General features: G+C 41.4%; 4 protein-coding genes across 5 annotated transcripts in view; 2 read left to right on the top strand and 2 right to left on the bottom strand.

Moving 5' to 3' along the window:
* jmjd4 (jumonji domain containing 4) overlaps window positions 1-32 on the bottom strand; it is a 2,559-nt gene extending 2,527 nt beyond the window's left edge. The window contains exon 1 of the mRNA XM_074651561.1: window positions 1-32. This exon is cut by the window's left edge and continues 271 nt beyond it. The gene's annotated coding sequence lies outside the window, so the exon portion shown is untranslated.
* snap47 (synaptosome associated protein 47) overlaps window positions 1-9,894 on the top strand; it is a 9,966-nt gene extending 72 nt beyond the window's left edge. Inside the window, exons 1-6 of one of the 2 annotated variants that reach the window (XM_074651563.1) lie at window positions 1-58; window positions 2,466-2,559; window positions 2,677-3,198; window positions 3,326-3,825; window positions 4,115-4,239; window positions 7,469-9,894. The exon at window positions 1-58 is cut by the window's left edge and continues 72 nt beyond it. In XM_074651563.1, coding sequence (XP_074507664.1) covers window positions 2,702-3,198; window positions 3,326-3,825; window positions 4,115-4,239; window positions 7,469-7,615 — 1,269 coding nt within the window. In that variant the 5' untranslated portion in view covers window positions 1-58; window positions 2,466-2,559; window positions 2,677-2,701 and the 3' untranslated portion in view covers window positions 7,616-9,894. Of the gene's footprint in view, window positions 59-1,363; window positions 1,527-2,465; window positions 2,560-2,676; window positions 3,199-3,325; window positions 3,826-4,114; window positions 4,240-7,468 lie in introns of those variants that run through there. The other variant, XM_074651562.1, reaches the window with a different exon arrangement.
* Window positions 9,895-92,916: 83,022 nt separating this feature from the next.
* Window positions 92,917-111,586, bottom strand: wnt9a (wingless-type MMTV integration site family, member 9A). Its single transcript, XM_074651560.1, has 4 exons — window positions 111,443-111,586; window positions 97,972-98,231; window positions 96,982-97,244; window positions 92,917-94,135 (listed from the first exon to the last, which is right to left on the bottom strand). Exons 1-4 carry the CDS (start codon window positions 111,532-111,534, stop codon window positions 93,599-93,601), a joined length of 1,152 nt encoding a protein of 383 aa, XP_074507661.1. The 5' UTR covers window positions 111,535-111,586; the 3' UTR covers window positions 92,917-93,598.
* Window positions 111,587-127,856: 16,270 nt separating this feature from the next.
* wnt3a (wingless-type MMTV integration site family, member 3A) lies at window positions 127,857-143,146 on the top strand. Its single transcript, XM_074651558.1, has 4 exons — window positions 127,857-128,069; window positions 133,414-133,655; window positions 140,000-140,265; window positions 140,369-143,146. The coding sequence occupies exons 1-4, from the start codon at window positions 127,996-127,998 to the stop codon at window positions 140,846-140,848; spliced, it is 1,062 nt and encodes a 353-aa protein (XP_074507659.1). The 5' UTR covers window positions 127,857-127,995; the 3' UTR covers window positions 140,849-143,146.
* The last annotated feature ends 1,033 nt before the right edge of the window (window positions 143,147-144,179 follow it).

The following is a 144,179-nucleotide window of genomic DNA, read 5'->3' as shown; positions in this document are numbered from 1 at the left end:
CACCTCGACTAGCCAGCTAAGATAGCAAAGCTTAGCTGATGCAAGAAAGCAAGAAACGGTAAGGAATAAGCTAGTGGGTCGATCTGTTTAACATTATATAGCGATCATCTTTTCACTTTTGCTGTCAAATGTCAAATGTGTCAAATCAAAGCTAACATTATGCAATTTTTTCTATTTTTACATCAGCTGCATAATGACTCGAAGAAGATAGCAGGCTCCTTAACGGCGACGCACATGTACTACAGTTGCTGTTTATTTAACTATTCCACTTCACTACTGCCTATATTAAGGTTTCAATGTATTTAATGCGAAAACTGCCACGCTATTTTGCTAATTCCGAAACCCGCCGGTCCGAGCTAATAACAATAATATTTTTTTTTACAAAAACCTTGTAGCGCGTTAGCTTTTTTCTGACAGCAGCACAATTTTCCAGTCGGACAGTAAATACAGTCGTGCTCCGGTGTGACGTAGGGATGGGAATTTTGGCTCTTTTTAGTGAGCCAGATCATTTGGCTCAGCTCACCAAAGAAGAGCCGGTTCTTTCGGCTCCTAAACGGCTCTTCATTTGTACCACTTCTGCCTTTTATATAATTCAGCCAAATTTAGCTTTAGCTGTTTTGACATATGATTAGTATGTGTGCACACATATCACTTAAACTATTCAATATAATTATACTAAACCTCATAATTTTCCAGAATACCATAATTTTAGATGCTGCTTCGTTTCTGCTATTCACTCATCACACTCTCTTTTGGTACGTGTCCACAGGGACGTTTTTTTATCGCGAAGGGACGCGACTCTTTCCAACATTGGACGCTTGGTGGGCTGTCACTAGACACAAGGCTCTCCCCACCTGATTGGACGAACGTTTTCCCGCCATTGGCTGCTGCTCCCAGCTTTCAAACCAGAAACAGTATGGAGGCTCATTTGGAAACTTTCTTCTCTTATTTCACGAAAATAGTTCACCGAACTGTGTTTCTGAAAACATTTGAGGCGAGAAATAAGCCGTGCAGTTGCTGAATCTGTCTTTATTTTGGATTGACAACATTTATTTTAAAAGATTCTCAGAGGTTTCGAGAGGCACCGAGTCACGTCGGACGCCCGTGATTTACATAAAGTAGACTAGCCCTCAACTTTATACAAATGAGGAGCGGGCGTCGTGACGCTCCGTTTCTCAAATCGCGACGCCACGCTACCAGAATGCATTGCGCGGCTGCTTACATAGACAATGAATGGGAAGCGTGGAAAGCACGGATCCTGTGGACACGTACAAATAGCTTCACTTAAAAGAGCCGGCTCTTTGAGCCAGCTCGTTTGTGACCAACACATCACTAGTGTGACGTCACTTCCGTAATAAACACCAGCTATGAGAGGAGTTTGGGGGTAACGTAATGCTCAGCCCTAACCCAGGTGATGTTGTTGATTAATGCTGTGTAGGACTGATATAATCGCACCAAGAGCGAGTGATACGTGTTAAAACGTGTTAAAAGGGGTTATAACGTTGTAATGACGCACTAGTAATGCGGTGAGTTGGATAGAAAGGTTTCTTTTCCTCTGCTGAAGCTGTCAGTGTGTGAACGCCTCAGCTGAGCTCATCTGCTGCTTGTGTAGCTGAGTCAATATGTTGGTTATGTTATTTTTATTATTTAATCTTTTTTCCAGGAAGGACTGCATTAGTTGAGTAGCCAAATATGAATATAAGTTAATTATTTACAGTGCACTTTTATTTTATTATCTTGCAATCTGGAGGGTTAAAAAACCTAGTAAAATTATTACATTAATTTCAGGGGGATATGCATTTTATTTATTGGTTATTTTCTTTTAGCTTTTGCTGTATTTACTGATTCAAAATACACTTTTTATGTGCACATATTTTTATTTATTACTGTATTTTGTTATATGTGTATACTCTAAAAAATACACACAAGGAAAAGCAAGGACAGCTTTTGTACTGGGTACTGAGAAAGAGCCTGCCACTGTGCGTGTGTGTGTGCGTGTGTGTGTGTGTGTGTGTGTGTGTGTGTGTGTGTTGACTGTGCCCTGTGCTGCTCCTCATAGAAAATAAAGTGCAAAATATTAATACACTAAATGTAAATACATTTGTCTGTGCAATATCGTTGATGCTATATACACCTCAAGTGCAACTACCTTTGTTGACATTTATTTATTTATTACATCTACCCCACCTATTTTACAAGTGCAATTACCTCTGTTTACATTACATCTATTTTTATATTTTATCCTTCTAGTGTAACACTTCTGTTTATATTTATATAGTACATCTACTTAACCTGTTTTATCTGCTTTATAACTGTGTGTGTTTTACCTGTTATATGTTTTATCTGCCTCGTTTAGTCTTGTCAAGTATTTGTTTTAAAGCACTGACCAGAAGTGGCAACTGTGAATCTCGTATTTAATACAATGACAATAAAGCGTTCTATTCCATCTATTCGATTCTATAAAGTTGCAGATCCTGATTCCTGGTCTGAGTGGTGTCCTTCAGTCTACCAGCAGCCATTCTACAGCTGCTACACTTGGATCCCTTATTATACAAGAAAGTATGTTCACTATCAGGACAGAGAGATCACTGAGTACAATGATGTCATTATAGATATAACAGCAACAGTCTGTGCATGTGTATATGGTACATATTGAAGTTCATTTTGTCCTTCTAGGTGAATCAGTGTACCTCCTTCCAAAATGAGTCGGGACGTTCCTATCCACAGCTGGCCCGGCTCCTATTACATCAACAGCGAGAAGCGTTGGGAAAATGGCACCCTGTCCCTCACCAGGACCACGGTGCGCTTCGTCTCTAACCAGAGTAAGGAGAGTGTCGCCAGCTTCCGCCTCTCCAGGATCATGGAGATCAAGATGGAGTCGTCCAGTTTCATCTTCAGCACTCTCACGGTGCTCGAAGAAGGGAACGTGAAACACTGGTTTGGATCCCTCAAGCCTAACAGAGTGGTGGTTTATAATGTGTTAGAGCATTTCTGGAGAGAACGCCTTCTGTCCCCCGGCTCAGAGGCTCGGGGGGCCGAATGTCAACCCTCCAAAGGCAGAGAGCTGATCAACCTGGTGGCGGGAGCCCAGAGAAGACTGGAGGACACCGGAGTAGTCCTCAGCCACCAAGGAGAGCAGTTTGATAACATGATGCAGGGACTGGAGAAGATTGACTCTGATCTGGGCACGGCTGACAAGTAATGATCTAAATATGTATTATTGTTATGCTGTTGACTGCTATAACTAAGTGGTTGCAATACAAAAACAGGCTTAATATGATAGTGAACCCATGAATTCTTCCTTTCCCTTTTAACTCTGTTGTAGACTTCTGTCAGAGCTGGAGTCTCCCTCCTGGTGGCCTTTTGGTAAACTCCCCTGGAAGACTCAGCAGGAAGCCAAGGCTGAGGACGCCGCAAGAGCTGCAGCTGCCTCCGCGGCTGGCAAAGGGTCCGGTAGAAATAAGGTGATCTCAAGCATCCCAGCTGTGGTGACCAAAGGCGGGAACTCTGACTTAAAACCCGGATGCTTGTTAGTGCTGGTGTCCTCACTGGAGGTGCGAGACACAAACTGCCAACTCCTTCACCGCTTCGAGCGAAATGAAATCGACGAAATCCGGGTGCACAGTCCGTACGAGATCACTGTTAGACAGCGGTTTATCGGGAAGCCAGATATATGCTACAGGTTCCTGTCTGCCAAGATGCCCGAGGCAATGTCAGTGTTGGACATGCAGTACAAAAAGAAAGTGGAGTTCACTGGTGAATACGCTGCTTTCAGAGCAACTCCAGCTTCATCTCCGTGTGACACAGAGGGGAAGTGGAATGAAGGTAAGGCACTACTTCACTGTTTCCATGTCTAGTATGAAATTGACCACTAAGTGGCAGTAAAGGTCCATGTTTCCACCTCTGTATATTTATAGGTGTGTAGCCACATGTAAAAACATTTCATCCACATGACTTTTAGACACGGTTATTAGTGTCTCAGCTTGACAGAAATGTGTTTTGATGAGTCACTTCATCCTGATTGCCTCAGTTACTCTGAGTTTACTGTCTGGTTTTCCTCATAAACAACGTATGCACTCTGCACTTTTTTCACCATCTCCACCCATGGAGTCAGGTTCGCTGCAGAGGTGCCATGACACAGAGCTCCCGCTGGAGGTCCCAGCAGGAGAGCTGTCCCAGTTGCAGGTGCACGTCCTCCAGCCGACTGTCAGTCAGGCTGAGGCCCAGGAACTCAAACAGGTGAGAACATGTATGAATATAGATTTTCACATTTGTATATTTATATGTATTATAGTAAACAACGCTATGCTTTTAAAGTGGCATGTATTTTGATAGTTCCATTCCAAACCACAATTCACCATGATTTGATTTTTTTTTCCGTCCTGTATGGTTAAAATGTTATTTAGTGAGACCACAAGCCAGAGTCCATCCTGGTTTTAAGAGAAGGGAAGAAACCTGTTCAGGCATTTGGTCAGACTTTACAGCGTCTTTCCATTCAGATCCTCCTCGCAGCGCTGAGAAATATTACAGACACGGTCTGTGGTGGCAAGACCTAAACAGTGACGCAAATTCCGACCTATGATTCACACATTTTGTTTGTGTGTGTGTGTGTGACACACTATTGCAGGTAGCTTAGAATAAGATATTTAAGGGAGCTCAATATGAGATTGGGAGCATTCATGTTACCTCTCAACAGCTCTCAACATGAAGGACGACGAGCTGGCGGCTCACAGCTAATGGTGCGAACAGCGCAACAGTGCAAACAATGGCAAAAGTGCTGACGGAGATAACAGCGTTTACCTGAGGGGGAGCTGGCGGGTGGGGGGCAACGCTTCCGTGACAATGACGTCGTTCCTGACAGCGTTATCAGCTGTAACCACCATATGAGAGCAGTGCAGAGCGGCGGCTGTGGGCTAGCCAGTTTTTTCACACTCACATGCACTCACATGCCTTAAAGCATGGGCGGGCGGGCGGCCCAGTTTTGTCAATAAAGCAAAGAGAAGCTCAGATTACAACACACTCAGAGGGAGAGCGACTTCATTCTCTACTCAGGTAGACATTACTCCTCTTTATCTATACATAGCAAATAGTTGTTTCCTGTTATATTAATGCTCCGGAATATCAAATTTAGAGCCTTTAATGTAAAACCTTTTCAATACACTACTTTTGTTTTTCGTTACATCATGCTAAGATGCGCATCACATACGGCCTTTAGATTATTGAATGAGTGTAGACTCTCCAACACAGAAGTAACTAAACCATCTTTGCAATGAATGCACATTAGAACTATAACCCGAGGGAGGAAATGTTTCGGAGGCCGATACATACATATTTGAACGTTTTAAAAAAATCTGATATTGATATATTTGCCATTTTTCTTGTTTTTCTTTTTACATAAACACATAACATAAACAAACATTGTTGATAAGGCTCCCTCATATTAATTTTTTAAAGAATTGTGACCAAAATATGTATACTTTACAGTTAAAAAATAAACTTGCCAGAGCTCTCTGGTTGACACAATATTCTAATATTCTAAACAACTTCAAACTTATCTTTGGCATTTCTGTTATAGCACTAATCTATATGCAATAAGCCAAAATTGGCGGATAAACTTTATATATTGGCCCGGTTTGCCTCTAATCAGAGCTGTTTGTTAGCTATAAAAGATATTCAGCCATCAGCACTTTAATATGTGAATTAAGAAACAACATGAGACATTTGTGCTCACTTTACAGACACATTGATTGCAAATTGGCAAATTATTTAATATGTCATGTAGAGCAGCCAAAAAAATAAAGATTTGCAAATTCCCTGACAAAGAGGAATAACAGTCACCGGTAACAACATGATTGACATTGCAGCCTTTTATGACCCACCTTTGTTGCAGTGTGTTGCAGTGTTTCATGATACCTTATCTCGAACGAGGCATTGTTCACACTTTATACCTCATATTATTGAACATAATAACAATGCACAATGTTTCACTGTTGTCTTTGTCTATATAATCATTTTTCAAATAAATGAATCATAGCAGTGATAGCACAGGGCCAGTCATACAGGTTGGCTGGTCTATTGTGTTCAATAATGGCGTATTGTCTACAGCTGATAGTGGTCCAAAACTTCAAAGGCTGCCAATTTGGACTTAATGCTATGCTTCTGTACACACCCTACTCTTAATGTAATTCATGTCCAGATTAGAATCTACAGTGGGCCAACTTGTACAGACCGGGTCACTCGGTTTAATGTCCTGTAGTAAGTGCTTTAGCAAATATTCCCCTTTGTCAGAGCATTTTTATACCAGTGTTATTGTTTGAGGTTGGAAATTCCTACTTTGCTAGAAACTGGTTCACTCATTCGTAGATCTCATGTATTTTTCTATTAATTCACAGTCCTGAAATTCACCCCACTCATGCAAAAGACTAGCATTTTAGCTCATGTGTTTTTCTATCACTTCTAGCCTAAATGTTTAATTTCAGGGCTTTCTACATGACTTAAGTCCTCTAACCGTCGTGTAAGCAGCAGCTAAAAATAGTCATTTTCGGTGTTTTTTCTATGACACACCAAAAAACTCCCGTGAATGTTAACTCGCAAGGTGTGATTCAGTCATGTTGAAATAGTAAAGTCGCAGACCTGAGTGAGCGAATACAGTCGTTCCTCGGGCGTGTTTTGACATACTATCTGTTTTTCAAACTGCTGTCTGGAGCTGTTCCTGTGCTCGGTTGCAGCGTCCGCGCGTACCGGCCAGTGAAAACTGACATAATGTCGGTGGGTGTGTGAGAGCATGTGTAAGCATAGCATAATATTAGTTTAGAAACCATGGTGGTGGGGTTTGGACAAGTGTTTATTAGGTTTTGCTTGGCACATCACCTTATATTTAAGTTGTTCCATCGACCATAACATACACAGTTGTTGGACCGTGGAGATGTAGTCGCTGTATTCCTTAAAAACCACCGAGAGCTGAAAACAAACAGTATTGTGTGATATCAATGATCCCGGGAGATAAGCCGAGACTTCTCTCTGAATATCTTCCCAAGCTTCATATACTGCATGAAATATTATCATATCTGCCACATGAGTAGCTGTTATTGCATTATGGTTGGAGTTGAATTGTAAAGTTTCTCTCTCTCATCTGCAGGCATTAAGCAGCAGGCTATTGTCTTTGCAGCCAAAGTTAGAAGAAATAAAACTTTGAATTAAATTACATTTTCATTCTCACCTACTCCTCTTTCTCACCGACACACTCGCTTTCTAACTCGCTGACCTCGTCTTTACACATCTCCACATATGGTCCACATGTTCCACCCTGCAACTGCTCACCAATGTTCTGTAGGTTTAATCGTCTTTTATTCGTGTCTTGCGCCTCAGTTGTCCATGTTCACTGGGGGCTAGTGTGTAATAGCTTAAACACAGAGTGTGTGTGCCTCCACAAGGGTGTAAATATTGGATTGTGCGTGTGTGTGTGCAGATGCTGATGCAGCTGAAGAACCTCGCCCTGGAGGCAGAGACAGAGCTGGAACGGCAGGATGATGTTCTGGACGACCTGACTAGCTCCACTGACCGAGCCACCATGCACATAGATAAGCACACCTGCCGCATGAAAAGGCTGCTGTAGCTCTGACAGTCCAGCAGACACATGCGGTCACCACGTTCCCTCCTGAGAAAATGCACCGTAAGCTTCCTCATTGTCCTCACGGGATTGGTACAATGTGAGAACAGCGGAAGAGTAGGGAGTCACATATTCTCAAAAATACTTCATAGGATTTGTGTTGCTTATAATCACATGGGAGGGCAGCAATGTTCACTTAACACTAAGGATGTTTACCAGAATCCCTGAAATTTGCGCTTCGGATTCAAATCATGACTTTGCGTTTTTTGCAAATACGATTTTGTCTTTTATTTTTTTTATTTCATTATTTTATTTGAAACATTTCAAACACGCGTGACTGGGGACAAATGAGTCATCTTTATGAGTCTGCGCTCTGCTGTCTGAATGTGCGTTTTGCAGCGCTTAGCAGCTGTGGCTAGGATTGTTAGCATTACATTTGGCTTCGATGCGATCGGCTGTGCAACTGTCATTTTGAAAACACTTTTTTTTTCTATTCTACATCAAATAACATACCTGATCACCACTTGGTTCAGAAAAATTGAAGAAAATTGTGCTCTAAAAATCGACCATGAGGCATATAACTAAAATGGGCACCTGATTGCCCACCCAGGCAATGTTCGTAGTGGGAAGCCAGTGAGGGATCACATCCTCATCAGTGCACTAGTGACTCCTAAGCCGTGTTTCCGCTGCATGGTACGGCTCTGCTTGGCTCGACTCACTTTTGGTGCTCTGGCTATGTCTCCACTGCGAATAGAACCCCCTCAGTGTAAGCTGAATTCTCAGCTGATCGCCGTAGCGACGGCACGTGAAACTGCCGTGACATCATCTTCAACGCGACACTTATTGAATAATTTCAGAGGCAACCAAACAGAGGAACGGCAGCACTTTGTCAATTGAATGGTGTAGTGTGCGTAGTGCTTCCAACGTAGTTTTGCTAGCTGCCATTTCTAAAAATCGGGGTTTCGTCAATTAAAAATTGTGGTCGCTATTGATGGTAGCTTGGCTATTTAAAAACAGCGGGTTTGTGCAAGATGTCCCGTGTCGCGCTGGTGATGATTCTCTCTGACCAATCAGTGGTCTGCACTGTGTTTTAGTATCGGCTCAGCCCGCCTTGAACCTCGACCGAGGTGGTACCAAAAATGGAATGGTTCGATTGGTACCATCCACAATTTTTTTCTAATGGAAACACAAAGATAACCGTTCTATTGTGTAACGAGCTGAACTGAACTGGACTGCTTGGTGGAAACGTGCCACTGCTGATCAGTTGTGGCATCTGAGTGGGATTTGGGGGAATAGCTTGTATCCCTGTTGCGTCTCGTGCACTCCCAGCAAAGCTGGCAGGTGAAGAAATACGCTGATGACTTATATGTGTATCAGAGACACACAGCAGTTTACACCTTCCCCGGGCCCAATGGGAGACAAGAATGAAGAGCAAAAATGGACATTTGAAAATAACTAGCTTATTTATTCTCTGCACAAATTAATTTATAACAAACTGCATGTTGTTTCCATTGCAATGTAGTGAAACAACAGTGGAGGATAACCCTGATTTGATCTTGTTGACGTAAATTGGGTGAACAGATTTCCCAACTAAGTGATTTGCAAGTAATATACTGACAGATTGACAAGTTCTGACAAGTGTCATCCCAGTTATATCTGATGATGTACTGCCATTCTTCATTTTTAGAACCTTCTCTGTCCTGATGACTTGTCTTTCTCAGGTCTTACAGTAGGTGTCACTTATCCTCTCCGGACACAGTTTTCCCTGTGGCGTAATGTTGCATGTCTCAATATCGCTGCTTTGTATTGCATCAAGTGAAAATGTCCCATCATTACCAATATATAGCAGAAGGCTGTAAATGTGCAACTGAGTTCTGGGACTCTTGAAAAACAACAGAAAACACGTCTTCTGTTTGTTTTTAGATATTATACACAAAATACTCCATATTAAGATCCACATCATCTACCGTATATGTCTTGCTAAAGATTGATACTATTCTAACTCTGTAATATCTGTAAATGACAGACACATGTATTGTAACTCTGTGATTTTATTGTGGTCCGTTATCACTGTCAACTTCTAATTAGCTGGAGGTTAAACTTGAAATATCTGTACTGTATGTTTTTAAAATAATGATTTCAGCGCTGTATAGAGGCTTCTTTTTGCTGATGATACCAAATTAATCCAGACACTGGAGACAACTAAACGGTTAGCTCTAAATATAAGGGGGAAAGTACACCTGTGTCTTTCTTATAGCAAACAAATTAATAAAAGAAACAACACAACTGGAATTGTATGTATCGTAATTAATTCCTTTTTATGAATTCAGATAAGAAGTCGTCACAATTGAAAGTCTGTAAGAGCATATATTTGCAATACAATTCAGTCTCAAACTTTTGTTGGTTTAAAGCTGCTATAATCTTTTTTTTTTTATATATTACCTGTGAAAAGGTTGCCTTCTCTCTTTTCACGAGGTCCTGTTCCCAAAAATTAACAGTGGTTTTGTGTCTGCTTCATTATTAATTTCTGTCCAATGTTTCAGTTTATTTGATACATTATCAATTAAGGGTTTATAAATGACACAAGGTTGTTTAGTTTGTTTGTTTTAAGGGTTGATAGGATTCTTGTTGTTCTGCCTGGGCCGTCTGGGTAGACCAGCTGCTCAGCAGCTCAGTCAGGGAAAGTGCAAACAGGTGTGCCTCATTGTGTCCTCTTAGCAGGGAGAGGCTGGGCTGCTAATATGTAAGATAGGTAGATGGTTGTGCAGTAAATGACATTCTATAATATTTGGTGTGCTCAGTGGTATGTGTGGGTGCCTAGATAGACTGATATAACAACAGTAACTTAGAGATCTTATAAACTGGGAAAAAAAAGTTTGGAAACTTGTGTTTGGTGGATTATATCTCTGTTGTTACAATGCTAATTGGCATTGTATTTGACGTCGTTGGAAAGTCTGTTTATTTACCTTCACAGTGATGTCCAACTTGTAAGGATCATGAATTTGTGGGATGAGCAGCACAGCTGATTATGTGGGTAGCGTCCAAGAAAAATTTGCCAAAATGCTCCGTCAATGGTAAACAGTGTATTCTCCAGTTGGTATTTACTCTTGTTTTGAGTTGTTTGGTGGATTGGATGATTGAACTCTCTTTCAGTAACAAGGAACAAACAAGACATATTGGCTATTTTACACTTTATTCATTTAATACACCGTCAGGAGCCTCAGTAGCGGTGGAAGATCCATACGCAGCCACAACAGTCTGGCACCTCCTCCTCATGCTGGTCATCAACCTGGTCATACGTTGCTGTGGGATGGCGTTCCATTCCTCAACCAGGATTCGTTGCAGGTCAGCCAGCGTGGTTCTGTTGGTCACTCTAACACGTACAGCACGCCCAAGCTGATCCCACAAGTGTTGAATTGGGTTGAGGTCTGGACTCTTGGCAGGCCGTTCCATTCTCTCTACTCCCACATTGTGGAGGTAGTCTGTGATAACCCTGGCTCTGTGGAGGCGAGCGTTGTCATCTTGGAGGATGAAGTTATGTCCCAGATTGTGGAGATATGGGATCGCCACTGGCTCCAGAATCTCATCCCGATATCTCACTGCATTGAGATGGCTTTCAATGATGACATGCCTTGTTTTGCCAGTGAGGGAGACGCCGCCCATCACAGGAGTAGCTTGGGGACAACTGTGAATGTCTTTTAGTGGCCCAGACAGAGCCCATATTTGCAAAACGTTCTCATCCCAACTCCTCACATACCGGCCCTTGGTTTCACGAAAGGATTAGGCAACAAAACCACTAGGTTTAAGAAAGAACTACACATGGTTGATCTTAAATCTATTACGTTTGTAAAGTGAAAATGACACTGAACGTTGTGAACACGGGACACAAATGAACATCCACCTCCCCTCCTGCCGGTCCGGTTTGTGTCTTTTGACTCTTTAAACTACGTCACCGCACTCCTGACGCACTTTTTTGCAGCATTTACTCTTGCCGCAGAGGGGTTTACATTCAAGTTAATAAAACGCCGGATGCATTTCATACCAACGCTAAGGGGTGCCTTGTGCGACGGTATCGAACGGCGACGGCCGTGACAAAAACATCGGTATTTGACGCCCTGGGAATGAGACCGGGCTGGTATTTGAACCCACTCAAACATCTCCGGAGAGACCAGAAAATTGCTGTCTACTAACGGTCCCCATCCAACCTGACACAACTTGAGAGGGTCTGCAGAAAATGGTAAAAAATCCCCAAATCAATGTGCGTAAAACTTGTTGCATCAGAGAGACTTACTGCCAAATGTGCTTCAACAAAGTACTGAGTTAAGGGTCTGAATACTTGTGTAAATGTGGTGTTTTTTAGCACAAGGCTGCAACATGAAATATGAAAAGTGAAGGGGTCTGAATGCTCTGTCTGGAGCATGTGGATCTCACTAGCTGAGACTTTTTAGCTCTTCCAAACAATGTAATATAAGTTTTTATCACCTTTAAACACCAGTTGGAGATGAGTGCCTTGGAAACATTTTGAAAGGAAAGCTGAAGGTTTTGAACAACCACCACACTTGAGAACAGTATCCTGGCACAAAATGACCATTAAAGCCAAAGAAACAACATAATTTATTAACTGCAGCGCAAATTAGATTTGTATTTTTTTGGAAGAAAAGAAACGCCAGTGAACTGAGCCTCCTGAATTCTAACGAGGCTTTATTCCTTTAACAAAAAGCAAACCGCCGACGCCCCTCATAGTCGGCTCCCATGTGACAAATTGCAACAGAGAATATCAAAACACATGCAAACTAGAAACGGATGTTAATTACTGTGTCAGCCGCTGTGTATGCTGTTGTGTGGAAGTAGCTCTCTTTATACGCTCTACTACTATTACTGTATAACATCCTGTTGGCACCAAGGCTGTCGGCATCAGCTGACCACCCCTGACTTCATGTCAACAGTGGACCAGATTTAATTTGGCAAGTGGCTGAGCGCTCAATTATGAATCAGGAAGACGCCTTACACAAAAGGGTTTGAAAGAAGACCGACAGCCTCACTCAACAGTCTGGTCCCAGTTAGCATGAACTTATCACTTCTGTTAAACAAAGCCGACCATGAAAGATGTGAGAGACTGAAAGCACATGAGGGATGCCTAGTTATGACATTATGAAAAGTCCTTCCAGCACGGTGGAAAATGTTTTCACCGTGCACCGTTTATTTTTGTTGATTTGAGTGATAAACAGTGAGATCCTGGAAGTCCCAAACTCCAGAAGCACACCACATGGTTATGTGAATTCCAACCCTTTTAAAAAAGGTTAGGGAAATAGAGCGCACACTGGCGTGGTTTTGAAGCAGCCTTGCAATACGAGGAAGTGGTGGCGGTCTCGTCTGACCACAGATACATGAGATCCGGCTTTGCCTTCCTAACGGATGGTATGGAGACACAAGGGATTTTGCTGGCCTTGACTTCCAAGCGTGTTTACGTGATAGTTCTGTGGCGAGCGCTCTCATTCGAGGAGCATGTCTCCATTGATGGCCAATCAATCAACTCCTCGCTGGGAAAAAAGCAGCCAGAGTTTGTGGGCTACGAGGGCACATGTGGGTTGCACTGAGCTCCAAAATATGGAGCCATGTGACTGCAATACAAAATAGAGTGGAGTTGTCATCCACAGGAATATGTTTTTCATTGTGATATATTTGAAAAAACTCCTATTTCTTGTTTCATTTGGCAATATAAATACATTTGAGTCTTGTGCCTTCATTTAGATAATGTGCTTTTAGCAATGCATAGTATTTGTCATGAGTGCCCTTACCAAAAAAGTTTATTCGAATTAGTATACTAGTATATTACTATGCTTTCAGTTTACTTTTTATGTACTTATCAGAGATATACTTAACAAAATTATACTTAAGTATACTTATACTGACAAGTATACAGAAAAGTCTAAGTATACTTGGCTTGTAGTTGTGCTTACTGTTTGGTAGAGTAGCTTATTAAAGTGTGCGAGAGTTTGTAAATGTATGCTTTGATATGAACTTACTTTAATTCATCAAGACTTTTTTTGTTTTTTCATTCACCGTTTACTGTAGATACATGTGAGAAAAAGTCATTTTATTATTTATCTTAATTTCCTCACAAAACATCAAGTCAAATAGCAAAAGGAGCAAATCTCTTTAAATAAATGCATAAATCATTGGCTAAGTACTATAAGTTAAAGAAAAGTTACAAGTGTACTTGCAGTAAAAACTATTAAACTAGTTTACTGAGAGTATACTTTTCACTTTACCACAAGTGTATATAGTAAACTAACAGTATACCTCTAAGTTCCCTTGTAATATAGTTCACTTCATAGTATAATTGCAGTACAAAACACAACTTAGATGTAGTTGTGTCCTCACAGTTTACTTTTCTTACACTTAAAGTACACTTAAAAATATACTTTTATAAACTAAAAAGTGGGCCGATTTAGTCCTAAGAAGTATTGAAGTAGTACACCTGCAAGTACAGTACTAGTACATTGATATTAGTATACTTACTACATAAAGTATACTTGGGAAATATACTTGGAACTTAAATAAGTTAACTTCATAAAATAAACTTGAAGTTTACTACTTTTTTGTAAGAGTAATCATCAATGTTGAGCAGATATGTTAGCAAAATATTAGAGACATTTTAACATCCAGTGCACTATTAGACTACGTCTCAGTCTACTGGCCTGATGTTTGACTCACGTCCTGGCCGGCCTCTCTCTAGTGCAGGTGTTGCTGGGTTTCCTTTTGCTGAGGGAGTTTCTGGTTTCAGGAAATAAGGCCTGTTGGTTAATGTTAGAACTGGGAGAAAACGTTCCTGGAAGGAAGGTGCTTGAGTCCAACCAGGGGGGTGTATATGTAGTCTACAACTGAAAGTGATATGACACTCAACGTCAACATCATCCTCTTGTTCCTGGCTATCAGCGTGGTAACATCACACCCTGTGGATTAACATTTCACTGTATTTCTTGTGAATATACATTCTTTGGACATACATTGTTTGGATTCGGTTCTCTCTTTGGTTTAGTCAAACCATAAATGTGCAACGCATGGCTGTTAATGTGGTACTTTCCCAGATGCTGAGCTGCATGATGATATCATGTGCTCTTGCACTTATTGTTATGTTTTCCTTGGTCTTTGAGGCGCACTTCGGTTTTCTGGCTTTTGTTTCACAAACTTTCCTCATTTCTGTGCGACAGAGTTAACAGCCAGGCAGCCAAACCAAACTTGGCTGTGGTTTTATACAGTAGTATCAGTCTCAAATCAACTCCAGGTGAAGCCCCACATTACAACCTACCTGAACTCTGCTGAAGTGCTTCTAGCATGTACACAGTGTTACTTGCTACTTTGTTCAGGGTTATTACTTTAAGAGATATGTGCAAGTGTAAGGAATGCCCTAACCAAAATGAAGTCTATTCAAGTGTGCTATTAGTATACTTCTTTTGAACTTAAAATAAGAGAGTATACTTTCAGTTTACTTTTTATGTTCTTATCAGAGATATACTTAACAAAAGTATACTTGGGTCATACTGACAAGTATACTTAAAATTCTAAGTATACTTGGGTCATACTGACAAGTATGCTTAAAAGTCTAAGTATACTTGGCTTATAGGCCTATTTACTTAATCTTTCGATCAAGATTAAGATAAGTAAAATTAAGTATTCTTGCCTTTATAGCCCGACAGAAAAGAATAGTTGGCTTACTTATTGATAGAGTAGCCTATTAAAGTGTGTGAGAGTTTGTAAAAGGATATTTTGATATTAATTTACTTCAATTCATCAGGTTTTTGGATTATCCGTTCACCGTAGAGGCATGCGAGAACAATAATTTTTTTTTTTTATCTCATCACAAATCATCAAGTCAAATGGCAAAAGGAGAAATGTATTTTGTGTTTATGTAATGCATATATCATTGGCTAAGTACTATAAGTTAAAGTGTACTATACTTTCATGAACTAAAAAGCAGCGACTCTCACAACTCATTTTTTGCGAGTCCAAGTCAAGTTTCAAGTCTTCAGCAGAAAAACATAAACATACTGTTGACTGTCCACTTAACTGTCCTGCTGGCCATGAGGGGATAAAATAGTCCATGAAAAGTACGATTTAAAAATGATATATTGTTAATATATTGTTAATGTGTGCTTGTTGGGTTCAGTAGAGGGCAGCAGTGAGTTGCTGATGGTGAGTTTCAATTCATTAACAAAAATCCAGTTCATTATGACCTTTGCACTTTGTGTGAGGACAGTATTATTGTACTTGCATTGTCCGGGCTCAGGTCTGGTACTGCACTGGGTATGAAGTGCACATGTAAATACAAATGTCTCTATGTATATTCATACAAAAACATATTTTCTTTATTTCCTCCCATTCATTGGGTCATTTATTTGATTTTAGTAGTGAAAAAGAATGGCTGCTCTGCATTTTGCATATGCACAGTAACAGTAACCAACAACAGACATCTCTTTGCAGGTTTATTTTCTTTGGAAACCTCTTTTTAAAAAAAGTGCATCCCACATCTTTGCATCAGGTGAATAAGAACGCACATGTGACTGTGAGGAGTCCTTTTTTTGTAATGACTGGATTATGTATTCATTAAAACTCCATCTATACAGCTCCCCAAACAGGTTGTCAGACCATGAGCCAGCTCACACTGCATCAGTACTTTTACAAGCGGGCCCCCCAGAAACCTTCAGCAAGTCTGTTTTTAGTGGCTCTTACTGCAAATGGAAACACTTAGCTCCCACAATAAATTACCCACCCGACTGATGCCACACTGCACAGACCCCCTGCTAGTCGCAGACACACTATGGATTTATATTTTAACATTAAATCCTCTTGGAATCTGCTGTGTTGTAGTGACTTTGGGTCACATGAGCTGACAAGAGGACAGGAAAAAAAAAATTAATCACGCGGAGGTTGTTGCACCAGCGTGCAGCCTGCAGGGCCGGCGGTTTGATTAAAGTTAAGGATGTGTCCCCCCCTTACCTCGGCGGGGTTGACACTGGGGTCATTTCAGGATAAAAATAAACTTTCTTGGTTACTTATTTTCCCTTGAAAGTAAATAGCCATTAGTGCAGCAGGCCAGTGATCTCAAGGGCAGCACTAGTGTTCAGTCTAAACTATTGTTTATACTGAAGCTGCATGATTAAAAGAGACAACGGGTATAGCAGGCCCTGCTGTTAAATAGAGCATCCCCAGCAAAAAACAGTAATGATGGCGCTCCTGTGAACGCAGTCCAGCGGGGTCAAGTTCACACACTGTGAAAACACACTTAAAAGCACTTGACTTAAACTTCTGTATTAAATGTCGAGGTGTGTTAGGAAATAAGAGCAGCGTCGAGGACCCTCGCTAAGAGACGTGCCCGTGAAATAATCCTAATTATCATTCCAACGAACTAATGTGTTTGACCACCTAGTGATGTAATTGCAGCTGACCAAATAGGTTGTTGTTGAAATATTGCCCCGCTGTTATAGCTACGTTGTGACAGCGTTGTGTGTTCACCGAGGGCCGGCGCAACCATAACAAACACAGCTGAATCTGGGGTTTACATTTCAGCAGGATGACGGCGCACGCAGCGTCTGGGTGGGACTTGGGAAAAGGAGCCTGGGGCCAGCAGCCTCGTCTGGCTGCCTGCCAGCGTGGTAAGAACAGCCTTGACAGTGGGACCTGTGCAATCATTGTCCAGATGCACCAGTTTATGGATGCAAATGAATGAATGGATGGCGTTTGGTTGTATCTTTGAATCAACACAAAGCAAAGAGCATTTGATAAAGTAGGTAAAGCCAAGCTATAGGACAATAGATGGGGCCTCTAATGAGGGTGTGGACCATCAAGTTCACGTTGGCATTACTGTGACATGCTCTTTGAAGAACTTCCAAAAGGAAGCCGCCAGCCTAATACCACGGGCTGTGACTTTTGAAGTCAATACAACCACCAACGGAAAGAATAATTGTAACCATCTTTGGTCTAAGAATGGGTTTAATTTAGAAATAAAATGCTCTCAGTCAAGCAATTCATATCCTCTTTTCTTGAGCGCAACTCAAAACCAACGAGCCTTCAAATTTTTGTCTGTTTTTACTTGACAGTCTGTTGAAAGATTTTGCCTTTTAAATTCTTTCACTTCATTGCAGACAAGTCGAAAACAAAAGAAAAACCCAAAGGCATGCCCATAAGCTCACGCTCTCCACTTTCCTGAGTCTCTGTATCGTTTTTCTCTTTTTGTGGGTTTATTTCCATAACTGCGAGGAATTTTTGGACAACACCTATTTTGTGGAAACTCCTTCCGCAATCCCAAACGGTTTGTCCACGTAACCTCAGGGGAGCAGCCAGCAACTATGTAATTGGAGAAGATTGAGTACACACAGAGAGACCATAGCCTGGTGAGCTATTGAGGAGCTGAAACAAAGATTACCAGATGTTTACCCAGCACTGCCATATGTGAGTTGGTTACTGAACTTATGTGTGTGAGTGGCAGACAGAAGGAGTGTGAACCTTTGACCCAGTGTCCATTACAGGTACAGAAAAAAAACTGTAATGCCAATTGACCATGAAGCCAATGCAAAACAATGACGTGTTACCCTGTTTGGTTTTCCTCTAAAAGGAAATCTAGTGTTCCTCAGGATATCACTCAAGAATCCTCTCTTTTACTGATGGAAACCATGGAGCCGTCAAAACAGGGCTCCGTAATTCCGCCGCCTGGTTTCAATTAAAGCATTGAATATCAAAGACAATCACTCCCATTTTAATGTGCATTTTTTTTATGTGTTCCCAGTTTATTTTGATGGAAAATTTGTGGGTGGAGCACTTGCTAATTGGTATGGAAAACTTGCACCTGTGGTAGACCGATGTTTTGAGAGTCAGAAGAATTGAATATTTGCGTTTCTTTTTTTCTTGTGAAAAGGAGCCCGACTTTATCCCAAAAACAATTCCAGACTGGATCTGATGTGTAAGATTGTCTGGAACAATACAGTCAGACAGCGGTTGGGAGTTTTTCGAGCTTTGCACTTCATAGTGCAATATAATTTGTCACTCATCATGGCCAGTTAAAAACCGGGAGATACAAGCATAACAAACGTTTGATACCAGACTCTCTGATTCACATCTCCGTAAATGTAAAAGATCATACTGATGGTATTACACTGGTGGTAATAATAGTTAATAGTGATGCCGTGTACATGATTAGACCATCCCCTGTCAGAAATGAGTGTTAACATATATGACGTCATTGTTTTTGCAGCATACGTCAACCATTTTGACACTTCCTGTATTATGTCATAGTAGCACTAATGGAGTGAAGTCTGTGTATTTTGCACTGCTACACTCACATGCTATATTTGTCTCAATGCAACGTCTATCTAACACACCCTTCACAGTAAGCTGCACTATTTGCTGCTGCCGGCTAACAGTCTAGTCGTGTCGCTTCAGGAAGGCTTTGTGATGGAAATCATCATTTTGGCACTACGTTCCCTGCTGCTGCTGCTGTTGTTGCTGTTGCTGCTGCTGTTGTTGCTGTTGCTGCTGATGCTACTGTTGTTGAAGCTGCTGCTACTGCTGCTGTTGTTGCTGCTGCTGTTGTTGCTGCTTCTGCTGCTGCTGCTGTTGTTGCTGCTGCTGTTGTTGCTGCTTCTGCTGCTGCTGCTGCTGTTGTTGCTGCTGCTGTTGTTGCTGCTTCTGCTGCTGCTGCTGCTGTTGTTGTTGATGCTGCTGCTGTTGTTGTTGATGCTGCCGCTTCTGTTGCTGCTGATGCTGCTGTTGTTGCTGTTGCTACTGATGCTGCTGTTGTTGCTGCTGCTGCTGCTGCTGCTGTTGTTGTTGCTGCTGCTGCCAGCCTGTGGAGACTCTGTTCATCTACCATTTTTCTTAATAGCTGTCAGTCCACCTCAGGTTTGCCGTTTGTGCTGTCACAGCTTTGCATCATGCCTGACTGCTAAAATGATGAGAATCACCGGAGTATTTTCTGCTTGTTCAGATATGCTTATGGAGTCAATGTCGATTTTTAGTGTTTGTTGTTGCCAATATGGTAGGGGGAAATTTTATTATTGTCACTCCCCAATGCTGAGCAAATATCAACTGTGTATGCATGATGTTTGTTTCATGTAATAACTGTATTGAGTGTTATTAAAAGCACATTTAACTAAAGACCATCTTGCGATGGGATCACACCAGCCGCAGTGCCAAATCAGATCAGGGGTGTAAAGTAAAGTTCCTACCCCCCTACTTACGGTGCCCTTGCTCTGACCACACCCATCTTCGAACTCAACCTTCATTTTGATCTCAACTATACACCAGTAAAGTTTTCTGACTTCATCTTGCACGGTTGTGACTCTATCGTGGTGACAAAATCTGACCACAGACAGGAATATAAACACCTGGCAAAGTACTCAATCTGTTCTGTGGTAGTTCTCACTACAGTAGGTGTCTCCGCCGTGATGACACACACATACTCACAAGGTGAAAGCAATACCAGTGTCACTGTCGCGGCTGGTAATGGGCATTGTATTTACAAGAATGGCTGCACATTAATTTCAGGTTCTGATGCTGGTGCTATGTTTCTGTATACATGTGTACGTATGTGTGGGGTGGATATATCAAGACATTCCTTCCACGCTGGTGAGAGAGAGGTGGAATCACCGGGTCTATATATATGACAAAGTGCGTCACTCCCCGCCCTCCTCTCCTCCTCTGTGGTTTTCGAGACTCGAGGGAGATCTATAAGTTACTGCAACGTTCTGTCATTAGTGGTGAGCTTTAATCTCCTAATTAGAGGGCTAAATCATTAAATATTGCTTACATCTGCAAACAGGAACACATATGATGAGAGTTTCCCTTTTAATAAAAAAAGCTGGCTGACATGTAGTTCATGCGGTGCACTGGCTGCTAAGTGACTTATGACCACTCTGATATGAACATATTACTTTTGCAATGCAACTGCATTATTGTAAAGAACAGTCAAAATACTATGCCTGGGATTTACTGCATCATCATCTATATCAATAAAGGCATTTATTCAAGTGTTTGATGATACACATCTGTTCAAAGTGCACATCTGGGTGTGAATTTACATTATGTCAAGGACATTCATTATGTAGTAGCCAATTGTGTAACCACTCAACACATGAGGCTATGTATGACCTGTTACATAATCCATCATGGGGATTATTATAATAAAATGGTAAACCTATAGTCAACCTGATAACTCAACTTTGACAAAAAAAAACTGCAGACAAAATCCTGATAAGACGCATCATCAAGTAAAAGTCTGTTATCATCTGTCTGATTTGCAATCAATTAAGGGGTATATATGATGCTCATTTCCAGGTTCATACTTGTATTTTGTGTTTCTACTAGAACGTGTTTACATGCTTTAATGTCCAAAAAACACAAAAAAGAAAAAAATATCTTTCTCATACTGTCTGTCTGAATATACCTGTATTCAGCCTCTGTTTGAATCGCATCATTTTAGCACCTGTCTCTTTAACACCCCTCCCGAAAAAGCCCAGTTTGCTCTGATTGGCTTGCTAGAAAAATATGGTGCACTTTTGCAAAGATGAGTTTTTCATGATATGTCCCCTTTAACATTCAGACAATTTAAAATATTTTACTATCAGTAATTGTGTTATCGCATGTCTTTAAAATTAGTTTGTTTAACTATGAAATGATTTAGTTGCACAGCTTTATACAAAATATTTAATATCTTAGCATGCCGCAGTAATGGCTTGTAAAAGTAAGCAAGTAAAGACATTTCATTATTTCATTCATGATTTCATTGCTCTTAATTATTTGAATTTAGAATTTTTAGAATAGGACATAGGATTATCATATTTATGCCAAAAAAAGGTCACAATCTGTTTTAAAGTCCAGTTTGTTCACATCGCATTACAGAAGATTGAATGTTCTTTTCATGTTCGTGCTTTAATTAATTCTTGAGAGAAAGACCAGAGTTTTGGTGGGTCACTAACTCGCTCACACCCATTGTGTTAAGTTCCTTAACTTGATTTATAGCAGTCTAACGTTTCACGATGGATTAGAGGTACAATTTATTAGTTTGATGCTCGCACTTTGTGTTCCGGAGAGATATGACGGACCTCTGAGAGAGGACGAAAAGTAAATTTTGTGTTTGTTAGGGGTCTGCCATCGGGGTCTACTATCCTCGGAGCACAGAAACAACATCACTCAATGACGACATGAGAAAATCACATCGAGGCGATACCAAAACCAACCGCCTCATCGCAATTACATCATGTCTCCCCAACGAGCGGGCCAACATAGATGTCACAGCTTTGCGTAAGCAGTAAATTGGACCTGACCATCCTCGAGGAAATGACTTACTTTGTTGTAGACTCGCACGATATCTGAACTGCTTTGGACTGCTTTACGATAATATTTCTTTTCATGGCTATAGACCCCTATTAACCCTCTCGGATGATTGTTATAGTTTCATATGCCCACTGCGCAGTATCATTACCATTTTTTCCAGGTGTCGAATAAAGTTATTTAATCTCTTCATTTTTCCGTGATTTTGTTGTGGTTTTTTATATGTGCACACCTGCTCTTGATGGATTCCCCTTGAGCTCTTTGGGGAGGTAATAACCACCATCGATTATGTGAATTCATGGGACACATTCTGCATTTTTACAGTCCGTTGAAAAGGTACTGAGAAGCAGTAAATGAGTGTTCAACCATGACACCATGTCTGGTTTTATTATTACCCTCATATGTCAGTTCACACATTACTCCCTCTTAACAAGTGTCATTGTCTTGCACACCATTTAAAGTAACTGCTATGCATCAGATTTACTCTCCCGAATAGATTCTCCTGCTTGAATCGGAGACAGCTTCTCTTTCCTTCTCAATGATCGAGGGATTCACTCCACTCTGTGCTCTTGAGGAGCGTCTGAGAACAGCCCTTCCTCCGTAGAGTGTTCGGGGTGATCATGTATCTTCTCTCCGTTTCACCCCTCAAACTGAAGCTACATCTGGGAATATTTCTCTACAGTGACCAAGTTGTAATTTAAGACTTTGCAACTGACTATTGGAGATGGTGACCTCTTGTGATTTGGGCTTACGCTGCAGCTTACACAAGGCCACCACACCAGAGTGAGGGGGGACATGGGTTTTACAGGCCCACCCGCAAGGAGAACGCAACTATTTCCTCTCCATAAATCAAAATGGACACGCTCTGTCTGGGGGCTTTCAATAGGAACGGAGCAAGTTCATTTTTAAAATGAAAAGTGGCTGAAATTAACTTTTCTTTTGTGCTGCAAGGAATTTGGCCTTAGACATACACATACCGCACATATAGTAGGCTATGTATGCTTACTTTACTTACTTTTTACAAAATGATTGTCAAATATTTCATTGAAATCTTTAGTATACCAGAGAAAACAACAAAGGGTTTCCTTGAAATCCTTGCTGATTGCAACCAACTGAAACTTCTCCTGTGTGCCAAGCATGTAGGAGAACTACGGTGGCCGACGTGAAAATGTGAATGGCCGTCTCTAGACGGCTCATTCTAAGGAAACGAAAACACAATAACTTAATTACAACAATTATACTCTAAAGAAAAAATACTTATTAATATTATATTCCATTTTTGCCAATAGATTCCCCTAAATGTTACACACTGTCTTTTTAAGAGTTAAGGGCAAACTCGTGCAGAAAAAGGAATAACAGCTTGAAAGTGGATATGATAACCAAAAATATATTTCAAAAGTAATAAATCCATGATCTGTCACTGCACTTTTTGATTTATTTTGACCACTTGTGAGAAGCACAACAACCTGTAAACGTAACAATGATATTTTCACCTGATTCACTCCCCTTTTGGCTCTGTTTTGGTCTCCACCATCTCCTGAAGGAAATGTCTGGCTCTTTAGCTTGTTAATTTGTCTGTCTGCCATTTGGCGCTGGGTTGTCTGCAGTAGAGCTTTTTCGCTGAAAAATACTGATGAAAGCGGTTAGAGTGAAACATGAAAATACATTTACGGGCCGTGAAACTAATAAGTTAAAAGACGCTAAAACAATGCCTTAAAAGACGCTAAAACGCTCCGTAGAGCACTGCAGAGTTGAGTAATCTGTGTGGGTTTATCACTCTGAGCAACCCCTTTCACATTCCACATAGTCGAGTGATCTATTGTCAATGTTAAAATATTGATTGCAATAGGTTTTCAGGATTTCAGGAACGTGTGCATACAGATGCATATGAGTTTCGTACAGACTGGTTTCAGATCCCTTGTGGTGATCGACCACTTTATAGAGAACAGATGTCTCCTAATTAAGTTATTGGAAGTTTTTTTCACATGTGAACATGACAGTGCAGTTCAGTTTATATTTACCTTCGAGATTAATAGGTTTGATTTGAGAAATCAGAAAAACACCTTTGATAGCCGAGCTGGATTGACGTCACCACTAACACAGCAGTCTGGTTATGTCTGGTCATTTTTTATTACTTCCACTCCGCAAACTTTCCGATGCGGTGTTCGTCTGTGCTTTGACAGATCTAGATTTCTCCTCCCATCACAAAAAAACAATCACCACCATTTTCCTTGTAATGAGAACCTCTGCAGGGACCAGAGGTTATGGAACACACATACAGACGAGTCATGACATGACTCACCCCACCAAACAGCGTCTACAAATATGTGCCTGATGTCAATGACACCATGTCTCGGATGCTAAAAGCATTCACATCCCTGAGAAAATATCAGGGAGTAATTACACATTTCCTTTGAGATACGAAAATTATTAAAATGTGTGTTTCGGACGCAATGTGTCACTGAATGCCCATGTAGTGATTAGAAAGGACAGAAAAGAAAAGAACAAATAATTCTCGTCACAATCTATATTTACCAGACACTTACTGCAACCGGCATGTACAAAATCAATCCCCCGCATCCTCAGTATATTGGTTAGTTGATGAAAAAAATGTCAGTCGATGGCAGCCCATATTTCCAATGTAAACCCACAGGAGGATGTCCTGGAACAATTCAGCGTCTGGCTGAGACTCCGCAGAGCTGCGTGCGTGGGTAATTGGTCGAGCAGCAGAGGAACGACCTTAAGTTTAGATTCAGGCAGTTAGGAGACCTTGGAGACGGCCTTGATCCCCAGGCTGTCCCTCATATGCTTGTACTTTGAGACTCTGCTTATACTTTGCCACTAGGGAAGTGCGCACAGACATTATAGAGCCTGTGCAATGACAGCACGAGGCCTATATGATATAAGTGCTGTAATAACTCCTTTATTAATGAATTCTGAGTACTTACTGAATGGCAGTGGAAAAATATAGTTTTCATTTCTCATACTATGTGGAGCATGCACTCACTTTACTGGCTCCCCTGGTGTCTGTATGAGCACATTTTCAAAACTGGTATAGTAAAGAAACGTCCATCATAAAGGAGGAGCGCCTAGTCCTCCCAGTGAATAACGTTCATGTACCCGATTTGACTGTTATCAGGCCATTAAATAGGCGTTATCAGTCGCTATAAGCACCATAAATGTGGATCATTAGGGGCCTATGCCTACTACGCCTTGTAAAAGTGAAAGCGAACTTAAAAGCAACATGTTTCAAAATTGAATTAAATGTTTTGAACACAAACAAATTGGCTGCTATAGGTTTAGGCAACAAAAACACTTACGTTTAGTGAAAAACATTGTGTTTTGGCTTAAATAACCAAGTTTCCAAAGTGAAAGTGAAACGCTCGTGAACACAAAGGCAACAACTCATTGTTGGTTTCACAAAGGATTGTGATTTCTGACCTCCTCGGTGAAAACCCTGTGTTTTATGTCCCATCCCAACTGGCCCCAACCTCACCCCATAAGGAGATTCATCTTATCTATAGTGCAGCGTCTGACTTTCGCTTGTGCTCCTGTCATAATTACTACAGTCGCTAGAGGTCGCTGTTGTGTTCTTTTTATACCTTCTTTTGGTGATCTTCCATGTGAATAGATGATAAAACCTACTATTGGGTGTAGTAGGCCCCTATTGTCCCACATCTATGGTGCTTATAGTGACCAATAACGCCTTTTTAATAGCCTCTGTGTTGAGGAAACCGTCTCTTCTGGATGACCATCAGTGTGAGGCGTTTATAGATGCAACAGCCAGTTTCATACAGGGGAAAACTGGCTCCAACTCAGCAAAGAGCTTGATGGAAGAACAAATCTGAGCCCCAGCTCCCCTCCTCCTCCTCCTATTCGATTCGGTCAATATACAGCACCGCTGGTGGCTGTAAGTACAGGGAGCTCCCCATTGATCAGTAGTGGAACAGAATCCAGATCCAGCCAGCTGGGGCTGTTAGCTGGGGAAGCCGTGTTCTTTGCAGTGAGGTAATACTTCAGACATCTGCAGCAGGTTCTAATTATGCCAGAACAACTCAGCGTCTGGCTGCGTTTGGCTAGAGGAATAGCCAACACAAGCCATTCTACTCCTCTCTTGTGCGTAAGACATAAAGGCCAAGGGGATGCCCTCATACCGCCCAAGCTTCGTCATCGGCTGTGTGTGAAATTCTCAAGAGCAAAAGTCGCCTTATGCTAAAAGATCTTCATAAGTGATCATGAGATTATGTGATGGTCTGTCTTTTTTAATCTTTAATGTTGGTCTTTTACATCCCTCAGTCTAGAGACTATTCTGCAATTTAGTTTCCCTGTTAAATGTTAGATAAAGATTAAAAAAGGGGGTATATTTGGAGACCTTTTAACCTTTGACTGTGCCACAACACAAGGTGGTGCTACTGTATCTTCCTGCTCTGTTGCTATGCAGTAGCACACACAGCCAAACAGGCCAACGGGGTAAAGGCCACGTGTTTAAGGTCAGGACTGTTTTATAATCTCAGCATCCAAACTGACTTCCCGTAAGTGGGGAATGATTAAGAACATCCTCGTGTACTCAGAACTACACTGCCTGAGGGGTAATACATTCCCAATAGTTACAGCTACATCATTTTTTTTTTTCATAGTTGACTCAATTATCTTTGATCCCCACCCACCTCGAAGGTTTCTCTCATAAAAGCAGAGCATGGAAAATGTTGCAATAATTAAACTGATATTTCCTTCCACGAGACAAAATTAAAGGTTAGTCAACAACACCCCGCTTTGAAAATAAGATGGTAATAACGGCAAAACTGCACTTTGCAGCGAAACCCTTGATTTAAGTAAGCTGTAAACTGGAAGTTGACAGTGATTAGCACAAAAACATTTGCTGCCATAGTAACCGATCAGCACACCGCGTAACAGAGATGCCTGTGTTATGGCTCAGACATACCTGGCAATTATGTTTCATCTGTTTTAATTGTTTTCTTGTGAATTACTATAATTCTACTTTATTAAAGAGTAGATTTACAGTCAGTCCGTTGAAAAGTTGTAACCTTTGCATGTCTGTTACATTACGGTATGCCTTCTTTGACCTCATCCGGTACACACATGAACAGCATGTGCCCGCAACACCTCCACATGCGCGTACTTGCTGCATCTCAACAGTAGCTGCAAATGCAATCTCAAGTTTTGATTACACACACGGCAAAGTGGCTGACTAACCTCAAATCTCATCATTACCAGTGCTATGGGGGACGAGAGAAATCCCTCTGTAGTCCCACCACAGAAATAGAGTGGTGACAGTTTAATGGTCTCCGGGCTCAGAGCACCACACCCTTGCCACTCTATATTAAAGACCCTGCTCCCGACCCGGCACGTGACGTCAGGTGCTTGAACCTGCTCTGCAAAAGCTTTCTGGGATTGTTAATCTACAGGGGGGTAAAACTCCCTTGAAGCAATGACATTATTGTGCGTGACTGCAAATGGAAATTTTGCAGGCCTCCATCACTGTCAAGGCTCCCAATGCTAACATTTAGTTCTCATTTATTTATACTTAATCAGTAACAACTGGATTTTTTCTTTTTAAATGATTTGCAATTTGATATGTCTAAATGATTCCAAGCTGGAAGGACACGTACAATTTTATCATGCTTTGGGAATTGTTTCTCTGCCGAGATGAGAAGCTCATTCCATTGTAATGAGCTCTCTACGCCTGCCTCTGTCCCCCTACATCCACTCTGAATATTCATTCATTTTCCCCTTCAAGGCCTTTCCAAATAATATGACCACTTTTTCCTGTGCACTCGCTGAGCAGCCCGTATGGAGAATTACAACCCACAGACTTTCTGTCTCTGTAAAGGGCCTTATATTCCTGCATCATGGGGACCCGGTTGAGACAACTGTTGAAAGTTTGCTGGAGCCTCGGCAGTCCCTGTGGCCTGACAGTGTTTTGCGTGAGACACTCCAGATGGGATCCCACACTTTGAGCTGTCCTAATGACCGGCAGTATCACCAGAACCATAAGTGAAACCCTCTGATGTGACAGAGAGGGAAGGAACATCATTAATAAAGATAACGAAGCAGATGGGTGCTCTAATGGGTAAAAACTGAGAAATTGGTCAGGGGTGAAGGCCTGGGGTGTGCTTGTTGAGAGACACTCGGATATAGAAACCGGATGCTTACAAATGCGTGTTTTTGACCTTGAATAACCACAGTAAACACATGTCAGCCAGCTTCACCAAAGATGAGTCAGTAAATATAAATCTCATTGTCTTGATGGCCACTCGCAACTGTTTTCCATCTCTGATGTGACAAGAAGGGGAAACAACGGACTGTTTGAAATGAGAAAAGGATTTCCCATCATATGACTGAACTGGCTCACTGGACACAGGTTCAGGAGCCCAAGAGGCCAGGGGGCCCAAAGACAAGAACATCTGTATGACATGACTTTAACTTTTATTGCTGGAGAGTCAAAGCATTTCATCAAGTCCTTCTGAAAATGTAAATCTTCACTTTTAAGATGTCACATCAAAGAAAAGAGAGGGGTCCATGTGGGATGAGGGGGCTTTTTAGTCATCAGGGGCCCATCAACTCATAATCTGTCCATGCTAGTGTCCTTCAAAAAGGTGCTCTGTGGAGTTTTTCACCACTAGTAGAGCTATGGAGGCATGTTTCTTTAACGTGTGGGTTCCCTTTCTTGCCACTATTCCAGTTGGCGCCAAGACACGCTGCAATGTGCCAGCAGAGGCAGGAAAGAAGAAGCCTTACCAAGTAAACATGGATGTAAACAATGCAGGTTTCCAAAATCAGCTTTGCAGATGTTTGATGAGGACGGAAATGCACTAAACACATTTGTTAGACCTCAAGGACACACACACACACACACACACACACACACAGTGTGTTTTGGTGAGTAATACTGGATGTAAACGGAAACCTTATATGTGTACAAGAAAACTCCACGAGGCACCTTTTAAGTTGCCTCTTAAGTTTAATTCCATCTATACAGAATGTACTTTGGATCAAGGCCCTACTCCATTTACACATTCTCAGAAGATAACTACATCTTCGTTGAACGAAATGGAAGAAACTGAAACCTCAAGTCCAAAGCATCATAACATACCATATGGAGCATAGCGTTTGCAGCATAGAAGAAGTGGACGTAGTCACTGTCACCCATTGGTTTGTGGACTATGGTTTTGAAGCCACGAGTTCGGCATTTTGGCCCTCACCATCTTGTTTTTTTGCAACCAGAAGTGACACGAGATGGTGGAGCTACAACCGAATGCTGAATAAGAGCATACCCTGCTGAATATAAGCATACCCTGCTTTATGGTCTATTTGACTCTAACTGGGACCATAATTTACTAAATGGACATCATGCTGTATTGAAGAAGACTCGAAACTAGCGATTGAGATGTTTACTGAGGTAATAAATCAAGTGAGAAGTAGGGTCATTTTCTCATAGACTTCTATACACTCAGACTTCTTTTTGCAACCAGAGTCGCCGCCCCCTGCTGGCTATCAGAAAGAATGCACGTTTAAAGCACTTCAGCATTGGCTTCACTTTCCAGAACCAGCGGTTGCCGCCTGGTTTGCAGTCACGCTTGCATTAGCTGATTGTTGTGTTCCATTTTTGAACTGAGAAGTTGGAATTCCCAGTCGGATATTTCAATTGGAACGCCCCCTGAGGTTGGATTTCCACCTCGGAAAGTCAGACAAACCTCACCTCTTGTGCTGTTTTATTCTGTAATGTTATGATATGTTATTCTGTGTGTGTGTGTTTTTGCCTTGTCCTGTTTATTCTTGCACTGTGACATTGTAAGTGTGCCTGTGGACCCAAGAATAGCTGCTGCAACGCTGTAGCTGATGGGGATCTTGATAAACTAAACTAAACCAACCCCAAAACCAAATTCCAAGATGGCTGCTATGTGCATCAACAGTAAAAACGCTGTAGTAATATACTGTTTATTAGCACCTCTGTCTTATTTGTGTCTCATTAAATCAGTCATACACACAGTACTGTCCAACTTCTATCTGTGGACATGTTGCTACGGTGTTTGTATGCACAAAATCCAACGTAATGCATTGCTATCAACTGGTACTGCTAACAATGGCTAGCTAACCTGGTTGAAGCAAACCCCATTAAGTTTCCGACTTTCCGACACCAACTAAGGTGTGACGTCATTCCCAGCTCTGAGCTCCTATTTCCGAGGTAAATGGAACGCAACATTTGCATCGGCTGTTTAATTCACACTTCGCAAACACCGTCTCATTCACAGCTGTGTGCTTATCGGCCAACTAGTTAATCCATCCATTATCTGTAACCGCTTATCCTATTCAGGGTCGCAGGGGGGCTGGAGCCGATCCCAGCTGACATTGGGCGAAGGCGGGGTACACTCTGGACAGGTCGCCAGACTATCACAGGGCTGACACATATAGACGGACAACCATTCACGCTCACATTCACACCTACGAGCAATTTAGAGTCAACAATAACCCTAACCTGCATGTCTTTGGACTGTGGGAGGAAGCCGGAGAACCTGGAGAAAACCAACGCTAACACGGGGAGAACATGCAAACTCCTCGCAGAAGGGCCCCAAGCCGGATTCAAACCTGCGACCTCTTGCTGTGAGGTGACAGTGCTTAGCACTGCTCCACCGTGCAGCCCCCGATTAGTTATGTCCAATCATATTTATTCTGATATACATTGCAGCCATTAAAAATAGTCACTCCACACTATTATTCCATGGATACGCTCTTGCCAAGAGCTATTTCAAAGGGCAGAGACTTTTCCGCCAAAACTTTCTATAAATGATCCATTCCTATATGTAAGTGTTTCTAACTGAATCTGTATTCCTTTCTGGGATTCCACAATGTGACAATACATATTTACGTCACCCCTATTAATCACCTTTTTTTATAAGCATTTACTTTTAAGTCTATGTTTCAAGCCTCGTATACAGTATGCCTTCACATTTTTAGCCCTGAGGCCGGGAGATAGAGCCCTCTGAGAAGGGAAACAGTGTGTTGATACGCCCAGGGCCAGTGGAAAAAAAGGCCTGTGTGAACTGTCAGCACCAGATAGACACAGAAGCAGCTAATCTGCTCCCAGGCCACCATTCACTACCATATGCCACTTGCACTCTCGCTGACCGACTTCCTCCATGTACACACAGACGGAGGTGGAGAGGGTCTGGGTGTACCCGCAGCTGGAAATCCTGAGTATAGATATACATGCATGAGGAGACGATTACCAAACATCAGATGCAATTGAACACTGGGAAGCACACTTCCTGGCGAGGGACCCCCGTTTGGAAAACCACTTTGGATGCAGACTTAAGTGTGGGTCACCCACAGATTGAAGACACAATGGCATGTGAACACAACTGTATTATCTCATTCTACACACCGGGGGAGGTGTTGACATGTTGCTTGTGCTTTAATTAAATATACCATTTTCCGGACAATGGAAAATGGATCATTTAATCAGCCGCTCCTGGCTGAATGAGAAGAGCAAATAAAAGATTGTTTGCTCAGTGAGTAAGATTTGGAGATGAATTGAAGATGGATGGCTACAAAGGAGACCAAACCCCATGATATCATATCCTTTACTGTAAATTTCCTCCATGAAACTTACTTCACGATTCATTAGCGCTGAACAGAGTCTGTTTTGTCATTAAGACTGTTTAAATCCTTTGATTGCTGTTGAGTGATCAATAATAAATAATACTTGATTTGGATGACGCAGGGAAGTTGTCATGACACTGAACAACATAATAGCATGTTTAGGTATGTCTTGGGATGACCTGTCAATCGTTTACAGTGTAACAACAAGTCTTGAAGCTGCGGGGCTTTGACTGCACCTGCTGCTATTCCACTGGATGCTGGCGCCTTTCATCTAGACAGGTGCAGTCCAAGCATCACGCTATAGGCCCTTTGTGGCTGTGACCTTATGGCTTCTGCTGCCCGCAAGGCGGTCCAGGAGCTGGTCTGGAGACAGATCAAAGTGGGAATCATGCCCCACCAACAGAGATAAATACACACTTCCTCTCTTCCCTTTCACACTGGTTTTTCCCACACTCCTCGAACCCCCATGCTGCAGCGAGGCCAGCTCAGAGGAAATGACAGACCACATCAAGAGGTTCGCCGTCGCTTTGACCGGAGCGCTTGCGCCAGCCTTCAGGAGAGAGGGAGACATTCATCGAGGGGATTGCAAGTTATTTGTGTGTCTTTTGCAAATGTTGGCATAAAAATGGTTTCACTCATTTTGAACCATGCGTGACCTACATTCACCATATCCACACCAGATGCTATAAAGGAATGCCATTAAACCTGCTCCCATTTGGTCAGTATTTACATACTGTAATCAACTATAATTTGGTCATCAATTGCCCTAATGGCGTTTCATTTATTATGCTGTTTGTGCTGTTACCTACAGAATACGCAAACTGACTTCAATGGAAACAAAGGGTTGTGGGTGAACATAGTGAAAATGAGGTTTTGTTCACTTTCTCATAATATATATTTTCAAACCAGTGAAGTCCATTACAAGAACTGACCCATCATCAGTGAATGATGCAAACAGCTGATTTTAAAATAGCCTTTATTGCAAAATCACTGTCAGCTCATCCACTAAAGAAACATTTGAGTTTCAAATGTGATGATTTTGACTCAAGGTTAAAGGAACAGTGTGTAGCATTTAGGGGGATGTATTGGCAGAAATGGAATATAATATTATTATGTTTTCTTTAGTGTATAATCACTTGAAAATAAGAATCGTGTTTCCGTGACCTCAGAATGAGCCGTTTTTATCTACATATGGAGCGGGTCCGCTTCAAGGAGCCGGCGGCCATGTTTCTACAGTAGCCCAGAATAGAGAAACCAAACACTGGCTCTAGATAGGGCCATTCAGTTTGTTGCAATCTGCAACCTCACCACTAGATGCTGCCAGATCCTACACACTGCACCTTTAATGGACAAATTGACATTTTGTTAATTAGGCTGGTTTGCTTAGATGAGATGATTGATACCACTCTCATATTTGTCCATTAAAAACACATGAAAGTGGTTTAGAGCTTCTCATCTAACTCTCAGCAAGGAAGTCAATAAGCATAGTTCCTAAAATGTTGAATTATTCCTTTAAGCTGCAAGCTTATTAGCAATGAGACACTTTATTTAAATGAAACTGAGCATTTTTTTATTTGTGTAACCTATGAATGACACTCACTTTTTAAATAATTTATTGACATGACCCCGCCACTAGTTGACTGATGTTCTTCCCACTGAGTGGCATATCACCTCCTAATGGCTTAGTTTTATTGCCTATTAGGCTGCTGGCTGTTCCTGGGCATTGCAATGTAGCACACAAGAGTGCATTTAAATAGCATGTAAATCCTGATCTCATCTGAGCCTTATAGACTCCACAGGCCTTACTGGAAATATGAATCTTGGCAAACTGGCGCTAAAGAAAAACCTCTGACAAATTAATAATGATCGATTTTTTTCTTCTTCCAAGGTCTCCAGTCATTTTATGATCCATCCCATGCTTAACTTTCTCAAACTGTCCATCACAAACTACTGCACTGTAGACATGCCTCTGTCCTTGACGTCGACAAACGGTAGCTCAAAAACAAGTTGTTTTTCTGGGTTTGGCCTTGATACTTACCTGTTTCCTCAATCTATGTCTAGCAACAAAAGCACCTCTCATTTTGAGCGACTCGTGGAGTAAATCAACTGTACGTTCTAGCCAATGTTTCTCTAACATGATCCTTCTGAGACTTGAACTTGTCATGGCAAAATATGGCAACTGCAAGGAAAAACCTCTCCTCAAGCATTGAATTATGTTTGGGCATTCCCTGAACAGCGGCTGTTTATATTTTCTTAGGGGGATATGCAAGGCCACCCAAAACAAAATTGTGTAATGTTATATTATTCCACTGCTTTACTACAAACAGGAGAAAACGCCAGGTCCTCCTAATAGGGCTGTGCTGCTTTTCCAGTTTTCTGCTCTATTTTATGCTTCTCCTCAGGAAATCCACCCATGCTCATAAGTTTCTCCACCTGTTTGGAAATATCTTTCAATCGTTGCTGGTCCCTGTGAAGGATCATAAGCGAAGCCCTTAATGAGCAAATAAAGTTTGGCAAAGCTTTGAGACCAAAAATCGGAGAGAATGAATCATTCTGCAGATTCATCTTCTGCGACACCTAATATTGTTTGTGATTCATGTAGACATGTCAAAAGGAACTTGTGTGGGAGAATTGGCGAACTGAGCCGTGATGTCCCATAGCTGAGTCCAGCTCCATTAAATCTAACTGAACATTTAATATTTGTACTCGCAAACACTGCACTGCTAACGGCTGGAACACATCGGAGAGTGAATGTGCTCTGTGTTGAAAAAATTAGGATAATGTCTTTTGACACAGATTCCAAAACACAACATCATCATTTTGGACTTGAAAAAGGAAACATAAATTATTAAATTTAGCTATAATTGAGGGAAGAAACTTTATACCACAGTTGTGACACCCAGAACTGTTTTCTACTGACTCAATTATCAAGTCTGTTCTTTAAACGTGCTAAATACGGGATTGCCTTTCTATTGCCTCCGCACGGCTCTCAATACGGCGACAGCTGTGCCAGTGGCCAGTAGCTAACGGTGCTAACAGTGAAAACAAAGGCAACACTGCTGACAGAGCTAACAGTGTTAATCTCGGGGGGGAACCGGAGGGTTGGTGCTATGCTTCTGCGACGGCAGCGTCTGTCGGGACGCTGTTATCAGCTGTAACCGCTGTATGAGAGCAATGCAGAGCAGTGCACGTGATCTAGCCAGTGGGGCACGCTCACATGCACAAACATGCTCTAAAAGGCACGCACGGCCGGCCCGGCTACGTCAACAAAGCCAGGAGAAGCTCGGATTACCACACACACACACACAGAGGGAGAGTGACTTCATTCTCTGCTCAGGTAGACATTACTCCTCTATATCTTTAACTTAAACTTTATAATGAAGTTTAATTTTAGCTTCTAATAATCATGATATAAAAAACAGGTACATACATGAAATCAGACCTCTGCATTTAACCCATCCTAAGCATTTAGGAGCAGCCCACAGCTTGGGGAACTTGGGGAACTTGGGGTTCGGTGTCTCGCTCAAGGACATGCAGACAGTAGGAGCCGGAGATGAAACCGCCAACTTTGTGGTTAAAGGATGACCCGTTCAATCCACTGAGCTACAGTCTCCCATAGCAAAATAGTTATTTGATGCTATATTAATGCTCTGGACATCTAATTTAGCACCTTTTAAGGAGCTAAGTCTCAAGAAAGTTACATCTCACAGCAGTCAAGTCTCATTTTAGTGATTTAAGTCTGACTTGAGCTCAAGTCCACAGTTTTTTATAACACCTAATATTAACAAACACTATGCTTTCATAGTGTCATAACATGATTGGTAACAGGTAGGAGTGCATGATTTGAATGCAGATAGGTATACTTTTTTTTATTCCTGCAGAGAGCAAGAGAAGGCCTTTTAAAAACCACTGTGAGCTGCACTTCTGCCAGCCAGCAGGTTTAAGCCATTTGAGCAGAGTGGCTGCCTCCGCTAAGAGATGTGGAGGGATACCAGAAGTTATGTCTGGCCAATGAGAAACAGGTGGCTGGACAGAAGTAGACCAGTTGTAAGGACAAGTGTAAATTGTTGTTGGCAATAATTGAAGGACTTTAAGTCTGGGTGGGAGACGTCCAGAGAGACAAGTTATTCAAGATAGAACTCTGGCCTCGTAGATACATTGATGCTGACTGTTGAGCTTCTTCATCCTTCTCTCTGCTCTATGACCGAATGGTCATGTCACTGTTCATCATCAAAGAAGCCCAACCTCAGCTACCTCTGCTGTGACAGTCAGTGTCATGGGAATCCTCATCCTCATGTCAGAGAAAAAGAAGTGCCAGAGCTTTTTAGCAATCTGTTTGTTTATTTTTCTTTTAGTTCCTTTGTGGCTCTTTTAAAGCCATTGGCACGGGATGATTCCGCCTGGCAGAACCCCCCTCCTCTCTACCGCACACCTTCCCTCTTGCCATCCGTAATTACCACACTGTTCGAGTCCTAGCCTGTCCAAAAGCCACTGCAGGTCTGATTTTTTTTGGCTTGGCTCCTCTCTGACATGCCTGGGAAGGGCAAGGAAAGGAAATGGGTGGACCAGCCGCTCTCCGTTCCCCCAGAGCAGGCCTGGGAGAAGCCAGCCCAGTGTTTTTTGACTCGGGCCGAGGCTTGTAAGGGAGCACAGCCCATCTGGTTCTAATAAATCCTCCATGCGGCTTCACAACTGGAATTGCCTGACCTGTTTGGGGACGGGATCACTGTCTGATACAGTAATTTTTTTTGCAAAACAACAGGGAAGAGCTCAAGTGGACGTCATCAGACTTGTGGTCCCCGAACTTGCTTGTTCTCCGAAGAGAATGAGGCTCACGCTAAGCAGACCCCCAGAATCCTACAGGGCTAGGTGATGGATGTGTGTTGTAATGGTGACCATAGTATAAATATGCATTCCTGCCAACGGTGGGCAGTGTATCACGGTTTCTTGCCTCATGACTGTAATTTATCAAACACAGACCAAGGGGTCACGGTCAGACCAACGCTAATTTTTATAATGAGTCTTAAGTGCTCAATTAGCCCATTTGTAATTCCATTGCTATCGTGCAAGTGTTAGGTCAAGGACATCTTACTGACATGACACCTGGAATAAGCACCAAAGTAGAGAAACACTTCCCTGGTGCAACCATGCAAGTGAAAACCAAACGTTTCCATCCATTTGCATTCAATGAGAAGAATTTAAACCCTCTTTCAAGAGTATCACCTTTATTTTTATCACACCAGAACAGTCAATCTATTTTACTGTGTGAATGAATGGTAGTACGGGCACACCAAAACAACACGCCGTCTAAAGCTTGCCAGATCATTAGGTCATGCACCGCTATGTTGGTAATGTCTGCCTCACGATCCCAAGCATATATTTATGACCTGTTGGCTGCGAGAGTCCTGCTGACTCGCGCTTATGAGGTCAAAGCCATCAAAGTGACCTCACCGCCAGAGACAACACAACATCTGTCCTCATCTTTCACACCTTCGGTGGCTGGGTTTCCTCAGACCTCCCTGCCTCTCTCCCTCCACTCACTTCCCTCTAATTAGAAACAGTTTGATTTAGTGCTCTGAACACGGTAGGTGAAATAACAGGAGTCAAGCCTATTAAGACTTAACAGGGAAACATTTTACAGTGGCGTGTTTTACACATCAGCGTAATGCATTTGGAATAACGTTCTACATTTAGCAAAAGAATCACATAACGTGAAACTAGAGGGAACAGTTGTTATCTTCCAATATAAGCTTGTCCACTCTGTCTGCTGACATTTGACTGCCAAAGCTTGTGAGGAATGTGTAGGACTCAATGGTTCCCATTTAAAAACACATCTACTGTATTAACGGTAGCACTCTCTGTCTTGTCTTCTCAGAAGTGAAAAGGCATCCCCAACGCAAAGCATGTGATGCAAGTGTCAATCAGTTGTGTATTAATAATATTAGCAACAATAATGATACAATATCCCACAGGTATTATCCTGTAATTAAAATGGGTAATAATAGGATTTGGGTGGGGGTTTAGGGGCAGGAGACCACACATTGGGTAAGCTTGTATTGTACATGCTTAATCTGATTAAAACTTTAAATGTGATTATGAAAAAAGAGTGACACAGACTTCACAGGAGTGTTGACATCCACCGGGTTTGTTCTTACAGTCCCTCCTGATAGGGCAGGGCTATTAATGTTACTATAATTCTCCTCGCTGCAGCTTTAAAGAGACATTTTTTGGAGGATTTACACGCCAATATGGGCTGACAGAAAGTTAGCGTGCTGCTGGTATGGATTTGCACATCTGGTACTGGATCATTTGGGTTCAGTAAAACATAGCAAAATGTACTTTGAGGCGAGGGAGTCCACCTATATGATTCATCTGTGTCTGATGAGGACGGGCCATTGTTATTGCTGAATTTTGGGGGTGAATCATACCTACGCTAATTAATGTGACAAGGGCCTGTCCTGGCAGCTTTATCTACTGGTAAACATGACCATTACCTCACTCAAAGAAGTCATGGAGCTCCTTGTCAAACACCCTCTGATCTACGGGGACTTGAAATTAGCCGGGAAATTATGTTTTTTTTCCTTCCATAACAAATTGGTACGACAGCTTTGAGTGTATCGCTGTGATAAATTCACAACACCGTAATTTCACCCCACATTTTCCATGCATTTTTCTGTGAAGCGTGTGATATTGACCACCCTTAAAGGAGACACCCATCAGCACAACCTGACAGGCAATAAACAAAGCCTCTCTTTCCTTCCCTCTTATATGTTCATTATCGAATGCTTTCTTGTCGGCCGCTTTTGTTCACTTTGTCCATTGCACTTTTGGCCTTTGCAGCACGTCTTGGGAGAAAATTCATGCATCTTTCCTTGGAACTTTGCTGTAATAAATTGTCTTAGCACGGTGGTAATAACAGAAACATCTGAGGGCCACATGGGATGCAGTAGAGCCCTTTTCCTCTTAGACAAAGAAATTAGAATTCATTTCTGCCACAGGGTAGCAAAATATAATTTTGGGGGGAAAAAGGCAGCCTCTTTCACTGTAGCAAACCAATATGTGTGTGTTTTTTTCTTTCTTTTCTTCCAGGAATGAAACCTTTATCTTGAGAACATGAAAAGTGTAACACCTGGTATGTATCAGTAAATTGAAGGGAGGAAAGGGAAAGCCATATGTCCACCTTCAGTCTTCAAAGCAGCCAGAATGTGTATCTAAGTGCATTCGAAGATTGAAACAATCCAAAAAGGAAATTTATCACTGAGCTGAAATTTCTGGGCTCTTAAGGATTTAGTTTCATAAACATTGCATGCTGAATGCTTTTCAACTCCGACTGATGCCATTTGAGCTCAGGCATCTGCATCTGTCAGGGTATTTTCTGTGTATTTGCCAAGACCGTTCATGAGTTTCTGTAATAGTTTCAGTATTGCCATATTGATCATTTCTGTCTTTACACACACTCAAACAGAGAAGACTGCTTATAAATATCTGTGTTTGTGCAGTATTCAACAGGAATAGTTTTAAATTTTGGAAAATATGCTAATTCACTTTCTTGTTGACAGTTCAGGCCTTCACACATCGGGGGTGTGACGTACAAATAACATGCAAATGTGAAATATTCGCAGACGAGTATTTAAAAACTATTCATACCGGATGCAATGCGATTTTGCGACATTTGCAACACTTTTTCAATAAAAGGTTTGAATAGATTCACGCAGGCAGAGGCCAAAACGGGATACTATTGACCTAGATCAGCATCTGGCAGTCTGTCTGAGGTAAATTGTTGTATAGCCTTAACTACTGTAAACTATTTTATTGAGTTTCCTTTTAGCAAAATGCTTTGAGTGAATTTGCCTCTGGTAAACAGTTACACAGTGTAAATGTCCAGGGCTTTTATTGTGAAAGGTAAGAACGGAAGGAGTGGATCTGGTCCACGCTGCCTTTGTCAAGATTGAAAGGACTAATAAAATTTGCTGTCCTGGTTCGGACTACGGAGCCTCCGTGTTGTTGTACAAATAGTGTATGTATTGAATATGCCCGTTCTGCACAATATGATTGGTTGCTGCCTTTATTCACGGTGCAAAAGCTCAGAAAAATCGACCTCATTCCGAAAAAAATGATGTCGCTTTTTCGCTGCGCAATATTTGCGTTCTGTTTGGAAGTATTCATGACAAAAACAACAGTTAAAAAAAATATAGTGACACGTGAATTAATCTCACAATAAAAAGGTTGAGAGTCTTTGAGTGTCTTTGAGTGTCGTGAAAAGCGCCCTATCAATAAAATGTATTATTATTATTTCAGTATGAAGCTACATCAAGCAGCCGGTTAGCCTAGCTTAGCATAAAGACTGGAAGCATGTTAATTGGTGAGCATGTTAATGACGTTCCCATACAAGGAAACTGCGTTGTCAATTATGTTTCAAAGGATTTGTATTTGACGAATCACATATAGGCTACGTTCAATCAAAGTCCGCATACAGAGGAGGCCGGGGTGGATGGATGGGTCAAACATGGCCGGGAGAGACCGCTGTTTGTGTCCCGCGTGAAGCCAAAAGTAACATATTTGAACCCAAAACATTATCCTTTCAGGACTAAACCTAATCAAATAGTTTTGTTGCCTAAACCTAAACATATAAAACAATGCAGTTTTGAAACAGCAAAAGCGCCACGAGCTGTGAAAACACTATAACGTTAATACACAGGTAGCCTGTGTAGAAATGTTGACATGAAACATACCTTTGTTTCAGAAACATTGCCATTTAACGTATCCGTGTTTTGCAGAAACGTACAACACTTTATTCTGGTTGACTGGGTTGTGGAGAGAGCTGGAGAAGGGGCTTCCAGTCTTTATGCTAAGCTAAGCTATCCAGTTGTAACGTCATATTTACCATACACACATGAGAGTGGTATCAATCCTATCATCTAACTCTCAGCAAGAAACCAAATAAGCGTATTTCCCAAAATGTCTATTTCGTTAACATTCAGATTATTGCATCATGTTTGCATTACGCAATCATGTCACATTTGGGATAACGGTTGGATTATATGTCTTGATCTGGACTCCCCATTAGTAAAACAAGGCTTGAACATAAAACTTCTCCAGTTTCCTCCTTGTGGTCCACCAACTGTGACATGATGTTGATAGGGTTTTTAATGGTCTTCCTGTGTCTCATAGTCCGCCTCTATGAATCATGCCCACTGCAGTAGGCTCTCCGGACAGTGAGGTGTCATTTCATAATAAATAACATGCACACAGTGGTGGGGGGGCGGATGATAAGTGGACAGAGTGCATCATCATTTACTCTGCTGGGAAAAACAAATACATATGGTAGTTAGATAAACTTCAAACAGGGGACAGACATCCTGAGACCAGAGGGCTGCTTTGCGTGTCTCCTCGGACCAGAGAGGAAAGAGAGATTTGGCTGTGTTTAGAAAGCAGAAGTCTCCCCTGATAACATATATTTAAGATGTCTACACAGAGATAAAGCTATTTGTTGTGTTTCGCTGTTTTTAATGATGCAGTCTTTTCAAAATCGCTGTAGCAGTTCAAATATTTATCATGCTAAATTTAACATTTAAATATTTGTGTTTCCCCTCATTTAAAGGGTTTGGTTAAGATATCTTTCACATAAAACAGAAAAGATATTTTTTATGATATTTGATTTGGTATAGTATGGCATAATGTTCACATTTCTGTGGTTGCCAGTCAGTTGCCAGTTCATTAGGTAGCTCAAACTTATTCACACTAATTCAACAGTCCTGCAATGAATCCATGGTGCTATTAAACTGTATTGCATTATGCACGTGTTCTCTGTTATGTACCCGATAATGAGGTGGACAAAATAATAGAAACACCTGTCAGTATAAGACAATACAATTCGACAGCATCACAAAATACGGCCTCCAAAATTAAAAGTTGAATCAACACCAACCGTTTAAACAAAAACTGAACATTATAAACCTCGCCAAACCGGTCTCACAGGAAAGCTTATAAATGACACGATATTACAAAGACATTCTGCGTGTCATGACGACGCATTTTAGGCTTTTCGCGTGTCATTTGTACGTCACGCATCAAAACTACGGTAACGTCCGCAGTTGGGTTGAGGCAATGAAATCACTTACGTTTAGGAATAATGTCATGGTTGGGTTTAAAATAAGTACGGAAAATACGTATGGAAACAAGGTAACATAAGTACAGAAAACATGTCACAAACGTAACAAACAAAACAAAACAAAACACCGGTCTCCTGGTTGAAAGTCTCGTGTTTGTTGGAGTCGACCTCCCCTCTCGCCCGCCATAAGCATTCTCTCACTTTTTACGTCACGAGCTCTGAGCGTATAGCACGCAGATGCATTTACATTGCAATCTGTACAGGATATATATGTAAAAATATAAAATATTTTGACTCTATTGTCTTCATCAGATCGGGTCCTCTCTGCTCTTTCCTTCGCTGAATCTGCTATCCTACACCTAAACATAATATTTGATGTGCCACAACTACCCTGTTGATGATTTTTGTTAATGAGAGGGAATGAAGAGATCAGCATTAATTATGAGTAAAATCACAGACATACTTTAAATGAGATCTCACTGTAGTCTCAAAATGTCAGTTTGTCTCAGCAGCATCATTGACAATGACTAGGAAACGATTTGGATAGTAACTGTAACAACAAATCAAATTGGGATCAAATGATGGGGCGATAAACTTGTTTGGTGCCAGCTGCAATTCGGAAATCTTGATTATATGAAAGATTGAATTATTGGAGTCGAGGTCTTAAGCCAGTTATTGCCTATTCCAGACCAGAGTGTTATATGCATTTCATTGTAAGAGGCATTCCCTTCAAAATGAGGGGAAAATTTGAAAATGTTTCCCTCGTATAAGTCAGACGGCATGCAGAGAACTAAACAAATTGGTAAAACAAACACACAAACATGTTGATGGACAGGCCTCACACACTCCCTGTTCAGTGTTTTCACTTTAGGTCATCTCTTACCTCCTGCTGCACCACCTTTTTTCTGTGCAACTGGCTCAAGGTGTCTCATGGTCCTCCACCCCCACGGCCGACATGTGTGGCACCCGTCAAGCTTACACCAACAGATAGCATCATTGCAACCCTCTTGACAGAGCACAGACAGTGAGTGATGGTTTCCCCTGTATAACATTTGGCCCACAGAGGATGGGAGAGCTTGACACACAGAAAAGGGAGTTTCCCAGTGTTTTCTTCAAGGCACTCACTGCAGGTTTGTTTGGTACCTGTGCAGTCAAAACAAAACAGAAATATAACGTTGAGTGGTATTTAGGCTTTCCGTTGACCCCCGAAACATGGTGGAAAACATCATGGCACACAACTCGGGATCCCCTCAGAGCCACCATAGTAACATGATAAATACCATGCCTGCCATTAATGGAATAAAGCAAATATAGTGAGTCACTGATTCTCATTTTTCATCCCTCTATCCATCCTGCATCAGCAACATTTACGCTAAAGAAAACAAGTGGGCCAAGAAGCACTGGGTGGGTTTGTGCTTCAGTTTCAACCTTGGCTTTTCTCTCATAAAAATTGGTGGGGGAAAATGTGAGCTGAGGGCAGTCACGCCCAGTCAGCGTCAGGTGAGTCATTTTATGTGGCAGTTCAGGTTGCAGTCGGTCCAAACCGCCTGCGTCTTTTTGTGGCCAGCACAGGTCAAATGCTGGTTGGGGAGAGAAGGGGAAAAAACGAGGTAGACTTAATTCATCCTGGCCTGTGACAGGTGTGTTTTTATGTTTTTTGTTTTTTCGAGTTTACCTAAATCCCTCTTTGCTGGACAGGAGGCGAGTCCCTGGTGGCGCTGCCAGATGACTGCATCTGTCGCTGTGAGGCTTTCAAGGCCTCCTCACCTTAGGATTTGGACAAAATGTTATTTTGAGAGAAAATGAGGTAGATCGAAATCATGTCCCATTTCTCCTCTCATACCAGTGCAGTTTGAGACAGTACACAATTGGTTTTGACTGCTCACCACCATTGCAATTTTCACAGACATGACATATTCAACAGTTTTTCTAGTAAAATAGTGGCTGAAATCTGCTGTATAACTAGATAAGCTAGAGTGAAGGAAACAATCAATATAAGTTATACGAATTTAAACCATTACAGAACTTTTTTCCTGCTGATTAAAGAGGACCTATTGTGCTTTTGTGCTTTTCCTCTTTCCTTTAGTGTGTTATATAGTGTTTTTTGTGCATGTAAAAGGTCTACAAAGTTACAAAGCCCAAAGTCAAATGCCAAAAGGAGTTACTCTCCCCACAGAAACACTGCTGCTGAACTGCCTGAAACGCCTTGCTTGAAGTCCTGCCTTTTCTTCCGTAACGTGGTGATGTCACCAAGTAAGACATTTGCATAATGACTAGTTTTGCACGCCCTCAAACAAAGATTGTTAGAGCGGAGCTGGAGCAGAGTCTGAAAAGTTTGGTTCGGTTGACCAATCACAACAGTGGGCCAGCTGACCCATCAGAGTACTTTTCAGGAGGGGGTCAGGAGGTCAAAAAGAGCGTTTCAGACAGAGGGTGAAAACATGTGCTGCAGCACAGCCGGTATGAGAAAACTAACGTGTTTTTTTAACATTAAAACATGTAAAAATGTTCTAGTAGAAACCCAAAATACAAGTATGTACCTGAAAATAAGCATAATAGGTCCTCTTTAAAAAAGTCATGGCATCATGGCAATCCATCCAATACTTCACTCAAAACCACAAAAGTCAACCTCATATTGGTGCTAAAGGATAAGTCGGGCATCACAAAGTTTTATGCTAATCCATCCAGTAGGTGTTGAGATATTTCACCGGATGAGTGAAGACGTTGACCTCCTGATGGCGCTAAAGGAATAGTCGGGGGATCATCAAAGTTAGTAGGCTTCATCCTCTGGGTAACATGAATATTTGTACAAAATGTGTTGGCAATCCCTCCAATAGTTGTTGAGATATTTCAGTCTGAACAGAACAGCATTGCCATCCCCAGAGCTGTGCTGCTAGAAGGCTAAAACCATTGATTAGAACAAATGGAATCCCTGCAAGTAAGCTTTGACTGTCCAATTAGCTTCCAGCGGTGTGAAAACGTCAGTGTGTGAATTTCCCACAACTGTTAGGAGTAGGAAATATGTAATGTCTTCCAATAAGTAGCAGGTCCAATTAGACAGGAATTTTCGTGTAGATTAGTAAGCGCTGCTGCTTGAAACCAGGTGACGGCCAACAGAGAAGAAACGGGTAGGAGAAGGGTTGTTGGGGGTGGGGTTTCCATCCATGTGTTTTTTATTTTAAGAGAAATTTCTAAAACTTTTTGCCTTAGAATCCAGAGGTCGACCTACGCTTCGCCTCCCCCGCTTCTCACCCTCTCCAATCTCGTTTAAGCCTTTAATCAAACGGACATCTGGATTGCATTGAGTGTTGCAGAGAGAGAGGCCTGATTGCTGTTAAGCAGACCACGCGATGATGTCACTTTTCATTAATAATGATGCTGCCCATAGCACTCGCATTTATCTTCCTGTCTAAAGATGCGGAGACCACAGGCTGAGGATATGACAGTGACCGTGGACGCTCGGCCGACCAGCTGAGAAAACAATCAGGAGCGGCGTGACGGCTCCTCGGTCCAACTGACTCTAGAAACACAACAATGAATCCAGGAGAGGGAAGACGATACCGAAATGAGCATTAGCAGCACATGTAATGAGAAGATACTGTATACTCAATGTAATTCACAACTGTATCACCATGATGGATGGGCTGTGAAATGGGGAAGAAAATGTAACTGTAGCCTGACAGCGACGAGACAAATTCAATTGAAGGAGCTATGATTCCTCAAATTTTCTCATATCCTCAGTCCCATAATCTCACTTTATATTCATCCAGATATTGCAGTTGTTACAATCAAAAAAGCCCCCCACCAATGATCCTGTAATAATTTTCTCTGAAACCAATTATTGCACAATTCGTTGACGGTAGAACATATTACGAAATAATATCAGAAAATCAGTGAGATCCTTGTTTTTCTAGAATTTGGAGAGAGTTTCTTTGGTGTTTGTTACATTTTTGAGTTCACACCACACAAGTGTTGCCAGTGCTTTGATGCGTCTACAGGCAATCAAATCCAGAGCTGATTTATGATGGCGTTTCCGTATCACGACGAGCGAGAGGCAAAATCAGGCACACAGGTAAAGCACGATGGCAGATCTTCCTCCATAGCGAGCAATGTTACATGCATGGAATAAAAGTTCATGTCTTCGTGTGCACACAAACTGGACGACCCGGCAAAAGTTCACTCCTGACACACAACTACTCGGTGAACTTTTCTCTGCGCTCAAGTTTCATTTAGTTTTGACAGTCAGGGGTGGGCTCCGTTTTAGACCATTGTGTCCATAAATTTAATCTGTTACTGTTAAGTCTACGCCCTTTTCCAAAACTGTGTTATGACTGGCTTATATGCTGCGCAACAGCGTCAATGCAGATTAAAAGCAAAATGAAGAAGAGGGGGGTAAAAGAAGGCCTTTTTCTCTACTATAAAAAGTTGCGCTATGGTTGAGGAGCCTGTCATAACTCACTTAACTATACAGTCTTACTTTAAGTTTAAGTAATTACAGATAATTCAATAGACTAATAGACTAAATAAACTCATCAGGAAAGCTGGTTCTGTCCTGAGAGTGGAACTGGAGTCTTGGAGGTGTCAGAGAAGAGGATGCTGAGGAAACTACTCAGTATTAAGGACAATGCCTCTCATCCCCTGCACGCCACACTGAAGTCACATCAGAGCACCATAAGCCACAGAGTGAAATCATCGAGATGCACATCAGCATAATTGATATAAATGGTCAAAAATCCCTCCAAAATACCACATTAAGACACCAAGATCTTGAGGAACACCATAGAAAAATCCATGCTGTGATTTGGTATCAAAATCTTGTGACATTCTGAGATTTCTGAAAGAATTGCATTTTTCGGTGATTGGATGGCGAGTACTTGTGTTCAGGAAACTGCTCAGAAACCCCCTTATTGTCAATCTACCTAGGAGAACTATCCATCTTCTGAATGCTCTAGGTCTATAGTTTGTGGCTGTAAAGTTTCATGAGGCTGTGATTATCCTAGAGGTCACCACAGGTCATTTTATACAGTGGGGTCAAATCTTAAAGAAATGGTCTCACAATGTGAAATGGCAACTATGGGGACTAACATCATCACACAGGAATACAATCAGGCTCATTGGATCCACAAAAGTGATACCAAATTTATGCAATTTCGAGACTGTTTAGGGACCCCAGTATGCAGAAATATACACATAGACACACCATTTTAGAATAGGCAAAAATGCATATTTTGTTCCCATTTAACTAGCATAAAGTGGGCATGTCTGTAAAGGGAAGACTCGTGGGTACCCATAGAACCCAATTTCATTCACATATTTTGAGGTCAGAGGTCAAGAGACCCCTGTGAAAATGGCCATGCGAGTTTTCCCCTTGCCAAAATTTAGCCTAACGTTGGAGCCATATTCAGCCCCATGGTTGGTACCAATGAATTCCTTAGGTCGTCTAGTTTCATATGATACAGCACTAGTTTCTTCACTGTAGCTTTAAAAACAAGCCTCTGAAAGACCGTAATATATCGGCTGGTATTGCCAACGATCACGCAGATCTCAGAGGTCTATCTTATCATTAGTGTGCACTCTGTAATGTCCATTTTAGTAATGTGAAGTAAACTAACTGCAGTAAATTACTGATAAACTCTTTAATTAAATAAAATCAACTCATTTGCGGTGATGTTTGGCAGCACCTGTTGCCCTGCCAATCTCACTTCCAGCAAGCAGAATAATAATGAAAATGTTCTGTTCTTTCCGTCAGGAGACACAGACTAAAGGTCAATGAGAAAAACGTTACATTTTTAAAAGTCTGCAGGCCATCTGATATATATTTCTGTATGATGTGGGAGAAAACTGGAGCACCAGGAGAAAACTCATTCACACAAGGGATGTATTTCTTGCCAATAGAAAATTATAATCACAATGTACTGATCATACGTTAGTGTTCACATTTACATGTTTAAGTTTTTTTTCACCATTTATGCAGTCAAAAACAGTCACTGCAGATACCAATCAACAGCCTGACAAATGTCTGACCATGATGACTTGGCGAACAATAACAGATCACAAACACATTGTAGATTTGTGTGAGGCCGCTACATTTGGAGGACCTGTAGCCCATTTACTGATGTTTACTGTTTTCTTACACATTTCACTTCATTCAGAACACATGTGCAAGTGGAGAATAGAAATCTGGAGATGGAAAGGGGAGCAAATTGTCATCTGAGAAATTAAACTGAGGGACATTTCTGTTTGCTTTATGCCCAGTTGAAAGATGGTTTGATTAATGAACTGATTAGATATTATTATTATTAAAGGGTAGTTTACAAAATAAGAATGAGTTTTTGAATGCAGTACACCGTTTATGAGCTGGCTCAAGGGTCAGACAAATGGAAGGAGATCACATATGTAGTTCTATTTCGTTCTTCCTGACTGCCAGAGGCAGTGTTTAACACTGGATGTTATCCATCTCGCGCACGCGCAGGTCGAGTATTTAATATCAACAAAGTCACATGTGACCTGGGATGACGTAGTTTATATAAGCCCACGTCATCATCAGAGATGTCCCTTGAATCTTCTCGCGGCAGGTAATCCGCGAATGCAGGTTGATTAAAAGAGATAAGCCGTTGACTTTTCGCTGGAAGCCCTGCAACCGCATGGTTGGAGCTACGGTTTCGTCCTCCAAGGGCTGCGATTAGTTAATCACGGCTACACTCTAACACTTTAGACGCTGTAACACCGGTGTTTTCGCCGGTTCAATTCAGCGAGGCTAACGACAGGTGAGCTAGGATAACAAGGTGAGTATATCCTCCCGTCGTTAGAGTTTAAGTTACGTTTGTTGATAGGAGTCTGTTTTCGGTCTCCTTTATTGGTTATTGCCGCCGAGCTAAGTGTTTGCGCTACAGTATCGGCGAGCCTCCGTCGGACAACGAGCCCCGTTGGGCTGTTGTCGGCTAATTCATTTCCTTTTACAGTGTGTGTTGCTCAGCAGCGAGTGATTTCGCTCGTTAAAGCAGACATCTCCTTTGTTGATAGATAGAGCGACCGCTCCCCAGTAAGTGATTTCGCTTGTGGGTTTACTTATTTTGCTGTTAAAGGGGAAGTTATTATCTCCCCTGTTTTTTGTATAATAACAGTCCTAGTTCAAAGCTAGTGTCTAGTTACTGAGACAGTTTGCTGTTGAGCAAATTGATGTAATTTTTTTTCTCTCTGTTACTAGAGAGTGCTTTCACTCCAGTGTAACCAATGGTTTGCATAACTAAGTAAACACATTATATAAGTAAGATATACATTATTTAATTAAATATAAGAGTATAAAATTAATACTAAGAATTATTATAAATATCAGCAGCACCATGTTAGGTGAGCATGTTTGCCGTGCCTGCATGGCTCCACTGCTAGCTACTGATGGCCATGATGAATGCCCCACATGCCTCGGTGTTGTACACCTGAGGGAGGGGCTGTCCGACAGTCAGTGCATGAATTGTAGTTTTATGCCACGGGAGCTGAAGATAGCTCGATTAGCTGAGCTAGAAGAGCAGCTCGAGTGCCAGTTGCCCCTATCGGGTGTACCTTCAAATGCACGGAGTGGGCGGAGACGCGCCCCACATAAGGGGGCCCCACCTACAAAAAAGGCACGGAAAGTGGACTGTTTGGCAACTAAGGTCGACACGCTAACATCAGAGTTTGCTGAGATTAAAGCGCTGCTCCTTAACCTTCAGCCAGGCAGGGTGAACGCAACCCAGAATGACAGCCCGCAGGCTATGACACCTACCCCACCGGGATGGGATGAGGATGCCCTGTCTACGAGGGCTTCCTGTAGCCAGTTCTGTGAGGACCGGCCTGGACAGGGAGAGCTAGTAGCCTCCTCCCACGCTTCTGACACCTGTTCCCAGCAGTCAGGAAGTGGGTCCAGGGCAGGCTCAGAGTCTGCTCCAGCGACAGTTAAGCCAGTGGTCCGTATGGCTCTGGCACGCTTAGGCTTGGATGAGGCCCCGACTGCGGGCACCTCATCCAGTGCATTTTTTAGGTGGGCCCCGCCCCTGGCGGGTTTCTCTGTTCCACCCTCCCAGCCATACATTGAGGAGCTCCACAAATGCTGGCCAGACCCGAAATCGCTTTCCCACCACACCACTGACGGCAGGGCCTTAGCTTCAATGCAGAACGCTGACACTTACGGACTGGGTAAGATGCCAGCAGTGGAGCCATCTATTGCCGCCCTTATTGTGTCTCCCAATGAGGTCTTGAGGCCTGATGCTCGCTGTCCCAGGCCCCAGTGTCGCATCACAGACGACTTTCTAGTCAAGGCTTATGAAACAGCGGCACGCATGGGCCGTCTTGGAAACTCTCTTTCCCACCTGATACTATCCTTGTCCCAGTCCCTGCAAGCTGCTGGCGTGGATGCTTCCGTCCAGAGCCTCAGTGATGCATCCCTGCAGGCGTTCGGTCTTATCACAAGGGAGCTTGGCAGACTAATGTCGACCCTTACGCTGACTCGCCGGCAGGTATGGCTGGCCCAATCTCCGCTTTCGGAGCCGGGCCGGAGAGCCCTCCGCACTCTCCCCGTGGTTCCGGGGGAGCTGTTTGGCCCAGCAGCACAGCAGGCCTTGGAGCGGGGAATCCAGGCGAACCAGACTCGGCAGCAGTTTGCTAGCTTCCGGGAACCTACGCCTTTATTGCGACAGCGGCCCCCACAGGGTGGTGGTACCAGTCGCCCTCGGCTTCCAGCTCGTCCTGATACGTACCCGAGGACCTCGCAGGCTCCGGCACGGCCGGTGCCTCAAGCGAGAAGGGGTCGGGGGTCAGGGTATCGCCCCCCCAGGTACCCAAAGGGCCAGAGGGGAAGATCCTGATGCCCCGGGGCCGGCAGTCGGACGCTTCTCCCAGCAGCAACTCAGCTGCTGGGAAAGCAGCACTTCAGACCCTTGGGTGGTGGCTACGCTTTCCCAAGGGTACAATCTCCAATTCCGACGCCGGCCCCCAGTTTTCAGTGGGATCAGACTGACCACGGTCAGAGATCCCACAAAGTCCCAGGCACTCAGACAAGAAATATCCACCCTCCTGGGGAAGGGTGCCATCGAAGAGCTGGGGCTAGAGACACAGCAAGGTGGGTTTTACTCAGTTTATTTTCTGATTCCAAAGAGAGAGGGTGGGTTTCACCCTATACTGGACTTACGAGGGCTGAACACATTTCTGAAGGTGTTGCCCTTCCACATGCTGAGTACAGCAGATGTGCTCCAAAACGTGACACGGCACAGTTGGTTCACATCCATCGATTTGAAGGACGCATACTTTCACGTCCCAATAGCACTACCTCACAGGCAGTACCTGCGCTTCGCATTCGAAGGCAAGGCCTTCCAATTCAGGGTGCTCCCATTTGGTCTTTCCCTTGCCCCACGGGTCTTCACAAGGTGCATGAGGGCGGCACTCGCCCCGATGCAAGCCAGGGGTATGCTTATCCTCCCATACCTGGACGATTGGCTAATTTGTGCTCTGACCAGGGAACAGGCAGAGCGGGACACTGCGTCCCTTCTGCATCACGTGACGAGGTTGGGCCTTACCGTCAACCATGCCAAGAGTTGTCTCATACCCAGCCAAAGGGTAGTGTTCATTGGTTTAACTCTGGACTCCCGCCATATGCTGGCCTTCCCAACACCAAGACGAGTAAACGCCATACTCCAGCTCCTCCTCCGGTTCCGGAAGAACAGGAGGTTGAGATACAGCCTGTTTCTCAGGCTGTTAGGTATGTTGACGTCAGTAACATCAGTAGTGCCACTGGGCCTCCTGTACTTACGGCCATTCCAAATTTGGATCAATGGTCTCCAATTAGATCCAAAGTCCCACAGATCCAAGAGAGTCAGGGTGTCCAGCCGATGCCTCCTTGCATTGCGGCCATGGAGAGCCGGGGCATATCTGGCCAGGGGCATCTCATTGGGTTCGATTCCCTCACGTCGCGAGGTGGTGGTGACCGATGCTTCGCCCTCCGGCTGGGGGGCAGTATGGCAGCACAGAGCGATAAGGGGGCTCTGGACAGCACAGGAAGCGGCAGAGCACATAAATGTGCTCGAGCTCCGTGCTATATATTTGGCACTTCGCAAATTCCTACCACATTTGAGAGGCAGGCATGTTGTTGTACGGTCCGACAACAAGTCAGCTGTCTACCATGTAAACCGGCAAGGGGGCACCAGATCAACCCGGTTGCTACAGGTGGCACGGAGACTTCTGGTATGGGCTTTCCCTTGTTTTTCCAGCCTCAGGGCCATGTATCTGCCAGGGCCACAGAATGTGGTGGCAGACTTTCTCTCCCGCCAGAAACCCCCTGCGGGCGAGTGGAGGCTCCACCCAGAGGTGGTAGAGGAGATATGGCGCAAATATGGCGCAGCAGAGGTGGACCTGTTTGCCTCAGAAGCCTCAACGCACTGCCCTCTTTGGTTCTCCCTGATGGAGACAGCAAGCCCGTTGGGACAGGATGCCCTGGCACACCCATGGCCAGATTGCCTCCTCTATGCCTTCCCACCATTCCCACTGATAGCAGTAACGCTACACAGAATACAGCACGGCAACAACTGACTCCTGTTGGTCGCCCCAAACTGGCCGGGGAGACCCTGGTTTCCGGGGATGCACAGGCTTCTGGACAGAGTTCCATGGTGCCTGCCCAAGAGGCAAGACTTGCTCTCACAGCTGGGGGGCCGCATCTGGCATCCGAACCCGGATCGCCTACAGCTTTTGGTATGGCCCCTGAGGAGCCGGACCCACTCCTAAGGGTATGTGACCAGGCGGTAATTCAAACCATTTCTGACTCAAGAGCACCCTCCACCAGGGCACTGTATGCCAACAGGTGGAAAATATTCTCAGAGTGGTGTAAAGTTCATGAGGAGGTACCTCAGAGTGCCTCTGTGCCAATAATACTGAGATTTTTGCAGTCTTTGCTGGAGAAGAAACTCTCTCCTTCTACCTTGAAGGTCTATGTAGCTGCTATTTCAGCCGGGCATGTCAGAGTGGATAACCAGACCGTGGGGTCTCACACTCTGGTGACCCGATTTCTTAAAGGAGCCCAGCGGCGGAACCCCCCGCAGGCTATCAAGGTTCCCTCGTGGGAACTGCCTCTGGTGCTAGAAGCCCTTTGTCTCCCCCCCTTCGAGCCTCTGGAGCAGTCGGGGCTGGAGTGGTCTTCAGTAAAGGTTGCTTTCCTTTTGGCGATGGCATCAGCAAAACGTGTGAGTGAACTTCACGCCTTGTCAGTGAGTGAAACGTGTATTCGCTGGAACTCAGATGGCACAGGGGTAGCACTTTGGCCTAACCCATCATTTTTCCCGAAGAGGTTGGCTCCGACCCACTCTAATCAGGTCATTGAGCTGGCAGCTTATGGCCCTTCATGCCTACAGGGGGTAGATGCTAAGTCAGCAGAACTGCTCTGCCCAGTGAGGGCCTTAAGGCATTATATACAGGTGACTGCGAGCTTTCGCTGCTCTGATAGTCTGTTTGTCTGCTATGGGGGCCATAGGAAAGGGCACACCCTGTCCAAGCAGAGGCTTTCCAGGTGGATTGTTCAGGCCATTGAGGAAGCATACAGGTCAAAAGGACTGCCTTTACCTCTTAATATCAGAGGCCACTCCACCAGGAGTGTCTCCACTTCCTGGGCAGCACTACGGGGGATCCCCCTAAGTGATATCTGCGCTGCGGCCAGCTGGGCTACTCCATGCACCTTTGCCCGTTTTTACAGGGTCAATGTTGCTGCTACCCATGCAGTAGCATCGGTGGTCTTTCAGGAATCCACAGGCCGTTCCCGGTGAGGTGGGTTTTCCTCGTGACTACGTTGGTAGTCATCATCCAGTGTTAAACACTGCCTCTGGCAGTCAGGAAGAACGAAATAGAACGAGAGTTACGTATGTAACTATGGTTCTATGAGTTCTGGATGACTGCCAGAGTTGGCTGTCACTCGGAATCTTGGCGAGAAGATTCTGGAGGGACATCTCTGATGATGACGTGGGCTTATATAAACTACGTCATCCCAGGTCACATGTGACTTTGTTGATATTAAATACTCGACCTGCGCGTGCGCGAGATGGATAACATCCAGTGTTAAACACTGCCTCTGGCAGTCATCCAGAACTCATAGAACCATAGTTACATACGTAACTCTCGTTTTAATGGGGAAAAAAATCAAAATTAACAACAACAAAATCAATGCAAAGAAAGAGAACAGGAAGGAGCAGGTCCCCAGTGTAGCAGCCCAGGTGAGCCTCGTCTCACTAACTAGCCACCACCCCTCTGCAGCCTCACTTCCTGAAAGGAGGAAGAACATTCGACAGAGAAAACAGACCCAAACCAGGTCACAACATGTAACCTCTGACATCATTCATAAGTTTACTTGCTTTCGTCTACAGGCTGCGAGGTCTGCGCACTCACATGTTCTCAAAACGGCAGCATATTACCAGCTAAATTGACCAAAATCTATATTTCTCTTAAGATTTTCTCTGTGGGAGAAATTTGTGCTGAATTCCACCAAAAGAGTTAACTGTACCAATAATGCAAATTAAAAATCACCATTTGGAAATACCCTTTTTGGAGATGGAAAAATGTTAAATTTCTCCATAAATTTTTGGGGTGTAATTTTCTCTTCTATTTGCAGTCCATTACGTGCCCCTTTCCAAACTGAAATCAGCTTTACAGTTATTGGGTTATCGTTTAGAAATAATCCCTACATTGTATTGGCTATTTGCAGTCATGTAAACGTAATATTGTTCACATTTCACAATTTTGTTTTTGTAATTTTTTTCCTTTTTTCCTACCTAATTTTTTTTTTTACATATAAACAAATATAACCACATTGTCTCTCTGACATAAAAAAAGTGTTTACAATTGGATGAAATAATTTCTTCTTCAGAAATATAACTCAGATGAGTTAGCCACAGCACATTTTTAAGTATAGCCATATGTTGTATTGTATTTCAGTTTGTCTGCATAACCGTAGAGTGTAATTGAAAACAGCAGGGGACCTCGTGTTGGGTGCTTATAATTTGACTTCATCTGATTGTTGCTAACGATGGAAAAAGTTAATCTTCACTAAATTAAATATTTCAAATGTTTTTGATGTTAAAAGAGTTATCGGAATAAATGTGATGGTGTAAAGCACTATATCTGAAGTTAGTAAAATAAGCTTCAGCACATTTGTGTTGTTGAATGACCGTATTCAACATAAGACACATGTAAAAAAAAAAAGAATTGTTAAGCGATGAGATGCCTTTTAGGTATTTAAAATGTCTTAAAACCAACCCTGTCTCCTTCAAAATTACATTCCCAAACGGGATTCTCAATTACATTTCGAGGGAAACGTATTTTCTCTAAACTGTATTAAACACGTGGTTAACGTTGTAAATTGAAACAAAACAAAAAACGCAACAAAACGACTTCATTAGGTTTAGGCAACAAAACTACTTCATTAGGTTAAGTAAAAAAACATCTTGGTTTGGCTTAAAATGACTGTTAGTAAACTTTTAGTTTCACACAAGACACAAACAGTGAACTCCTGGATTTAAGACCTATGTTTGTTTGACCCATTCACCACCCCGACCTCCTCCCTATACATCATTACAAACATATTTGTGATACATCAAAAATAAACAAAATCTGCATCAAAATATGTTTTCCTCAAAACGTAATTAACAATGCAGTTTCGTTGTATGGGAACGTAATTTTTAGGAGACAGGGCTGTTTAAAACACACAATAGTAGGATTACATATGGTTCATGAATATTTTCATATACGTAATATTTTAAATTTAACATCAATGAGAAGAGAGGACTAGGTCTCTATATTTGGACATCTTTTCAGCATTTTGAAACATTCCTCTGCCATCTGCTTTTGATAGTCATTAAGTTCTGTTTTCACTCTAAATTATGTCTTGCTGTTTCGGCCTGTCTGTTGCGAGACTTGAAAGTTATGTAAATGAAAACTCAAAAGGATTGTCTCATTTAAAAAATGTGAATCTGCAGCTGTGATGTTCCTTTGTAATTCTGACATAAAACACAAAGCCAGATTTCTTTTTTCTTTTTTCTTTTAATTTTCAGAAACAGAATTCCTGTTTTATGTTATTTATGTCAAAGCCAAAATAATTGGAGTGACTGACATCTTTCTAAACCCATTTACTCGTGAACAATGAAGCTTCAACTCTTCAAAGGTTCAACAGAGCATGGACTATGTCCAAATTGACTTAGGGTGCAAACAAGGATGCCCTGCTTCAAACATTAATGAGGGAATAGTTTTAAAAGTGTTTTGCTGATTATGCTGCTTATCCAAATGAGGAGTGGGACCTTTCAAAAGAGGAAGCCATTTATCTGAGCAGGGACAGCGGAGCTGGTCTGGAGAGCCTCACTGCGCTTCTCTTATCACCAACAACTTGAGTAGATTCAGTGCATAATGGCACTCATTTGATCTCGATGGGGCGGTGGACTGTCTACTGTCAACTACTGACCCTATCAGTTTTATATATCCACAGTATTTCACCATCCCACCAACGTGATAAATTGGACAATTATTATTTTGCAATATGCACACATGGGCCTAACTGTGAAAACTGGAGGAGTCACTTGGCTCGCGGCGGAGAAGTTGTCAATAATAGCGTGAAAGGTTTTCACCCCATGACTAGCAGAGAATATTTCCATGAAATATTCTCCAGATTCAGAATAATAAACCGCATGCCTGTTCTGTCCCCGAGCAGCCGCATGCTGTGATCATACACAGGCTTTCTGTCAGTGTAGAAATCATCGTTACCGCAACTGGGCTTCTAAAAAAAGATGAAAGAGTGCATCTGGACCGGCGAGGTGGCCTTTAGCAGGTCTGGTGCAGCGTTGCGTGCTATCTGCTCCATCTTCTAAAACCTCAAGGTGAAGAGGATGAACAAAAACACATGTGACCTGGGAGTGATTTCACACTGCAGAGCCGGGTCAGGTCATTCCCCGTCTTCCTTTGTTTCAGGATGGTTCTTTGAACCCGGGGGCCAGAAGCCTGCTAACTCCATCATAAACACGACATGAATCTTTCAAGCCATTCTGGTATGCGGCCAGAATATTTCAATAGCTAATACACTCAGATTTGTAACGTTAGAAGATGTTACTATAACCCACAATGCTGTAAATCAACTCACCTGTAACCCAAAAATGTTGGTGGATTTAAGTGTTATTCAGAACTACTAAAACATAAAATAAAAATGTTTAAAAGATAGATGTGCATGCTTTAGCCCATTGACTACAAATAGCTTACTTTACAGTATGTCAAAGTCAACCAGTTTACAAACTCTGCTTCCCTATTTTACATTTTTGTTTTAATGTTTTTTCCCACCTTTCAGACAGCCATTATTTTCTATTCATGTATTTCTTCTTGATGTCACTGTGAAAGGCTATGCAACTGCTGATACAATTTAATGGGAGGTAAACGCTACTGAGGGAGTCTGACATGACCATATTCCTGTTTTAATTATTTCATACCAGCTAGTGTTGGCGATGTTTTATGCTGTCCGAAGATGAAGACAAGCATTCGTTATGAGAATATCCGAGAAGACGTCGACAGCGGAAACAGCTGATCAGTCATATGAGTTAAATGTTCGCTACGTCAGAATTTAATCATAATCATCAACTATTTTTCAACAAAGGCAAAAACAACCTCAATTGAGTGTAAAAACAATTTTGAGCAAACAAGGAAGTTTTATCCAATTTTGCCGCTAATGCGATACTTCAAAATGTACATACAAATGTGTGAATAGAAACACAGCCACAGTAAGTGAGTGATGAAGTTACACCATTGGCCATTGCTCTTTCAAAATGGATAGGCATGACAGTGTTTCCCCCGGTGCAACCTGCTCTACAGTATATGATGAGTTGGGAGTGAGAACGTGTTGGCTGGTGACGTCTTTGCCTATGCGATCAATCAGTTGATCCATTTCCTCAATACATACGTGTTTGTTGAAACTGCATTGTGAATTATATTTTGAGGGAAACATTATTTGTCACGGATTCCGTTTGTTTTTGATGTATCACAAATTCCTTTCTACAGATAGTCCGCGTACGAAGGAGATCGGGGGTTGTGGATGGGTCAAACAAACACAGGACTTTCAGCCAGAAGGCCACTGTGCGTGTCCCGAAACCAAAAGTCAACATTCACTTATTTTAATTTACATCCGTAGCTTAAATAACATTTTAAGCCAAACCATCATGTTTCTTTACCAAACCTAACCAAGTAGTTTTGTTTCCTAAACCTAATGAATTAGTTTTGTTGTGTTTGTTTTGTTGTTTGTTAACCACATGTTTAAAACTGTTTAAAACTGCGAATGTAATCAGGGAGAAAATGTTTCACTTGTAACGTAATTAGCATTGCAGTTTAGTTGTATGGGAACGTGATTTTGTAGGAGACAGGATAGCAAGCGGTAGCAAATGTACAGTTTAGGTTTCAGTTTGCAACAAGCACAGGACTTTCACCCAAGAGACCGCTGTTTGTGTCCCGTGTGAAACCAAAAGTCAACATTACATCATTTTAATTTACATCCGTAGTTTAAATAATGTAAACAAACAGTCATTTTAAGCCAAATCATGATGTTTTTTTTTACCAAATCTAACTATCTAAGTTTTGTTGCATTTTTGTTCTGCTTTGTTTCAATTTACAACGTTTCCTGAAACGTATTTGTCAATGCAGTATAGTTGTATGGGAATGAGTTCTTATGTACTTACCAGTCTTGTATCTTGTAAACAACTGAAGATATATTTAAAAACAGAATTTGTTTGAGAAGATTGTTTTAAAGTCTTTGTGTGTTTAATCCCTCTTAGACCCTCAAACATCATCCTACACACGCCCTTCTTTACCAAAGTAAAGGATTTAATTACAAAAAAATGTAATGCTCAATTTGAAATGGCGCATATACAACATACATAATAGGAGGTTAAACTTTCATAACCAGATGTATGGTGCTTTAATTAAAGACCCTGCACACCTACACAGGTGTTTTCAGTTATTCTGATTACACCTCTGCTCAGGCTGAAGAGTTTCTACCCTTACAGGTGAAACTAACGGGAGATGTCAATCAAACAGTCTGGACACGCCCACACAGTCCTGAGAAGTGGTCTAATCAGCCAAAAGTGGCAACACCTGTGCAGTAGGACCATACAGGTGCGTTATTGTGTGCCGGGAACTTCTTGCTATTTTTTTAGGAAGCTGAATTACAATATATGTATAGTAATAATTTATCATTTAGCATGAACACAATTAGAAGAAAGTTACTTGCTAGATTTGAAGAAAAATGGTCGAAAGATATATTGTTAATACCAAAATGACGAACATATATTCAAATCAAGTACAATTATGGCACTGAATCTTATGTTCTAGCAAACTTATCAAGAAGTCAACGGTCTTTAGTTGCACAGTTAAGAACAGGAATCCTTCCTCCGGCCCTTTAAGTCAGTAGATTTAAAAACATCCAGGAGGACAACTGGTTGTGCGAAGTATGAGTAGAAGAGTTAGGAGAAGTTGAAAATGAATCACACTTTCTTTTGTATTGTCCATACTATGATGAGTTAAGAACTTATATTTTAAAATAAATGTCTGTTCAAAATACAGAAATGTTTTAGTGCTCCAATGATGACAAAATGGAAAGTCTATTTAATTTGAATGCTTATAAGTTTTTGTTTCTCAAGCTTGTAAAAAACGTCAGGATGGTTTATTTGTTTAGTATTATTTGTAATTTATACTGCTACTCTGGTTTCTGACTTTCTCTTTTCTTTATTTTCTAAATAATGGTGTCATGTAAGCCCGTTTGGGCTGGGCATATTATTTATGCATGACACAATAATAATCAAATCAAATCACATAGTTATCATTTTACAAGAAATAAACGTTTTTTCACAAAAGAGATTTAGAAACATGTTCTAACATCAACTGACTGATTTTTTTTATTTATTTTATTTTCAATTATTCAACTAATTTATTAAATTCACTTAATATAGTTTGGACTATAAAGTATCAAAAATATGAAAAGATGCCTACTCCATGTTCACAAACCTTAAGGTTTCATCTTCCATTTTCTTATTGTAGTTAAAACAGTTAAATAAGCCTAAAGGGATGCAGTTTATAATGATATGAAAAGGAGAAATCTTGACAATGGACGAGCAGGAACCAACAAATGTTTGTCATTTAAAAAATGACTTACAGTAACCACCTACAAGAAACCCTAATGTGTTTAGGAAAAGGGTGATTTGAGACGTAGTTGGCTCTCGTCCTTCATATCTCTGTCGCTGTCCTACAGCATCTCTGATATTACTTGTCCACTGTACAGTATGTAATTGTGTTATCTCTGTCGAGCACTTCCCTTCCCAGCTGGTTGGCAGAAGCGAGCTCGTAATTGTTTGATATGAAAGGCATCATGTAGGTCCTGATGTTAACGTTTGTGTCCTGACAACGCTGGTGGTCACGGAGGCCTGCCGGGTACTGCAGCACACTCTCACAGTGTGGGAAGTCGACATAACCCTTTGAGACACGGCCGTGGCTCGATATTAATTCCTCCAGTCATTAATGGCCTTTGCGCAAAGTCTTTCGTATATTGTTTTAATAGGGGAGCGGTGCTGACGTAAGGAGGGAGCAGTGTTCTGACTGTTCTAAAGGGAGGGGAGACCGAAAGGTTTCCATTGTCTCAAATGAAGTTGGCAGTCAGAGTGGTTTACTTGGATTCTCCCTGCATGGTGTAATTTGTGAGTGTTATATTGATAACCTGCATTCAGCTTCACTCGTGTGTTTGTCTGTACTCTGCTGTAATAAGAAATGATGCCATGTGTAACCGAGGCCAAGGGGAATAAAATTTCAGCCAGACGGTTAAGTGAATCACCAACTGTGTTGCATGTGAAGTGTACATTTGCGTGACTTGTTGTTTATTGCCCACATTCAGCTTCGTGACTGTCCTCCATATTTGTGCCAAGTCTGAGGCCACGTTCTTAAATCTCTCCAGTTTGATGGTAGAGAAAGTGGCGTGTTTTCTCTGCTGGATAAGTCCATTTCACATCCGCTATATGACCTGTGACGTGTATGTTATATAAATACAGTACTTACCCTGTGTGTGGCATACGGGATTAGAAATCTTACCCAGAAGATTTGATTTCTGCCAGGGTTTAGATCCTCCTCCTTTGGTAACAATGTTCCTTTATTCTCTAGTTAATGAAAATATGCTAATTGATTATGTCTAAAATTGATGAACTAAAACTATGCATATATATTTTAAAGATACATGTAGCTTTTATCATAATAACCTAATATTACTGTACCTTTCAGGTCGATCAGGTGCAGAGCAGAAATTAGTTGTAAAATGCAGGTAATGTTTGATAACTGTATGCCTGTAGCTGAACTTCATGTGTTGAAACTGAGAAGTAGCTGTGAACCCACTGAAAACTCATCCCGTTCTCATTCCCAGGGCGTCAAATACAGAGGCTTTGTCACGGCCATCGGTGTCCGATACTGCCGTACAAGGCACTCTTTAGCAGCGGTATGAAATGCACCGGGCGTTCCATTAACTACAATGTTAACCCATCCGCGGCAACAGTAAACACACAGGGAAAGTGTGCCGGGAGCGTGGTGACTTAGTTTAACGAGTGAAAAGAGACACACCGGGGGAGCGGAAGGTGAGGTGGATGGGTCCAACAAACACAGGGCTTTCATCCAGGAGACCGCTGTTCGTGTCCCATGTTCACAACGTTCAGTGTCATTTTCACTGTACAAACTTAGTAGTTTGAAGCCTAACTATGTAGTTCTTCCTAAACCTAAATATAGTGATTTTGTTGCCTAATCCTAAAGTGACACCGAGGGGCGTGACAAAGCGGTGGTATGTGACGAGTTGGGATGAGAACGTGTTGGAAAACCTCATTCAAATCTGCCAGTTGTAATTGATTAAGTTTACATGCATACTATTATAGTGAATATGAAGATATTCCGGGTCATGTAAACAGAAAACATACCTACATACCTACAACATTATGAAAGACTTGGATATCAACAGGCTTTTGGATACGCACAAATATCGTCACGCCACCGGTTACGTCAACGAAGTATGCACGGCTGCATGTAAACGGGAATATTACTGGAATATTCATTTTCATTAGCCATGTAAACAGCTTGATAGGAATATTGTCTTTTTAATAAGGGTATAAATCAGAATATTTTGTGTATGTAAACGTAATCATTGTTAACTAGAGAGCAATACACACAAGTGAAAGAAGATGAAGGAGATGTAATAAATAAAAGAACAGCTTTAACAGAATGAAAAAGGATCAGTCATCACATGTATTAACCTGCACTTCAGTTATTCAAATATGTAATTGCTGAGTGAGTGGTTGGCTGATAGAAGATGGTTAGAAGTGCCAAAAAGTGCCTAAAGTCCCATTCTCATTTAATACAAGACAGCCTGGAGATAAACCTGTTAATCTGCTCTTGTCTCTCTTTTATTTACTCTCTTTTATAGATTGAAAAGGTCTGGATTTATAGTGCATCAAGATTATATATTTTCCTTTTTAGTAAAAGTTGTTTTCTAACCTTTTAAAATAAAACTGAAGAGAATTTCCTCAGGGTTTTTTAATACGGATGTGCAGGCCTCACTCGCACTCTTGTGGATCCATGTGTTGTATTTGGCGAGCTGGCTGAGCACGTAAATGTGTTTGGCAGATCCATAGTGAAGTTTTGTGACTCATTCACAAGTGTTAAATGTTTGAAGAGGCGAACTCAGCTGATTTACAATTTGTCAGAGGTGCCCCTGCCAATAGGTCCTTTTCATTTTATGGCGGTGCCAATCAAATTTACAGGAGGAACCTCTGAACACTTCTGTGAACTTAAAAGGGTCAAGTCTTAAATATGCAGTGTCTTAAAATATGATGACATGTATATCTTTCCTAAGAGGATTGTAGTATTTGCTTCACTCTGTGCTCTCAAGGGAGGACGTGGGGCCACATGCCAAAACTAATATCTTAATTATTAGTATTGCACATTATTGTTTTTTAAAATATTTTTCCTGTTTTTGCAGTGATGAACAGCATCTGCATACTATTGGACACTAAGGCTACGTTCACACTGCAAGCCTTAGCGCTCAATTCAGATTTATTACTCAGATCCCATGTTTTTGGCTGTTCATATTATTTTTTTAAATGTGGCCAATATCAGATTCCAGTGTGAACTGGTCACGGTCCTGAGCTGATCCACACGTGCAAAAGAACAATAACAAAGACGTCGCATGCAGCACGCGGTTGAACGTATTTTTCGTGCGTTTTCCTACAAATGTCCGGCAACACAAGCGATCAGTGCACCTGCACAAGCCCCTGCGGTGTTTAGGCAACAAAGCTACTTGGTTAGGTTTAAGAAAAGATTGTGGTTTAGGTTAAAGTAACTACAGAAGTGGTGTAAGGTTGAACATCACAAATAAGTCAACGTTGACTTCTAGTTTCACAAGAGACATGAACAGCGGTCTCCTGGGTGAACTTTCTTTTCTACCCACCTCAACCTCATCCATACTGTACACAGACTTTGTCGCTCATTATACTACGTTGCCTGTCCTTTACCTGGATGACATACGAATTGATTGTGTGGGTTATAGTGCATTCATTTTCACAGTTATAACTATGAACAGTGTATGAGAACAGCCTGGATTGTGATGTGAGTGGCTTCACTGAAACAGATTTCATCCAAAATTTCAGGATTTCGATCTAAAGGGACGAATAACAAAATAATATTAATTTTTAAATTTTTAAATTTTTTAAATCAAGTCAGTTACTTGTTAACAGAGACATTTATTTGTCTCCATCTCCTTGCGGGCTGAGAAATGTGCATAGTTACTGATGAGGTTTCCAAAACCAAGCAGCTTTGTAACCTCTGGAGCTGAGGGACTGCAGCGTACTGTACATGGGGAGACGATTGTTAACATCAGCATGTTTCAGACGACGACGACGACAGTGTCTCTAAGACTGGGAGGAGGTGTTCAGACAGCAACAATTAGTCCCATCTGAAGAGTGATCATCATTTCAGTGCCACTGCTATATACTTTCCCACAGCCTGTCCCCTGCCCACTGGGACTGCCGATGCTATCTACTGCCAAGTGTTTACATCAAATGTTAAAAGAAAAACATCAAGAAAAATAAATTTAAATGATGTTGACCACGTGAAATAAAAATGTGACTGCACTACACTGACGCTGTCTTGTCATCTGTAAAACACCAGGTGATTGATTCGGTTTTGCAGATTTATGGGAGAAAATTAGATGCCACACAAGTCCATATTATCTACAAACTGATACAAGCGGAGCTAATCCAAACACTGACCCACCCTGTGATTGAATATAATTACAGATGGCCTTCCCGACATCTCATTCACTAAAGCGGAGTTTGCGTCAGATTTTCACTAAGCTGTATTTAAAAAGAGATGTTAGAAAAGTTGTTTATCATGTATTCATTTGATTGGAGCTACCGAATGTGGTTGCGATGACCTAACCCTTTTTTTTTAGGGATTACAGTTTTGTCCGTCAAACCCAGACTGACCACGGTTTCGAGGTAAGTTTGGGTTCAGCTCAGATCAAGAGGTCACATCCTTCAGTATTTGTCAAGTTGATATACTGCTGGCAGCATAATTGAAAGGCAGGAGGCTGTCGGGCTGGCGGCGCAGGCACTTTACAGAGTGTTGTTTTCTTTGGGCGCATGGTGAATCTCGAACTGCATATTTTTCTTTTTCCTGTATGGATTTCACATTTGCATGGAAAAATCTTTCTTGTGTGTTTGGATTTCCATTGTGTGGACAACATAAAGGGCTCTGGGATGGGATGTGGGAAAAGGGAGTGTGCAGTTTGCCTAAGTGCATGTTTTGATGTCTGTTTGACAGCCTTGGTCAGTGGCTGATGTCAGTACACACACAAAGTTAACGGCCATCCTCTTTCCTACTCTTAAATCCACTGAGGGAAACCAGTGAAAGGCTGCTACTGCAGATATCCCACAATATAAAAATGTGGAACGCTTCCAGTACATACAATGTTCAATCATTATGCTAAGCCTGGGGCACTTTAAACAACCCGAAAAATTAAACATTTGTGGTTGCAATGATATAAAATAACTTGAAAGCTACAAATTGATCAAGAATCTCTGTAATGTGGACTGTAAACGTGCTCGCCCTTTAATTTGAAAATAAGGGCTGATTTTTGTATTTCAGTGGTTGCTTAAACACTATTTTGAAAGGAAGTATCTCAGTCATAAGATTTGTCCCGACAAATTGTGGTCGCGGACAAATTGGGCGAACAATCACTGAAGTATTTATTTTAAACTGGAAATGGATGTCTGCTCAAAATGTATCCGATTTTATCCTCAGTGCTAATTATTTGTATAAAGCTCAGATTTTCCCATGACTGCTCTTTAGTCTAGCGCAGCAGGCACCGAATCAAATGTGGATATTGGCATTAATTTCAAATAAATCAATAAATCTATATTTTTTTAACAAGCACATCTGTCTTCCTCAGTCATCTCTGTGCCTTGGCTCGGTTGAAGAAAGTTTGCTATGGCTGACCCTCGTGGAAGAAAGAGAGCCTCGCTGCTTCAGCTGAGCATAAGAAGTACCTGAGCACTTTGTCACCTCGTCAAGTCTGCATCATGACCTTCGACCTTCGTTAAGCCTTTCACAAATGCAGGGTGTTGTCTCCCGATTAAACTTCCTTAAAAACCGGCACACTTACTTGCCCCATTCTTCTCTAGGTTTCCCCTCTTTATTGCTTTTTCCGGCTTCTTTTCGTTGTTGTACAAATGTCCTGAGTATGAGGTGTTTAATAAGTGTCCACATTTCCTCTGGAAGAGGAAATAATAAATCCAAACTCACTATTTCAATAAACAAAATGTACTACTATCCCTCAACAGCTAATGAGAGAAAAGTGTGTTTGGCACATGCGTGTAACAATGATATGCCAGGTGCTGCTATTCTGTTATTGAGACGGTCTGGCAACGATGGTTTCTTGGCATAAACCAAGGCAGTCATAATTTTGCTTGACACTTAGCAACTGAGCGTGAGAGTCTTTTTTTTTTTCTGGGTTATAATAGGAACTGACCTTGTGGTCATAAGTATGGAGTCATTGACTAAATATTGGAGCATGAGGTAAAGAAATGTCGAGCTTGAAGTAAACGTCATCGGTCCAATTGTTCCTGCTCATCTCTGCACACCATAAGTCAGATATGTGGAGCTACCTGCAGCCAGCTAAAAGTCAACCCTGATGGCATCAGAAGTATGAGGCTGTTGGCATGAAGGACTGAAATACCTTTCACATCGCTGTGACTGATGTCACCTCCGCAGGCTAAATAAAGCCATCCTGGGTCTGGTTACACATGCAAGTTATCTGACCGATTAAACTTTCTACCACTCACAATAGTGAGACAGACTACAGTAGACAGTTTCTATAAGGCTATTGGAACACACTAACTTGTCATTACTTAACTGTGTGTACTGAATATGCAGATGATGGACTCTTTACTTACATAAAAATAACAATGCCACAATGTTAAAATACTCCATTAATGTGCAAGTAAAAGTACTGCATTCAAAATATACTTAAAGGAACAGTGTGTAACATTTCAGGGGATCTATTAGCATAAATGGAATATAATATTCTTAACTATTTTTTCATTAGTGTATAATCACCTGAAAATAAGAATAGTTGTGTTTTCGTTAGCTTAGAATGAGCCCTTCATGGGTCCTCTTCACAAAGTCCGCCATGTTGCTCTGCCATGTCGCCTAGAACACCAAAAGAAACCAAAACACTTGCTGTAGAGAGAGCCTTTTGCATTTTTACGTTACCTAAAGGCCACCTTTTACACACTTGTGAAACGACGGTAAAGTGAGTCTCTTCCGTTGCTCTTAAAGTAGTGTATTCATGGTAAGGATGACCACTGAACGAGGCGAACGCCGTTACCACGGTTTTGCATTCGGTGACTCATGTTACATCAGTATTGGAAAGGGAGGAGTAAGCAGAGGGGTACTCAATTGGTTGCAATCTGCAACCACACCACTAGATGCCACCAAATCCTACAACGGATCCTACAAAGAACAGAAATATTAGCAACCAAATGTATTTATCAAAAGAAAAACGTATAATGCCAAATGACCCCTTTCCGAATGTTATATTATTCTATATACAGTATTATTGGATTATTATTATTATTAAGAAAATAAAGAAGAAGCAGCATTTCAATATTGTAGCTTTTTATACTGCTGGTAGTTCAATCTATAATAATATAATCTATCTATAATTCATCATGTTTTATAAACAGATCATTTATATTGTGTATAAAAATGTGAATCTGCAATAACGAGCAACTACTGATATCAGGTCAATGTAGTGGAGTAAAAAGTACAATATTGCTCTCTAAAATGTAGTGGAGTTCAACTAAAGTAGCATCAAATGTAAACACAATGTACTGTAAAATAACTCTCTACCACTGTGAATGTAATTAAGCCTTTCAGTCACCAGGTGTGAGTCCCAAGAAATCGACAAATCGGACAAAATCTCAAGTTTTCTTTGTTTTTGCCCCTCTTCACAGGGAGGTCAATGTGCAGAGTCAGCAACAGAGGATTAAGTGTCATCCTCAAGGACTCTGCAGCAGCGTGGATGTTTGCCAAAACCAGGGCTTGAACCTGGCTTCTCCAGTTAAAGGACAGCTGTCTCCCTCCAAACCGCAGCTACTCTGGCAGCAGCGGTATCACCGCCAATGTGGGACGGAAAGAGAATCCCTGACCCAAGTGCAAAAGACAATAGAAAAGATGACATGGGAACGTCTCAACTCTCTGGTTCTCCAACACTGAACACCACGAGTCAGACCAGCGAGGGGATCCCCAGTTCCAAGCTTGGAGCCTACGCTTCGTTGAGCGAACTGCCCCTCATCCTGTTTTCCCTTCCTGACCTCCGGGTGAACATGGCCAGGGATCCCCACGCTTCTTGAAAGTGGAAAATGATGGTCCTGTGTCATTTGTCTGCACAATGACTGACAGCCTCTCCGTATACTCCAAAGCAGTGAGGGGAAAAGGAATTTCCATGAGGGTAAGCAGACATGGGTAGCTCTGTTACAAGTCGGAACCAAACCGGGGAGACGTGGTCACTCTAGCTCGCTTTTGAGGTGCTGACTCCTTCAAAACATGTCAGTCATAGGAAAAATTGAATTAATGGATGTCGTAAATCAATCTCTAAATTCCTAATGACATACAGTTATGTTTTTTTAAATATAATATAAAAACATTGTGCAACTGGAATTTGATAACATTACACAACCCAGTCCAACCCATGCATTTCAAGTCCAGTACTTATCTAATCCCTTTTCCTTTAATTTAAGGGGACGTATCATGAAAAACTCACTTTTTCAGTGCTTGTGCACATACATTGGGGGATCTGGAGTGCCTATCAACCCACAAACTGTGAAATAAAACAACCCAGTCAGTTTTTTGTGGGCTGCCTATCAGAAAACATGTGATTCAACAAGTCATTATGATTTGGCTCCCCTTCCTATGTCACATGCAGGCTCATTAGAATATATCACAAATGGCTTGAGAACTAGGTGCACCATAATTTTCTGGCAAGCCAATCAGAGCAGACCAGGCTTTTTCAGGAGGGGGTCTTAAAGAGACAGGCGCTAAAACGATGTGTTCAGACAGAGGGTGAATACAGGTATATTCACACGGACAGAATGAGAAAAATTATGTGTTTTTTGAACATTAAAGCATGTAAATATGTTCTAGTAGAAACCCAAAATACAAGTATGAACCCGGAAATGAGCATGATATGTCCCCTTTAAAGGGACTGTTTGTAAGAATCAGAAATGCTTTTTAACAGCGACACCTGTGGCCGTTAAGTCAACGAAAGTCAGCGTCGGGCTCGCACTATTTCACCTGCTTGGCAGTAATGTTAGCTGACAAGACGAAGGTCTCTCCATGAATCACTGCTGATCTTAGTGTTTTCTTTTCCTGCCTCAGCTTTCCTGATCTCTTTGTATCTTTATAATCTGAGACAAATCATACAAATGGGGATAACGGACCGTCTCTCCTCAAAGGCATAGTGTTGCCCTTGTTTTATGCACAAAAAGTGACAAAAGTAGTTATGTGAAGAATGAAACTTACTTTCACACCTGGCCTGTTGCTGCAGGAAGTGGGCGAGATTGTCAGATTGTCTGTTTCGGAAAGCATAGCAGCCCCTCACACTGTTTCCATACTGAGACCTTCAGTGGTGTGTTCTCTGTGTTTTCTTGTGACCTATCTGACTAATCTCCATTCGAGCCCTGTACTCAGGATTTTACTTTGTTATTTGGAAAGTCTTCCGTTCCTCCAATCTCCTCATCATCTATTTGCATTGGACTCCGCTGCTGTCTGTAGATATTGGCCTAATAAAAACATAGCTTTCATCATACCAGGGGGTCAGTTCAATGGTCAGGTCACTGGGGTGGACACAAACATCCCACCCCTCATACCTAATTCTCCTGCCGCTTTCTCTTCCAATACCCATACAAATCCCACACCCAGCAGCCTCCCACAGTCCTAAAATACGTGCTGCAGGAGCACAAATAAGGAACAAGAGCTGCCTGACCAGTGGGGCTCTTTCTTTTGTTTAATCGAGGTTGGCATTCTTTCTCCCAGCCGGGGCCTGCTCTGTACTACCAAGGGTGCAGCTCCAGTGGCTTAGGCCACTGGTGGCACCTGTCTCCTCTTCAGCGCCAGGCCGGGTAGACTGCCCTGCTAGCCTTGATCCCCTCGCTAATTATTTTGAAAGCAGCCGGGATTTATATCACACTCATGCAGGCGCCAGTGGCGCTACAGCTCCCCCAGGAAGTAGCTTTTCTGGCTTTTCTCTCGTGCTTGGTGGGCAAAGATTGTCACCATGGACGGGAGCGGCGCTCAGGCACCACAGAAGCATCTGGCCAGCTGGTTGGATTTGGATGTTTTCCAGATTCAGAGTGCTTCAGTACATGTAGACTGACATTTGTTCCTCGCCAAAGTTATTCAGTAACAGAAATAATTTCTCTTTCTCTGAGAAATGGATTTTTTATTGCCATGGGAGGAATATTTGTGTAATACACTGCAGAACAACAGAGACTGACCTCATTGATCCTTAATATCACTGAAAGCAAGTCAGTGGGATCATGAAAAAAAATCTAAAACAATATTGTTCTGTTATACAGGTTGGTAGAATCAGTTCAGCAACAGGTTGGTCGAATCAGTTCAGCAACACTGCTTGTATAAAGTTGAGCGAGAAAGTTAATTCAGCACCCAAAAGTGTCCCCTAATGGCAGCATTTTTAAAGGACCAGTGTGTAACATTTCGGGGGATCTAATGGAATATTATATTAATAATTATGTTGTCTCTAGTGTAAAATAATGAGAATCCTTGTGTTTTTGTTACCTTAGAATGAGCCATTTGTATCTACATACAAAGCGGGTCCGCTCTTCACAGAGTCCGCGATGTTTCTACAGTAGCCCAGAACGACCAACCCTGGCTCCAAACACTGACTCTGAAGAGAGTCTTTAACGTTTTAACGTTCCCTGAAGGCCACTGAACCTTTAATTAACATCTGTCTCCACAAAAGGTGTTAAAAGATTTTTTTTAAAAGCAGACAAAATGAAGTTGTAAATGGATTTGCAACATGTCCTTTAATTGTCCTCTTGGTAAGCCAATATGAAATCAAAGCAGTTTCCATTTTCTCAGCAGGTGCCCGGATTCTTCCCAAGCTGACGCCACATCCAGGATGTAAAGCCTGCCCATTTTTAAATAGGTGAAACATTATGGTTGAGCAGATTGTAAAACACACAGGAACTTGAACTGTGACCTCCTTCATACAGCAGCCTATTCTCTCCTCTCTTTGTTTTGTGCAGAAGTCAATCTGGATCATTAATTTTACGGGCTCCCCGGGGCACGCTGCATTCTTTGATGTTTTCTGATACGCTGCACTTAACATTCCACATGTTCTACTCGTCACTCTCGGGCCCGACGTGACTGACAAATAAGTTATGTCCCATGCAACACGCACTTATCTAAACGCAGAGGAAAATAAGTAAAGGCATGCGCTCTTGGCTGTTTGCCATCCTACAGTACACCGCTGAGATAAGATCTCCATTTGATGATGTTGCTAGAGGTATGAGGCCAATGTGGTGGGGTCAGTGTGTACTCTTAACACATGCAGCCACACCTGCAGAATATAATGGACCAATTGACACAGGTTCAGTTCTATGGTACAAGGAATCCCCTCCTTGCTCTGTTGTGGAAGATATATCTTTGTTCATTTGTCCCAATTGCACAATCAATACCTTTCATGAAATCCATCTTTGAAAGGAGCTGCATGAATGAATAAATGACACAGCAATGAAAAAACACAAAGGATATATAGAGAGGCTATCCCGACCAACTTTACTGTCTTTCAGAAGCTCTGGTAGGTTCAGTTTTAGAGAGGGAAGGTACAGATATCATATGAAACTAGAAAACCTAACAAATCCAACTATGTCATGCTAGCTTGTTGGGAAGGAAGCCAAATAACGCCCCAAAGTTGGGCTGAAATTTGGCGAAGAAAAACTGGCATGGCCATTTTCAAAGGGTTCCCTTGACCTCTGACCTCAAGATACTGTATGTGAATAGAATAGGTTCTATGGGTAACCACAAGTCTCCCCTTTACAGACATGCCCACTTTATGATAATCACATGCAGTTTGGGGTAAAAAAACTATGCATTTTTGCATGCAGTTTGCAAGTGTTATTGTCGCCTATTCTAAAATGATATGTTTGAATATTGCTGCATACTGGGGTCCCTAAACAGTCAGTTTCAAATTTGACCTCACTGTATAAAATGACCTGTGGTGACCTCCAATAAGGGGGTTTCCGAGCAGTTTCCAGAACAGAAGTGCTCACCATCTAATCACCGAAAAATGCAATCCGTGCAGAAATCTTAAAACCAAATCATAGCATGGCATTTTCTATGGTGTTCCTCAAGGTCTTGGTGTCTTAATGTGGTGTTTTGGAGGGATTATTGATCATTTTTTATCAATTCTCGAGTGGTAAAAAAAAAGGTTAAATTTAGCACCAAATCTGTGTAACAAATGGTATCAACCCAAAAATTGCTGTAGCAACTTATGAGACATAATAGAGCATGGGAATGACCATCATATACTTCCATCATAATGTTCTAAACCCTTATACACTTTCACAATTCATTTTAAATAATCAATTCATTCATTCATGTTTATTTCTGATTTATGACTAGATCTACTTGAGTGCTGCATCTCAAATTAATCTTCAGGTTCCCAGCTTTCAGATGATGTACACCACTTCTATGTGACACATACTGTTGACCTGCCATCTCCTCCTAAACACCCCCTGTAATCTATTTTTTTGTCTGAAAATAGACAAAAACAGCTCTATTGTGGGTCTCAGAGGGTTAAAGCAAAACTGTACCATTACCTGTTTGCTATTGGAACATTACTGGGAAAAGTATGTGATAAAGATCCAGCCATTTCTCTATAATCTCCTTTCTCTCTCCTCCTCCATTTTAGCCATTGTTATGAAATGTTTACACTTCTCAATCTGGCAGGTCCATAAAGACATGTTTGTCTCTAATTGACCAACTGGCAGGGGTGCTGTTTCTCCTTATTGCCTACAGGTAAAAAGCCTTTAAGTTATTCACTCTGCATCCCAAAGGAATCCTAGAAAAAACAAACCACCATGTTTGACCTTTGCAGAGACTCTTGTAGCAACAGGCTCCTCTTACAACTCATATCAGCTTCCATTGAAGTACAAACAAAGGCTCAGTAATAGTAACCAAATAGACAAGCTGAGCAGAGGTCTGGCACAGGCGGGGGAACATTATGAACATGAGGCAGGTCCAGACTACATTTAGACACTTATTATGACCAAAACCAATAAATAGCAGTTTTAAATTGGTTTCCATGCCCAGTATTTGTAGACAAGTGGTCTGTTAGCAACAGCAGTTCGATCATTTACATAAGAAAAAAACTTTATGGATAAAATCTGATCAATACAAGTTCACATTTGACATCAAAAGTCACAATTTTCCAGCTTACATCCACAGCGACACTGGACAGGATGGTACTGCCAGGGGGGTAGCCCATTACAACTGATTTTATAAATATTTAGGCTTAGCCACATTAAGCTGATTTGGGTACTTTACTCTGCTGGTCGGCCGTGAACACTTGAGTCTAAATCTGCTTAATTTGTACTGTGCCACTCCGCGCGAGTTTTGCATTCTTTTGAGATAATATAAATACCTGATTTTGCTGTTACGTCACCGTGCATTTCTTTACGTTTAATATACGATTCATGGATGCTATGAGGCTCGCTGATGACGAGTGAGATGTGTTTTTGGAAGCTCTGGCTCCCGTCATCAGCTGGGAAAGTCTGGGCAGATCTGTGATAATTGATTTGGGAAGCCAAAGACCCCAGAAACCCTGGCAGTTGAGAGTTATGGGTGAGCAAGTAACCAATACCAGGTTATTGTGGCGAGACAGCGGAGATGTTGTGGTCAAGGGCTAGGCTAAACTCTCTGGGTGAAGGATAGTGATCCCTGTGGTTTTGACTGAAAGAAACAATTACTGGAAGATTAAAAAGGACTTCAAGAAAAAACATGATGAGCATTATAAAGAGCTGAAATAGAGATGTTTGTTTTCCCACTAAATGCTTCGCTCCATTTCAGATGTTAGACATTTTTGTGGAGCTCAATCAAAAAAAAGGGGATGCAGACGAAAAGACTGTGGTTCATCTTTGATCCCTGGTCTCAAGGTGCTGGCTTTGACCACACGGCACAAAAAGTGGAATGTGATTCTGTTATAAAAATTAACCCCGATGGGTGTGTTTCATACCAAGTACTGGATAATTTATAAGAAAAGAACATAATTGAAATATTTCAACAAGACTAAGAGTCTACAGCCATGCTGGCAGCTCCATGAGGCTGCACTTAGGTAAATCAGTGCTTTGAGCAAATGTTAATATCAGCATGGTAATATGCTCACAATGACAATGCTAACAGGCAGATGTTTACCATGTTCAACATCTTAGTTTAGTATGTTAGCAAGCCAAACTAAGATGGTTCGATGAGGCTGATGAGTATTTGTTTTTGCAGGTATTTGGTCATAAACAAAACTGTTGGCGTCACTAAAGTTGTTACAATTGACCCCTTCGCTAAGCCCCTCCCTAGAACGGCCACTGTCCAATCCTACGTTAGCAACCGTAACTAGGCGCAGGAGGCCTGTCAATCTTATCAATCTCCTGCCAGATATCCTCAAAGTTTACGCCAAATTCCCACCAGGCAGTGACGAAGTGCTGCTCGCTGCAATAACTACATTTGTTCTGCAGCTTGGAGGCGTGCTCATGTGTTTCAGGCAGGAAGAAATTCTTTGTAACATAGGTCACAGGAGTCACAGGTATTTTTCATTTTTCCAAAGGCAAAAACACAAGAGTAGCAATGTTGGATATGGATTACTCCATTGTATGCTCCATGGTAAGACGCTAATAATATTAGCCAGCTTAGCACGTTAGCAAGCAAAGATGCTTGAATATGAATTATTATTGATTTTTTAGATCCAGTGTATGGATTGATCCCATGATGTGCAAGCAATATCCTGGCGGGCTTTAAACAAATGGAAAAGTGGGATAATTTAGTTTTATATTAGATAATTAAAGCTATTTCTGCAAGTCATAATTAAACATAAACTTAGCTTTAAATACATTATATATACTAAGAGGGGAGGGGCTTAGAGAAAGGTCAATTCATCCAGAAGGGGGCACAAAATATACGTATAAATATATGCAAATCACATGGCAATCCATCCAATAGTTAGGTGAGACATTTCGACATTTGGAACCTTGTGGTGGCGCTGGATGAAAACTCAGGGGATTACCAAATTCATTAGGATTCATCCTCTGGGGATCCTGCATGTCTGTACCAAATTTCATGGCAATCTATCTAATAATTGTTGAGATATTTCAGTCTGAACCAGCGGTGGACCGACCAGCTGACCGACCAACATCCCCATCCCCAGAGCCACGCCTCTAAAACATCACTGTGGAATTAAATATTGCGTGTTTATATTTCTGCAAAAAAGGCACCCAAAATATTTACAGTGATACCCATCGAAAGCCCCTCCTTTTCTGTGCATCAGCGCTGCAACTCGATCTGTGGAGAGCCTGTTGCCCTCACTAGCCTCTCCCTCACTGAATCTACTATCTTGGGCAAAATTCTTAACACAGCCACCGAAGAGCCAATGACAAGCTGGTCACACAAGTATTATGTTTTATGTTTTCCCCATTGCTGTCTAATGTTTCACATTGAGGTTGGGACCATCAAGCAAACTACAGCTCACAAAAGAATGGGCCCATTGATTCCCTGAGGAATAATTTTAGTGGAGGGAGTATTTAGCACAGGCCCAGCTAGAAAGAGCTATTAGCTGCTTCTCCAGCTCTGTGATCCATGACTGGAGAGGCTCAGTGTGAGGAGAGAAAGAGGACCCTCGCCTGGCACCGCATCCACACTCATTTCACCCCGCGCAGGCAGTGAGCTGAAGTCTCATCTCAGCCATGGAAACACGGCCAATACGGCTTCCTTTTCATATCTTTTATACGAAGCCTAAAGCAAACAATGCGTCTGATTTCCCAAATCATTTTAAATCTTTTTTTTTATTTATTGATAAAATAGCGCAAATAAGAAAACACTGGAAAAAGCTCTGTTGCATCTGAGCAGCAAACTCATGCTTAGAATATGTCAGTGTGCTGGAAACCATTGCGTTTGCTTCTGTGTATACGCAGTCAGGACCCTCTGAGATTGGGCCTGAATTCCTATTTCTCAGGAGAAACCAAAGTGGTCCATCATTACCTCCTCCAAACTCCCCCTTTTCCCATTTCAGCACCACACTGAGCTAAGATATCAGCTAACACATTATCCTCTTAGCCCTGGAGACTGATAGCCAGCGAGGGCCTCGAGCCAGCAGCAGCCATACAGGTCAGGGAATAAAACAGGCATCACAGTTAGAGCAGCAGTAAATTTAACACAGATCCCATCACATATTGCTCACTTATTGATCTATTGACCAGCTGCAACGCTTGAAAATTGCGCATTTAATTTGCCCTTTTTGTAATAACCTTTTGTTTAAAAACAGATTTGAGAAATCTGGCCAGTTATACATAAATACCTATACAAAATTAACTTTTGGATTCAATAATTGTTGTCTTATGTCTATAAAAAGCAGCAAATAAGTGAATCAATTAGCAGTGGGACTATAAAATCAAAGATATATCATTTGTCATTGCAAATTGGTGTTTTTTTAGGCATCAACCTTTGGTAAATTAGAAGAAATTATCCCCACTCTGTCCAGGCTACACTAACACTACAGTCACCATTAGTATGAGACAGTAACTTCAAACCATTATCCCAATATCACTGATATTATCCCGTCTGTGTTGCCCACCACCACTGACTTTTTCAAGAACATTTGATTGTAATTCTTGGCTCGGACCACTCTATGTAAACACAGGAAGCCAAACCCACCAGGTTTTTATGATTAAGTGGACAAAGTCAGAAGGGTTTTATTCCAGACTTCTTGCCAAGTCATTTTATATCACTTCAACAAGCCCAAAACTGAACTTATGAAATTACATTAATAGCTGTCAATGTAAAAGAAACAAAAGCCCATAATAGCTGAGAGATGTTTTACAAGCAGATCTGGCATTCCTCAGGCACCGCGTTTTTCACCGCTGCTCGGAGGCATTTTGCGTAATATCTCGAGCCCTAAAAGTGAGATGTCACGCCGCTAAAAACATTACAGCAGCCCCACATGCTGGCAGCCGTCCAAGATGCACCTGCACTTTCAATTACTCAGTGAGTGTACTTCTCACTGCTAGTCTAGACACCCAACACCTGCTGCACATTAACTTGTAATGGTCTCCGCTGCCGGATATTCCCAGTTAACAAGACAACATCTGATTGCCACACCTTCCCCTCCGGCTCAGCGGGGTTCACGCTCCTCGGTCTGGTCTGCAGAGGCTGCCATGCTCCGCTTCACTTCAACTGATACCTGTCACCGGGTGTGTGGTTTGGGGCTCGGCGGGGAAAGCCAGGAAGGTGGCAGACCTGCTCCCCATGAATTTGCCTTTTTGGCAAAGGCATTGTCAACTTGGATGAAATTGAGCACCTCTTTACTGCTTCACTGCAAGGTTACAGTGTTTCTGGATGTGGTCCATATGGGCTCGGTCCTCGCAAGCCACCCTCGTCACCAGCCGCGTAGTGACGTCATTATTCCCTGTAGTCACAGCTTGGAGCTCGCTACAAGTTGAAAGTAATCACAACTTGAACTGCGTGCTCACATTTTAATGGCCTCCAATTTTTATACACCACTAAACTCAGCATGCATTCTGCTTTTGCACATGTACCGCATATTAGCCACCCAAATGTTCTGGTAAGTCGACTGGAACTGAATACTCAGTCTTAAAAGGTGCTTTAATATGAAAAAAGGTCTTTCAAAAACAGTGACCTAACATGCTTTTTCAATAAAATGCTATTCAGTTTCTTTTCTTTTTTCGCTTTACTTTAAAGCCCTGTAAGTTCTGCAGGAATACAGTGTAAGAAATGTACTGTTCTTTAGAACAACAAACCTGGAACAACAAACTGCTCAAGAAAGGAAAGCTCAGCAGAGCGCCAATAGACAGCTGTGCACTCTCTCAGGAGTCAACACATTACTAATATTTAAAATGGAGGAGGTTATTTTACAGAAAACACACCTGTTTTATAATTGTTTGTATTCTTTGGCTGGATCAACAGGTTGTACGGTAATAGCTCGCAGCATCAGCACAATGTTTAATAAGTTTCAAAACTCCAGACAGTAAATTATTTTCACTCCCCAGAATCTCAGTTGTACTGTCTGAGAGATTGCACTGACATGTGGATAAACCAAAGACAATGAAGCACCCGCTGAGGCCAGTAAATATTGTGATTTTGAAATAGCACAAATGTATTGTCAAGATGCAATGTCAAGTCTAGACAACGTGTTTTCACAGAAATATGTGAAAAGACCACGAACTCTTAAGAGCGCATTATGTGGTGGTGTGACATAATGTGTTAAAATTATGAACTGCCACCACGGAAACAATATAGGTTTAAGCCCAGTGGGCAACCTGCGGGTCTGAAAAGTGAAGCCAATGCTGAAGTGCCTTAAACCTGCATTATTTCTAATAGCCAGCAGGGGGCGACTCCTCTGGTTGCAAAAATTAGTCAGATTTTATAGAAGTCTATGAGAAAATGACTCTACTTCAAACTTGATTTATTACCTCAGTAAACATTGTAAACATGAGTTCATGGTCTCAATTGCTGTTTCAAGTCTTCTTCAATACAGCATCATGTTTATTTAGTAAATTATGGTCCCATTTAAAGCTTAATACACAATAAAGCAGGGTATGTTTTAGGGCGTGGCTACCTTGTGATTGATAGGTCGCTACCACGACGTTGTCCGGTCTGGATGTTGTCCGTGTTTTCGTCTTACAACTTTAACCCTTTCACAGTGTGTTTTCAGTTCATGAAAGTTAATTTGTAACATTTTGGTCGCCTAAAAATGTCTTTCGTTGACTTGACGTTGACTTTTGATTTCATGCGCCCGTCATGACAAAAAATCCTAGTTGACTTTTCATTAGCATTGTTCCTGTGGTGGCAGCACGTAATCTTAACACTGTTAAGAGGTCGTAGTCATTTTTCGTATTTCTCTGAGATCAGGCCGGTCTAGAGGATCAACATTTTAATAATTCATTGTTTCAGCTAAATATTTACTAATTCCTACTTCTCAAATGTATATATTTGCATCTTTTTCTGTATTTTTATCATTGTAAATTGAACTCCAGCCAGCTCCCAGTGTTCACTCTGTTGTCTGCTCTGTGTCTCCCTCCTGCCCTGCAGTAACCCCTTCACCTGCCACTCCCATCACCTGACCTTCCCCGCCCACACACTCACCTGTTTCCCATTTACCTAATCAGCCTTGCAGCCTATATATACCAGCTCATCTCCACTCAAACTCTGTTTGCATCTGCTCTGGCAGCCATTGTTTTGCTTGCTTGATTCTGCCTCTTATGACTCCTGCCTGTGTTTCAACTTCAGTAAACAGGAACCTTTGAGTTCAAGAGTGCTGTTTTTTCTGAGCAGTTACATTTTGGACTTTTGGTTAGACAAAACAAGCTGCATCTGAAGCTGTCACATTGGGCTCTGGGAAGTTCTGATCGGCCTTTATCACTTTTTTTCTGTCATACTTTAAATGATTTGATTTATTGGAAACTAATCAATTCATTAAATTAGGATGAAAACAATAATAAGTTGCAGCCCAAATGGTGTGACATAAGCCTACCACTGATCACGGTAAAAAAAAAATCTGATCAAAGAGAGAAGCTGACAGAAGCTCATCCACGCACTCCTGCTCCGGTTTCAATGTGGTGGACCAGCAGAGCAGAATTCTTGTTGAACTGAGGCATCAATCATATCAGAAGCATGTGAATTTATGAACCCTATCACCAGACAAGTACATCAATAATTGACATTTGTGCAAAACCCCAGGTCACGCTCACTGACTGTTTTGGAAATTCTCCCTTGTATCTGGCAACTCCAGTATTGTTGGGGTCAGAGAATGACGGTGGTTACGGTTAATAAAAAGGCAACCATTAATTCTAGGTCTGTGTCCTCTAGTCTCCTGCATTAAAGTCTGATGCACTACACGCCCATCCACCACACTGACCTCAACACCCTAAACTTTGTGGTTTGCTACAGAAAAAAGTCCACTACTTTGTGAATTGAATGTTGACATTGGATGTAAATTGGTAGATACGGAATCGTCCAATATGGACCTTATTCCTGGGAGTACCGGGCTGAAATTTGACTGGTGTTTTGAGGAGCATGGTGAATGATAACGACCTGAGGTCACTGAGATCTGAGCCTGCAAGGTGCACTCATCCACCCTGTCTGGCTGCAGTCAAGGAATGGAGCAGACACTGACAGCTGCAGCGCCGTGTTGAGTAGAGTGAATGTAAGGAAACACAGGGAGAAGGAGACAGTTGCTCAACCTGTCGACAGCTTCTCCATAATTCAATAAGTCAAGGTGGAGGACCATTCCTGCGAGGCTACAGCAGCTCCGTAAATAGCTGTCTAGCATGATGAGTGTTTTTTTTCCACGGTAATCTTGCTTGTCTCTCTCAACAAGCCTGCGAACATAATTGAAAACACGGACGTGAAAAAACACAGGTATCACTGACACAAGGAATGTTTCTTTGTCCTGGACGGTTGCGCTTTCACTGTCCTGTTTTAACATGTTCCAAGAATCTCTGAATCCGTCTACAGGTCAACATGTTCGACAATGCGCGCCTTGTTCTATTATCTTTAAAATGAAATAATTCATCACTGTTTTCGTGCACGATGACAATGTTTCTCGTGTTTATATTGCTAAGGAAATACTGTTCTGTCAGTGTGCTACAAAGGGAAATATTTATTTAAGATTTTTGGGCTTGATTGTGGTGTTTGTCTTTTCAATAATTCAGCTTGTGCATGTCAAAGGTTCCTCTGTATTTTTTTTATGTTTTACAATCTCAAAATATTAGCAAAAGCAAATCACAAAGAGTAGTGTAGACAGCAGTTAAGGGCTTTTCGACAAACCTACCGCAGACTCTTGCTTCAATTTCCTCTTCAAATTCCCCTTTTTGTCAAAGAAAAGCAGCATTTCAACTTTCCCACCATCTCCTCTCAATATATCTGCCCCACTCCAATTGTGACTTAAGTCTCTGCTGGACCCTGGCCAGCGTGTTAACTCCAGCTAAATCAATGGATTAACAATTTAGCCCAACCCCACCACACACACCACCACCAACACTAATCTCCAGGAGCTGACCTCGGCCAACAAATGACCAAATTCACACAAAATCGAGACCCGCCCCCCACCGACAATGTGGTCTTTCCTTTCTTCTGTCCTTATGAGAGGCTCCTATTGAAGCAACCAGCCACACTTGTTGAGATCGTGGTGACAGATCCTCAAGTACCTCTCTGTTAAACGAAACCCCACTATCCTTTGGGATTCCATTTAGTTGGCAAATGCTCATAACAAAAACAGCGAGGGTGGGAATCCAGCTAAAGCAAACTATCCTGCATTTGTAGACCGGATTACTATCTCCTGAGCTCATATTCCCACACCAAATTTGTCGTTGGTGTTGCAACGGTAGAAGTGGCGAGTGAATGAATGACTTGCCTTTCCGTGTGCCTTACGACTTTAGCCTATTTTTGTTACACTGTCCTAATTTATGGCCAACAGCGATGGTTTCACTGCCTCCAGTTAGCAGGCAGCGCTGGTTGTGACCCATGAGGTCAGCGTTACTGTTGAACCCATGCCATAGCGTCTGGTACAGTCAAGCGGGCAATGTGCAGCTGTGCAGGGCTCGAGGCGCACACCATGTTGTCACACTGTTTGTCATTCCACATGTCAGTCATTCTGAGCTCACCCAAGCCAACATGAACACATTTTAGTAAGAGGATGCAGGAGGAAAAGCATTGCCTCTTCCTGTGTTAGCATCACTGTTTCCCATATTTCAAAGGTTTCCTGTGTTGTCCAATGTGCATATGTTCCTTTAGTACATGTATGAGCTTTTATTTACTTTGGGAATGTTTTACGATCAGCGTAGATCATGCCACACCAAAATCGCATGCTTTAATGAATGTCCAATGGGATTCCAAGAATGCAACATGTGGCTTAAGCCGATTTTATAATTGTGCATTGAGGGGTTACAGATTACCTTCACTGGCTACATGTGTAGGCGCTGTAGGTACATCAGAGCTAACGCACACCTTCTCAAAAATTGCACTTCATCCGGGCTACAGTGTGCGTGGAGAAACCACAAGAACTGCTTAATTCCACGTATCTGTAATACCTTAATCATTTTCTACCAAATGAATATGCATATCATTTTTGGAAATCGTGGTGGATTGTATGTTTGCTGTTGACAAATTTCACATTCTTGCTGCCCTGCTCTGCTCTGAGTTAAAGACTCTCATTGTAATAAATGAATTAGAAGTTTACAAATTGAACACAATTGTCTCTTTTTTACTCTGTAGTCCTAAATTACAGCTCTTTCCAATTACAGTCCCATAAAGCTTATAAATAATTTTTTGTCCGCATGTTTCAGATGATGGTGGAGATGGTTAATGGGGAAGAAAACATAAAGTATGTTAACACTAAATGTACTTTGTGATCCAGCAAAGCCATTTTTATACCCCCGCGACAATGTAGTCGGGGGTATATAGCGTTCCGCGTGTCCGTCCTTCCGTCCGTTCATGTGTCACACTTTTGTTTCTGGACCAGAACTCGGAAACTATTGAACTTAGGAACTTCAAATTTGGTATGATGATTGACAGTGTAGTCTAGTTGTGCCTTTTTGGGGTTAAAAGTCCAGGGTGCCCAAAAAAAAATGTTATTTACCAAAAGGGCAAAACCTTTGGCCCTACTTTAGTAGGGGTCAAGCGGCGAGCGGGGGTATGTGAGCCATGCTCACTTTTGCCTTGTCATTAAAAAAATAGTCCCTCTCTACCACAAAGTGAATGAAATAAGAACTCTTAAGTGAATGCTCCTGTTTGATAACATTCGCAAGGCAAACATGTGCACCCAATGTCACAAAGTGGCTGAACCTTTTATCAGACGTTGTGGTGATATAGCGTAGGGTTGTGCGGCGGTGTGGGGCGACGGTTACGGGATTGGCCACCGCAGCGAGACGTTGGGTTGAGTTTCTCCAAAAGTTGTTTCTGTTTCAACTTTTCACTGCAGGCTGCTGCATTTTTGGTTTTCGGCACCCCCTGAAGTCTCTTCCACAACAGGTTAAACGCACTACCCACATTCAAATGAATGGGAGACTGGTGTTTTCGTCTCAATGCCTGATTTGGTGTGACTGATGCCTTAGGATTATAAAAATTACGCGATCTGATAAGCATTCAACTTGTGTTGCAGCTGTGTTATCGATGGGCAAAATTCAGCCTGATCTCACAGAAACGCGTGAAATGACCATGATCTCTTAAGTGACAGCACCTTGGAAACAATTAGGATCCTGGACACACGAATTCCCAGGTTCAACAGAAATACATTTTGATCAAAGTCCACATAGGGAGGAGGTCGGGGTGGATGGATTGATCGGTCAAACACGAGACTTTAAACCAGGAGACTTGTGTTCATGTCCTGTGTGATACCAAAAGTCAGGGTTATGTTTTTTTAAATTACGTAGGCTATGAAAGAGATTACGTGACATTACTTTAACCCAAACCATGATCTTTTCTGTCCTAAACCTAACCATAGTTTTGTTGCCTAAACCTTACATTAAATTGTTTCTTTGGTATCAGGTAATGCGCTGTTAGGAGGTCGTTGTCATTTCACATATGTCTGTGAGATCAAAATTTGATGTTGAACTACAGCCATCGACAGCGGGACCACTGCACATTGACTCAAATGTATAGATCCAGCTTTAGGAATATTTAACATGTTTTTGAGGATGAATCTTTCTTATATCACAAAACATTCTCCAACCTTTGATACCTACAATAAGCAACAGGCTTTCATGCACTCAAAACACCCATGCAGGTCTTATGTTGGGTGCTCAGTGTCTGTGGCCTCCGCAGCATCACCCGTCCATCCTTTTTCCTCCCATCCCATCTCATTCTACATTCTCTGGGTCAGAGGCGCCGGGTCTAGCCGCGGTGCCATGTATCCTAATCACATAAGCACACGGGCTAATCCGTAGGACAGCTGGGGAATCTTTACTGCACAATTGAAGCATGAGCTGGACAGCAGCTTCATGGCCCATCTCTGTAAACCCCCTCGCTTTCATCAGCCTCCCATTGTAACCCCCCTCCCACCAACACACAGTCACCACAACTACAACTAATTTCCCCACCGTCACCCCACAGACAGACACAAACGAGTGGTCGTAGGTCAGCGCAGCTGCTGATAGAAACTTCCAGGTCCTCCTCAATTCGCTGTTGTACAACTTTCCCTTATGTGCTTATATAACATCAACATTTTGGGAGAAAACAAAACCCACAATTTGTCCCAGTAGTTAATATTTCATACATCCCTGATGCACAAAACAGGTGGTGACCTGGTTGAAGAAAATATCTCCTTCACAATTGTAAATGGCTGTTCTACTCTGACATTTAATGCTGTGTAGTTATGCTATTGAATATCCATTCAGCGCTCTCCAAAGTACTTACTGTCCAAGTAAATTGATGGACTGAGGAGTATATGTCCATCGCATACATCCTACTGGTGATACATCAAAACACTCTCTTGTCTAGGAGATCTACTGTGATGAACTGTTCTCTCCCGAACGGTCTCTGCTAGAGCAGTTAGAGCATCCATCTCCTCGGAGATTCGGATGAATAATGGAGTAATAGGAGGAATTTCCTCAAGAATAAAATGTTTCTAACCCTGCACCTCTCCTGGCAAGCACTCCAACTCTCCTGGTGCAATTGCAAGTGCAGCAGGCGTGCCAAAAAACTCCGGCGTCTACACAGATCTATGTTTATCCCATCCCCCTAGCTATGGGGTCTCTGGGGCTTTCCCCCTGTCCGAGCATGTACGCCAATGAAAGAAACACATGCTCCATTATTATTTATAGAATAATTTGTTTGTTTATTATTCTATTTTTCCAGAAGGAGAAGTCAGGTCCACTCAGATTTTGTACGATTTATGGGCTGTATTGAATTCTTCATTTGGACATGGGTAGGAGTGCAGTGTATTATAACAGAAGGAGGGCTATTTGATAAATGAGCTTTGTCATGCGAAGCTGACATTTTTATGATTGTGAGCAGGTGTTGACAAGCTCCTGAGCCAGCTATCATCATTATCCATCGCATCTTATGGGGAGGCCACGGTCAATGAGCTGTCTCCCTAGTCGAGTAAAAAAAAAGTGCAGAGATCTCAGCAGTTCATTTCCAGTAAAAAATCACTGATAGTTTTCACAGTGCACGCATCACAAGACATATTCATGATATATTACACTTGAATGCTCTTCCTGGCGTTCAATCATTTGAGTAGCCTGTCCTGCAATCTTAACTGAAATGATTATTGAGTTAATGTTGCTGTTACCCGAGGAGTATATAAACGAAATGTGTCTCTGTGTCACTAACGGCACCATAAAACTTTTCACTCAACTTGACTGACACGCCGATTCAAACAAAGTCATCCTTGTTTGAAAAGCAGATTCCCACCGCCAGATATATACAGTACACTAAGTATTTTTCCTCAATGCACTGCATTTTCTTAATTCGCTCCTGTTTTGAGAGATGCTGAGCTCACATGTTTTTCCAGGCGCGAGGGACAAGCGGGAGCTTTGACAGGTACTTAACAACAATCAAAAACAGTTATAAACAGGGTAAGCTATTGGGCAGGGCGCAGGAAGGAGGCGAGGAAGGCACATACCCTTCAGACCCCTATCACACTTTCCAGAGAGGAACTCGCTTTTTCCCAATACGCTGAAAAAAATCATAAATCTGTGAGTTCCACAGACCTGCGGCATGAGCTAAGGTGTTTTCATAGTGCTCGGCACATATGTTTCACCCAGTGAGTCTGTCTTTGAGGAGCGAATGCTTGGATTCTCATTAATTACCCTCAAGTCTGGCATTTTTGTTGAAATCTCATTGTTTCAAGTACCAAACACTGAATTAAAGTGAGATTATGTCACTGTTGAAGGAAAAAAATTATACATTATTCTTCATGAAAGGTTTGAATTCACAACCAAGGGGTTTTGTTGCTACAGTCTTACATGGTCTGGTATGACCAGTAGCTTGTGGTGTGGCTAATATTAGCCAATATAAGCAACCTTTAGATATCACCATGTAACTGGCATTAATTCTGTTACTTACTAGAGGCAATTTTCAGCCAAATTTCAAACCGTTTTGGTTGTTTCACACGAGAGATTTCTGTAATTTATGCTTTTCTTTTTGCTGCTCTCACTGGTTTGAAGTGGGATGGGCTCAGTCAGGAAATGGTGATGTCACGTATTTCTGTGCACCGATCAGACTTTAGCAACATTTAGTTTGGTTACGTGGTGCTGGATTAATTTCTTGGCCTGAAATGTTAAGGTGGCATGTTCGACACTCAGATCCATCACGCTTGCAATCTGTAAAATCCCATGAAAGTGCTAAAAACTTAGATCCACAATAAAGCTAGCCTAGCCACCAGACGAAAAAACAAACCTAGAAAGCTAGCAGCAGTCGAGGCAGTCCACATCAGTGGGCAACCTCTGGTTCTGAAAAGTGAAGCCAATGTGGAAGTGCCTTAAACTTGCATTCTTTCTAACAGCCAGCAGGGGGCGACTCCTCTGGTTGCAAAATAATGTCTGATGAGAAAGTGACCCTAATTCTCACTTGATTTATTACCTCAGTAAACATTGTAAACATGAGTTCATGGTCTAAATTACTAGTTTCAAGTCCTCTTCAATACAGCATGATGTTCATTTAGTAAATTATGGTACCATTTAGAGTCAAAAAGGCCATAAAGCAGGGTATGCTTTAGGGCGTGGCTACCTTGTGAATGACAGGTCGCTACCACGGCTTTGTCCGGTCTGGGAGTTGTTTGTGTTTTCGTCTTACAACTTTAACCCTTTCACAGTGAGTTTTCAGTTTGTGAAAGTTAATTGTAACCTTTATATCACCAAAAAATGTCTTATTCACCCATTTGTGTCGCTTCTGGTTCCAAAAAAACAAAGGCGACAGCCAAACTCGAAGCTTCAAAACAACAGCCCACAAACCATTGAGTGACGTCACAGTGACTACGTCCACTTCTTATATACAGTTTATAGTCCACATCCAGCCAACTTAAAGCTTATCTAGACGTCTGATGACTAAAATTGTTTACCTTTTTTAAACATATTGTTTTTTGTGGGTTAAAAACTGGATAAAATGGCAATTTAGGACAGAGCTTCTGGCAGACAAACCAAATGCAGTGCATTTTCATTCATTTTCATCCATCCTGTACCGACATGAGAGTGGTATCAATCTTCTCATCTAACTCTTGGCAAGAAAGCAAACAAGCGTATCTCCCAAAATGCTGAACTATTCCTTGTAAGGGCCAGTTCTATTGTCTTTTTTGCCACTAGTTTCTCTGTCACTGACTCTTCAATGCATTTAATGCCATGAAGTCCACATCCAGTTACATGATCCAACACAACTATACCACAATCAACACTCCTCAGCAAATCCTCCACGAGGCAGCACGCATACATCCTGTGCAGTGGGGTGATGCTGGAATAACAAATCCTCTGCCACTTTCAGCAGTTCAAGAATTATCTCACTATCCACTCTCTCTGCCTGACAGCCCGGTGCATGTCCGAGCAGACCAGGAGGATGATGAGAGTGGGAATGAGAGGTAGTCAGGAGAAAGGTGGGGGGGCCAAGTTTGCTTGATTTTTTTTTTTTCTACCTTTTTTTCAGTATGTGCTTTAGTTGCACCCACTTCCTTCATGGGAACAGCTGTCAAAACGTTGTCGGATTACTGCGCACCGCAAAGTTACAGCTCGTATTAGAGCCTGGTACAGGGCAGGAAGTTAGGAGGAGTCCAGCGAGCGGGGTACATTAAAGCCTCTCAGTTTCTCCGAGCAAAGCAGCTAGGACCCAGGGGAGGAATAGCTAACACCGAGAGGGTGCTACTCCTGCACTGCTAATTTAGGTACACGTGCCAGGGATATCGAGGGCTTTTCCACTGATGTTTTAGGTATTAGGACAGATACACTCCGTAATTGTGTGTTGTTTTCGCAACCGGACGCGAGGTTCCTATTCACAGCCTGGGATCACAAAGCCCCTTCTCTCCTGGATTAGTCGAGCTTCAGGGTTTGTATGATGAGGCCGCAAGATTGTTGAGAGAGAAAACTCCCTGAAATCTCCATTCATCTGCTGAGGGAATAGAGCCTGTTGAAATAATATCAGTTCAGCAGGATAATTCTCCGGCACATACGTACGTCCGAACACCGTAAACCCAAAACAGAAATGTTTATATCCTGCACTAATGACTTTCATAGTAACTTTGTTTGACATTGAGGTAAAAACATCACTGTGCAGTGTAATATGACAGAGGCCTTGATAATCAGTTTACACTAAATCAATATAAAATGTCATAGCAAAGTGAGGGTGATCCTGCATGAAACTGTGAAAATCCAACAACGTCTGTATCAGATTCCCATAAACACTTAACCTCAACAATGAAGTCTGATTATAGAGAAGGTAGACCTCTTTCTGCTGTGGTCACTATTCTGCTATCAAAAAGGTGGGCTGCAGACATTTTCCCAGCCAGTCCGGGGATTTGAAAAGGTCACTTCCCATTGCCTTCCCATCCCATTTGCTGCTCTAGCAAAGGGGAAAACCCCTGAGTGACAGTGTTTTTATTGGAGGTTTTTGTTTTTGCAGAAAATATGAAATGATAACCAGTCCACAAAAGTTCATATTTCGTTTCATTTAAAGTTTTAGACAAAACTATCTCAACTTAAAGTCAACTTGTTTGTTCAGGAGCTTTCGGCTATATCACTTTTAAGTCAACATGAATCATCGGAACAATATGTATGTTTTCATGACAACTGGGCGAACTAAACCTGCTTATGAAGACCATGTGATACAATCGAAAGCTCCACAACAAGTCAGTAAGTTAACCTTGAGTTGAGATTGATGCTCCTCCAGTGTGATACTGTAAATGTATTTGTTAAAGCCTGTGAGTTGTTGCCAGTATACTGTTTACAGCAGGGCTGCACCTAGAGAATTATCAATAATTTAGTCTATTAAGGAATCAGAATCACCTTTATTGGCAAAGTATGTGTGCACATACAAGGAATTTGACTTGCATCTCTCTCTCTTGATGTACTTACACAGAAATAGAAATAACAGCCAGGAACAAAGACAACAAAGCTAGACAAATAAAAGGAAATAATAGACAGGACTCCTATGAAATAGGTGTATCTCGTATTATATAACTATAAATGAAAAGCATCAATGACCAAAATAAAAAGTCTATGTACGCGTCAAATTTGTATCATTGTCTGATTAAGAGTCCAAAGCCTAATGGTATTGCATTTATAAAGATAAAGAACTGACGAAAGTAGCAAAACATTAAACTTGGGTGCAGTTTGATGACAACTTCATTTAAAAAGATTTTTTGTTAAATATAGATTTTTGTTAATCAACTAAATGTACCTTTCCAAACCATTTAAAATCACTAATAAAATACTATTATTTCAGGATTATCATGTGAATTAAGTTATAGTAATCAACTGATTAAAGGGGCACACCACCTAAATAAATAAAGAATTCCAATATGTTGTTTCCATGGAAAGTTCAATCAATATTTGTGAACGTGAGCTACTCTCTCTTAAAGCCAGAAACCAGAGAAGTAAGTCTCAAACTTGTGATGTCATAGGGTATAAAGTCTGGAGCTGCTTCATAGACAATGAATGGGAGACTGATTTTGTGTTGTTGTTTTTTTTTACCCAAATGAGCTTTATTCTGTTGTAGTGTTGTCGGTTGTGAAACAGGAAATGTTCCCATACACTCAGATCATTCCCTTGGGTGCTCTCAGTGTCATCTAGAACATATCTCCCCATTCATTGTCAATGGAGCTTAGATATATTTATACTTGATGACATCACAAATTTTCGAAAGTGTGCATAGTTCCCCTTTAAAGTAAATGCTCAATGCGCCACTAAAGAAGGAAAACACTCGTGAAATAATTTAAAAATTCATTTATTATTTCAGATTTTTTTCGCCTTTGTTATACAAAGATGTTAAATAACTTAAATACATTCTTACCAGTCATTTGTGATCTGTTTATACCTACAAGCTATACACATGAGGTAGAGGAAAATAATTTAGGGTTCCCATAAGACATGAATAAGTGAACATGGACAACGCTTTGCTGGTGTAGTATCATCACAAAGGGCAATACATGGTTGATGTGTTTTTTTTTTTATCTTTGTTTTACAAGCACAGCACAAATCCTAACAAAAAGTACATGTACATGTAAAGTGATCCAACGGTATAAATTCGTCCACGCTGATGCAATCATAAGTTTATACCGCATCGCATGGTGATAACCAACATTACAAAGTCTTTCACAAAAATAGTCAATTATACAAACAGATCAAATCCTATAAAAATATATTGTTGATGACTGTGATTTTGTTTGAATACTCTCAAAAAGTGTGTCATGAACGTGCGCATGAATAAAAGACAGCTAAAGGTGAGTTGATTCTAAATTTGTTAGGATTTGTTAGTGCTTAGATAACAGTGAATGATGAGATATGACATGAAATATGCTTAAAGTATACACTGCTTCTCGAAGCCTCCACCCCAAAAAAGGAACAAACACCCAAAAGAAAAACAGAGTAAAAAATACAGGATATAAAATCAATTTAGACTTTGACGTTATTTACACTAAACACATGCTCATAATATATTTAAAAATAATTTATCTTTTATTTTTTTTTCTACAAAACAGAATTTTGTACATGATCCACTGACGACTAAACAGTGCAGAGTTTTGGATTTCTGAATACGGACGACTGTGACGTCTAAAAACCGTCTGGCTGCTGCATCATGCTCCTCTTTCTCGGGACAAATTTGTAAGCCTATGTACAATCTATAAACAAACTGTGCATTCGGTATTCCTGTCATGCCTGTTTTGAATCTCAATAGTAGAGAACCTCAGTGTGTTTGCGCCAAGGAGTGTGTGTGTGTGTGTGGAGATTGCACACACCGAAAGCTGTGGGAAGCAGGCATTTATGCTCAGGTCTCAGCATAGCTATTATGGTTTCCATGTAGCGTGCAAAGTTCTATGTATATGTTTTGACCAGTCTTTATTTGGCGTGCCTTCTCATATCAAAATGCTTGGAATTCATCTCCTCAGGACAAATAACCCATGCAATGCCGTCGTCCTAAAGCAGCTGTCGAGGACGGTGCTTTAATGTCAAACATTGTGATAATCATCTTTAAAGGCTAAACCATCTGTTAAAGGTAAAAGCCACTTTTAAGGATGTTTGGCATGGTGCTGCATCGCTGATAACAATCTGTGACCGTCTTATTACAGCAGCTGCATGCTGTTTCCACAAACGTCTCAGCCGTCTCTTATTGCGACCAATTTCTGTTTCAGTTGCTTGTGAGAGTTGAACATGTGCCTCACTTTTGTCTCTATACCACAGGAGAAGAAACCTTTGCTATTTACAATCAAAAAGAAAAAAAAAATCTGCACTGCACTGTATCCATAAATACAGATCTTAAAATACTTTAAAGGGCTTTTGGGCTTCAGTGCGTGAATGGCGCTATAATACAAAGCTGGGTCCCTCACTCAGTAGTTAATTCACACCCATCTAAAACAAGGTATATCTTATAGTATATAACATAATGTTCCCAGAAGCTGAGAATACAATGAAATATTATTGTCTGCATTGTTTGTGTGTTCAGAGGCATTTTCTCATGAAGTTAGACCTTTGGTTTCATGGTTATGTCTTAAAGCAATAGTTTGAGAAATACGCTTATTTGCTTTCTTGCTGAAAGTTGGATGAGAAGATCAATATCGCTCTCATATCTGTTGGGTAAATATGAAACTACAGCCAGTTAGCTTAGCTTAGCATAAAGACTGGAAACTGGGGAAACAGCTAGCCTGACTGTGCGCAGGTCACAAAATCGGCCTACCAGCATTTCTAAAGCCATCCTGGACTCATGTTAAGGCGTCTAAATAGCACGAAATGAATTCCATGTGTCATAAGAACGCATCTTAGGCTTTACATGTGATTTGTACACCACTTTTGGCGGGTCATTTGTAGGCCACGCAACAAAACCACTTAGTTAGGTATAGGAAAACATCATGGTTGGGCTAAAAAATAAGTATGTAAACTAAGTAAACGGAACGGAAACAACATAATATAAGCACGGAAAACACGCCACCAAAAAATACTTGGCAAACATCACTTACATAACTTACAAAACAAAACACCGGTCTCTTGGTTAAAAGTCGTTTGTTTATCGAACCCATATACCTACTAAGGCGTTCTTATTGCACGCTAAATGCCTTGCCACTATCATGTCATTCATACGCTGCTAAAGCATGTTATATATCTTGTATTTCCAGTCTTTATGCTAACTGGCTAACTGTGGTCTTAAACATGAGAGCGGTAGCCTATCAATCATCGAACTCTCGGCAAGAAAGTGAATAAGAGCATCTCCCAAAACGTCAAACTATTCCTTTAAACTGTCACTGTATGGCAGTGTGCTGCATTGTGTCAACTGTGTCACTTTGTGCCAAGCAACACCATGAAAAAGCAAATTAACTCATGTATTATGACAATTTCACTGACTTCAGAATGAAGAGAGTTGATGTTTGCATTTAGACATCAATTTGCCCAACATTACACAAATATTAGTCTTACAAAATATATTTATATTAGCCACGAGACTTTATGCGCATTTATCTTCACTTGAGCAACTCTGCAGACACGTCGAGTTTGATTTCCGTCTCCGTTGCCCCCCATACTGTTTGGACTGACCGACGCGGCTCCCACTGTACGTGTCTACATGTGTTGAATATGGCTCAATCAAATGGTGGCAGCTGAAGAGGAAAGAAGGATGTGAAATGGTAGGGGGCTACATTCCTCCAGTTCTCCACAGTTTTCTTTACAACTTCGAAGTATTAAACAAAACAAAAAAAAAGATTGAAGCTCCGCAGAGCTCCACAATTTCTGAGTCACACGTGGACCGTTTGCTGGTCAAGTGATCACCTGTAATGATGTTTGGCTGTAATAACAAGGCCACTGTCATCTCCAACTTGGATATTAGTCGTATTTGCACTCTCCTATTTTATCCAAATAGTTATAGTGGTTTAAGTTATTCCCTGAACACTGGTTCGCTCAAGGCCGAGAATAGCCTAAACTGACTGGTCTAGTTATTTTCTGTTAATGCACTTACTAACAGCTTCATATTATATTATTACCAAAACAAAAAAAATAATGAGATCATTCTTTCTCCCTGTGAAGGAGTAGTCCCAAAAGGATCTATAAATTATCCACAGCAAGACGACAGACACAAGTGTGCTGCTTTCCGAAGGGCCTTGTCAACATGAATCAAGAAGAAAAACGAGCGAGAGCACACAAACAACAAAACATTTGTGTGGTTAGTGGTTTGTTTTAACATAGTTAGATAAGTGGCTTGTATAATATCATTACAATATAACTGAATTTATTTACATACATATGCAAACACACAATGTGTGTGAGTGTAAATATGTGCGTGTAGAGTAAATCTTACACCCTGTCTTTTTTTCTTTTTCTTTTTAGCAGTCTCTGAATATGGTTTTCATCGCCATAAAAGTCGTCATTCGAACCCCCCTCCCACCCCTTCACTATCTATCACATGCTCACGTACAAACACACACATATAAAGGATGACAAACACACAAACACACACACACACACACACCATTCTTCTTTGGGCAGTCTGTTGGTGTTACTGTCCTTTTGTTTGATCCTCATTAGCTGGACGCTAATCTCTGATTTCTTGTGAAAAGATGCAATTTTTTTTTTAATAGGAAAATAAAAGCTTCTCTCTTCAAGGCAAACATGTGATAAAGAAAAAAAAAAAAAAGCTTGAGATGTTGACCCAGTTGTCTGAGAAGGTCTTTTTTGATCTGCAAACCCCAGACACGGGGGGCCACAGGACCTCTGAAACCCAACCCACAGAAATCCCTCTCAAAGTGCTTATTGATTCTCCATCGGCTCGCTCCTCTCTTGTTTGCAGAACACTGTTCCGACAGTGGAAGCAAAACCTTGTTTGAGAACAAAACAACCGCTCCTCTTCATCTTCCGCTTGCTCCGCTGATCGTAGGGGCCCGACAGGTCACCGGTTTACCCTTTGCAGGTATAGACCTCTTCTCTCTGTGTGCACTGCTTGCATTCGACGTAGCAGCACCAGCGCACCTGGCACTGGCAGGGCCGGGTCACCTCCCTACTTTGAGTGTTATGGCCTCGCCCGCAGCAAATAGCGTCGCAGTTCTTGTCCTTGTAGCACTTACGAGCCGCCGTGCCCGACGAGTACTTGCTGGGCCTACAGAAACTGGGCGAGTCCTCGATGTGGAGCAAGTCCATAGTGCGAGGGATTGGATCGTTCAGGCCAGGCACGGGCTGTTGTTGCTGCTGTTGCTGCTGTTGCTGCTGCTGTGGTTGCTGCTGTTGTTGCTGCTGCTGACTCCGGCCTGTGGAGATCTCTCCCTCCCCCGTGGCCTCGTTGGTGGAACTGCCGACCTTAATGGAGGTCTCGTAGCGCTGCTTCAGCTGCTTGCCGATCTCGTGGAAGGGCAGGAGCTGCCTCCAGCAGGTCTGGACGGTGCAGGAGCCGGAGACGCCGTGGCATTTGCAAGTGGTCTCCACTCCGGCCTTGATTACCTGGTTCAGAGACAATGAAATATTGTTAAACATGAAAGGGGTTGTGATGAAAGCTACGTAATGAGCCTTTGTTTAGTAAGCAGCATATCAAAGAGCCAAATTACCCAAATATGCTCACAATTAGACGAGGGGGGTGGAGAGCAGCGGTTTGAGAGGGAATGAAAAGACACCATAGACAACTATTAAATTCACTGCTCTTTTTGATATCATAATAAAAAGGGAAACAACAGAGGAACTATCATTAACGTAATTCAGAAGGAGAACAATATAACACTTTGTATAAAGAGCAAAAGAATATTAGCTGGTGGGAAGATTGATTTTGTTATGATAACCACGGAGGACATTTTGATCCGACTCAATAACCCTTCTCATAAGTGAGGGGAGTATATTACTAAGAGAAGCACTCTCAAATAGAAAATCCATTCAGACAGCCTCGGGAAAGAGGAGACTTTATATATACCGTATGTAATGCTGGGCACTATTCTTGTCCTTTTACTGTAAATGTGTTTTCTAAACCCAGAGTTGATCAACCCAATCTTCTGGTGTGGTAATTATGTCATTACCCAGAGAATAGCCCACCCGATATCACGCCAAAGCATGTAATAGACCCGCCTGTCCACCAGAGGATAGTGTCCTGTGTCACATTTTGCCTAGAAAAGACGTGAATATTACACGCCTGTATTAACGTACAGTAGCAGCAGGGGGCAACAAAAACACTCACTTAGGATTAGGCAACAAAACCACTTAGTTAAGTTAAGGGAAAACATCATGGTTGGTCTTAAAATAAGTTCGTAAACTACATAAAACACATACAGAAACAAAGTAACCAGTACATAAAACACGTGACAAACGTCAATAACGTAACTTGCAAAACAAAACGCCAGTCTGGAACACCGATCTCCCGCTTGAAAGTCCTGTTTGTTGGGCCTACTTTATATACTACGTAACTAGCTCTGAAGTTAGACTTCCGTCACTATACAACACTTGACAAACGTAACGTGACAACCATCGCTACAAAACTCTGCACCTACATGCAGGTATGTAATATTCACGTCTCGATGACACAAAATGTGACACTGAGACACACACCTTTCTTTCGGTGGACAGGTGGGTCTATTAAATGCTTAGCCGTGAGACTGGGCTGGAATAGCTTATGCAAACAGTTGGAAAGAGAACAGTAAAGAAAGTTCTCTCTATATGAAATCATACATAATTGCAAGTGAAACATGGAGATGGCCACAAACGCATTATTTTACACGACTTGACCTCATTGCAGTCAGCCAAAGTTCACTTCAGCATCAACCACGAAGTAAAAGTAGTGTGTGTGTGTGTGTGTGTGTGTGTGTGTGTGTAAAAATCAATGACAATAACACATTGTCTTAGATGGAGTTTGGATAGCATCTACAGTTCTTTTCTCAGACTGTGAAAGAGATCGGGGAACAGGAAGCGCATATTCATCACACCAGCAGGTCAAGAAAATTTGATAGGTCAGCTTTTAAATGTCGGGGGGGATGCAGAGGCTAGCACATTCCAGCTCCGTCCTCCGTGTGGGAATTCATCCCGAACAACTGCGGTATACCTCACTACATGTGCAAATCACACCAAAAAAAAAGAGCAAAAACAATGTTGTAAATCTTTTATCACAAATGAAATCTCCTGAGAGATTTTTGGAGAGCCAAGCTGAAAAGGAAGAGCCTGCATTGGTCTTTTGGGAGAGTTTTGTGTCTGCTAACATTTGGGAAGTGTGCTTCTGCTATAATTCATTCTGAAACCAAAATGAAAACGGCTACAATATGAGAAAAGTCGAGTAAAAGCAACAGATTCCAGGCATTTAGTTTGCTTTGGCTTGACGGGTTAAGACCATTCCCTCTGTTTTATTTTACTATTAAAAACACTTCCAAGATGAAAACCCCATATTTGCTCACCACAAACAATTGCTGAATTGTGCCAGAGTACAAATGTGAGTCGTTGCCTATCTAATCTGGGAGAGAAAACCAAATATTGACTAATGAGCACTTTAAGATTTGACCAAATTTACAGTGGCAATTACTTTAATCAGTTTGGGTTTCTTTTTTTTTCCAGGTTTGCACGAAACTCTACACTATTATTTCAGTAATTTGCCCCATGTACAACTCTATCAAAGTCATTCTCTTGTGGTCATATTAAATTCCTCTTTGGGCCCTCTAACCGTATATTTGGACAGTGTGTTTTGTCTTGGACAGCAGTCATTTACCAGCGCTGTAATGTTTAAACTCCAGCATTACAAAATCAAAACCAAAGATATGGTAGTGCAGTATATCCGGGATAAGGCGCGCAATGAGTTGGCACTTCATGTTGCTGTTTGTCTACATAATTGCACAGAACTCAGCCTGCATTATATTATCACAGTTTTCCCACCGTTCAACTGATTCATGTGAGCAGCCAACATTTCTGTTTAAATACTGTCTGTGACTCCAAATGAACTCCGACCCCATTCAAACTGTTTTCTGGATGACTGTGTCCTGGTTGGCCTCATGTGTGTGTGTGTGTGTGTCTGTTTCTTTTTTGCTTTCAAATTGTTGAAATTATGACTTTAATAAAAGACACATTAAGACGATAGTTGGAGTAAAGGTACTGCTATAAAATTATTGTGATTTACTTCATTTCATTTCGTAATGTAACTCCCTAAAATCTAACATCACTGAGTCACAACGTCACAGTTTAATGTCCCCTTTAAATCATTTTCTCATTTTTAGTAAGCGCCCTCCAGAGCCACAAAAGACATTATACAACTTGCAAAATGACTTTGATGCGTAAAACCAGTGGGGTGCCCCGTAAATATACCATCGCCATCTTCTCACTCTTACCTTCATGCCCACATTTGTGTTGTGCATATCCACGCGAGCGCGCAGGTCCTTGTTGGAGCGTTTGCCCAGGAAGTCCTTGACAAACTTGTTTGCGTATTTGAGGTTGTCTCCGCAGCCTCCCCACTGCCACGCCTTGCGGTTCTCCAGGTCCGGGGCCTCGTCACACGTGCAGCGCTCCATGCGTCCTGCGCTGCAAGCTTTGGCCAACGCATGGGTCAGGCCCGCCGAGGAGATGGCATACAGGAAGGCTGTCTCTTTAAATCCTGGAAAAGCACATTGGAAAGTGACAAATGAGAGGCAGGAAAATAGGGCAAGTTCAAAAGAGTTTTGTGTACCGAAATCTATCAGAGTTCTCTTTTAATTCTATATTTCATCGAAGCACAGGGGAGTCAAATGCACGGATGTTTCAGTTGCCTTCTTCGGTGTGCAATATCAGAGAGTTGCCAGGTTTGTTTTTTAAGTCAAAGAGGACCTATGATGCTTATTTTCAGGTTCATACTTGTATTTTGGGTTTCTACTAGAACATGTTTACATGCTTTAATGTTCAAAAAATGCTTTATTTTTCTCATTGCCGTGCTCAAGCAGCTCTTTTCACCCTCTGTCTGAAACTCTCTGTGTGAGGAACTCACACAGAGAGTCCGCCCCCCCCAGTCTGCTCTGATTGGTCAGCTGATCCATTGTTATGATTGGTCAACCAAAGTCTTCGGACTCCGCTCTAACTAGCTTTGTTTGAGGGCATTCCAAACAAGCCACCAGGCAGGTATTATGCAAATGTGTTACTTGGTGACATCACCATGTTACGTAAGAAAAGGCGGGACTTCAAGCAAGGCGTTTCAGGCAGTTCAGGAGCAGTGTTTCTGTGGGGGAGAGGAACTCGCTTTGGCGTGGACTTTGGGCTTTGTAACTTTGCAGACCTTTTACATGCATAAAATAACTATATTAAGGAAAGGGAAAAAGCACGAAAGCAGAAAATAAAAGAAAATCCCATACCCCTCTTTAGTATGTTGGCTCGGTGGCGCCCCTCTAAGGTGCAGTTCCACCTCTCAAAGCGGAATTGATACTGGCATTCTAGGGCGCTCATGGTGATGGCCTCTCTCAGGGTCTCCGCCACGCCCGGGTCTCGTCTGCACATCCTGCGCTGCTTCTTTTCCAGTTTGAGCCGGTCGCACAGCTTGAAGTGGGCCCTGCCCACGTTCTCCTCTGGTAGAGAGTTCAGTGGCAGGATAGACAACGGTTCATTACCTGTCAACCTGGAGGGAAAGATCACAGACACGCTCAGTTAAAACACTGCACACAGAGAGGAAGAGGGAGTGGATTGATCTTGATAAAGGTTCCAATAAAGTGCAGGATGCTGACCTTCCTGGACAAACAATAAGAGTTGCAAAGATATACTACATAAACAGCACGGGAAGCACAGCTGGGGCATATAATGCTCAAAAGTTTGGTTAATGTTCAAATGAATTCAGCTCTTCGGTGGTTAATGTTCAGGGGAATTCAACATTTGTTGAAGATTGAGATCAACCTCCAGCACAGGCATGTCTGTGTATAGAGCAAATTCTCTGCAGAGTTCTTTCTTTTCATTAGAAGTCCCCGACACTGTTTTGTCCCCGTTTTAGACCTCACACGCTAATGAAGTCACAGCACCAGCAGCTATTGAGAGTTTCACATTTAATTTGTAGAAGTAATAAGGCACTCAGCTGGTATGGGGACATATTTTAAACAATGGCATGCAGTGAACGTGACAGTCATACAGCATGCATGTGAAACAGTAGCCAGCGGATACTTGGTTTAATATTTATATCATATCCTGGGGGGGGGGATGTCAGTCACAGCAGCGTATAGATTTAAACATGATCACACAGCAGGATTTACACTCTCATTATAGAAGCCCCATAACAAAAGTCCAGTATTCAGGACCTTAAAGCTGCGACCCATTTGAAATATAACAAGCTTTAGTTCTAAACATGGTATGGAGAACATGTGGTAGACTTGCACTCCTTTTCGTCAGTTTATTTAAGGGAAGCGTATATAAAACACACGAAGCGAGGACTGCCACATAGCTGGCAAAACCGACGACCAGCGTTCTGAGGTTGTGATGGGGAGAGCAGAGCATTACTTTCATAAACACACACAGGGGACATGACTGTCAGCCTGTGACCATTTTGGTCACACCAACTGACAGGATTGGCACCGTAGTTGCTCATTATGTGGAATTTCTGGCCTCCTTTACACCCTTAAAGTGAAACTGAAGAATAAATGGATTTACAGAACTCACAAAAACACAAGTCTTCTGGCCAGCGTGCCTTAGCAGACGGATTTGGGACATTTAAAGGACACTTTTGTGCATTGTCACCTTCGCCTAATGAAGAGTTAAATTTTCATCTTTGTAAAAAGTGAGCAAAAACAAAATTCGCTCCATGACAGTAAACTGTATTATTAAATCAGCCTGTTCGCACGAAAATGCATACGAATGACACAATAACGCGCAAGGCATTTAGTCTGCAATAAGAATGCATTTCTTTCTTTCTTTTGGTGGGCCATTTGTACGCCATCTGTACCGATTGCAATGTAAACGCATCCACATAAAACTGCTACGGTTAGAGATAGTGCCGTGGAATAAAAGCAAGAAAGACCATGGGAGGTGAGGTGGATGGGTCCAACAAACACAGGACCGGTGTTTTGTTTTGCAAGTTATGTTTGTGATGTTAGTGACGTATGTCACGTGTTTTGAATGTTACGTTGTTTCTGTACATATTTTACTTATTTAGTACTTATTTTAAGCCCAACCATTTTTTCCTACACTTATTTAAGTGTTTTGTTGCCTAAACCTAACACTAGGACGTTACCGTTGTTTTGTTGCGTGGCGTACAAATGACACATGAAAAGCCTAAAATGCGTCCTCATGACACGCGGAATGTCTGTGTAATGTCGTAATATTCATATGCCTTCCCATGAGATCGGGTTGATTAAATCAACAATTAAGAATTGTTGTCCATCCCTTCTTGCATGTAAAAAGTGTACATACAGATAAAAAAATTTAAAAAAGTCCAAAAAGACTGAAGTGTAACCACGGTAAATCTGCCACATGGTTGGAATAAGCCAAGCAGCGTAAAAAGAAATGATTCCACAATATTGTTGTAAAGGTGCAGAGCACCTGTTGGATGTCCACACCGATTTAGTTAATGGAGCAGACGTGTTGACCGCCGATCTACATTACTTACATTTTTGACATCATAACTGTTTTTCAGAAAAGATTCTGTCACCACTCATATTCACTTCAGCCTCCAGCAGAAGGTCACAGGAGTTCCTCAACAAGAGATTTGTTTTAATAAGTCCAATAACTGACTGAAATGTTTCCCCTCAAGTCCGACTTTTCATACCAATGGACTTAATAGTTCACATATGCTACACGATATTGTCTTTACGACGCATTCATGGCCCGGTTGAAAATCCGAGCAGTCAAATCAAAAAAGGAGGCATCAGGATTTGCTTTCAGATTGGGTCAAATGGTTTCCTTTTTACAAAGTGTGTTTGCCTTCCCTTAACTTGTCTGACAGCTATGAATTTTCAAATGGAAACCTGGCAAGCTGCGTCTTGACAGAGATTGCTCTCCTGACACACTTAGAGGGTAAAAAAATGTATGGTTTGAGGCGTTACACAATGCACGAGAACTGTCTCGCTGTGAATAACATTTTCCTCTTATTTGTCTTATGCTTTGTTCAAATACACGGTGCTAACAACGCCAAGGAAACATATTCAAAGAGCCAAAACAAACAGTTCCAGCTGACCCCGGTGTGTTACATATGACTGACAACCGTTCCACAACATTTCTATGGCAAGCAGGCAGGCAGGGATGAATGATGGCGCCACGTGGAGTACCTGCCTAAGTCCATTTGAAACACCAGCGGGGAATTAAAGAGCATGTGAATTCAAGATACATGTCAAATTCACACCAGGAAGCACTTTACTACTGTCTGCAACTTAAAAGATAAGATCCATTGAAATGTGCACTATATATAGCTTAGCAAAGAGATCCCACTAACAAATGGTGGTCTTAATTTACTCAATACCACTAACATGACGTGCACATTCCTCGGTAAGGCATGCATAGTAACACATATCAGAGTCAGATCTTCCAAAAGCCCACATGCCTGCCAAAGCAAGAGATCACTGGAGTGACAGACCTCAACTGTCTGTGTGACGTCTCCCTGTCTGAGACAAAAAGATGGTCTGAGCGGCGCTGGAGGGAGGCCAAAGATGACATGACACCGATCTCGGCGCTACTGTCTCTGCGGCTTTTTTTACACAAAGGCATATTTCTAGCTAAAGACAGCCCGGAGCATGAAAAAGTGTGGAGGGGAGAGAGATTTGAGAGCGGAGAAACAACTTCACGTCTCCAGAGAAGAAGCTACTGACCGACCAGGGCTCGCTCTTGTGCATGTTTCCACAAGAAAATAGTCAAATAGTATCACAGATGTGCACTGATTCCACTTCCTCTGTCTATCGATTATCTATTACCGGATGCACTTTTTAGATATTTACATGAGTTGATGTCAATCATTCCTCTTAAATCCAACTTTGCTGGGAATTAAAGATAATATTACTACTGGGCGCAGGACCGTGACCACCGCTGTCACACAAAAGGGTCACACATTCCAATATGGTGATCTGCAAAAAACAAAATATCACTCTGCTGTTTGCTGAAGAATTAACTCATTCAACTCACTTTGGAAAACAGCACAGTGGCTGAATCACAAAATTCATTACAAATCTAAATCACGTTTAGGAGGACAAAATGGAAAAACAACAACATGTCATCTCTGACATCCTCTTTCTAATAATGGCACATCTATAAAGGGTTTATAAACTGTAACTAATGGCTTTACTAAAGCTTTATAGATCAGTTGTAAGCCATTAATAACAACAACTTTTTTTCAGTTGCCACACTGTTAAAAATCCCTTGGACTGATTAAACCGTATCACCACTGTTCTTCCACCAAAAAAGGCTGCATTGGATCTGGATCGAAATCCATTTATCAACAACTTATCAACATTTTAGGGCTGCGTCAAATAATGATATTCATTCATTGATGAATCTGCAGATCATTTTCTCCATTAAATCAATTAATTGTTTGGTTTAAGAAATGTCAGAAAACAGCTCATGGTGACATCTTGAATCAGCTTATTTTGTCCAAAGAACCCAAAGACAGTTGATTTACTGATGCATAAGACAAAAACACTGTAAATTTTAACATTTTAGAAAATTTAAAAGCATAAGTGTTATTACTTGAAAAATGTTTGAAAACTAAACAAATGTTCTGTTGATTGATTATTCAATTAATCAGATAACCTTTTCAGCTGCACAACATTTCTGACAACGTAAATACCAAATAGAAAAAAACTTTTCCCAACCTGGCAACCCAAAATGTGTTCATCTAATAACTGATCTATATAGCAATAAGGAATTATCTATTACCATTAATAAAGCCAGTGGTTACAACTTATAAACCCTTTATAAAGGGTGCCTTAGTACCAAATGTAAATTGCTTATCACTAAACATATTAAGTGAAGCTCAGGGACATACATTACACAGTATCTCCGCCACACTGAATTAGAAAGTAAGAACATGTAACGCTGTGTTTTCACATCATGGACCATTTTCTGTAGGTGTTTTTGTTTGAGGTGTTGTTTGAGGTGTTGGCACAGCAACACCAATTACACGTGGAATATAACACCAACATATAAAACTCATTATTATCCTACGTGAGGTGGGATTCTTGCTGATGTTTGCTCAGCTTTGCTTTTTCCATTCACACACTTGCCTCTACACACTCCTCCTCGCAGACATCGCTGACCCGCTCTCACGCTGCGCCTCCTCCACTGTCTTTCACTTAGTAACACCCGAGTTTGTTTAGTCCTTTCTCTCTACCTGTCAGCGCCTCCCATTGCCCGTGACATTCACTTTATATACATTTTCCAATGCGGCGGGTTCAGTGAAAACGTCTCGTTTCGCGCCGCGGAGCCTCAGAGTCGATCCTTCGAGGAAATCATTGACTAGCACTAAACTTCGCCATCATCACTCCCTTTCTGGCTTTATGTTACCGGCCTGGAAGTGACCCTCAGCTGGTAATTCCGCTCGTTCTTCACTGGTTTGGTATGTAAACAGTCAAGGAGGTGCATAATTCTTGAACTCTTGGTTAGTGGCAAACAATTTATGTCTCTTGGCCTAATTGAATTGCCCCCTCTGTGTATAGGGTACAAACACGCATAGCTTTGTAACTGCTGGTGTTATTCATATACTCACACATCCATATATAAACAAAGGCGACTCAGTCCATGTGCTATAGATTAATCTCAGGAGGCTAAAGCAATAGAGCAAACTTCACAAATATTAGAAGCAGTGCTGCTAAAACAATTCATCGAACAATAAAAATGTCAAGGTTTCGTGCCATAAAGCGAGTATCTTTAGGCGTTGGACTCTTGTTCGGACAAAGAAAATCAATTTAAAGATGTCACCTTGGGCTCTGGGAAATTGAGAGGGTCATTTTTCAATATTTTCGGACATTTCATAGACATCACCTAAACAGAAAAGTAATTGACAGTTAATTGGTGATACAAATTATCACCGCTGGAGTAATGCACGCGATGATATATCAGCCAATTTCAGCTTATCACAGATATATCGGCACAAGACAACAAGATGTTGAAGTACAGAGATGCCAAAGATATGTCTGAGGGCATTTGGAAACGGTGTAAACGATTACAAAGTTTGCCCAACGGAGAGTACTGAGTTTATTTTTCAACTGTAAAATGTCCCCTTCAGTACATTCCTTAAAAAAGCTGTATTTCTGTTATGCCTTAAAAAATTATTATCGGCAGATGTATCATTGATTCTATCAAATCTCAAAAGTCCAGTATCGGTTTGGCTCTATAGCTGCTGCCCTATTTAGATGTTGTTTCACTTATCAAAGAGATTTTTGCAACTTCTGCAGATATTCACGTTTTGTAAACAAGTGATATTACCAAAACTTACAATGAGGCTCTCTTTGGTGATTCAACTGCTGAACAAAGTCATTGAAACATTTTGAATTTAGCACTACAAGTTACAGAAGCAAACTGGTTTCTGACAAAGTGTTGTTTTTCAAATTTGGAGATAAGAATGAAAACCGAAAAGTGTTTTTGCCGACTTTTTCAGCTGGTGTCTGTTTATCATCTTCAAGGCTAATAGTTGCTGGCTACGTTTGTGTATGCAGTAACCATATAACGTTACATGCGTTTGTGCATGTGCAAATGCATACGAGCACTTACTACCTTAAGTCAACACCTACAAGAGTCGGTCGTGGCTGAACGCGCCCGGGCAGAAAAAGCACAAAAGCCACAGTTTCTCCATCAGCCTGAACTTGCAGGTTGTGTGGTCTGGTGTCTCCTAGATCACAACTTACCCCCCCTCCTCGTTCTTTTTCCCTCTTCTCCGAACTTCCCCTATTCCCACTGGTCAATTACTCTAAACGAATGCCAATCATTCCGCCCAGCTGTTGGCTCAAAACAAAGCCTCCTGTAGACAAAACCACCGTTGCCTGTGAACGTAGCCTACACAGGACAATGACAGACATGAACATGAACCTGTGTCTCGGGAGCTGTCATGAAGACAAACTACCGTGCTCACCTGAGATTAACTTTAAAAAAAAAAAAAAATCAAATGTTGAGTTTTTGTGGGAAATTAAATTCACCAGTGCTGATCTCCTTTTCTCTCTTTCACTTTTTCCCTCCTGCCTTTCAGTGTTTAAAATGCTACTTTTTTGGGGGGAAAAAAAGTGTGTGCTTTTCTCAGAAATGTTGGATGAACTTCAGACCACCCTGCCCAAGATCCCATCTGGTGTATCACAGCCCAGGCCATGCCAGAGGTTGTAGGAATGTGAGTGTGTGTGGTGTTTTCCCTCTGGCCCACTCTAACTATAGCTGACAATGTGCTCCACAGCTTCGACTTGAATAATTGAAGAAACCATGAATCAGTGTCGAATGACTCTCTGGTACGGGGAGTCTCCGGGCTATTGTCCACCTCCAAGAAGTTTAAAAAATTCTGCACTGAACTCAGATATTTTCATCCATTAGTGACACCGTTCATTCCCCGAATCATTAAAAGCAGAAATAGGGGAAAGAGTAAACGATTATATATGAGGCTAAGATAAGATTAGTCACTGGTTGAAAGCACTGGGTGTTGTGACTACTCCTAACTAAGCTGTGGCTGACACAGTACAGTAACATGACAAAACGACTTTGAAAACAAAGTGGTACTGGCCTGGGACTTAGCGAGTCATTATTAGTTGAGTAATGAGCCTTTCTGCGTAGTGGGGATGTCGTGCAACGTCTAGAAGCACCGCTGTTCACAGCGTGAAAGGGGGGAGAGTCCGCTATCTTGTGTGACTTAACAGGATATGACCCAATGTTATATCATCCGCTGCTGTCCCTTCTGCTCATTTACAGCCCACATAGGCTGTGTCCGACTACTCCCACGAATCGAATGTACTCTCTTGATATTTTAAATAAGCATGTTTTCTTTTCCCACACAAAAAAGTTGCACCAGAAAAATAACTTTCTTTCAATTCATAAAAAGAAGGGGGGAAAAGTTACTGTTCAGCCTAATTTTTTAATCCACAGCCGTGAGTGCGAGCGCTGGTAGCTGAGCAGTACAGCACTACAGGGTTTGGGAACGGGAGTGTGGGGCATGGTAAGAGGTTTAACTGCTATGTGAGAACTCAAGGCTTCTAAGGTCAGCAGCTCAGTTATAGTCACTGTGTGACTGGCACAGATTGGGCGTGCAGCAGTGTCCGCATGACTCCCCTGTTCTAGCCTACGCCATGGCACAGAGCAGCCCTGTACCAGCACACCGACGCACCAAACACGTTCAGGCACACACATACTGTTCTCGGCTCTCTCACCGGTTCGCACATGCAGACACAAGGCCCCAGACTGTGGTGCAATTTGGTGAGAGAGCAAAACAGTTTATAAAGCAGTATTTAAAAGTGTGCGGAGACTGGAGAGGTTTGTTCATTCCTGTTACGCCGAGCTTCTGTGAGTAAACCGAGCATGCAAAGTCAAACCACAAAATCCAAAACAAAACAGTTGCTGTTTTGAATCACTCATGCCTCGGTAACTACAAGTGGCTGAGTTCATTAACTCGAATTATTTACTCTACTACTGAAAGATTAGTTTTTTTTCCTGACAGGCCTACAGAACCCAAATGCTAAACAAAAAATGTTTTTAATCTGAAATATTGAAGCTCAAATACTGACAGTAATTTCCAAGTTAAAGACAAAAAGTTTTGTTAATTTGCCTCTCCTGACAAATATTCCCCAGTAGCATGAATTTCTGTGCATGTACACACAGCTCCGTTATCGCCTGGAGTGAAAAAGTTTGACTCTTTGACAACCGACTGATGATTAAAGCAGCAGCGACCAGTTGAAAGTTATGCAAATGGTCCATTTTCAATGGGTTAATCGCGGTTATAGGCCCATTCATGTCAGTGTATGTATGACTGTGTCCATTATCAATCTAATTCTCAGGCTTTATGGATATATGTGTCTTTTGGGGCAAACCTTAGTCTATGTAATAACACCCATTTGGCAAACACACACACATTTTGAGTGGAGTATCTGAGAGCATGTCAGGTCAGGCTTCTATAGGATTGTGTTTATGCAAGATGAACGTCCTGATAAAGTGCAGTAAAAGTCTAACCCTGCACTTTTCTTTTCTCCTTTATGAAATTAGTAATCTTTGCAAACAGGTGCACAAGATTAAAAACAGGATTTTGTGTTGGCTGCTGCAGAAAAACAAGTTTATATTGTGAAAATTGACTAACAAAAAAAACAAAGTTAGACATGGGAAATGCACAGATATTCTCTAGAAGACCAAAGCCTTAAGTGAGGGTTTGTCAATCTGCTAATCTTGGCACATATGTGAAGTGCCATGTCTCTCCTACCCCCACAAACCAGGCAGAGAAAACGCCTGTGGTCAAGGATGGAAAACACAGGACATAGCGGTCACACTAACTAGCATCATCTCATCAATGCCCGACCACTAAAAGTATCTTGAGTCTATATTAGTTTTCCTGTTTTGCAAATTGCCCATGTCTCCAGCTCCATCTGCAAAGATCATCATGCGTTTTACCAACAAGAGTTTCCTTCAGCGGGAGTTTCCTTCCCATATCTTCTCACCCACCAATGAAGTGCATGCAGCTGACTGGTGGGACAGTCCTTTTAAAATCAAATATGTCTTAGCTGCGGTCTCCTCGGCATGCCGATGACACCAGAGCTGTAAGTCCTTCGGATGTTAGCAGGCCAAACACATTTTAAGAGCCTCACCAAACCATGTAATCTTCAAAAATATTCACAAGAACCATATTATTATACAGTATGAGCCCCATAACAACCCACTACAGTCACCACTGAAACCTCTATGACAAAGGTGTGTGCCACTGTGCAATTTTTGATGATTCAACCTGTAAAATAAACTGTAACGCTGTGCATTGCTTAGTTTAGATGATATTCTGTGCACAGAGGGGGATTTTTGCTCTGCAAAGCTGAAGTTGAAACACACGTCGTACATGTCATGCAGGTTGACCACAACTAAGAAGAACTATTTTCTTTTCCTGAATTATTTTTACACAGACTTGGCTGCCTTTACATCTTGATGTTTTCACATTTCACTTCCCACTCTCCTACTGTTACACAAAAAGGTTACAAAGTGCTGATTGAGGAGCATCCTGCACTCTCAGAAGGCGCTGCACCACCCAGTGGAGTCCACGAGCACAGCAGCCTCTCAGGGATGTTACAGAGCAGCAAAAGCAAAGCATGGCTTAAGCTCAAATCCGGATGTATCAAACAGAAATATAAAGAAAACAAAGCTCTCTCTTTTCAGAGGCTGTGCGGTGTGTTATCTAAGCCTCCAGGTTTGCGTGATCTCACCACGCTACGCGGTCACAACGCCGCAGTGCTGAGAGAATCCTATCTTCTTGGCTCACAGTAAAGTGATACCCTTTTGAGGTGTGGCTGTAGCCACAGGATATCCTATGAAGTTGGGAAATCCCTCTATCAACGGTGCTCCCCGCCCTGCTGCACGTCAGGGCTAATCAGTCCTTAAGGCCTGGTAATGAGACGCCCGCCACCACTGTCTGCCAGGCATCGCCAGCCTGAGCCCACACTAACTCTGCAGCTCCTAATGAGTGGTAATCACCCAGCAGCTCCCCACAAACCACTGCAGGGACGCCGGCACGCACATAAGGCGGGCGAACCAGGAGAAAGAGGAGGGAACCAAACAAAATGTTTACATCGAGCCGCTTAAAAAGCAACTTGTAACCTTTTTTGGTGCAACAGAAACGTGGCTCCTTTTAAACTTTAAAACACACTGCTGTTTGATGCACACCAGGAACTAATTCAGCACAGTGATAAAAACCTTTTACAGCTGCAAACTGAAAAAAAAAAAACCTCCTCCTAAAGTAAATTTACACACATCCCATTTGTTATCCTGTTGTTTTTGGCATTCTGCCTCACTTAATGGAGCACTAAAAACAACAATACCATCCGAGAGGGCATCATCAGCTCTGCTTCAGGAGGAGTGTTTAAGGATATGGCAGTAATTAAACAGCAAAGTAATAGCAACCGCTATATTTGCTTCTTCCGGATGCTGCGGTGCCTCTGTGATTGGTAAATCCCAGCTGCATGACTGTGGCCAGCCTTCCTGTATATGTCGCACATGATCTAAATAAAAACAAACTCTTGACTCAGTGTTAGGCCTCGCATTCAGCGCAGTTTACAAGACCACAGAATGACATGCCTTTTACCAAAAAGCCCAAACTTAAACCGACACAGACGTCTCGGAGAGCCGTCAGAGCCCCGACGGGGTCAACGGAGCGATTACTTCCTCCTCCGACAGTTAACACAACATCTCATCAAGGTGCTGTAACCTATTAATTCAAAAGCTCAGCGAAACATCTCCGATTCTAATGATAACGGATTTAGCAGAACCAGCACCTGCCACAACAGGCGGAGGGGAAGAAAATGAGCGCTCGCATTCTTGTGGCAAAGGATGACAATTTAAGCGGGTGCTCGACTACGCCAGGAATCCCACCCCACCCTCGGCTGCGCAGACTATGGGCAGGAGAGATGGTGTTTATGTTACACTTACGCTCCACCGCACTCTGGAAATTGGGTATGCAACATTGACCCTCTATTTTGAGTAAATCAGTACTCAAGAGGCCCTAGGATGCCTCGTGCTCGTGGAATATTTATTTGAACAGGTTTGTGTTAGTGTGTCCCATGCACATTCGAAGCCCGGAGTGTCACCGGTGTCGAGTTTCTGGGAAGTTGGCCGCGGGGCACGGTCACATTTTGTATCAGTGTCACCTGTGCAGGCTCTTTCAGTGCTCCTCAGCTGCAGGGCTAAATCATTCACTGACACTCATTCATATTCCCTCCTCACCGAGCCGCGGAATAATAAATCTGGAGTATCGTAATACCACATGTCTCTCTGCGCTACACAGGCCACAGATAGAGAACAGACTGACAGAGGGAATTGAAAACAAGTGCTAACTGAATAAGTAAATATGCATTACCATTAGGACCATTAAGGCTGACCTGAGTGCCAATTTGGCACGTCAGCCCTCCGTACACACTGCCTGCCAAGGGTGACACTGCTACAGGGAGGGAGACAGAAACAGAGAGCAGGGTTACATTTGTCCTCCTAATGCAACTTTGGAGCTGAAAGCGAAGGCAGAGACAGAGAATGTGCTCGATATGTGCATGAGCATTACAGATGATGGCGTTTTTACTGAGAAGGGCTGAGATATTTCCACCATACGGAGCTGTTACAGGTGCCGTACAGCGTGTTTACATCACTCGTATGAGTGCCAACACTTCAGTGCTACACCCAAGAGAACATTTACCCAGACACGAGGGTGTAAATCACATCACATCTAGAAAATGACTCCCAAAATGTGCCATTCCTTTTAAGTTTTCGTAAGATTGTTGTACCAACATACCTACTACTTCAACAGGTCTGTCACACAAGTCTAACGGGCCCTTAGGGGACACTTCCTGTGCTCTCTGTGCAGATTCACAACAGTTCCCAGATCAACTAACACTCCTGGATCCCGCACAACACCCGGACATACCTACCATAAATTTGACTCTGCTGGAAAGCCTTCAAGTGTCATCACTCCACAGTCTACCGCTATTTGTCTCGGTGCAACGTCTGCACTGTTTGCAGCCAAGGGGGAAGCACTAACAGCACCCATCAACGCCAGCTATATTTGTAGATATGGAAAAAAGCACCAAGATCTCGCTTCTGTTTAGTATGACATGGTACATTTTGTTCCGTCAGTTTCCCAAATATTAGCTGACACTTTGGGGGGGATTTTTTTGGGGATAAAAAAGGTGAAACATGGCTGCTCTCCCTCGTGACATGCTGACCTCATTTGAATGACCTTGGCTTCCCTGCTCTTCTGTAACTAAGACAGAGAAAAAAAGCAGTTCATGTGAGAAGGCAAACTGGAGTTTATAGTAGGCACTCTGAGGTGGAGGTCATAGTGGGCTACACCTAAAAAATCCCAAGGCGTTTCCCTGGGAATGACTTACTTTGAAATCTACACCCTTGAGCTTTTTCTAAATTAAACATTATTGTGTGTATATGACATGATTCATGAATTTTTTTCTGATTAATTTCCTAACATTTCTTAAAAGTTGATGGAGGCAGCACAAGAAGAAGCAGAAAAAAAAAAGCCCTGCCAGAGTTGTGTGATGTTTATGCTGGATGGGGGAATTTTTCTGTGCAAGCTGAGCAGACGTTTCGGCCACCAGATTGCTTTATTGTTACCAGCTGTGGAGTCTGAGGCGTATATACACTCACCTTTTCGCTCCTTTCGGCTGCTTTCAGAGTCGACTAAGGATATGATTTTACAAGTGTTTCAGCAAAATAATCACTGGGACCGCTACCTGCCATTCAAACAGTGCCAGGTGGGGGTTACTTTACTTTACATTACTTTCTGGCTCGATTGTCAGGTAAAGAATGGGGCCAACATTACTCCGAGGCTGCGTGGATCCACCTATAATAGATGCCTCTTTAAAACACTCCCTGACTCTGCTTGTCACATTTTATTTTTTTAATTGTCAACAGCTTCACTGAGGCCAAATCATGTGCGAGACAACCTGCTGCTGCTGCTGCTGCTGCACACCAGCTGATGGCACCTTCACTGACCACTCACATGTTAATCAAAAGTTAACAACTAATTAAAGTTAATTTGATCAAATAAATAAATAAATAAACTTACAGAAAGTTTTCAGTGAGTTTAAAAAAGGATAAATACAAAAGTTTGTTACCTGCTTTGTATTTTTTGAGGAACCAATCAAATCAATGAAAGCAGCATCATGATAACACAACTGTATATAATGGCTGTCAAGTCCTTACCCGAAATATGCTGCGGTTGGTCCAGGCAAGTTGAGAAGATACACTATGACTGTGAACGATAACCATCCCAGGAGTAGGTGTCCATCCAGCATTTTGCTGCGGCTCCAGGGCAGATCATTTCGTTTCTCCTGAGTAGCTGTGTAAAATCCCTTGTTGAAAGCTCAACACTTCTTATACAGAGAGGAGCTGCGCTGCGCTCCTCCCATCAGCAGAGAGAGCGAGGGAGAGAGAGAGAGAGAGAGAGGGGGGAATATGGCAATACATACAGAGAGCTGAGCTGATTCACAATTCACTCTCAGGGTTCAGACAGATAAATCTTCTCTTCATTTATGTGATTGGCTGTGGTGGTTAGGCACCATACCGTCAGTGTTTGTGCAGACTGAGGTCAGTCTGAGCTGGCCTGCAGCCTATTATATGATCAAATACTTGTTTACCATCAGTCAGTCACAGTTTATTTCCACAATGGCAAACCCTGAATTAGTCAAATCCAGCACAAGCAGGATCATACAGTAATATGAGTCCATGTACTGCACTCTGTGTGTGTGTGTGTAGTGTATGAAGCAGAGGTGGGACCAAGTCGTTGTTTGTGCAAGTCACAAGTAAGTCTCAAGTCTTTGCAGTCAAGTCCCTAGTCATGTCTCTGAGTCAAGACAGGCAAGTCTCGAGTCAAAGTCCCTAGTCAGGACAGGCGAGTCCCGAGTCAGGTCACGAGTCAAGTCCCAAGTCATGTCCTGAGTCAAGACAGGCAAGTCCTGAGTCAAGTCCCAAGTCATGTCCCGAATCAAAACAGGCAAGTGCCTAGTCAGGACAGGCGAGTCCCGAGTCAAGTCACGAGTCATGTCCCGAGTCATGTCCCGAGTCAAGTCACGAGTCATGTCCCGAGTCATGTCCCGAGTCAAGACAGGCAAGTCCTGAGTCAAGTCCCAAGTCATGTCCCGAGTCAAGTCCCAAGTCAAGACGGGCAAGTCCCGAGTCATGTCCCTAATCAGGACAAGCAAGTCCCAAGTTATGTCCTGAGTCAAGTCCCAAGTCAGGACAGACAAGTCCCAAGTCAAGACAGGCAAGTCCCGAGTCATGTCCCTAATCAGGACAAGCAAGTTCCAAGTTATGTCCTGAGTCAAGTCCCAAGTCAGGACAGACAAGTCCCAAGTCAAGTCCAGAGTCAAGTCTCAAGTCAAGACATGCAAGTCCCAAGTCCTAAACTTTCAGTATTGTGTCTTAAACAAGTCCTAATGCTCTCTTCACTTAATATGCTTATAGTATGTGAACAAAATAGTCTTTGGTATAATTTTTTCCAACTGGCGCTCAGTAACGTAACGTTAGTTCTTCATGGTATTCTCCTGAAGTCACAAGTCATTGGTGTTGAAGTCTAAGTCGAGTTGTAGGTCTTTTTTGATTTTGTCAAGTCAGGTCTAAAGTCATCAAATTTGTGACTCAAGTTTGACTCGAGTCAAAGTCACATGACTTGAGTCCATACCTCTGGTATGTTGTAGTAAAACTGCATTTTAACATAGTTCATTTTTGTGCAGCTGTGGAAAGTAACTAAGTAGGCTACGCTTACTCCACTATTGTATTTAAATACATAAGTCTTGCATGTACAGTTTTGACAGCCTAAACAAAACAAGCTCACCTCAGCAGCATCTCCTGAAGAAGACTGTGATACGATTAAAAGCTCCAGAACAGATGCTGGAGCAATTTTAACAGAAGTGTCAAAATAGTTTTGTAGTTTCCCAAGGTCAAGAATTAACTTTCAATCTGAAGTTTTGACATATTTAGTAGGTTGTTGAGTGAACTATTCCCACATTATGCTTTATACATCTACTTCACAAACTTTCAGAGGCAAATATTGTACTTTTTACTCCATCTGACAGCTGGAGTTAAGCTACAAGTTACTTTGCAGTTACACAGAAAACATATGATAGGCTTATAAAATGATGCATTTTGTTATACATTAAACTGTCTTAAAGTATATTAAGTAAAAATTAGCTCTACCTGAACCAGACAACCGTAAACATTTATTCTCTCAGGGGGCTTTTGCTTTTGATACTTAAAGGTGCACAATTCCAAATCCAGTAATGGCTACCTGAGCAGAGAATGAAATCACACTCCCTCTGTGTTGTCAACACATTCTCATTTCATCTTTTTACATACCGCCACTTTGTCAGGTCCCTTGACGTCACTTTAGGTTTAGGCAACAAAATCACTTAGTTAGGTTAAGGAAAAAACTACATGGTTGGGCTTAAAACTACTACGTTCGTAAAGTGACATAAAACTGAACCTTGTGAACTCGGGACATGAACAAACAGCTGATTGTAACGTGAAAGTGAAACTTAACACATGGGACACAAACAGCGGTCTCCTGGATGAAAGCTTCGTGTTTGCAGGCTTGGCCGTCACCATGTTGAGAGCCATGTGGAGGCAATCCCTCATGCATTTGGAATTTGGCACCTTTAAAGTGCATTTTGCTCAAATAGCTAAGTAGTGTGAGTAAGTAAGCTTTTAAATGCAGGATTTGTACTTCTAATAGTATAGTAGCATTGCTATTTTTGCTTAATTAAATGATCTAAATACTTTTCCCACCACTGTATAGAGAGGTTTATAGTCAGTGCTAGACATTATTATCAACTAGTCACTCATATGCTCCATATATCGTCATGCCTGTGTTGATTTCATCAATCGAAATTACGTCACATACTGCAGAAAAGGCTCCCTGTTTAGAATATTTTTGGTTAACGATTGTCTGTTGAAGTTAAATATCAGTCTGGTCTTGCCTTTTGCGAGGCCCAGCGATCATTTCTCCTAAACCGTGAGTTCATTCGCAGTTCACAATGAAGAAAGCAAATTAGTCCGCAAATATGACCGTGGGCGATTTCGCAATAAGAGCTGAAGACGAAACCTTTAATCACTTTGAAAAAAAATCATATTGAGCACCGTAAATCAATTGGCAAACTATCAATCATTCTCACGAGTAATCTGAACGCTCTGGCAGGCCTGCTCTTGAAAAATATTTACTCTTCCTACGCATTTGATTGCGTAAGATTTGGAGATTACCAAAACGTTTAGTTATTGTCACAGAAAAAGATTCTCTAACATGCAAACACACTTTTGACTCACTTGTATTGGAAAATTACATAAAATGCATACATGCACATATAATGTAGCAACGCTTGAAACAATGGACTCTTGACTAAAAGTTTAAATGTATAATTTCAAAACATAGACTTGGTTGAATGGTTAAATGACAAGTAATTCCCAGGAACATGTCACTGATATTACAGCAATATTTACAGGTTTATTCTCAAGCATGACAGCCATAATAAGTAAGAAGCAGTATTACAGATTTGCTGACTAGGTTGACCTCTTGATTTGTAAATAATATCCACTGACTGTTTGCCAGCTGAGAATGTCTTTAGTCAGGGACAACCCTACTTAACTCCTGTGTAAACACCTTTCAGTGGCTCAGCTACCACCTGACATCTTTTGTGTCCGCACACACCTTGATTTCTGGCACGTCAAGAGAGAGAGGTATCTGAACTTGGGAAGGGTCCAGGTTTTCTCAGCTACACCTGGGGAGCGCTCCCTGCCAGGATTCGGGATGAAGTCTATTCATTCCCAATCTCAAACAATATCCAGCCCGTTCACCGCCGATCACAAACAGCCCCAGATGGGCCAAGTGGCTTCACAGAGCCAAGTTTCTACTTACTGTGTGTGTGTAAACAACATAGCACCTCAAATTAGAGATTAAAGTGAGCACGCTTGATAATTTACGGTTTCACGGGATACTGGATCTCTGATGATCGCTCATGTCAACAGATCACCTTTATTCAGCTTCTGCATGGTGTGTTATCTGAGTATGAGTGAACATGACAGGTTGACTTGCTGCATAATGGAAGGTTATTTTAAAGCAAACATTTAGTGTGTTCGCTTTCTGATGGGCAGTAAGATGAGAAGATTGATACCACTGTGATATCTGTCTGGTGAATATATGTGCCGGACTGTTTCTTAATTTCCTAGAGTCTCCGCTGGTTACCTGGTAATCGCTTAGAGCCAAGAAATAGTCCTCCACATAACCCACAGTAAAATGGCGATTTTACGTTTTAACACTTTACACTTATACACTTAAAGGGGAACACCACCCAAATGAAGAATTCCAACATGTTATTTCCATTGTCATGAATGTTTGTTTTCTTTTTTATACCCAAATGAGCTTTATTCTGTTGTAGTGTTGTCAGCTGTGAAACAGAAAATGTCCCCATATACTCAGAACATTCCCCTGGGTTCTCTCAGTGTCATCTAGAACAGTGGTTCCCAAACTTTTTCTTGTCAAGGAACCCTAAACTGACACAAATATGACACGATAAGATTTTGTCCCAGGGTCCCCCATCTGATAGGATTTTTGCTTTTAGATGTTTTATTACATAAAGTGTATGAAACCCCCGAAACACACCAAAACAGTCATACATTCTGTCATTGTGTTACTTATGGATGGAATTATAGTGGAAATGAATGATTCTCCTTTTTGCTGGGGACCCCCTAGAAGCCCCTCAAGGACCCCTCGGGGTCCCTGAACCCTACATTGAAAACCACTGATCTATAACATCTTTCCCAATTTATTGTCTATGGAGCCGTTCCACATTACTTTTGGATTTGGGATGGAGTTGTTCATGTTTACTAATATTTTTTTGGACTGATCTAGACCATAGGAATAACATGTATGAAATTTGAAAATGGGCGTATCTGCCCTTTAAACACACAAGATGTAGCTTTAGCTTTAGAGGTGCTGGTAGATGGATTTTGCTAAGCTAAGCTAAGCTAAGCTAATTGACCTATGGCTGTAGCTTCAAAGTGAATATTTCCCAAAACTATTCCTTTAAAATGAAAAATGTCAACGAAATGCTGCTTAACTTTTTTTCACACAAGATGATAGATACGTGCTGGTATAGCAGGATTAGTCGAAGCAGTCACAGCTAAAGTTGTAAGTCTGTTTGCGTGATTTCACTTTCAACTCATGCTCAATATCATTCACACAATTCACACAGGTGAGCACATGAAAACACAGGAATGCACTTTAAAACAAAAAACAAAAAAAAACATTATAAGCTTGTCAGTCATTCCTAAAGGGCAGTTATTCAAAAGCCTATAGGCCCCCAGTAAGGGCCGTGCTTCTTAATAACACCTGGTTTTAAGGAGATCAGCGGGAGGGTTTGTCAGTACATGACAAGAATGGACACTAATCCCAAGCAATACCCACTGGTCCTGCATGTCTCTTGAGTGGGATAATTGATTCCCACACCCTTCTTAAAGCACACTCGCCCCCTCTTCTCAGACCCGGCAACCAAGAAAAACAGAGCTTGTTTCATTCTGGTGTCGAGGGAACATGGCCATGAGGACAAAAGCGTGTGTTTTTTTTTTTTTACCAGGGCTCCTATGAGGGTTGAACTGAGGGCTGTCATAAGTGTTGTAGGTGGTAGCAGAAATTTGTTTGGTAATGGACACTAATCTCTTTAGGCTGTCAGGATATTTTCCCCTCCATGCTGTTGGAGATACTACCTCACCATCCTCTACTTCTCTCTCAGAAGCTAACATGCATATATAAATAACCACAATGCATTTTAGATGTGAATATTATGGATCCTTCTGAAAATAGTCGTATCAGATATCCATGAGAAAGTCACCCTAAAGCTACGGTGTAGAAGAACTTTGTTCCAGCTCCAAGTGTGACCAGAATACTCAGTTCAGATTAGTGTGTTAGCCTGCAGTGTTACATTTCTTTTGCAATTACAATGAGGTTCCTCTGGGCATTGAGGTTAGTCTGTGCACCGGCTATTCAAATGAGATGGAATGTGCTAAGGGACGTTGATGGAGTTTGAGGTATTTCCTTGAAAGGAACTCCTAAAGAAAAAAAAAATCAAATGCATTCAAAGCATTTCAATGTAGAGCATATACAGTATGTGTGCAAGGCATCAACGCATATACATTAGACAAATAAAGACATCTAAAAGAAGAGGTAATTAATACAATGCAAGACAGATTGCATCTCGTAGAATGTTATGCAAGATGCAGAGTTAAGATAAAATATGGTATTCAACATAAAAAATTTGAGTCAAAAATTGAGTCAAGAGCAGAGATTCGATTCCTCCTCCCTCTCCTCAGAGTCTTATGTATTAGCCTTGGTCTGACCTTGTCTTGATATCACATCCCTGGAGAGGAATGTAAATCGTATCCGTCCAATCCCAACCCAGTTACCACCAAACTCCTCGTTCTCACCACCCCTACTCCGCTGCAGGGCCACATGATCTTTTCCATGTACCAGACATAATTTGTGGCTTAGGTTTGGAGGCTGACGGTGCGTCTGCGCCACTCTGCTGTTTCAGGCGTCGGGTGCACCATGTGCAGCGGTTCTCAGGATTCAGGATTCAGGAAAAGTCCGTCCTCAGGGGCTCGAGAGGTAGCTGTTGTTTTTGAAACCTCAGTGAAAGCGCTGTCAACCTTCTGTGTTGGTTTGATTGCATCCCTGGGAGAAAACAAATCAGATATTGCTAATAAATGTATATTTTTTCTTTTATTATAAAAAATTAGGGTTGTCAATCGATTAAAATATTTAATCACAATTAATCGCATGATTGTCCATAGTTAATCGCACAAATATACCTGCTTTATGCAAATGTATGTACATAGTTATTGTTGGAAATCAATTAACAACACAAAACAATGACAGATATTGTCCAGAAACCCTCACAGGTACTGCATTTAGCATAACAAATATGCTCAAATCATAACATGGCAAACTCAAGCCCAACAGGCAACAACAGCTGTCAGTGTGTCAGTGTGCTGACTTGACTATGACTTACCCCAAACTGCATGTGATTATAATAAAGTGTCTGTAAAGGGGAGACTCGTGGGTACCTATAGAACCCATTTTTTCATTCACATATCTTGAGGTCAGAGGTCAAGGGACCTCTTTGAAAATGGCCATGATAGTTTTTCCTCGCAAGGTTGGTACCAATGGATTCCTTAGGTTTTTTTCTAGTTTCATATGATGCCAGTAACTTCACCCAAAATTGCAAGTTGCATTAATGCGTTAAAGAAATTAGTGGCATTAGATGCGTTATCATCGCATTAACTTTGACAGCCCTATCAAAAATATAAATATCAAACAACATTCAACCTGTACAATATTTACATTATCCTTCAACAAAAGACCCAAATGGTGAGAAACAAATGAAAAGTCCAAACAAAAAAGTAACGTAACTAAGAAAAGATACCACTAAAATGTGTCCTCAGAGCTTAGAAGATTACAGAATTACTGTCTCTGGGATTCACCTTCTGTGCAGAAACCAAAACAGTAGCTGCAGTTTAAGGAAGAAGCACCTTGCTATCAAAAAACACCGCTGTGGAACTTAATCCCGGTGCTTCATTTGTGGCATGTAACCTATGGTCCATGCACATTTTTTAGTGACGTGTTATGACACACTTGAGCCAAATTGTATGTGAGCATGTGGCGGCTTGTCCATTCTTGAAAGTGTTTAAGTAGGCACATCTAAGCCTGTGCTGTGTAACTGTTGAGGAAAACATGAAATACCTATAACGCAAGGTGAAATGGTTGGTTGTATTAAACATGATCTTCCAAAAGCGATCACTTAACTTTAGTTTGGTGTGACATTAGAGAAATGATCATTCCAAAGGCATACTTCTGGTTTATTTTATTAACATTTTCATCCCGTTGGCGGCCAACAGCTTTGTTCATTCAAGCATCAATTACATTTCCTGTCTTGCAAACAAGGACATTAATATCTGACATTAATATCAAACCTTCTAGTCCGTTAGGTTTTTCATTGCCAAAGCCGCATGATACAATCCACTCTTTGGTTTCCCAGCAACCTGTGAAACACCCTGCTTGAATGGTGTTTACAGAATCGCAGTTTTCTATTTGCCCTTGAACAAATATGGCCATTCATCCAGGTTGACTTTGTCTCGCTGGAGAAAGCGTCTACAATGACACAACACAGTCTCAACAGTAAAAGTAGTGACATGTGGAGAGAGTTCGAGCCAGGAAAGTACAGGATGCCGTACGAAGACAGACGATACGGTAGACGTATAGTGAACGGGTCGTGCTCTTGACCAGCAGGTGGTGATGATGGAATGGTATGATCTGCTTTACTTAGCGTTAATATAACAAGACAGGGTCCAGCTGAGCAGCTGCAGCCTCCCTCTCGGCTGATTGCGACCTCGGATGACCCAGAGGAAAGTGTCATTGTGTGGAAAACACCAGAGAAGAAGAAGAGACTGAGAGGAGGTGGAGATATGGAGCCTCTCTCTCTCTCTCTCTCTCTCTCTCTCTCTCTCTCTCTCTCTCTCTCTCTCTCTCTCTCTCTCTCTCTCTCTCTCTCTCTCTCTCATAGCAGTTGATAGAAAACACTGCACCCTGATATGACACACAGGGCTGTTCCTGTAATTAGAGCTGCGTTGTCTCTTCTTGTTTTCTGGCCTCTGGAGCTTCATCCCGCTTGCTTAATGTGTGACCTCAGCACTAACACAACTATCTGAGTCCCTCTGAGGAAAAACCTTGTGACCAAAGGCTCCCACAACAGTTTAAGACTTCAGTTACGGACTAAATGAGACATAACAGGCTACAGATGTTGACAGACAGAATGATTTTAGGCCATCAGGTGCACCTTTTTGCTTCACATGGCCTCAGATATTAGTTATGACTCCTTCTTTAAATTAAAGGATTAAAACCAAACCAGACATCTGTTTTATTGCTTTTAAATCTTACTTTGGCTTTTGATACAGTTGACCACTTGATTTTAACTGAAGGTCTTAAAGGTATAATGTGCAACAATTTAGTAAAAAAACAGTGTATAGATTGATACAAAAATAATCCCTCTCAATCATCACTTGTGCCCCACTAGAGATGTGTGGTTGTGTCTGTTTCTGCAAAGATCCTGCAGCCCTCTGCCTGTATTTTCTCTTTTCGACTTATTTTGCTGTGCTCGGGACTCTTCTGGGCGTCTTTGTACCCCAGCCAATAATAGCGCGCAGGGTGTGTAGTCCGTTCAGGTGGTCAAATACCGCTGCTTTGTCACGCCTCTCGGCTTCTGATACTAAGGCACAAGAATTTATACATCGATGGGTACAAGTCCCCCTTTAGATGCTTTGCAGTATGTCGTATTTGACGGATGAGAACTGGTTTGTTACATCGCTGTGAGTTCCCCTGTTCCTTTGTCTCTCCTCTGCTGTGTGCAGTGGCTGTTGTGCGCTCGTGGAGTACCACAGGGATTAGTCCTCGGCCCTTTACTATTCTCTTTCTACATGCTACGTTTAGGTCAAATATTTAAAAAGCATCATTTCTATTTTTATGTAGATAATTCTCAATTCTGCCTCTCTTTTGATGCACATTATTTCATAACTTCTTTCAATTAAACTCTGATAAATCATTATCAAAAGTTGCAGAAATCTCAAGGTCACATGTCATAACAGGCATAATTTTAATCATCATGTGAAGCCTATTGACCAGTATTGCTTTCTGCTTTCTTTATCTGTAATTTCCCCCTATTTGACTGTTATCAGGTAGCTGTCCTGTTCTTTAATACCTTCTTCTGGTGATCTACGATGTGAATAGATGATAAAACCGAATATTGGGTGTAGCAGCTATTGACCCACATCTATGGTGCTTATAGCGACCGATAAAGCCTATTTAATGGCCTGATAACAGTCTAATCAGCTGGTAATTTATACTTTTGTTACATCCTGATTAGATTACCGCAACTCTCTATATCTATCCAAGCTTCAATTGGTGAGAAAGAGCATTTTCGAAACCTATTTCAACTGGATGGAGATTTGGTGACTGTGAAGGCAATAGCATATGATTCACATAATTTTCATCAAACCACTCGTTTAATTTACCAACCATCTGTACTTGAACTGAATATCTATCCTCATGCTCCGCTAACATACAGTACAATACATGACGTGTGTTCTGAGCTCAAAAGCAGCTAATCTGACCTCAGAAACCACAAAGACTGTTTACATTATGATTTGGAAGTTGTCTCCCATGATTTGTCTTATCAGAAGCCTTTTTACACCCTGTATTACCGAGAGGCGAACAGGCGAGATAGGGACGTCAACGCCTGTGGTAATGCCCATCCTGAAGATAAAGTCAAAGCATAGGCAGAGCCTTTGCTGTGTTTCCCATGTCTGGAGACCAACGGAGAAGTACAAGGGAAAGTGATGAGTTATTTCCAGGTGTGAGCTCGTGGGGTGTGTCGCAGCTTATTGAGGCACAACTCTCCTCCCTTTCCCTTGAAAGGATTGTAACTCAAACAGAATTAAGAGTTGTGTGGGTCTGCTTTTCATCATCTTGTCGCTGTCTCTTACTGAACATCTGGGTTTGTTTTTGATGATCATCTACAGACTAAACTTGCATTTAACAACACAACAGAGCAGATTAGAGTGGATAGGCTAATACATTCTTAGGTTATCACAATGTTTAGCCTATATTTTTTGTCTTTCATGTTTACTTGAACTAAACAGCATCAACAGCTGAAAAACGGATACACTTTTATTCACCAGGTCCCTTTCTAAATGATCCACCACAGAAGTCTGCCTCAATATGAGATTTACTAAGCCTACCACTCAAAAAAAGTCCCAGATTTTTACATACAATATTAACCTGTTGCAGTTTGGATTGACATTGAACACAAACAAATTTCTCGGAGAATAAATAGAAAAATAAAATTGAATTGTACTGTGGTATATGTATTTCTGGTCTATTACTTTTGTATTTGTATTTATTTATTTATTTATTTTTATTTAGTATTTAATTTTATTTATCTACTTTTATTCTATTTTGTGTTATTATATAATTACATAATATATACATACATTATATGCAATTACATTATATTCAATCATAATAATATAATAACAATATACATAATGTTTTTAAATGTTGTTCTACTGCATTTCCTTGCTTTACTAAAGTACTTTGAATTGCACTGTGTTTGAAAGGTGCTATCCAAATAAACTTGCTTTGCCTTAAAGTTGTTCAAAATATACAGTATATACCACATGTGATTTCCATTGAGATTTTTTTTTCTCTGTTTTAAAGTTCAACCGTGACAATAGATATTGTAATTCCATTACAATGCTGACATCTAGTGGTGCTGTCCCATTTGTACATAACAAAGATCTTAAATCGTTATGTGCAGAAGAAGCTGCGGTTAAATAAAAATGTTCTTTGTATGTTGCATCTTATTAAGACAACTGCACAAATGAGCATTAACAACTTTGTGGCACATCAGGAAACTATTCACGGAAAAGTCAGTGAAGTAATGAAAATGTGATTAGTTCAATATTTGTGTATTGCATGATGTTGGTGTAGCTGTGGTCTGTCAAACAGAGGGAGTCTGACTGGGGCCTGTGATGCAGAGCAATGACAAGACTCACTTGTCGGACATAACGGCACGCTGCTAAATGACATCATCATCGCAGTGAGGTCACCGTGGGCACACAGAGGTGCCATGATGTCCTTCTGTCTGCTCGGGGGGGAAAAACCTGAATGGATGGACTGCAGAGACAGCGTGGTGGGAAACGTGTTGATGGAGATGAAATAAACATAAACCAGTCTACGGTTGTACTTTGGAGAAGTGAATTCACTGTGTGGCCACTTTATATAAAACTCTAACTTGACTGATTTTTATGAAGAAGTCAAACATGTTTTACACACATTTTAGCACTTATTAAATGTCGTGTTGAACTAAATGATCTACAGTCAGTAGCCGTAAGCTGAACAGGCATCACATATTTCACATGCATTTAACACCCTGGCTGTCTTGGCCTCTGTGCCAGTGCTGACAGCTACTGGAGAGGAAAAAAAGGCCCAGTTCATAGCTGCTCTATAACTTCCAGATTTCCCCCTCTGCAGCTGCCCAAACCCTCCAGCTCCTCTGTGTAGCTGGGTATTTATTCACTCTATGTATGGAAGTCCAGTCATTTAGTGACAACGTCTGAAAAAGTCAGCATTATAGAACAAATATTTACTTGATTATGAGTAGTCATTGTGAAACTATTAGTAGTAGAAGTAGCAGCAGCAGTTGTCTGTGTAGTTTTGAGTAATAGTCATTATTATTAGACTAATTTATGATTTCTTGAATTTGTTATGATTACAATTATTCCTATTACTACTACAATCATGATTACTATAACTGTTACTTCAACGATAATCATTTTAATCACTGGACTGTTGACTGTAATTTTGATGGAATAATAAATCTTTATCAAAGTAATATTAATCAAAAGTCATTCATGACGACATCCTTGTGGATGTAAGCAGTGGTGAAGTGAAGTGTTCAGCCCTTATGTTTAAAGCAGCAGTGGGTAGAATTGGAGCAAATATGATTGAAAAAAAAGTTATTTTTTATAAAACACTATATCCTGACAGTAGTGCATGAGACAGGTAATCTGAAAACAAATCTTGTGCCTCTGTGTCTTCCGTTGTCCTCCGGTGTCCTCCGGTGTCCTCCGGTGTCCTCCGGTGCTCCTAACGGTATCTGCAAGATTTCACAGACCGTAGGAAAACAACCAATCAGAGCTGAGCTGGAGCCTGCCGTCTCTGAGAAGCTGTCAATCACTCACTAACTCCGATCAAACGGTCAAACTAGGCAGCGCTGATCAAATATGAATCAATAATCTGTTACTGTAATCCCTATTTCTCGCATAAAATGTTTTCAGAAACATCTTGTAGTGTACGGTTTAGCTGTAAAATGAGAACGTTTTTGACCTGGCAGCCATGTTGAGATCTGTTGAGGAAATACCAAGCACCGCCCAACAGCCAGAGAACAGCCAATAGGAACGCTCGATAGGAACTCTCTCTCTCTGAAATGACCTGTGATTGGCCAAAGTCTCCCGTCACGGGCTAGATTTTTTAAAGCCTGAAAACAGAGCCATGAGGAGGTTCAGAAGTCTAGTTATCTCTCAGAACACTTGAATTACAATATGCTGAAAGGTTAGTATGGAATTTTTGCTAAATGAATTCAAAAACGTTCTACCTACTGAAGCTTAAAGTAAAAGTATCACTACCACCATGTCAAAATACTCCATTACAAGAAAAAGTCTTCAAAATCTCACTTAAGAAAAAGTTAAAGTGGTATCACCTAAATGAACTTAAAGTATCAAAATCAAATTTATTATGCATATCCTGTCAGAGTTATATTATTAGGTATATTACCAAATTTGGGATTATTACTGTTATTGATGCATAAACCTGTAAGTGGCATTTAAATGTTGCTGCTTCACCCACTGTGTGTGAAGGAGAGATATCGCAGGTTCTTCCTTCCTGCTGTTGTCAGACTCTACAATCAACACTGCTCCCAGTAGACTGAATTCATTCATTCACTCATTCATTCATGTGCAATATCAAAATTTCCTATTTCATATTCATATGTGCAATAATGTGAACCCAAGCACTCATTCAGTCTATTTTTTATATCTTGTTTTTACTGTTTACTTACTTACTATATCTTCATTGTTTACTTGCTTATTTATTAGATCTTGTTTTGTTTTTTACTGATGCCTCTTGTTGTTTACACTGTCCCCCCTTTGCTGCTGTAACACTGCAAATTTCCCCTCTGTGGGACTAATAAAGAATTATCTTATTTTATTTTATCTGAGAGAACAACTTTTAATATAATCTGCAATGATATTTTATGAAGTGATCATAGGTTTTCCATGTAAAAATCTGCAAACTAAGCTGTCAAATAAATGTAGTCTAGCAAAAAGTAAGATATTTCCCCAAGAAACATAGTGAAGTTGAAGTATAAAGTAGCAGAAAATGGAAATACTCAAGTGAAGTACAAGTATAATTGCACCTATAAGTAAGCTACAGTACTTGAATAAATGTTGTAACTTTCCACCACTGATTATGAGAAGCGGACATACAGGTGGCATGTCTCAGTCTCATTTATCACTGTAATATGAGATTTAATGTCAAGTCTTTTTCTCAGGGCTGCAGTGTGTAACATTCTCCACCAGATGATGCTAGCATCTTTAGGCTTCAGGGCCATGTGTGCCATGTTTTCCCTCCTCCAGGCCAAACAAAGTTTAGCATGTGAACACTTTTTTTGGGAATGGGAGATCAATGGCAGGTTGTTCGACTGAATAAATGTTGTATACACATCTAGATTAAGATGAACAGGTGAAATAAACTTAATCTGTCACGGAAAAAAGTTGGATCCGAGCAAATAAAACTTGATATTTGAATTAAAAATTTGGTATCAAATTTGTTTCTGTTTTCAATATTAGCCACAGAAAACAGGTTATACAGTTGTTTTACAAATACACAGTTCACCATTGGGCTGATTGAGACAGCTGTCTTTTATTAACTATTAAACGAATCTTGCTGCTATAAATGCTTCTGCTGTCTGTCTTAAACAGCAATATGTCAAATTAATTCATTAATATGCACATTTAATTTCACTGCACTAGCTTCTATTGGTCAAATGCCTCCATTGGGGTGACATATTTTATTTTTCAGTCTCTCCAAGACACAAATGCACTAAAGAAACTTGATTTGATATAATTGTATATAATTAGATAATCACTATTATTAGTATTATAATTATATAGTCTACTACATAACAACACGTGTTAACTAACAATAGAGAAAATAACAGTAGTGACAATTGATTTAATTTCTGATTTAAATTTAGAAACTGACTTTTTTGTTCCTTATATATAAAGCCCATTAGTCACAGATGTTGCACAACTAGGACAATTTCTTTAATCTTCCAGTAAAGCATCAGTGCCTGTAAATGGAGACACCTCCTGTTAGATCAGCTATCAACAGCCACTTGACATTGAGAAAGGGAAACAGACAGTCTGCCATTTAAACTCAGCGGTGCAGCCAATTTGATCGAATATTTTCGTTGGAATAAACAGTCTGGCAGCTCATCATCATGCAGGCAGCTGTAAAAGTTCAAACTGTTGGCAGCACAGTTATAGGCTGTAACAGCGCAGGAAGTAGTGCCATGTGAGAAAAAACAATATTCCTTAATTAATGCGCAAAATCAGACTAATATTGGACCTGATCTCTTCTCCATTATCTCACAAAGAGTCTCTTGAACATGAACTCATATATCCTGTGACTTCCCTGCACTATATGGACTATTTCCTATATGACGTCCTATATATAATTATTTTTTTGATCTGAGCTGTACCAGTGTTTGTTTGTTTGTTTATTGTTTTTTTTGTTTTTTTATTATTCTTATTGATTTGTTTGTGAAAATAAGAAAACCCAATAAACATATTATAAAAAAGAAAAAAATGAATGCGCAAAATATGCCTTTTTCTTTTTTACCTGTATACCTCCGGATAATCCACCTTAGAGCATCATTTATTGCTGTACAGTGACAGTTAGCCAAATAGTTTTATTTCACACATTAAAGAATAAATAAATATAGAAAAAATGGCCAAATCCTTATTAAGTATTTCTTTGGGAAACAAATCTAAGCAATTTATCAATTTAATCATTGAGAGCTTCAAACATGCACTATCTACCTTTAAACATGCACTATCTACCTTTTAACATGCACTATATCTGCAACCATCTTGGACTGCAACCACTGGCGCACTTTACACTATACATCCTATATACCACTTTATAGACTGCACATATACTACATTTATTTATTGACGGACTGCACACACTATGTACACCCATTCACTCTGTATCTTTTATGTCTCTATTATTGTTTTTATAATTTTTGTATACCTTTATACATCTCCTGTGTTTCACTCTGTTTGCTGATGTTGCTGCTTTGACACCTGAATTTCCCTGTGGGGATTAATAAAGGTTCATCTTATCTTATCTTATCTTATTCAATTCATTGTGAATCCATCAGTCCAAAAAGGAAAGAAGAAAAAAAACTTCCCAACTTCTAATTTTACATTCACAGCAAACAGGCAACAAATAAAAGGGGACTGGAGAGCTTAATAATGGTCTCAAGCAATTCACACATATTTATTTCTGCATTTTAGAAGCTTGAAGCCAGGGAGTGAAATCCGGACAGGTTGTTATAGCTACGAGATCCACAGGGGTTCCGATGTCTATTTAAAACCCTCAGACCCTCCCTCTCTCCTTTAAACAACATTATATATCACACACACACACTGCATGCTAATGCCACCCAATACTCAATGAGCACTAAAACACATCTTTAAAATTAGCTCATTCTCTTGTGTGAGTTCAAGCTGCCAGACGAGGCAACAACAGAGAGAGAACATATCATCACTATTCCCCCTTTGGCAATACCTGCTGATTGGGTCCTAACAAAAAAAAAAAAGAGCAAGCAGCTTTTAACTTTTTAATATTTGGCTCCCGAGTTGTGCCACGAGTAGTCGCGACAGATAGATTCTCCCTCAAGTGTTTTTTTTGGAGGATAGAAATTTTTAGATTTTTTTTTTTTTTTTTTAAATCTTCAGTTCAAATCTCAGTGCGCGTTTCGAGCGCGCATGTAGGCTTTTCTGCTGGAGAAGTTTTAGCGAAACTTTTAAGGATGATATACCTTGGATGTTTCCTGTTGCTGCTCTGTGGGCTCACGCATGTCATGGCAAGTTATCCCATCTGGTGGTAAGTTTTATTCTCATTATATTCTCCCCTCTGAACGAATGGATTTGTCTTTGGAAATGTTGATCTGATGCTTATTGTGTGTTAGTTTTGAGTGCTTCTAGTTTTAATTTCGTTTTCTAGGTGCGCTAATGGTAAAAGTTGTTCTGAGACATGAGTGTTGAGGAGTGTAATTCAAGGAGAGAAAAAAAAAAAGATCATTTGATTTGATTCTGCAGAGAATAGACCTGTAGAAAAAAACACAACTAATGACAACAACAACAAAAAAAAACATTTCTATTTATGTTATTTTTTATGCTATATAGACGCAGACATTTGCAGCATGAACGATGCAATTTAAACTGAGAGCAATTTTTATATTGAGAGTGCAGCAGGTGCAAAGTTTGTGTGCTTGCAAGTGTGTGTGTTTGTGTGTGTGTGTGTGTGTGTGTGTGTGCACGCGCGTGTCCAGTGGAGTGTGTGTGTGTGTGTGTGTGTGTGTGTGTGTGTGTGTGTGTGTGTGTGTGCGTGTAGGGTCAAAGTGGCACAGAACAATTATGAAATCTTGCCCAGGGTTTAACCTTATAATGCGTCTGACAAACTCATCATGTAAAACATGCTGTACATCATTTATTCTTTGTGTAATCTATAATATTTCTCTTCAATATTTGAAATAGAATCTTTTTTTTTTTTCTTCTCAGACTTCAGACAATTCTCCTATTTTTACCTAAAAACTTAACTGAAGATTTAATGAACACATTCATCAGTTTTGAAGTGTGATAGCAGTATTTGCTGTAATGGATTATCGCGGATATCTCAGTCCACCACAGCTTTTCCATCAGTTTTTTCACTTTCCAAAATGTCCTCAAAAATCCTAAACCTAAATGTCTTTCTTGCATTTTCCGTTCTCTTTTTAATCACACAAGTGAGCATGCAATAATGACATTGTAAATGAATGGAGCAGCAGCTTAATTATTCCTCATATTTAAGAAACTGACAAATTAGCACTATTTTTTGAACATTTTATTTCTTCTCTCTCATCTTTTTTAGAAGCTCTTGTCCAGTTTCACAATGTTCATGCTTGATCCATCAGCTACACACATCAGTCACTAATAATGTGTTGTTAAACTACTAAACTAACAGCTGATATGTGTTTTATAGAAGAAGAAAAAAAAGCTTAGATATTAGGTGTACCCTACTACTTCCCTTAATGGGGCTCCTGGTGGTAATACTGATGAGAAAGTAATTACACGCACAGCTGGAAGGAAATCCTGATAGAACAGTGGGTGGGAAAAAACTGACCCAAATCAGTAAAGTCCTGGTTCTTAAAGTTGGTGCATAATGTCACACCGGATGCAACGTGATGTTCAGTATATTTTGTGTTTTATCACCTGATATGAGCCTGTCTTGTTGTTGTTGATGCCAGTGTGTGCGGTGCCATGTTTTAGCTCTGCTGATTGACACACACATGGAGATAAAGAAGAAGAAAAGCCTTGAATTTCAATCTTCATGAGAGTTTTTTTTATCTCATTTCTTTTTGGGTAGAGCCAGTTATGAATTACACAATGGAAGGCAGGTTTCCATTCTGTCATAACAAAACTGCAACAAGTCAGGAACTAACTTCTGTGTCGGTGGTTTGATTTAGGAGGGTTGCTCAGGTCTTTGATTGAAGAGAGGACCTACAGAAGCAAAAGAGTGTTAGAGCAAGTTTGACTGTATAACTCCGACCAATACAAACAATCTTTGACTGCAGAAGTAGGACATGGTGTCAGTTTTGACGTAATACTGATGTGTTTTGTGTTTCGTAGCAACACATCCCAAGTCAAATAACGTGGTTCCCTTTGGATTGCGCTCAATACGTCTGCATTGTCTCTATGCTTTCCAACAGCGTGTCAGCTATCTAAGAGCTTTCCCCTCTGTGAGAAGCAACCTGTGATGTTTCGCTGACAGACTCGGCTGAATTTTGCTTCAAGTGGCCATCGGAGCTGCATCACACTCAACCTCTGTGCCACAGTAGTCTCTGGGGATATGCACTAAGACAGGTTCATGTCTGTCTCTACTCGACCTGCCATGACATAGCCTGGCTGCGCCCGCCGCCCCACCGCCCCCTTCCCTAGTCCACCCCACCTTAGAAGATAAATACCTGGAGGTGAAAGCTTGCCGCACATTCCTTTTCCCAAACATATTCTCTTGATGTCAAAGTCGGCTCCAAGGCCCCAGGGCCCACGAGTAAAGTGGTAATTCTAAGGCACCCTGCTTGGGCTTGCTGAAATATGCATTAAACCTGCGCTGGATACACTTAGATGAGAGGGGGAAAGAGTCTGCATGGAGACTAAAATTTTATATAATATATGCTTTACTTAAGTATTTATTTGTAACATTTGACAACATAAACCTGAACAGCATTAGTGAATCCTTACTTACACTGAATATACGTTTTCTTTGGCGGGCAGCTGGTGTGAGGAGGATGAATGGATTTCTCAGTAATTGGAAAAGCAAAAGCACTCGATAGATATGTATAATCCACACAAAACCATCATTTAAGTTTAAATATTTGTTAGAGCTGGTATCCAACAATGCTGTTCTTTATTCAATAGAATGTTTATCATACAATAAATCATAAATCATCCTTGGTGGAACATGCCCTGCCTCCACTCTGAGGCCATTTCCTAACACAGGAAGAGATGGCGTGGATTACTCATCCCCACTGAGACAGACACAGAGACACACATGAGTGGAGGAGCAACCAAGGCACATTGACTCATGATGGTTTATTGTGGCACAGTTCAGGAAGATGACCTGGCAGAAATGCGTGCAAAAAGACCCTCACAGGTGTAGATGAGTAATAAGGCTCATTACAGACTTTGATCAAGAGCAAACTCTTATATGACCATCATTGTTTCCTGCTGTTGAGATACATTTGGTGCTCATTGACAAATGCAAAAAATCTTGGAGTTGATGGAAACGCCATGGAAACCTCAGAGACACCACATTTATTTTCCTGTAGAGGAAAAGGAAGCAGAGGAGGTTCAAGACCAGACTGCCTACTGGAACTACTACTTGTAAAAAATGCAGGCCTGCAGCACTTGTTTTCACCTCCATTCAGTCCCAGTAAACATCTCTCAATGTTGAACCTCTGATGAATTGTTCTACATGTTTTTTTCTTTGTTGTGCGTGTTAGAGGCAAACCAAAAGTCTGCACCAGTTTGGGACTCAGGTTTCTGCTGGGAAAGATGTGCTTCGGGGTGTATGGATTGACAAGGGCCAAAGAGAGGTCACTGTGCAACAGGAGTGCTGTTGTTTACTGATGGATGTTGCAGACAAACTTTCAGACAAATGCGATTTATTTCCTCAGTCATTTTTCAACTTGCCATTGCTCGCTTACTGGATGCCTCATTTATGATTAACTAGAGCGGTCTAGTCTGCAGATATTGCACGAGAAATTCTGTTTAAACCAGCGTGACACACAACTCTGACATTCGCTCGGGGGAAATAACAGCGGTTCACTGTCAGCGGATTGCTAAAACCACACCTTATGAACAGACAGCATTAAAGTATATTATTGAAAATGAAAGCCTTTTGAATTTCAACGTATAATTGAGGTATTCAAGGTCGACATGTTTTGCTGCCTTCAGAAGTGGTCAGCCAGGGGTCAGCTGCTGGCTGAGCGGATCCTTTCTTGGGCTGTGAGCTTTTAAAGAAAAGCAGCCTGAGGCCAGTGTCAGGAGTTTCAGTAATCTTGTTGTGATCAGCGATTAGTCCTTGAACAACAGTGAACGGGTCAACAGATAGCGAGCTAACTGAGCGGCAAAAGACGGCACACACCTGCTCTGGCTCTGCCTTTGTGCTGCAGCTACAGTAACTGTTATCACTCAGGGGAGGATCAGCAGATTACTGCTGCCAGTGTTCGGTCTTTAATAGACAGTTGGGGTGAATTGTAGACTTGCCTGGATTGCCAACTAGCTACTTTGTTGCTACTCTGTGGAACTCTTGCCAAAGATAACAGGAACTCTGCTATTAAATAATCAAGTAGTCAAAATATTGATTTTGGTGACATTTCAATAAAAAAACTCAGGTCAGCAGGTCATGCATTCAGTCGTGGAATGTAACCAAGTACATTTACTCGAGTACTGTACTTAAGTACAATTTTGATTGTACTTTACTTGAGTGTTTACATTTTCTGTCATTTTATACTTCTACTCTACTACATCTCAAAGGGAAATATTGTGTACTTTTTACTCCACTAGATTTATTTGACCCTTTAGCTATGAATTACTTTTTACATAAAAAACATACGATGCTTTTGAGTTATGGTTCAGTTATGTACTACTAATTTACCCAGTAGTATATAAAGTATCTAAATTTACTCCAAATTGAAGAACTACAACATTAAAATGTATGTGTTAGTGATAGAAACAAGAATATAGCACTTTAAGAGGAGCCCTTCTGCATAATGAGTACTTTTACTTTTGGTTCTTTAAGTACATTTTGCTGATAATACTTACGTATTTTTAGACATTTTTAGACATTACTTTTACTTAAGTAAAAGATTTGGGTACTTCTTCCACTACTGCATGCACTTATAGAAAACAATTGTATGAGTTTATCTAAATTACAATAACGCTTGCACAACATTCATACTGTATGTGCCCTCTGATAAAGAGCTCAACATACAAATCAAACCAATTATCCACCTTTAGTACAGATGGTCATGTACAAGCACAGAACAGCTTCTTAAAATTGGCTAAATTACATACTATGCAATGATACAATGGATATCCCATTTCTATGATTACTAGTTACTAAATGTCCTAATTGAGAGGACATAGAAAATAAAGACAGAAAGACAGAGAGAAAGCAATAAAGGGAACGAGACAGAGAGATGTAATCAGTGAACCAAGTTTGCACTTGTTGTATCCCAGAATACCTTCCTCAAAGGCAAAGGGGGGGGTTGGGTTCTGTGTTACACTTAATACACTCTCTGAAGTTTCAATGTAGGGTTTGCACTCTTATTACCCTAAGCCGAAGGCCTGTTAAGTGTGCGGACAGTTAATAACAAGGTGTAGTTTCCCAAGTTGTCAGCTTAAGGTCTATGAAGACCTCTAGATGCATTGTGGACTTTCATCTCAGACAGAAACAGGGCTGCAATTTCAATTCACACAAAGGCCAGGTGTCTGCAGAGCGGGTAGTTGAAGGGATAAAGGATGGACGCCTAATGGTAGTATCTGATACGGCAAATAAACACACACAATCAAACTCAGACGTGAAATTACACTGCACCTGGAGAGGGAAATTAGTCCTCCACTTGATCGGCGTTGAATCAATAGATAAAGATCACTGACAATGTGACTCCCCCCTCTCCCTGTAGGTCACTAGCAGTGGGCCACCAGTACTCATCACTGGGCACCCAACCCATCCTCTGTGGCAGCATCCCGGGTCTGGTGCCCAAGCAGCTGCGCTTCTGCCGGAACTACGTGGAGATCATGCCCAGCGTGGCCGAGGGGGTGAAGATTGGCATCCAGGAGTGCCAGCACCAGTTCAGAGGCCGACGCTGGAACTGCACCACGGTCAATGACAACCTGGCCATTTTTGGGCCGGTGTTAGATAAAGGTAATGCTACTCAGCAAACAAACACGTGCAAAGAACCTGCCAGTGTACCTCAAGCACAGGTCGTGTTTCAACTCCCCCGAAAGATTCCAGACGTTTTAATTTGGCACCATTTGCTTGGTTCATTTGTTGTTCTTAATAGACATCCAAATTCAATGCTACTTGCCCATAAACAGGCCAGGTTTTAACAATCATATTATATTAAATAAGAGGCTGTCAAGAATCTACATAACCAGGAAATATGACAAACGTAACGGCAACATATATATATTTTACAGAAACACAAACACATTAATAGGCCTAGTTTCATCCTGTACGACCTATTTGTATGTAAATATGGTCTTGTAAGGAAAGTATAATGCTTTTAGCGACTGCACGTAACATTACAACTACAATACTTACTGTTGTGATGCTGCCCCCGAAATTATGTTTCTGGTCATTTCTCAGAAGTTAGTTCTTCAAAGCACGTGAAAAAAGACTTAAAAAAAAAAAAGAAAGTGACTTGTTATATCTCAATGCTGATTAACTCTTCCATTAACAATACTACATTCTCTCCGTCTTCTATTCGCATTAGAAAAGCTGCACTCCCTGCATCATTCATTATGCTCACTCAAATCCTTGTTTAAATAGACTTTAGACTGAACAAGCTCTGAGCAGCCTGTATGCATGAAATAATGTACACAATTAAGACCAGTGAGTTCTGTCTTGTCGGAGTTTTCTTTAGGAGGGAATCCCCTGTGATTGTTCTGCTGTACAATCCTCTGAAGTGTCTTACGCAAGACTGTAAACTCTGTTATGGAGTTTTTCAAAATACTTTTTTTTTTTGTGATGATGTATTAGGACTTTTAAGTGTCAATTCTGGTCTACTTATGGGCTCAGGGTGTAGAAATCCCCACTGTGCTGTTAAGCATATTTTGTTACCTTCAGACAGAGCCAGGCAAGCTACTTCCCCAGACTGTTTCCAGTCTTTATGCTAAGCTAAGCTAAACACCTGCTGGCTGTAGCTTCATGTTTAACGGACAGATGTGAGTGTGTGGTATCAATCTTCTCATCTAACTCCCAGCAAGAAAGCACACAAGGGTATTTCCAAAAATGCCTAAGGGTTTCTTTTACCGCTTCAGGGAATGAGTCTTAAAACCTGGAAATGAGTTAGAATTTTAGCACTTCCGGTTCCCTTGTTTAAGTCAATGTTTTTTTGAATGGATTTTTAGTTGGATGCCTGAAGTAAGATCTGTGGTAAACACAAGCTTAAGAAATTCTAAAGTTTTGTTCTACAATATAAAATACGTCAGTAAACATCCAACTCGTGAATTTTGAAGCTTTTACGTGTCTTTTACGTGGTTGCTAACAAGCGGCTAAATGAGACTACAAGACGTCATCATTGCCAACTCGTCCGCCTTTCACAGCCTCATTTTGTATACTCGCAGTTCATGAGACCGCGGTGAAGTTCGTTTATAGCCTAAGGTTAGCTTTTTACTTGTGGCGATTGCATTTACACTTCAAAAATCATAGAAGTGGTGTTCATTTGTGAAGATTATCTTGCCGAACAAAACGTGTCAGTATCATAAACGTTTGTTCGCCACAGAGTTTATTTTCTGCAATAATCTAAAATCAAATGGAAAAATCCCATTGGCTTTTTGTCGAGGGAACCAGAGCGAAGCTATAACTTCCTGGTTGGCCTACAAAAATACGTCATCCCTGTGGCAGTCTATAGAGCAGATGCTTTTTATAATATGCTGTCCAGGATGCTCTTTTTTTTTCGTCTGTGTGACTTCCTGCTAGAATGAGTTACAGGCTCACAAAATTGAGAATGAGCGCTAAACATAGAGGTTGAGCATCAGGCATCTAAACCTGTCACCTAGTTTACAGAAGATTGATGCAAACACAGAGGGTTGGAGGTTACGTAGGGCAATTGCTTTTAATAAACTCCTGAGCCAGTTGATAGAAGAGGCTTGAGCTCAAGTAGGTGGCTAACGATAGGGGTTCTCAATCCGAGCCCCATTGTGGTGCAAAATGCCACCACATCTCTCCCAGTGCCTCCCCTCCCAGGCCTAAATTGCAGGGGTACAGAGTGGAAAGAGGAGGCAGCTACTGGGCTTTAGTAAATCATTTTGATTGGATTAAGGTCACTGAGGCCCTTAATAATGTGAGAGGTCAAAGTGGCTGGATTAAGTGCCTTTGTCAGAGGCCAATGAGAGTGAGTCAGGGGCTCACAAGCCTTTGATAGGGCTTAGTAGGAGAGGGCTTCCATTTCATTGGATTTGATTGATGCTGGTGTTTGTCTGTGCAACAGGGCCATTGTCCTCACTGGTGTCTGTTTGTCTGTGATTCAGACTGTTGTGTGTCGGTTTCCTCTTGCCTTTTTGGGGGCCAAAGCTGAAAGGAAGAGTAGGCGCCTTTATAGGCTTCAGGGGCTTAGATCCTATCAGTTAGCCCATCACTGCCCATGTCCTCCTCATCTTCACTGAGGACATCAGGAGTTTGTTTTACAGAGGTGGATTAAGCACTGGATAAGTACTAGAAGAATGAAAGACATGGACCATTAAGAAGAGAAGGCCATTCTGTGAATTTAGTTGAGACTACAGTTTAATAGAATCGAATGGGAAACATTTTTTTCAGTTTCTGCTTGATCACTTACACAACCTCCTTTCAAATACATATGCAAACATGCCAAATGTGGTCATATATTGGCTTGACCACACACAAACACTCAATTCACACTTTCACGCAACCTCATGCACCAAAAAAACCCATAAAAGAGCTACTGCTGCCTTTAAAATGGTCACATACTTCTTCTGTGTGCATGTTCTCTCTCCCTTCCACATGGCCTCATCCTCTCTCTACGTTTCTCTCTCACTCCACACCCCAAATCACGAGCCCTGCCTCCAGGCTATGTCTGCGTCAGCACTCATTAATTTACATTAACTAAAGTGTCAAAACATGCTCTGCTGGAATCTGCCTGTGATGAAAGGTGATAGAAAGCTGCGCAGGTGTTCTTAGTCCGCGGAGCCGATCCCAGAGTTGTTTCTGCATTCTTTGTATTTACAGAACACCTACCAACTGTATGGGTATAATCAGGCTGCAGTTTATGAGTCATATGATAGAATTAGTGAGGGAAACTTTGCTACAAAAAGTGGACAGTCACAATTTTGCAGGTGTTACCACCCACACAGGTATAGACATGCACCGTCACTACTTGAAACCATTAAATTCAAATGAGGTTTACAGGAAACTCCTATTACGTAATATACAAAGCATGTGGAATGGATTGCAAAGGTTCATAATGTTGTAAACTCCTGTAGGTACCTCTGTCTTGCCTCCATTCTGCATACCAGGAAATCCACCTAATAAATTAACCTAAATCATTAAGTCCCAGTTAAACTAACTGGGAAAAGGTCAGGGGATGTGGGTTGCGACCTATGACCTGAGGATGAGAAAGTGTAACTATTTAGGATGAGCTAAGAGGTCTACGCTTCTCGTGAGACGTATGTCTCTTCATGCTGGGGGAGGGAAACTAGCACACCAGTATATCATTAACTCTGGGCAAGAAAGAAAGAAGGGGTGTGGTAAATGGAGTTGATGGGGGGACCTTAGCCCCACTCCCTGCTGGGCACTGCTCAGAGCACAATATCTTCGCAACCATGAGATTAAGCAGGAGAAAAAGTGCTTTTCCCCATTCACACGCCCTTTAGATTGTTTTATTAAACCATTTGAATAGGGATTTCCCCGTCTGCCGACAAGCGGGGTCCAGCCAATGCATAGTTCTCTGTTGCTATGACTTAACTTGGTCCCCACTAATCACTGGCCAGGGCAAATTTCATATAAAATATCTGGGGCCATTGTGGGACTAACACAGCGTGACAGTGGCAGCACAATAGGGGATTCAACCCCCCAGCAGGTTGTAGGGACCACTTGGCCTGCCAGGGTCTGGCAAAGTTTGGTGGAGGAGCATTGTCGGAGTAAAAGTGTCCTGAAATACCATAAATTGGTCGTAAAATTGAGGAAAGCTGAGCAACTAATGGAAGAGCTGGTGTTTCCAGTTGACATAAATGCTATTACAGGTGTATATAGCCACTGTATATGTTGTATCAAACACCAAGCATGATATATAAGTAGTAGTTTGAATCCAACCTAGAAGTTCTCAATGATATTTCGAATTTTTTTGTTCTTTTGTTGGCTTTTTGATACAACATGTAAATGCCTTAACCACACACCAGGTTAAACATATGACTTGAAACTAGCACCAGGTTCACAATGTGGTGTTGAGGTGTATATAGAATGACTCTCTTCTCATAAACCATCAGTGTACTGTATTTGCACTCGTTAAAACACTTCAGTGAGATGTTAAAATAAAAACAACAGATTTCATTAACTAAAAAGTGTAGGTTTGGAGCTTACTGGTGAAGGATTCTGCACAGCCAATACGAGTTTAAGGGCTAAATGGACTGTAGCATCATTGCTCAGATATTTATATGCTTGAAGGGAGTTGATCTGTTATGTATGCATCAACGATCATGTAATGTACAGAGCTACATTTTGTTAGGGTTAGTTCATATTCCCTGTATTTCTTTGGAAATCAAGGAACTTAATATTAAAGAGGCTGTCACAAGAAGTCACAATATTTTTTTTTCCAGGTCAGCTCATCCACTCACACAGAAAAACCAGGACATATTTAATTTGCCTTGATCCTTCTCCTTTGCTCATTTTATCCCAAGATAATCCTCTTTTCCTCTCACATTTGAACTCCTCCACCCCATTATACTCTGCAGCATCATTGCCAGTCATCCATAAGGTCACATTTCCAAAGAGGTTTCCATTTTACGTCCACAATTCTTTACTCTTTTCATAAATACTGACAAACACTCAGTGAAGCGCTAAATTCAATTACTTTTCTATGCTGAGGACACAGTCTTGTATAGCAGAGAAGAATCTAACTAAACTGACACCTAAATGTTGGTTCAAATGGTTCAAATTAGTTGTAACAGGCAGAGGCTTTTTCTTAACCTTGACATTTTAGATGTATGTAGGACTAACACCTCAAACATACACCTCCACCCCAGCTAGCTCCAAAATAAAAAACAACAAGCCTATACTTTGTCAGTTTTAGATGATGCATGGTGATATGTATTGAATCACTGTGGACAGTTTCCTCATGCTGTGATTCTTACAGCCCTCAGCTACCTTGATTGTAAAGAAATTAATACAATAGCCAAGTGAAATGATCTGTGGTGGATGTGGACTCCAGGAAGGAGATCAGAGGTTCTGATGTATTGTGAGCATTAGTAAACTTGTGGGTATACAATAGGAGTATGAAATGGGTGGTGGCAGCCTTGTGGTGGAGGATGCCAGTAGACCTTTTCTCTTGCATCATTGTTCCTAATGCCCTTTAGTCCTCAAACTGGTTGGAACCTGCTGTAAGGGAGGAGCTCCTACTCCCTTTAGCTTTACACTCCTCCCTTCTTTCTTTTCTTTCTTTCCCTCTGTCGTTCTTGTTCTTTGGACAGAAGCATGCACATGCACACACACAATCCCAAATTTCACTATTGATCTTTAACCCTCTCTGTCCATTTCTTTACTCTCTGTTTGTTCGTTGCATAATTACACCTGGTGTTTCCATTTTTCTTTATCACTTTATTCTCTCTGTCTTTTCATGTGATTGTGCAAGACCATACAAGTACATACAGTATATTCAAAGCAAACTCCCTGTCATAATGAATTCACTTAACGCCTCCCTTTCTATAACTGAAATGTTGTTCAGGATTCCATATCTGGACGCTACAGTGCCATTTCCATGTTGTGTCTATGATTTGTCCCTATAGTCTGAGGCAGTTTCCTAACCTTTCAAAAGCTTAATTGAGTCTCTTAATTATAGGCCTGTCAGACCCGTCTCTTCCTCTCATCTCTCTGGAAGATCCTGATCCCTCTGAGTCATCAGTTAGCTATGTCAGACAGAGGCATGGAGGCCTTGCTGGCCTTATTCAGAGACAGGATGATTGATGTATGGGCTGAATGAACACACACTCTGGTATACCTTGGTACAACCTTAACATGTGTAGCCAACAATAGTAATGGACTCTACAGTATGTATAGTTTGTCTGATGTTGTCTTGTTGGCTTGGGTTGAGAAATATTTGCCTATTCAATCATACAAGGCCAAACACAAGCAGATATCCATATTAACAGGTGGTGACCTACATTCTCTAGCAATTATAGCAACAACTTTTCTATAAGTTAAATTAATACTGAAAATAATCATTGCTCATTACTCGCACGACATCATTCTGCAGGATGTTGCCTCCGAGTATTTCTTCCTCTATGTCTGACAGATATCTGAAATTCTCTTTCCAGCCACTCGAGAGTCAGCATTTGTTCATGCTATTGCCTCGGCGGGAGTAGCATTTGCAGTGACCCGTGCCTGCGCTGAGGGTTCAGCCACCATCTGCGGATGTGACACACGCCACAAGGGCCCCCCTGGTGAGGGATGGAAGTGGGGCGGCTGCAGCGAGGATGTAGAGTTTGGGAGCATGGTGTCCCGGGAGTTTGCTGATGCAAGGGAGAATCGCCCCGATGCACGCTCAGCCATGAACCGCCATAACAATGAGGCAGGAAGAATGGTGAGCTTTAAAAAATAAAAGAAGCTCTTTTTGCTGATTGTGTTTTCGCAGTTTTTTCTACTTTCAGATATTTTATTAACACATACATTTTGTTTATCCTTAGTCCCTCAACGACAACATGTTCCTGAAGTGTAAGTGCCATGGGCTGTCAGGCAGCTGCGAGGTCAAGACGTGCTGGTGGTCGCAGCCTGATTTCCGAGTTATTGGCGACTACATGAAGGATAAGTACGACAGCGCATCGGAGATGGTGGTGGAGAAACATAAGGAGTCCCGCGGATGGGTGGAGACCCTGAGACCCAAGTACAACTACTTCAAACCCCCCACAGAGCGCGATCTGGTTTACTACGAAAGCTCACCCAACTTCTGTGACCCCAATCCCGAAACCGGCTCCTTTGGAACCCGCGATCGCATCTGCAATCTGACGTCCCACGGCATAGACGGTTGTGACCTCCTCTGCTGCGGCAGAGGTCACAACACCAGGACTGAGAAGAGAAAGGAGAAGTGTCACTGTATTTTCCACTGGTGCTGCTACGTCAGTTGTCAGGAGTGTGTGAGGGTCTACGACGTGCACACCTGCAAATAAGGGAGTCTGGTTCTCGCCTTTTCTCACCAAAATTAAAAGACTTCAGTAGGCAGAAGAACAAACACAGCAACTCATCTACGAGACATGAGAGATTGTAAAGCTGTCTGATCTATCCATGGACTCCAGTGGCAGACTTAGCGGCCTTGTGATGTGTTGCGATGCTAAAAAGAGCCAGTCTCTGCCTTGATCAACTGAGAGGGTTGAGTAGATGTTGACATCACAAAGCGTCATCCATATGACGATGGTGATGATGACGACAATGTTGATATCTCTAGTGATGACGAAAGAGTTTTTTGACGTAGGAAAGGAGTACTGTCGGCTAATTGACAAACACCATATTGGTGATTTTTTTTTCTTTCTGTGTTCCAAGTAGTTTGTTGAGAGTAGTAGAGCACTGCTAATGCTTTACGGGGCAAACAGTGAAAGTGTCACATTTTCTTCAATGTTTAATCATAACTTGTTTGTTATGATTAAATAAAGTGACAACATTTATGATCAGACACTCAACAGCATGCAATCTCCTCCTCAACATTATAAGTATGTATGTGTTTATCGGAAAACTAACATTATCGTTGTGTGAATGAGGTTTTTTTTATATAGTGTTAATATGTTACTGATGTTTGGGTAAGAATGCACTTGCACCTGAGTGAATGTAGTTATTATGCTGCAATGTGTTTACATATTCTCAAAATTCTTAAGCTAACGAGTTAATATCTGCTTTAAATGACTAATTTTATCTCGAGAGTAGACATGAGCCACATCAACTGAACATCGGCGAAACAAGAATATAGACAGTCTGCATGTTTCCTGAAACATCTGAAAACACTGGAAGCTTTTTCTTAAAAGAGTAACAATGCTTTGAACAACGTCGATAGTTATGACCAAAGACGAGAAAAGAAACCCCCCCTGTGAGTCTGCGATGGTCAGAGAGCTGTAAATGAATCTGAGTGGTCAGCACTTGTGTCCCGTTGAGAAATATGAAGCTTGTTATCCTTGTTTTTATCAGTATTAGCAACGTCTCATGTGACTGGGTGTGGGGAAAACTGTTATTTATAAAAAAAGGGATATTCCCACTATATTTTTGTTTCATGTACACACATATAATATTCTTTTATTTTGATATTTGATGAAATAGAGGTGAATTCTGTACTCCCTGGTAAAATGAAACACAAATGGCAAACAAACCGCAAACTAAGCTGTATCATATAAGCTCTGTATAATGCAGTATAATTGTGGTAAAATGATGACCAAAACCTGTGCATGAGATGATTCTCAGCTGTGGCTTCTTGTTCCCCAAACTAAACAACAAGCAGCATCACTGAAACTATCAATACTTCCCTTATTTTAATGCTGCTAAGTAAAGATAATATTTGTGTGTATGTGTGTGTGTTTAGGTCCTTACGTCTTGTGTTATATGTATATTCTTGCATGTATTGATTCTTTCTGTGAAAGAAATCTGTTATATGTAGTTTGAAAAAAAATGTGAAGTTTTGACTAATTCTTGCATACAGTAATTCCCATTTTAACCAAATAGACCAAAATAGAGTTTATGTTACCTTAGTTGGTTTTGTAGTCATGCTAAACATCAGGGCAAAAATAATTCATGTTGCTCTCCCTTAATTTGAGAAGAAATACAACACAGTATTTATTTATTTGGAAAGTGAAAAACTACTGAAATCTGAGACAAGTAACATAATGTTTATGAAAAGGTGCGCGTGTCGTTTCACTGATCACCTTGACTATAGAGACATGTGTACAGTCACTGATGAATTATTGTTTACAGCCATGTAATGTCTCAGGCATGTATAGTAGGCTATAATCGCCCATGCATGATTACTTTTCATCCTGACTGAAAATATCATAACCAGTTTCACATTTTGAGTCATCTTTAATAAACTATACAGCAACCATTATCAGTACAAGATCTGTTATCTTGCATTTATTACTGTACACTTTATATGTGATTGATTGCTTGTGTGGACAATTTGCTTATGTTCTAATTTTTTTGTCAAGTCTTTAAATCCAAAGTTTTGTACAAACTAGTTTTTGCGTTTTTATAGATTTCTAAAATTGTATGTTTTTTTATAATTATTTATTTCATGCTATGTACATATTAGTAAGTAAAAGTATATATTTGCAGAAATACATTTTTTTTAAAACAGTGTTGTGACTTGTAACGCTGTAGCATTTTTACCTCATCTCTGTTTTTTCACTGACTGCACACAGGTATCGTTTGTCTTACTGCCTGTAGTAGATTTCTAAAGTTAACTCTGTAACACCAAAATAAAGCAACATAAACAACCAGACGTGTTCTATGATCTATGACTGATGAGTTAATGTTGGTATATATGCTCCTCTCACTCATCTGTTCAACATTTATATAAGTCGTGAACTTGTGATGTTTGAGAAATGCTTGTGTTTAGTCTTTTTGCTCACACAGGTTTTCTATAGGGGGACTTTAATTCCCTGACCTGCCTAACCCTTTAAGGAGTGCGCTTCCCCTTTAAAATGTCTTTGTGGGTAATGTTTCCTGCTGAAATGTTTGTCACTTCCAAAGAAGGGAATGTTTACTTATTTCTCCACTTTACTAACAATATTACTTGATACGTAAGCCTCTTGAGAGGGTAGATTTGATTAATATCTTTTGTCAAAGTACATTTGACTGCAAATTGGCTCCAAATGAGGGGAGATTGATGCCACCTGGGTTAAAGTGGCATTAATTCCAGAGCTCCTCCCTGATTGGCCACAGACAATCAGGTGACAGGGTATAAAAGGTCTTGGAAGACAGCAACCTGGTTGGTCTGTTTCACTCTCCATGGAAATGGCGGAAGGCTCTTGTTTTGTGTACCAGAAAGTTTTTCCTCATTAAAGTTATTATATGTAAGAATCAGAAATTGCCTGTTAACAGTAACACCTGTGGCCGTTAAATCAAGTTTTGCATGGACTTCACCATGCTTCCGTGGAGTTTGTGTCGGAGTCTGAGTTGTGTTGGGGGCTGGTTGTTTATTGCCGTCCGCTGACTTGATTTCTAACCGAATGTTAGCTATCGTTGCACACTGTTAGCGCTGTAGCAGAGCTGAAGAAAGGAAAGGCACTCACAAGCACGCATGACGTCACGTCTGTTGGATGGAAAAAAAACATCCTGCACTCTTCACATTAAAAGCAGGCTGATAGGGGAAACCCAGAAAGTCACGGAGAGTCTCAATTTGAGTTACAACCTGTTCACACATTGGCAATAAAACAATGATTAAAAAACGTTTATGTGTAAAAACTTACATACAGTCCCTTTAATGACTGCAGAGAACCCCAATCGATAAACCTAATGAAATGG

This window comes from Sebastes fasciatus, chromosome 11 (assembly GCF_043250625.1).
Source record: "Sebastes fasciatus isolate fSebFas1 chromosome 11, fSebFas1.pri, whole genome shotgun sequence".
Classification (NCBI taxonomy): domain Eukaryota; kingdom Metazoa; phylum Chordata; class Actinopteri; order Perciformes; family Sebastidae; genus Sebastes; species Sebastes fasciatus.
The sequence above is the reverse complement of the archived record's forward strand: the minus strand, read 5'-3'. Positions and strand labels throughout refer to the sequence as shown.

Bases quoted from the DNA above. Each gene is read 5' to 3' on its own strand.
- wnt9a (XM_074651560.1), bottom strand. From the start codon at position 111,534: ATGCTGGATGGACACCTACTCCTGGGATGGTTATCGTTCACAGTCATA. The intron at 98,232-111,442 runs GTAAGGACTTGA...CTTTCCCTCCAG, and splicing joins CCAACCGCAGCATATTTCGG to GTTGACAGGTAATGAACCGT. The intron at 97,245-97,971 runs GTATGGGATTTT...GTGCTTTTCCAG, and splicing joins AGCCAACATACTAAAGAGGG to GATTTAAAGAGACAGCCTTC.
- wnt3a (XM_074651558.1), top strand. From the start codon at position 127,996: ATGATATACCTTGGATGTTTCCTGTTGCTGCTCTGTGGGCTCACGCAT. The intron at 133,656-139,999 runs GTAATGCTACTC...TTCTCTTTCCAG, and splicing joins TGGGCCGGTGTTAGATAAAG to CCACTCGAGAGTCAGCATTT. The intron at 140,266-140,368 runs GTGAGCTTTAAA...GTTTATCCTTAG, and splicing joins ACAATGAGGCAGGAAGAATG to TCCCTCAACGACAACATGTT.